The sequence below is a fragment of the Chaetodon auriga genome, chromosome 1 (assembly GCF_051107435.1).
Source record: "Chaetodon auriga isolate fChaAug3 chromosome 1, fChaAug3.hap1, whole genome shotgun sequence".
NCBI classification, from domain to species: domain Eukaryota; kingdom Metazoa; phylum Chordata; class Actinopteri; order Chaetodontiformes; family Chaetodontidae; genus Chaetodon; species Chaetodon auriga.
The window spans coordinates 7651271-7758752 of NC_135074.1; the positions used below are offsets into that span (position 1 = coordinate 7651271).

At 42.1% G+C, this 107482-nt stretch overlaps 7 protein-coding genes across 8 annotated transcripts; 3 read left to right on the forward strand and 4 right to left on the reverse strand.

Moving 5' to 3' along the window:
* Positions 1–1082: 1082 nt before the first annotated feature.
* On the reverse strand, positions 1083–8033 carry LOC143324440 (high choriolytic enzyme 1-like). Of its 2 annotated transcripts, XM_076736923.1 has the most exons (2): positions 8015–8033; positions 1083–1852 (listed from the first exon to the last, which is right to left on the reverse strand). In XM_076736923.1, exons 1-2 carry the CDS (start codon positions 8031–8033, stop codon positions 1083–1085), a joined length of 789 nt encoding a protein of 262 aa, XP_076593038.1. The 2 variants fall into 2 exon arrangements, with proteins under 2 accessions (XP_076593038.1, XP_076593047.1); XM_076736932.1 differs by lacking the exon at positions 8015–8033 and having other exon boundaries at positions 1083–1868.
* Positions 8034–21983: 13950 nt separating this feature from the next.
* On the reverse strand, positions 21984–29206 carry LOC143326149 (COUP transcription factor 2-like). The gene is made up of 3 exons (XM_076739696.1): positions 28214–29206; positions 26318–26842; positions 21984–23952 (listed from the first exon to the last, which is right to left on the reverse strand). Exons 1-3 carry the CDS (start codon positions 28713–28715, stop codon positions 23678–23680), a joined length of 1302 nt encoding a protein of 433 aa, XP_076595811.1. The 5' UTR covers positions 28716–29206; the 3' UTR covers positions 21984–23677.
* Positions 29207–37832: 8626 nt separating this feature from the next.
* On the reverse strand, positions 37833–62167 carry LOC143326225 (solute carrier organic anion transporter family member 3A1-like). Its single transcript, XM_076739811.1, has 10 exons — positions 61543–62167; positions 58464–58923; positions 46575–46673; positions 46053–46322; positions 45684–45848; positions 45292–45490; positions 44754–44889; positions 44392–44564; positions 43850–43914; positions 37833–43213 (listed from the first exon to the last, which is right to left on the reverse strand). Exons 1-10 carry the CDS (start codon positions 61699–61701, stop codon positions 42837–42839), a joined length of 2103 nt encoding a protein of 700 aa, XP_076595926.1. The 5' UTR covers positions 61702–62167; the 3' UTR covers positions 37833–42836.
* Positions 62168–63801: 1634 nt separating this feature from the next.
* On the forward strand, positions 63802–67645 carry LOC143326317 (high choriolytic enzyme 1-like). Its single transcript, XM_076739918.1, has 2 exons — positions 63802–63967; positions 66882–67645. The coding sequence occupies exons 1-2, from the start codon at positions 63943–63945 to the stop codon at positions 67643–67645; spliced, it is 789 nt and encodes a 262-aa protein (XP_076596033.1). The 5' UTR covers positions 63802–63942.
* A 2547-nt stretch (positions 67646–70192) lies between these two features.
* LOC143324448 (high choriolytic enzyme 1-like) lies at positions 70193–70978 on the forward strand. The gene has a single exon (XM_076736944.1). The coding sequence runs from the start codon at positions 70193–70195 to the stop codon at positions 70976–70978; it is 786 nt and encodes a 261-aa protein (XP_076593059.1).
* Positions 70979–73469: 2491 nt separating this feature from the next.
* Positions 73470–74255, forward strand: LOC143324458 (high choriolytic enzyme 1-like). The gene has a single exon (XM_076736957.1). The coding sequence runs from the start codon at positions 73470–73472 to the stop codon at positions 74253–74255; it is 786 nt and encodes a 261-aa protein (XP_076593072.1).
* A 10013-nt stretch (positions 74256–84268) lies between these two features.
* LOC143324464 (putative gonadotropin-releasing hormone II receptor) lies at positions 84269–89023 on the reverse strand. Its single transcript, XM_076736971.1, has 3 exons — positions 88469–89023; positions 86582–86786; positions 84269–86471 (listed from the first exon to the last, which is right to left on the reverse strand). The coding sequence occupies exons 1-3, from the start codon at positions 89015–89017 to the stop codon at positions 85933–85935; spliced, it is 1293 nt and encodes a 430-aa protein (XP_076593086.1). The 5' UTR covers positions 89018–89023; the 3' UTR covers positions 84269–85932.
* Positions 89024–107482: the final 18459 nt, after the last annotated feature.

A 107482-nucleotide genomic window follows, 5' to 3' on the forward strand; every position in this document is an offset into this window, starting at 1 on the left:
ATGAAATCCATAGAATAGTTCCAGACTTGTCCTTTAAATGAAAACCTGGGGAGAAGACTCAAGGTTTTATTTTGTACGTCAGAGCTCTGTATTATACATGTTTGCAATTTTGGCTATGAATGTGTGAACTGATTTACACAAGTAACATTAGCTCCATACATAGAAATAGACAGATGAGCAGCAGAGGCAAAAATTAGGTATGCAGAAATTTTATTACGTGCAGTACTAGAGGTTTCACACATTCATTGACATAATCCTACATGCTGCTCTCTGCTTATTAAAGAATGTTCCAGCAGAAACTTGTTTTCCTAAATGACAATGTCCTTGCCAACATTTCATTGACCCGGGTGATCTATGGCACAGCCTCTGGAGTGAAACTGGTTGAACTGACACGCAGGTCGCACCAAAACCACAGAACAACCAGACTTGAAAAAATGTAAACACTACTGCGCATAAATTCCCACCCTGAATGTTATACAGTAGTACACAAAGTTCTGTTTGCAGAATAAGATAGATACATTTCCGTTGAATTATCGTCCATCCTCATTATAAATTTCAGTCTTGCACCTTTTGAAGAGAACTCAGTCTCAGAATATGGCTGACACGACAACAGCTTCTTTCACATTTATCGGTAAGTTATTTATTAATGCAGAACACTGAAGGATTTTATGTGTTCATATGCAACTTCAACAACAATTCACCTTAATTACAGGAATAATGCTGCATTCAAGACTGAAGTATTCCAGTATTTCGGGGTGTAAACTGTTGGACTTTCTATGGAATGATGTTTTAAATGAATTCATATATAGTCGCATGTGTACTATGATCAATACATGTTATTATGCAATAATTATTATATTGTAATTGATTATTTTACATTAAAACATTAATCTGAATCGATGTTGTGCACAAGACTATTGGGTGGTTGCTCTTAGTCCTGATGTCAACATAAACATTGGTGAACATTTCTTGAAAGAAGAATTTCACTAATGCTAAACCTTGTTGTCGTCTGGGTTTGCAAACATTTTCACTTTTTTTTTTAATATTGAAATGATTGCTGGGTCAGATCAGAATCAGTGTCCTTAGCAGCCGTAGAGCATGTTGATCCTCATGATGTCCCAGTAGGACATGCCCTGCCTCTGGCCGATCTGGACGTTGGGGTCGGGGATGGGGGTGATGGAGTCCTTCCCGTACTGGATGGAGAAGGCTGTTCTTCCATAGTGCATGATGGAGGAATAGTCGTAGGGAGTGTTGAGGTTGTTGGTGGACTGCATGTAGAAGTTGTAGGCCATCTGCGGGTCGATGTTCTCCCAGTTGATCTTGACGTAGTAGTCGCGGTCGCTCCTGGTCTGTTCGTGCTGGAAGCCCAGAGCGTGGTTGATCTCGTGCTGGATGATGCCGTGGTAGAGGCAGCCCTGCCTGTTGAGAGAGAGCACCTGTCTGCCTCCCGTTCTGCCCAGAGCGGAGAAACATCCGGCTTTGTTCTCGATGCTGATGTAGTCGTACTCGTTCTGACGGGGCACGAAGCGGAGGCAGGTCCTGCTGTGGAAGTCCTGCATGGCGTATTCGATCTTCTGCCTCTCCCAGCCGGTGAACTCACTGCTCATGGTGAAGGGGATCATCACCAAGCCGTTGGAGGCTTTCCTCCACAGGCAGCTCTGGGACCAGCACATCATGGCGTTTCTGGTTCTGGGAGCCAGCAGGTCTCCTTCCAGCAGGATCTCATTGGTGGCGTTGTTGGAGGTCAGAATCCTGGTGGAGATGTCGACGGTGTCTGGGACTTCTTCTTCTCCTCCTTCCTCGTGGAGAGGATGTGCCTGACAGAGGCCGAGCAGGAGGAGCAGCAGCAGGCCGACAGAAGGAGTCATCTTCAGGGTGGCTGTGGAGGCTGTGGAGCTTCTGTGGAGAGCTGCTGTGGAGAGACTCGGTGAAGCTTGATGTCTGACTCACTTCAGTCCAGGGTCTTTATACTGTCCTGTACAGGTGTGTCTGCAGGAGGATTGTGGGTTGGGGTCCACACTGTTAGGCCTAAATAAACATCTGAAGGGTGGACTCCACAGACAAACCTACTCTTTAAACATAGCATCTAATTCCCCAAAAGTCTCTGTCCATTTTGTCGTCTTTGTGTGCCACGTTGATCCTTAGATACAGTAAGCTCAGCTGGTTGTATTTTTCTTTGTTTTACAAATGGCTTTTTAGCAACCTTTACCAAAGAATATATGTAAAATTTAATTTGTGTGACCCAAATACTGGATCTTCACTCTCTGATGACCTGTGTAATTGAAATCCCCTGTGCGTCTTTTATGACAAGCTGTTGAAGTTGTAGCAAAAGCTGTGTGTCCCTCTGTGAGGATGATAGACGGCCTATTGAAACTCGTGCATATGTAGAGGATGTTAATAGGTTCCTGTGGGACATGTTGCAGTGGCCGTGCCCGAGATGGCTCTGTAGTCAAAAAAAAAAAAAAAAAAAAAAGAGAGAATACTAAATTGTATGAAACAGTCCAAGCTATTGTAGAAAACCATCATGGCTGTCTGTCCATCAGAGACACTCATGAGGTTCGCCAGTAACATTTGTTTACTGATGCATGAATGCTAATTTATTTTGTATGTTCACTGAACTTGTTTACATTTAGTTTGCTGTATCCGTGATGCAACTTTAGCACCTTTCATTTTTCTAGTTTTCTACTTCTCCCCATGTTTTCTTCATTTAAAAGTTGACGGGCAAAGTCACATAAATGATTTTAATTTTAGTTCGGATATCTACAGCTTCACTCTGTAATACATTTTCAAACACAATGAGATATTGTTGTTTATTGGTATTTAACCATGTAGCCAGGATGTGATATGTCCTCTTTTCTTGTGAAAATATGGACTCTAATTTGTTCAATTTAATTATCACATATAAACCTACTACACCTCCCTTGAATCCTGGCCTCATATAAAGTGTAAAGATGAATTGTGAAAAGAATGTGTGTTTTCTCTCAAATGCCCCCCACCCCCCACCCCCCACCCCAAAACCCCTCTCCCCCCTCAATCTCATCAGCCACCGTGATTAAGGTTTGGCATTGGGGATTGTGCTGTCTTTTTGGAGAGATATTTCAGCTGCATTTCTGACACTCTGAAAGGAGAGGAAGATAAAGGAGGCGTCGGGGAAAAAACTCCTTCCCGTTGTGTGAGTCCTAGAGAGGGCCTTGAACCCTGCCATTCACGCCTTTCTCTCCATCAGCTGAGTCTAATTGCCAGAGAGGACAGGAGACCCCAGGCCCGATCGTTCCTTATCCTCTTTAGCGCTTTCAGGCGAGTGAAAGGCGAGCTTCTGCTTTTGATCTTTTCTCTGATTCGCTTTTTCTTCTCTGTCATCCCTACCATCCTCTCCTCAGGAGTGACACCAGCTCCTTTCACTGCCTGCCCCCGTCTCCATCTGCCCAAAATAATGACCAAGGCCCAGGCATTATTAAACAGAGGTGGAGAAGGGAGGTCAGCACTGGGAGAGGGAGCGGGAGGTCTGGATGAGGACTCCAAACTCGTCTAAGGAGGGGTGCCCCTATTCCAAATCTACTCCGTAGCCTCTCTGTGTTCCCCTAGATTCATCCCTTGCAGTTTTCATGGCCTTAGCCAGGAGAAAGCCCATTCTTTAATAGACCTTGGACGTGAAGGCTTGTCCGTTCCCAGAGACGCTGCTACAATAAGACCCCAGGCTGCTTGAGACAATGGGGCCTGTGTGATCTCTCAGCCAGACTCAGGATGAGACGATGCCTTGCTTGCCAGTCCCATGGGAGGGTAGACCCAGTGGTCATTGTTGACAGCTAATGGACAGCATCTTTCCACTGGCAGGCCCCCCTGCAGACTGTGTCATTTTAGGTTGCTTAATAACAACACTCAGGCTGGACCGACTGAGGAATTCTATCAAGAACAGCAGTTTGTTTGCAGATGAAAATCATTCCCCTCACAAATCTCAAAAGCTAACACTGGGGGGTGATTGGATGAATGCAGCCGACGAGCAAAGACAGCATTCAGTGGGGGAAATTCAATATAACTTATGAAAAGAGAAAGTGGTCATATGTCTGAAAAGACCAGTATTAGAATCACTTCATTCAACCTGAACAATAAAAGTACAGGCACTTGTTTTTCTTAAGCCACAGCAGAGACATACTGACAACTAATAATAGAGCCATACATGCTGTCGTACATGGAGCAGGGCTCTGCAAGACATCAGGACGAAAAGACTCCACATATCACTCTTATCACTCTACAATTACATGTTCAGCACTTATAGCAGTTGTAAATGCAGACCTTGTGTTTGGCAGGAGTCAGATCGATGTTAAAGACAGCTGAACAGCTGCTCCTCTATTGGCTGCCATGGGGATGAAGCTCACGCCGTTCTAGTGAATGTGCATGTACTGTATCTATTGTAGGGATATTTACTTGTGTGCATTTCATATTCTTTTCATTCATATGCATCAACATCATCACAGCACACATGCACTTTTCGTGTGGACAGTAGTGTGCACTACATTGCTGTCCTTGGTGCACTTTTCAGACTGTTCATCAGTAACTGAGGGGGCTGTGGTCTGAAAAGGACGCATAACAAGTCTGAAGGGCAAATATGTGGCCTCATTTCGATTTTATGTAGCTAAAATCACAATAAAACAGAATAACAGCCACGTTTCAGTCAAAGTTTTGCTACCATCAGCGTATAGATCATAGCATTTTTTTAGACTTAATGGACCAAGCATTAGTTTTGCTGTTGTTGATAGCAGTCAATAATGTTTGTAGTGACTCAGCAGCGATCAGGCTATACGAATGTCTTCATCCTCTGCATGAAATCACAAGGCATGCTCTTTGATTTAGCTCCATGTCTCTACTTCGAGCAGAAAATCTGCTCTGTAAACAATTTTACATCTGTCCCTATATCTATTTCACTCTGCCTCACTGGTGGTCTGAAAGTAGGCCATATTTTCAAATGCGTGGAAAACTCCACAAGGTGTTTCTCACAATGCCTCTTTTTGAAGCCTCATGCAGCACTGCATTTAATCCCTGCAGACTCTAAAACAGTTGTGCTTTGGCTCTTACCTTTCTATTCATATTATAATCTAATTTTTCTTGAAAACTCTAAAAGACTGAAATGCAAATGACTTGCCTGAACGACTGCTGGGAACACACTGATGACAATCTTAACATTCTAATGTTTAACAGGTATAATGTTTACCATGTTCACCAGCTTGCTAACATTTGCTAAATAGCACTTGAAAATGGCACCAGAGGCATGAATGTGCGTTCCAAATTTCAAGGCAAGCCATCCTGCAGTTGTTGGACCATTTCACACAACACCACAAATGTCAGCCTCATGGTGGCATTAGAGGAAAAATCAGGGGCTCGCCAAAGTCAGTCAGATCCATCCCCTTGGGAACATGAATGTCTTAATAAAATGTCATGCCAATCCAATAGTTCTTGAGATATTTCATCTGACAGAACAACATTGCCATCCATAGAGATGCTGCTGGCATGGCTAAAAGCAGATTAAAAAAATGGATGAATGGGTAGTAATTTGATACTTTATTAATCCTTAATTGGGGAAACTCCACCTTTTTAATGAGCATGATATGAGTTAAATGTGCCCGTTGATACACTGGCCAACTAAACCACTGGGATGCCCCGGAAATACCTCTGGAAAATGTCTCTCTGAGTTGAGAAAGAGAGATTTAGAGTGGGCTTATCTAAATTACTATCAAGTGCTGGAGGCAGTAGGGTGTTTATTTCATGTGCTGTCTGCTGGGGAGGAAAAACTTACTTACTGTACTGTCTGTGTTTTTGTTCTCCTCTTTTATTTTTTATGTGTAGTGGTGAGCGGCTCAGGCCGGAGTGTGATGGATCCTGGAGTGCAGGGGGAGGAGAGGGGAGGGAGGGAGGGAGGGAGGAAAAGGGCAGAGTGTTAGGTCAGGCTGATAGAGATGTCAGCACTGCTTCAGTAATCTTGTGACGCCTAAGAGAGCGGCAAAAAAAAAAAAAAAAAAAAAAAACGAGGAAGGGAGCAGGACGGCTGAAAGACCAGCGGCTTGGTGACAGCAGAAGCAGAGACCACCCCAACAACAGCAGCAGGGGATGCTGGGAGGGGAGGGAGGGATGGGGTGGGGGAGGAGGGTGCAGCAGGAGGGGTGGGGGGTGTGAGGAGTGAAGCCGGAGGGGGAGGCTGATCTTCAGTTACACATTATAGCTGATAGTTAACCCTCCTCCTCACAGCAGTGTGTTAGAAAGAGAGAGAGAGTGGTGAGCCAGTTATCAACGCAGTGGAGGATTTAAGCCTTGTCCACTTCATTTAACATCTCCAACAGGCTGGAGTTATTTATTGTAGCGCTGAATGCAATGTACCTAATGGAAAGCACTGGAACACACTGGTAGAGACTCCACAGGAGAGCCTTAAAAATGAGCAAAAATGGATTTTAGGACAATAATTTCCCTTTCTTGTATACTTCCGTTCTTAATTTTGAACATATTTCTTGAAGTAAAGAGCGTTTACCTGTACGCATGCTTATACACACTGCCTTGCTTTCATAATATGCACAAATACATGGTCATTATGTTGCCTTTATTATATAGGCTTACTCTCATATCCAACAGAAACAAAACCGTGTTTTGTATCAGGCTGTAAAAGGGGAGCTGTTGGAGTCCGCCGCTCTGTTTATTGGGTGACCCAGTAATGAAATGTGATTCAGGTGGTAGATGGATATCTGCAGTGAAATATCTCTCCCTGCTCACTGGCTGCAGCCCAGACGTCGCCTTCTGCTCGCTCCTGCTGTAAAGTGTGATTTGCTGTGTTTAGCCTTTTGTCTGGGACAATTATGTTCACCATTAACAAGCTTTCTTCTGTTATTGTTCATATCAATTAGAGGTTGACGGTAATTTGAGCTGATGGTAGAGACGGTGCTGAGAGATTTAGTGGCGATGTTGTGGGGAATATGGGGGGCAATTAATGCCACAATTGGACGCAGTTGACTCTTGTCTTTGTGTGTATATTTTTTATTTTCCAACTAGTTTTTGGTAGCACGTGGAGCGCAGCAACATTCCTCTCTTATGCCAGACCGGAAGCACAGAGAGTTTGTTTTTATTTATTTCAATGACATTACAATGGCACTACAGCAGTGCAGAGGACTGTCAATAATGGTCCTGCCAAGAAGTTGACCATGGCTTAACTTTTGTTTAGCTTGAACTTTGTTGAACTTGAACTGTGTAAAAAGAGATGAAGGATAAAACAATTGCACTTAAGCTAACTTCTCAGAGCTAAAATCCTGCCTCATGGTGTTTTTAACTGTTATCCGATAAACCTTCAAACTCATGGATTTATTACACAAACTGGACTTCCTGGATTGACGGCAGAGGTTTGGTTTCAAAAGTGTGAAGGGAAACAATGACAGAAACAGAGACTGTTCAAGCAAAATAAATAAATAAATGAAATCAAATTCTGTGCATTTCTATCAATCAAGTAAGTAACAAATTACGATGACATTGGTTTGTCTGCTGTTAATGAAAAAAGAAATGTTTGGTAAATGTTACAGAACATGACACACTACTAATGCACTAGGTCTGTTATAGACCTGCTACTGTAGGCTAAATAATGGCATAGCTATAGGTTTTTAAGGGTGGACCCTGACAATATGAAAAGTCCTTTTTTTGGACTTTTAATGTTATGTTATTGAATATTCCGGTATTATGTACATTTATAAGTTACCATGACGGTATGCTTATTTACTGTATAACAATGGCACTTAAAATTCAAAGAATGGCAAAATATGCTAAAGTTGTGTAAAACCACCCCATTCTAAAACTATGTAGGAGTACCTGTTTGAGTTTATCCTCGCTGAGGTCATCTGGACTCACATTGCTTAATTCTCCACGATGAGGGTTGGGAGGAGGACAGCTGCCATCGGACTCTGAGGTCACTGCTGGTGGTGACCAGGCTCTGGTGGTGGTAGCTGCACATGTCCCTGCTGCAGGTGCTAGCTTGGTGGTAACGTCAACGTTAGTTCCCCTTTCATTAATGGAACCTAGAAAACTGATAGCGGTAGCTGATTCTTGTAGCATGGCTGCCAGACATTGGCTGATGTGAAGCATCATACTGACTTAAAAGGAGGTTGACATCGCTCACATTGTTACACACAACTCAAAACCAGTCAAGCAGATCAACAGCAGATGGTTTATTATCAGAAACAGAGCCAGTTCTTTCAGACTTTCAACCAACAATAAAACATAATATTCCATACACTAAAGCTACAAGACAGCAGACAACAAAAGAAACATTTGGATAAAGCACATAAAGTATATATCCAGATATACCCAATAACAACAATAATGATAACAACACATCACAACAAAAAAATAGATATAAGATCAAAAAAACTGTAATGCTGATTTCTCCTGGGAGGGCCAAATTCCTGGATGTGCTGACCAGCCCCCCCCCAACCTCCACCACGATGACTGAGAAGACATAATAGGATACTAATCAAGGGCGACTAAGATGGATGTGTCAACACTTAAAATTTAAAGTGCTACTCAATCTGAAGTAGCACTTATTTATGTATTTAACTTTATCTTTTTTTAAATACACTGTAATTTCAGTCTAAACTCCCATTTGTGGTGCCCCTGCTTCTCTGTGGCATGAATAACTCCTCATACATGGGCAGCATTCCAGCGCTGAAACCTGCTCCGTCCTCTTTGTCTGAGCTGCAGAGAGGGCTGCAGGATGCCCATCAGTGGCATGGCTCAGATAATGACCAGATGATAATTATTGATAGGAAAGGGTGCTGGTGCCCCGTGCATATTAGCATGACGCCAGCTGGTCGCACTACCGCTGCTTCACCACCCAGAGCATCGCTAATGCAATTACCTGGACAGGGCCTGCACACAGAGGTCATTTATATCTCTCTTTACATCTTAATCTTGCCAGTCGTTTGGTCAGTTTAGTCAAGTCATTGTTTTGTTATTTATTTATTTATTTATTTATTTATCTACTTGTTTTCAATAGATATATACTATGGAACAAAACAACAAACAAATGTGTTGGAAAATGGTGTTAACAGCACTGATATTCTGAGGAACCTATAAAGTTAAAATGAAAATAATCATGCTATGATGCATTTCACAGGTTTGTGGTGTTGGGAAGTAATTAGTTGCATGTAACGGTGTTGTGGAATTAAATTACAAAGTAAATATAACTATAATCTGTTACAGCTACAGAGAAAAAAAATACAATTACTAATCAAAATGTTGGTGATTACTAGATGGTTACATCTAAATATACTCTTTTGGGTAAAAAGCTCATAGAAAATAACAGTTGTTCCGCTGCTCTGTGTAGGAATGCCTTCTTCTGGCATATTTCTGGACAGCGCAGGTCAGAAAAGCCATTGGGTGCAACACCTTCAGCGGTAGGATGGTTTACAAGGAGCTGTTGTGTGGACAGGCTTTCTTCATTGAGCAGCATGTGCTCAGATATTGAGCATTGTTTTTGATTGGTTCTCTTGTTTGAAATGGCACCTCCTCTCTGCTGCCAATCAAGCATAATCAGTGCTGAATACAGTTGGGAGGTTCACACTGCCTGATAAATTTATGTTTTTAAAGCTTTTAAGCTTCATTGCCCAGTTTAAAACATTTGTAGAAAAGCAATAAAAAATGAATAAAAAATATGCTATTTATGTACCGTTAAAGTATTACATTTCAAAATTAACCTCCTCGCCGCTGCAGGAGTACAGTAAGAAGACTAATGTGATTATAAAACATATGGATGTGAAATGTTGGGGTACAGATCACATATTTTTATAGAATAGAATAATAGAATAATGAGAAACTTGTCAATCAGAACATTCTCATGGTGGAATTACAGTGGACAGCCCACTGCTGCCAGCTTGTGCTTTTTCGATTGGCTGCAGAGAGGGTGGTGTTTCTTGTAGTAATAGACACAAGTACGATTAAGAAAAAAAAAACAAAAAAGAAAACTAATTCTTCTTCCCTCAACAGTAAATCTGGTATCCATCCGAAAAAACAAACATCTGCTGTATGTATAGAGTTGTTACAGAGGAGAACCTTGTCTCGTCTTTCTTAAATCTATTTGTATGTATATTTAGACAGACCTTAGAAATACATTTCGGTTTAATCTGTCCTCTCACACACAATAAGACCATGAGAAAAACAACAAAATCAACATCCATGCACTGACGCAAAGCGTTGCAGAGTTCCCACATGTTACCCAGTTGACATCCTTGTACATGGAGATGAAAAACATTTCCAACAGGGCCAAAGAAATAATTTTGGTGTATCAAGGGAGAGGGGAGGGAGGGGAAACCGTTGCTAGATTCCCAGCATGTCCACATATGACAGTCCTTCGCCCAGGGCTGGCCGACGCAGCGACATTGTGCGCCTGTCATAGCTGCCCTTCAACAGCAGATGAAGCTGTCAGCAGGACGATGACTTTATTCTGACAGCCGCTCCACCCTCTCTCTTCAGAACGCTGCAAATAAATATGTTGGGTTTCAAAGCTGCCAAGGCAGACGTTGGACAGTGGGTCAGGGGGCCAAACGCAGAGCAAAAGCATTCCCTTCCCCTCGTAACCTGTTCTCAATGAGCCTGGTCACCTCGCCAAGGCACCCATTCAGCGTGAGCCATCCAAAGGGCCCCAGGGCCCCAGATCTCACACACTGCCTGCCGGGGGAGTTCTGTGAGTTTCTCTCTCCCTCTGACAGCCATCACTCTCTCTCCCTCGCTCTCTTTCTCTGTGCATCTCTGTGATTGCCACGTCGGAGAGCCAAAAATATCCTCAGCAGAGAGAAGCAGCAAACAGTTCAAACCTTTCATGACAGAATGTGATTCAGTCTGATGAGGATGAAATGACCTCTCCCCGCTGACTCAGTGTGAAGAAGAAACATTTATTCATGAAGTTTCTGTGGATGAAGTCAAAATTTCATCATCAGAGCAGCATGCAGGTGAAAGAAAAAGCACTGGTTTGTGTTTTGGTGTTTGAATGGAGCTGACAGGCCATCTGCAGTGTGAGAGCTTCTCTTCCTTCTCCTCTCACCTCCTTTTTTTCCTCTTGTGTAAGACACAAAATTAGGACTCTTTTCAGCTGCTTCGTCTTCATTTTGCAAACTAACCAAATGTAATACATAAAAGCATCAGTTTTGTGGAGCTGTTTAATGGAATCATGTAAGAAGCGATCCCAGCGATGATCTGCAACTTTTCCATATACAAGAACATCAAGCTGAGAGTTTGCTGACAGCTTACTGATGATCGATTAGTCGAGCAACAAAACTAATCAACAAGAATTTTGATAATTGATTAATTAAATCAACCCATTTCGATTTTCTTTGTCATATATGACAACAGACTGAATGTCTTTGGGTTTTTTGGGGGCACTTTCAGCAATTTCTGACATTTTAAAGAAAAAAAAAATATGGCAGATTAATCAACAATGAAAATTGGCAGTTTCAGGCCTGTATCAATAAATTGCGTTAAAGTAAATTTAAAATTAGTGAAATTAATGTTAGTTTATCCCTAAAATCCATCAGTTGAACTTATACCATTTCTTTCACAGTTCTTTACCCTCCAGTAAACACAAGAAGGGCCCCGTTTCCCTTTTTCAGTTTGTCTTTGACAATAGCAGCTCAAATAATTTAAAAAAAAAAAAAAAAAGAACGCTAGTTTGGTCATGACTGAGGTCAAAAACAGCTTTGCCATGAGCTACATTATCTGTCAATAATAAATGGTATGTTCTGTGAGCTCACTGCATCACTCGGCCTCCATGCCTGTGTCCTGTATGTGTGTCACTGGGTTAGTGTGTCAGTGCCACAAGGTGAGAAGAAAAGACTGATGGAGGGTGACAGAAGTGAAAAAACTCATCCTGATGAAGCAAATATTTAGCGGCTGATAACATTTTTCCGTCTTTTGGTTACAAAGCTGCAGATATACATTCTGCTTTATTCTTAAATCAATGTTCTCGATCCAAACCACATTCTGAGCTACAAATATTCTGTAATATCATGAGTCTGTTGTTTCCTCTGAAATACATTCATTCACATATGACCAGAGAAGAGACGCCTTTCTGAGAAGAACACGGTCTGTGAAGGTTTAACACACAGAGCAGTGAGATGAAAACATATTTCTAAAAATCAGAGGCAAGATTTTGTTTACTGACAACTTTGACATCTTTTTTACAACAATTATTTTTGGGGCATTTTTGCCTTTGATCGCAACATCCTGGTGAGAATTGTCTCAAAATAAAGTCGAACCATCAGGACCCATATCTCACCCCATGTCCTCTGCTACAGCTGTGGAAGCAAAAACCAGACTGTAAAGGATTAATTAAACATTGTGTAAGCAATATTTCACGGTAATTTTAATTTTTGTTATCTTACAGATGTTAAAGAGAACAAACAATTCTGCCTGTGAGATAAAAACAAATCCTGGTACCCACCAATTTAAGTACAGTACATTTGACTTACTCTGGTATTATATAACAGATTACAGCCTCCTATTACATAACACATCTAAATGGAGAGACTCTCTTTGCACGCAACCAATGCAAAACTGCTAGTTTTTGGATTAAGATTCATTTCCTCCATTTGTTTGACAGCATGGACTGTTTGGGGACTTTTTGACAGCATCATATACTTTATTTACACTATTAAATGAAATATTGTAAGTATGCTTTTATATTACATCACTTAGACAGTGAGATGGTGAGAAAAAGCCACTCAAACTGCTCTGTAAACACAAACTATTGTATGAAAACCTTGTAGAAAGACCCTGATCTCTCTTGGCTTTTCCACTTTTTTAAAAGTAAAATGAAAGCTTGTCATATGTCCTTTGCTTTATGCTGTTAATGCTGTGGTTAAAGTTACTCCGACAGCACTCTAAATAAAGCTAATGTCATGTTTGTGAACTCATATTATTAGAAATCAGTTCAACAGACTCATCTGGAGATGAAGTCTGAGCTCTGAGCTGATTCACCTCCGTCACTGAAGTGACCCTTATGCTTCCACCTTGAGGCTGCACTAAACAAGAATTTCCGGTGCAAATCCATAAATAACTAGCTGCAGCAGTGAGGAGAGTCCCATCTCCAAGAACACACTGTAGACTCTTCCAGTGTACCCAAATAACAGTCTGACATCAGTGTGGTCACTCACGATGAAACCTCTGTATGTGTCAGGTGACGTCTTAAGATTTCCAGAAGGAAACCAGGATCATTCAGGCTGTTTTGGTCCATTTGCTTGTTATTACATTTGGTGTACACGTTCAAAATTGTTCATAAATGGATATGCATGTCCCTAATGATGCCTGGATAAATTGACAAGTGAGAGAAACATAAGGGATCATTTTTGGGTAACTTAATAGCAAGAGATGTCTGTTTAAAAAAAGGCTTTGTCTACATTTTACAATCCTCATTCATCCAATCTGAGTATGAGGTCTTGTCCCATCCAATGAGAGGCTGCAGAAATCAATGAAGTACTGATAAAAAGAGGAAGTTTGATCAAAGCGAACACAGGTTCCATACACACCATGATGGATTATAAGATAGAATGTGAATGGAGGAATGAGCCATGATATCTGTGACCATGCTGTCTGCAGAAGGACAATCTGAACCACTGACTCAAAGTCAAAACAGAACGGTGGGAATCTCTCATGATCAAAACTCAGAAGAGTCTCCAAGTGAGCTGGATTCACTCAGTGTCTTTTGTTTTTTATGAAGCGTCAGAGACCGGCCGAGGTGACGACACGCTACCATCGCAAACTTAAGCTGTATCTGTTTTCTACACTTTCAGGGTTTCCCCTGTGTTATCTATTGCTTTAAGATCAACACATTTTCTGCTTGCTGCTTGCGACCCCCACGTACCCAGAGCCCCAACCCCCATTCCACGCATCTCAGAACCAAAGCCATAGTCCTTAAAAAAGAGATCAGAGAAAGACATTTAAAAAATAAAACTGACAACTTTTGAATTTTAGCAGGTTCAACTTGAGGAATTTCAGTGATTCTCCTGACACTGTCATCCAATATCCTCCATCAGCAAGATTACAAACAAGCAGCACTCAGGAGATCAAGAGGTCAAAGGTCGCAGCACACAGACAATATTCCTGTGACCCGTGAATGATCACTGATGATTAAGAAGCGCTAAGAAGGAAATCAAAGGCTTTGTGTCTTTGTTAGGAACAATGCTACACGATGGGCATCAGCAAACACTGGAGAAACATGTACACTAGAAATCCCCTGTGTTATCAGCGCAGTGACACGTTTCACATCATCTCCACAAATGTCTCCATGCATCACTGTCCCCTGACAATCACATGTTTATTTGATTGTCTCAACATTCCCTCAGGATATCTGGACTTCTTTTTCATAACATCGACTGGCTTCTGTTTGTCCTCACAGCAGCAGAGCTTTACCCTGTTTGGGTTTTTTCTTGATTCTTAAAATAATATTATATTTGCAGGAAAAAAAGAATGAGTGTACTGTTGGAACTCTCCTAACTTTGTCACCACAGGAAGGTTACAAACAGCCAGCTGGGACATTGTCTTTTTTTTGTCGGTAGTCAGTATAACTTGTTGGAGACTTACTGAGTTTTTGAAAAGGACATGTTGCTGCTCTTAATGTCACCATTGTGATGGAATCTGGATGAATAAAGGAGGCAGTGTTTGTCAAAATACTTCACTGTTCAGTTATATGGAAATAGCTGCTCCTGTAAAGATCAGATTTTAATGTGACAGCTTTAAGTCTGCATGATATATGCAAAGGGTCAACATTTTGGGAGTTTCTGACTCAGTTAAAGTTGAGTTTTAGTATGAGTATACTGACAGTTAACTTGAATAAACCACAGCAGTAGTTTATGCTGAAGGACTGTTACGTCACGCTGTAATACACATCATTTCTCCCTTGATAACCAAACCATCTCACCCTCATCCCAATTTCCATTCTGCAGACAAATGGTCCATGTGACTGAAGGATTATTATAAATGTATATTGCACTGTTAGATTGTTAAAACTGAGGCATTAATCTGCATGAAGCATTCAACTGTTGTGGCTGGTTGAGGTAGAGCTTATTGCGTATGCTGCTAGGAACAAGCCAGATTCCGAATGGCTAAAATGTAAATATTGATCGTTTGCTAATCCTTTTTGACATATACTCATATTGACTTTGTAAATATCTGCTTATTCTGAATTTGATGCAGCAACACGTTTCAAATAAGTTGGGACAGGAGCAACTGAAGACTGGGAAAGAAGTGGAATGCTCCAGAAACACCTGTTTGGAACATTCCACAGGTAAACAGGTTGATTGGTAACAGGTGATAGTATCATGGTTGGGTATGAAAGGAGCATCCAGGAAAGACTCAGTCGCTCACTAGTGAGGATGGAGGGACGTTCACCACTTTGTGAACACATGATTGGATAAAGAAGATTACTACATGGACTCAGGAACACTTTATAAAAAACGTAAAAAATTTAATGTTTGCAAATGACTGTATTCTCTTTTTATTTACATTTTACACAGTGTACCAATTTTTTGGGAATCAGCGTTGTAGTTTAGGCCAGTGGTGCCGGATCTGTAGGGGTCAGGCCCAGTCCCAATCTGAGGGATCACAAGATGTGGCAGGAGAGATGAAAACACTTCTAATACCCAATCTGTAATTTATTTATTTATTTATTTTGGACTTTTTTTCCAATCTAATCTAATGAAGTCTTTAATATTTGCATTTATTTGTCTTGCTGCTATCTTGGCTAGGGCTCCCACAAAAACGGTGGTTAAATTAACATTTAATAAATAATAAGAAAAACCTGTTGTGAAGTTTTGAATAATTTGGCTACTCAAACAATTAATTAAATGAAACCATGGGAGACGTTCAGAGGACCACTGTCTGTCAAATCACTGTATTTTATAAGCCTATCGTATGTTTTTACATCAAATCTTCATTTGAAAAGCAGCTACTGACTAGAGATGAATGTAGTGGAGTAAAAAGTACAATATTTGCCTTGGAATTGTAATGGAGTATTATATGAAATGGGTACAGTCAAGTAAGATACAAGTACTTCAAAATTGTACTTAAGTTTAGTGCTTGAGTACATGCACTTTTTCCACCACTGGAAGACAGTGTCACCAACGCACTCATGCAGAGACACTGATGTGCCAGGACCTTGTTTTCTATGTAACAGCAGCTTTGTTTTAAACTGGACTCAGTTTACTGCCTGTGATGATGTGAAACAACACTGATCGCTTTAAATGTCAGAGCTACCCTTCGACAGTCCCACTGCATCGTGCACATTGTGAGCAACTGCCATTTCATTTGAAACCCGGATATTTACGACATCCACGGAGGCGTTAGTGTGGCCTACTTTTGTCTCTGGTCTGATCTGTACTTTGCCATAGTGTCTGATTTCAGTGCTGCCATGATTCTCTTCATCCCAGTATGATTTTTCCTTTTGCCCCAGTTGCCTTTTCATAAAAAAAAAAAACTTTTCAAAAAGAAAGATTTGCATCTTAATGGCTCTTAGCAACAGCAGAGGCCCTCTCAGCACCGTGCTTTTCAGAGTCACATGCACGGCTGCAAAAGTATGTATTAACAAACAAACAAACAAAAAATACTGTTTCGCATGTCAGCTTAATACGCGTTCCAGGAAGCTTGTTTCGATCGTGTCGTAAAAACAGATCACTGATAGCAATGTATTAGTGGGGGATTAACATGACTTTCGCCCTGCTTTCTGTGCACAATAAAGCTTTAATCTAGGCTCTGACTGGGAGGCCGGGCTGCCGTGTCGGGCCAATGAGGTGCCTCGGCGTCTGTAGCATATCCCCGCCCATGGGTGTCTCCCGTGGTGATGGTTGTGGTGGTGGTGGTGGAGGTGGTGCAGCCGGGCCTGGCAGCAGACGCAGTGACAGACGCGCCCCTGGGATTCCACCTGTCAGCCGCAAACACACTAATCGACAGGCCTCGTATAAGCTGAACTCTCTGTCACCTCTCTGTCAAATCTTCATCTTCTCATTCGTCTGACAGATTCCCTCTGCCCACCCCCACCCTCTTCTTATCCATCCCAAACTCCGCCCATCCACCAGCCTGCATAAAAAGCGCCCACATCAACTCTCCATGTCTGCTGCACCCAAGCCATCCTCATTCTCTCAAGTAAAGAGATAAAATAAAATTAATAAAGTGGTTTTTGCTTTAAGGAATAATCTGAACTCTTCTGTGCAGCTTCTCACTGCTACTGAAACAAACCCCAGCCCCCAGCCCCCCCTCCACCCTCCCTGCTTTTCAGCTTTAATGTGACAGAGGTGGGCTTTAATGTTCTGTAGTAATTGGGTAGGAGAGGGAGAGACTGTTTGGGAGGAGGAGGAGGAGGAGGAAGGGTCATGGTCATGTTTCTCATGGAGGTTATTCTGTATCTGTCTCTTAGCAACGACAGACCAATCTTTGTACAGTCCTTGAGTTGATTGGTGCGTTTTTTTCCCTTCCTTGGTCCCTGAAATGTTTTACGAGGGGGCTCCTCGGCAGACAGGCTTCCTCCCACATTCACTGCTTTTAAGAATTTGTCTCCACGAGCATCAGATGGGCTCGCTGAGGCGTGGCACTCGCTGTAGCTGAGCCTCCCTCAGTGGAAATGTGCATTTTTCACAAAATGAACGCCAAATTTTGGACAAAATGAAAACTGAATCTTGTTATGTAGCGTCTGACATCAAAGTTCCTTTGAGGATGATTGCTCTGTGATTATTAATCATTTTCAGTCTTTAGGTGTTCAAGTTTTGATAAATGGCATTAGATTAAGCGGCTGTATCAGAGTTTGGTGGCCTGAGGCTGCAGCTCATCGTGCCTGAGCATCCCACTATCATATCCCCCTTCTCTTCAGCCAGCGTCAGGGAAAGGGCGGCCCCTGGTCAAGGGTCACTGGAAGGAGCCGAGGGGAACCTCTTGATTCACACCGTCAGCTTGAAGACATCAGAGCAGGGAGCCAGAGTGGCGTGATGTCAGTCAGACACATACAGGATTAAAAGGGCAATTCAGGGACAAGGAGGAGAAATAAAGGAAGAAGGAAAGACCCTGTTCTCTTTTCCCAGCAGCTTCGATTTGTCCATAGATAGATAGATAGATAGATGGTAAGAAGGATGATAGATGACAAAACATATGACAGGGGAACGACACACACAGATTTGACACCATGTAATGTATTTCCAGTACGTAATGAAATGGCAAAAATGGACTAAGTATTATTAAGTGGAGCTATTGATCACCTGTAAAAGATTAAAGAAGGTTTTTCTTTGATCTGATGAGGTTTCTGTGTTAAATGTGCCCCAGATTTATTGCTTTTGAACACGATTCCTGCACAAAATGTGAAATTGGTTTTCAGATAGCCTGCGTTTAATGCCAGCTTGCAGACAGATGGAGCTTCATTTCAACGATGAAAGTGCTTTTGCTTCTCCTGAATGTAAATTTATCTCATCATAATGCCACATTCAAATCAAGGAAGTGGCTCAGGGACATCAGAGCAACTGCAGTGAACTTTTATGAACTTCTGCAGTATTTAATGTGGGTCCTCTGTAAGCTCATGTAGGCTGGTAATAAAAACCTCCTGGCAAAATATGACTTGATGTGTTATTGGGAAAAGAGGATTTTGGTTGTTTTAGCTTCAGTCTATGGTCTGATTAAAGGCGTTAGGTCGAGCTACTGTACAATAAGTATCATTGTATGTAACTATTCCCTGAATAGGACAAAGTTCAGGACTATATTATAAAACTTTACATTCATAACAATAAAATAATAATAACTACCTAAAAAAAGTCGGTCAGTCAGCCAGTAAATAAATAAATAAATAGATAAATGTGAAGAGATCCAAAACTGTAAAAAATAAAATGAAAGACTAGGACACATTTTATAAAAGGTGTGTCATCAAAAATACTTTTTGTTGTATAAATATCAAGGGATAAAATACCATGAGTGTTTTATTTCGTCCCAGAAGCTGTAAGATTTTTTATTGTCATTTTTTTTTTACTGCTCCGTTTTTACTGGTCTGTTGTTTCCCACTCTGAAACTAATGCTGCTTTTATTTTATTTTATTTTTTTTTTATTAATTCCCCCCATTGCGCTTTGTTGTCAGGCTAACAGTTGGTGAACATACCGAATTATGTTTTGAGATGCGGTCTGAATGCGCGTCATTATGAAAACACGACCTTTGTTTATGCAGACTTGCTTTTCTTAATAGAAAGTTGAGATAAACGTGTTGAAAAAAAAACACAAAAAATAAAAAATCAGGGAATTAAAAAAGACAAAGATGAAAAATGCCGAGTTTTGGGGTGAGAAGGAGGAATAAAGCTGTTTCTGTGGAACATGTCGGAGCAGGAGCTTTATTCAGGTTTTCTACTGAAACCTTGAAAACAGACGCAGTAACTCACTCAGTCAAGAATGTCAAACTCCTCTAAAGTATAGAATAAACTGACTCGTCGTTGGTTTTAAATATTTAGTAGACTGTATTTAAAGCATGAAATATTTCATCCACAACAGCGATTCAGCAGTTTATTCGGGAGCGGAGCTCCTCTCAAATCATCAGCGCTTATTTATTACATTCGCTTCCACAAAGAGCCAATCACACCAGTGAAACACGGAAAACACAAAACGGCACCACAACAGACAGGACAACGACAGTGAGGATTTCCATCATTTCTCCACTGATTTCCACAGAAAAATTCAACTGAGCTTTTTCCTCTTTCGCTGTTCAAGAGAGCTTCACAAACGGACTTTTCCTCCTTTTCCTGACGACCCACAGTGAGACTGAGCCGCTTTCTGCTGTCCTGTTTCACTTCAATCCAGTAATTATATCACACCTCTTTTCTTCCAAAAGCTTCTGGATTTCGATAATCACGATTTTTATTACAGTGAAATTATTTCTCAGCATTAAAAAAGATATACGGGCAGCACAGTGTTGTTGAAATGAGATTTTGGGATGGATTGGGAGCCAGTTGGGCATCATCATAGATTTGAGAGTGATAATTATTGGTTTAGAGCATGCCATTGAAACGGCTTGAGAAGCCGCAGTCAGCAGCTGTTTCCCATCACATAAACTGGGAGGCCCACAGCAGAGCAGCCACGGCCCAGTAACCACACTAAATAGTCTATTTCACTTATTAGCATTCAGTCATAATTATACCGACTGGCTGATTTTATTTGGCAGCTCTGCTGTAAAAGTCAAATCTTGAGAAAGGTGAAATATCAGAAAAAGCCACGTGGCTCCAGTGTGGCCCCTGCTTCCGTCTGCAGTTCACACCAACAGCTGGAAAGCTGTGATCCAGCTGAACAACTCCCACTGACCACACACAGGGGCGTCATCCCGTCGTTTCATGCCGAGAATATTATTTTTCTGAAATCAGGTACAACTAGTCAACCGGGTAAAGGTCATTTTACTTGTTTTTAACACCGTGTCACCGTTTTCCAATTTTTTCCCAGACGTGTCTCCATCATAAAACAAGGTTACAATATTTTTTCATGAAATTCTAGTGACTGCTCTAGTCAGGTAAATTAGCACAAAAAGGTTGACTTGCATCGTAAACAAGCTGGATTTCATCAAGAAGAACATTTGGGTGGAGCTTTATCACGTGAATCTGATTTTATCTGAGGAATATAATGTGATGGTTAGCTTCCTGTGGGCTCGAGCCTCTGGGCTGAATTGTCAGTCCTCACTTGACGTGATTAATATTAAATTTTCTAAAGCTGGCGATCTGATTGGCCAGACACTTTGAAGCCTGGAAGCTGATTGGCTAAGTCCAAAGCGTGTTGCGTAATGATCCAGCCTCAGCTCCCCTCAAACAGCACAGACGCGGCGCTCTCTTATTTATGACTCGGACCAATCTTAGAAAAGTGACGCACATACGGAAGCGAATGCAAACGCGGCGGAGCAACAGTGCTGATATTCCTCCTCCTCCTCGCTCAGCCTCAGCCTGGACTGCTCTGGTCTTCCTCCTCCATTGCACTCAGCGTAAACCCACTCCTTGTCATTTTCTTCTGTTGGACCTGTACGTGTGTGGGAAAATAGTCCATTGTTTTATGTTGGCCCTTTGGCCCAGAACACCCAGGGGCCGTCGAGCGCCCAGCTTCATCCTCCTCAGGGTAAACTGTTGTGACAGAGCACTCAGGGGCCCCTCATTAGCTCTCTGTCCACTAAGAAGCAAAGAAGCTGCTTTAATCCTCTCTGTCCTCCTCAATCTGGCAACACAGACACGATTATAATTCCATTTTCATTCTGCTCACTTGTTTTATGCAGGGTTTAACCATCTTCATGAATGAATATCTCCTCAGCAGCAAAAAGCACGTTTGTTGAGAGATGTTAAGTGAGTGTTAAGTAGTAATATTTAGTTAAACTGGCTTAACATAGCTGAAAACGACACTAGCTGGAGGTTGCTATCACCATTTGTCTAACTCCCTTTAAGAACTATTCATGTTTGGGTGTTTTCCTGCTGGATGCACTGTTCTTATACACTTTTTAAATGGTGATTAATATGCAAAGCATTCATTTGGTGCAGAACAAAATCTGAAACCTCCATCTACTTTAAATTAAAACAGGTTGAACAGTGTGTGTGTGTGCTGTCGGTTGTTCACTTTGTCGGCGTTTTAAACGTGTGTCTGTTGTTTAACTACGTACCTGATCAAGCCCAGTGTAGCATAACCGCAGGGGAGAAGTTACATGTTTTCCTCCTGCAGGTCTTCAAATAAAGCACCTTCAAATAAGTCTTGATGTGCACGTAAGGTCTGTCAACGGGCAGCAATTAGTTTGATTAAAATGTCTGATTAGTGACAACATTACAGTCAAACAGGCTCCAAAACAGCAGACAGCTCTGCTTGGGATTCATTTCCTTTCTCAGTGTCAGTAGACAAACTCGTGCTTCCTCACACACACACACACGCACACACACACAAACACACATTTTTTTTTCTTGTTTTGGGAGCGGGGGCAGTCATGAACACCACAGAACTGAAATGGCAAAATAAACCAAATACACTTTATTTATAAATCTTGAGTTATAATTTAATACGGTACCAATATGTTAACCAATATGCTTTCACAGTACATCAGAGTGGTTGTCAAAAAAGAAGTAAACACAAATACACACTCACTTACACACACACACATACAGACGCATGCACTCACACAGATACACACACACGTTCAGTTCAGCAATACCCTGCAGTGGTCTGTTGTGCCATTAAGCGGCTTGGGCTCATAAATGCATGAATTATAATGAAATAGATTTGTAGACTTGTCCTGGGAAGTTGTGTACAGCTCATTTATCCCATCAGAAACTGTAGTTACATTATAGAGCCTACATCAGGCCCGGTGCTCTTAAAATCTCTCTGAGACAGTGTAAAAGACCTGGAAACATACATGAATCAGAAGTGTTTGAAAATGCATTAATCATTAATCCAATAAAGTAATGTCATTACTTTTCTTTGTAACAAGTTACCAGAAAATAATTCTGACTTTAACCCTTCGACGTATAAAAATGTCAGATTAACGGATTTTTACCATAATCAACCTGTTATCTCTGTTTAGATGAGAAATAACAGAAAAGTTGAATTTCTGAGTTGTAAAATTCACCAATTTGATCAGAAATAAACACGATGTTCTTTGAGATCATCAAAAGAGAAAAAAAACGTTTTAAAAATCTTTTTTTAGAAGGCAAAAAAAGCGCCTTATGCTTACATCCGCTAGGAAACGTTTACTAAAATATTCAACAAAATATTCATGAAGGAAAGTAATGACATTACCTGTGAAAGGAGGAATGCAGTACTTGGCGCAGCCTAACCCTGATCATGAGAAGTGCATTTCCAAAAATGGGTTTGCTCTTTTTCTTCTCATTCTTTGTATGTCAATAATGCAAATAGAAATCCAAAGTAACTTAAGCAGAGCGTTAATCTCACCATTCTGTCTGTACACAATTGAGCAAATGGGTTAAAGTCAGATGATGTTGGGTTTCAAACACCTGTGTTAAATCTTTCTGAAATGTTCCTTAGGTCAAAGTGCCATATCTGGAAGGTATGAAACAAAAAAAGCAACATAACAAAAAAATAAAGAATTTAAAAAAAAAAAAAAAAAAAAAGGTTGACACAAGACAATCCCTGCACGTTTCTCACTGGCCGGGGCAAAAATACGCAAAACATTTAAAAAAGGAGCCAAAACATAATTTACAAGCACGATAAATATACACACAGGGTCCAATAAATATTGTTTGTTATCCCAAAAACCATAGACTGTGAGTGGTCACCACACTGCAAAAAATGTCCATCATAACCAGTCATTTCATCTCATGAAATATTGCTTCTCTTTAAACAAGTAAAAAATTCTGCCAGTGGGGTCAAATCATTGAACGTCAGCAAAACGCTTCATTTATTTCAGGGACCTTTCTAGATACACAAGGATGCAATGCAGAATAAGGCAGATCTCTCCTCCTGTATCAAGAAAATGGAGGTTGGTACAACAAAAATCATGAATTGAGATAATCAATTTTACATTGAACATGTAATTATCTCATTCCACTGGCAGTTTTTTTTTTTTTTTTTTTTTTTTTCCTTGATCGAAGCAACGGAGATTTGATGCTGCACTGAAATGACTTGATTTGACGTGCGGGATCATTTCCTGACCTTAGTTGCACCACGGTAGCTTTTCCCTCTATTGAATAGACATGTAGGGCCAGTTGAAGCTGCTTCCGGACAGCAGCATGTCCCTTATCAGAGTTTCTATGGGAGTTTTCCCCACCAGACGCACGAAGAAAAGCTGCTCTATGACAGAAGAGGAGACGGTGCGGAGGGAAGGCAAGCGCAGCAGCAGCTTCCCAAACCTGTTAGGCTGGTTGGGATACTGGCTCCTCACATACTCCTCTAAAGCACACTGGGATTTCTCCTGCAGACCCTCCACATGGGCCATGTCCGACAGACCACAAGCATCTACAGACAGAGAGGGCGACAGCGAGACAGGAAACAGACAGGAGAGGGAGCGGTCAAGACCAGCGCTGCAATCGAAAGGAACGCCAGCAAAAGGAGGAACAGTACTGGATGACGTAGGGTTCTATAAATATTGGTGAACTATGATCATTAGAAGGCAAAAAAGCACCAGAAACAAAAAAAACAATCATATTTTTAGACAAAAAAAACAACAGTTGTTGTCTTGAGAGTTAGTGTTTTTCACATACTTGCTACATCACTGATCAAGACATTAAAGGGACGGGCAGGACTGCAGGCTGCTGAAATAGTTTACTATCTTATAATAAGCAGATCAGAGTAAGTCTGGGTGAGATAGTAACAGAACAGTAAAGCATGGACATCCAACACCACCCGTGAATAATACTCAACAACAGTCAGTCAGACACGGTCAGGTAATAAGTGCAATAAGTGCAAAGGTGTCACACTGTAATACGTTAATAAGTAAAATCCCTGTGAGAGCTGTGGTGGAAACACAGCAGCATGAAGAAGGGAAAATCACTGTACTGTTGCCCATCACACACTGATACCTCATCAGTCTCCTGACATCAGGGATCAAAGACGGAGCTATTTCGGCCATTGAAATCTACAAAATCCTGCTCAGCCTGAGGAATAACTCAACTACTGCTATGTTTGAGAGCACATCAGTGGAGCGTGGACTGCTTTACTGTAGAAGACCTTTGCATACTGTCTGTGTAGTATCCCTACACGCAGCAGTCCGCTCTGTTTGCACTGTAACACTGCAGAGCGGATGGCAGCAGGGGTTAAAGAACGGTCTCTGTGTCCCAGTTTACAGACACGTGTTCAGATGTGCTCCTGGGGACTAAAATAGACCTACAGTCCATAGGAGACCTTTTTTATTTATCACTCCGCTGCTACTCATTCTTTTGAGTTCTAATTCCCGATCCAGCCACCAAACATGATTGTGACTGTTGTTAAATTGCTCTGAAATGCTGGTATGAATTTTACAGCCACAGTTTCACTTGTTTCAGTGAAGGTCTTTTAAGAAACAGTTAGCTTTAAGACAAATTCAAAACTTAATTTAAAGATAGAAGAAAAAGACATACATTGATGTGCATTTTTTTTTTTTTTGTAACTAATATTTACCGCACTTGCAAGAATTAGATTGGGAGAATATTAATTTCTCCAATTCAGTTATTTTAATCATTTAAAATTAAGAATTTAAATAAAAGCAGCAATTAAAGCGTACAAATTCACATCGGTTAATGTCACTGCTTCCTACTTGGGACTTAAAAAAAAAGTGTTTGATAAAATAAAAGTCTATTTGATAAGATACTTTGCTGATGCATCTTTTATGTGAAGCAACAGTGGAATTAAATGTTAGGTGTCCAGCCCCCTTTTCATTGGCACAGGCTGCTGTATGACTCATGCAAAATGTCCTATATTTTAGGGGTTGCAGGGATTTGATGCCTTCTGTAAATCCAAAAAATAAAAAAAAAATAAAAACAAACAAACAAACAAAAAACTCCCTCACAGCCTCTTAAATGTTAAAAAAAATAATAATAATAAACTTCACAAAACAGATTAACTTAACTTAATTCCTTAAGGGGCTGAAAAACAGTACATCCCAGTCAATAAAGAAATGATAGAGCTTACAAGACTTTTTACAAGGAAACCAGATTCCTTTTCTTTTCTTTTCTTTTCTTTCTTTCTTTTTGGGCTTACTTTTTGTGTGGAGGTCTGACTTCTGATCTTTTTTTTCTTCTTTTTTTTTTTGAGAATAATAATTGTTTGATCTAAGCCTCTAAGTTTCTTACTTTTATTTTTTCAGTAAAATGAAGGGGACCATAAGCCAGCCCGTGCGTTCGTTTTAACGAAACATAACCCCCAAAAAACTGATTTGAACAGAGAAATGAAGGAGTGCGCAGTGCCGGTCATGTTCGGAAAAACAGGGCTTTCGTGGTTTTCCTAGAAAACGTCACATTTCTGTGAGAGTCTACTGGTTTTAATCCGCTTATTATTTCCCACTACACCAATGCTCATACCGTCACTGTTACTATCCAAATATTCGTTTTCTGAAAACATTTTTTTATTTGGGTCAAATTGATGGCCATTTCCAATTAGACGCCATTTATAAGTAACGCTTTAAAAAATGAAATTGTCATTGTTCATCTTTCCTTTCGCACGCTGCAGTCTGCTTAAGAGGAATGTTTCAAATATATAAAAAACACATTTGTTCATACTGGTGCTTGCTTGACTGGATAACATTTTATTTTCTGTCTTCCTTTTGGGGCTGAGATGAGAGGTTTTGGTAAAAGCACCTCTCAGCCATCCAGGCCTCCGTGTTTGGGTGTAGAGAACGAGATCTTACCTGTGGTGAACAGCACGATGGCCTTTATGCAGCTGTACTCTGCTGAATCCACGTGCAGCACCTTCAGCTTCTCCACCTGCTCCTGGAAGACCCGGATGTGGTCCATGAAGGCCACCACCCGGTCCGCGGACATCGGGGATGCGTGGAGGCCGGCGGCGGCCAGCAGCGGGGCGACGTGGACGGGCATGGAGCACTGGGCGGCGTTCAGCACGAACAGTTCGCTCCACGTGAGGCGCAGCAGGGCCACCTGGTCCGTCACCTGCAGGTCAGGGAAGAAGGGGATGTTGCGGGCCCACTCCACGGCGCTGAAGAGCATCCTGGCCGCCAGCTCGCAGATGTTCTCTATGCCCATGATGTTGTTGCTCTGCAGGCACTGAGAGCCGAACCTGGAGGTCGGGTAGGGCTCGGCCCGCAGCAGCAGAGAGATGTATCCCGACAGGTAGGAATGACACTGGAGAGGGTCCCCGTTTGTCAGAGCAAACTGGCCGTGATAAGACTGGGTGGGAAGTCTGCCTCTCTGGACAGCTGCGGCGAAAAACAGCAGAAACGTCAAATCAAGCTGGAAGGTGATTAATACATACAATATGATCAGAGACAGACAGGCACGTGCGGGAGACATCTTTTAAAGCAACAGGGATTGTCAGCTCAAACAGTCGAGCATCTTATAAACACACGGGCTCACTCCTCTGTCGGTCATGGAGTTCATGTGCACGGCCATTTGTCAAATGGACGTAAAGAAACGTAAAGTTTCGACACATCCGAGCTTTGCGGGAACGTACAACGCCAACATTTCCTGCGGGCTGCAGCGGCAGGCCGAGGCGAGGAGAAGCCTCTCCAACACACACACACGACGACCAGTTTTCAGCAACACACACATTCTGCTCCGAAGCTATTTTTAGGCCACGACCTGCAGATAATGGCGTGCGAGATTTTTGTTTGTGGGTCCGTGAATGGGTCAATTTTATGTCAGATTGTTTCCATTCACGATCAAAACTGTCGCGTTTGCGCCTTGAACGCGTGTCCTCTAATATTAGCCACTTTCTGGCGACTAACTTCGCTTGTACCCGCTCCTCACAGTCGCCAAGGCTGTTGGGCCTCTAGGCTATTTTTTCTTAATTTTTGATGGTGAAATAATCAGCATTCAACTTCACTGAAATTTACAATGACACTGTTCTCATAACACTTAAATGTCAGTTATTTGTTTTGGAGGCAGTAGCCTAACAGAAGGCTCCAGCCGACAACGCCGGGCCTGTTTCACCAACATGCATTATGAATAGCTGCGAGTTGACGCTCGCGCGCGCACACACTCTCTCTCTCTCACACACACAGACACACACTCATAGTCCATATGCGAACACATTATCTATCAAAAACGTCAAACACTTGAATGCTACAATTTAAACGAAAAAACATCGAAATTCATTTCAAATGCAGCGAAATGACTGTCGAATTTGAACACGTGACATTTAAAGCGGCTTCAGGCTGTTTGAGCCACACAATGGCCATGCAGGACGCACAGGGAGCAACATAACACACTGCACATGCTACACGAGGCTAGCTGGAACACACACCTCTGTGTAACAGCACAGGCTGCACAGTGTGGACAGTGTAGAGACCAGGACCCCACACAGATAGATCACACGAACAGAATATGAACAGGCGGAATTTATCTCCTCCAACATCTCCGACTAGACAAAGGCAGCACGAACGGCCGTGTCCAGGGAGAAATCATATAGCTGTACACATACAGCATGCACAACATTTATGGCAATTTATAGGACAGGCGTGTGGTCATAACTGATGTCGTTAAATGCATATTGTGTGAAAGAGAACAGTGTCCTGGATCATATGATGCGATGATACCGATAACAACAACAGGAGGACGCCAGCCCGTACCTTCCCTCCTCATGCCGACTTTGAGGCATTTCTTGAGGCGACAGTACTGGCACTGGTTGCGGTGGTGCTGGTCCACGGGACAGTTCCTGTTGGCCCTGCAGGTGTAGCTCAGGTTCCTCCTGACGCTGCGTTTAAAGAAGCTCTTACATCCCTCACATGTGAACTGTCCGTAGTGCTTCCCGCTGGATTTATCCCCGCACACGATGCACTCGATCTGCTGGCTCTGGTGTTTGTCCATGGACGAGGAGGAGGAGGAGGACGAGGAAGAGGTGGTGTTGTTATTGTTGGTGGCAGTGGTCGCGGTGGTGGCGCTGGACGGATTGGGCGGCGGTGCGCCCTGAGGTGCTGCCGCTGCCGGGGTTATTTCCAGAGAGGGCGCCGGGTTCATGTGTCCCGCCAGCTCCCCGGGCAGAGACAGAGGTGCGACCTGGGACACCGGGGAGGAGAGGGTCCCCTGACTGTCCCCGACGCCCTCGGTGTTTCTCCACGCCACCATAGCCATATCGACTGTCTCCAAAACTTTGCGCGCCCAACTTTCCTCTTTTTTTACGCGATAATTAACGCACGCGATTTGTCTGCATCAACCACTAATACAAATTCAAGGAAACTGCGGCATTGTTGGACAAAATTAAATACAAGTAACGCTTCAAAATACGAACAGAGCGCGTGAAATAACGGCCATATAATTATAACGCGCGACTTCACAAGTACAGAATGGGCAGTCACCCAGAAACAGCTTCGGCGCGGTGGAAATCCAAAAAGAAAGCTTCATTCAGACCGAGATAATGCACTATAACATCCACAGAGGGGAAATAAAGACAGACAACACTGAACCAAAATCCACGGAGGAAATCAACGTTATCCCAAAAATATACAGTCTTTAAACAGAACACCATGCGTGCAGATCCTTCATCAGAGATGGAGTCGCCGGACCAGGCTTTCCAGACGCTCCCTGCTCTCCCGATCAGTCAGAAGTTACATTAAAAAGACAACGGATGGGAGAGAGAGAGAGAGAGAGAGAGAGAGAGAGAGAGAGAGAGAGAGAGAGAGAGAGAGTGATGGATGATGATTTTGATGATGCTTTGCTTGGGACGGAGGAGGAGAGTGGTGCGTCCCCGCGTCACGGGCTGTGACTCGGTGACGTCAGTGTTTGGGGCGGAGTTAACGCGAGGAGAAGCTGGTCTGGGAGCAGCAGCAGCAGCGTGGGGCCCCAGTTGTGTGAGTGAACGCAGCCCCCTTCCTCTGATCTTTTCTGGTTGTCTTCTCTCTTTGTTCGCCCGCGTGTTGCTCCGGCTACTTGACTCCAATACTTGCAGTGACTCAGTCAGACCATTGTCTCTGTCTCTGTCCTCCACTCTGAAATATAAGGAGAGGACATACCTTAGCTCTCACGTGAGGAGACCAACAGACACAGAAGCAGCACATCCTGACTGCAGCAATTTGATGCCACCTAGTGTCATCAGTAACTTGCGCAGAAAATTACCTAAGACTGTAAGATGCTCTTGACCGGCACGGCGTGAGGAGAAAAATCTACTCCATTACTCACGAACTGTCTTCAGCATACATCATCAGACAAAGATGACTGTTATGTTCAATTCACTGCTCCCCTCCCAGCTCTGTTGCAGTGTTTCAATCCTGACTGTAATTTTATTTGTGTAATTGGATCTTTCTCAGTTCTGTCATCATTTTATGTAAAAATATTTTTTCCATAATATTTTTTTTTAGAAACTGCCACACTGTAAATTTACTAAATGTGAAGCCACTCATGGTCGCCTGTCAGTTAAGAGGGAAGGGATCAATTAACTTTCTCTCTCTCTCATTAAGATTTTTTTTTAAAAACAATAATAATGTGAGCACAGTGCACAGTTTTGATTGTAAAGTACATATTTAACAATGTTTAGATGTAAAAATAACAAAAAATATTTTACACCAATGTTAAATCTACTTAATTACAGTTTCACCAATAGAGAAAACATCCAGGATATTGTGTTAGTGTTTTTCATCCCCCTTTAATGAAAGATTTCTATTGTCACTAAATATATTGGATTCATAGACACGTGTCATATGTTTAAAATTAGGATGAAATCTAAATCTTAGTCTGCTCTTATCTACTCCAACAAGCATCAATAATATATAGATGTTTAAACAATATACCTAAAACCAAAGGTTCTGCCATTCTGTGCTGTCACAGAGATAATATTCACCCACACTGGACTGATTCAGCACATGCATTATGTTTTATTCCACTTTAAGATGCATATTATACTGATCTCAATCAGTACAACTAATATCTTATAATGTGTTGCTTCATAATACACACAGACAGTATAACACAGCTGCACCAATTTACAGCTGGAAACATCTGCACTCACAACGCATGACTGCACCTACATTATACTTATAGGATCATATGTACAGTCTTATCCTCTTGTCCCAGTACCATCTCCACACTCTGTGCTGCTTTTAGCTCCTGATGTGTTTCTGCACCAATGTCACAAAGACTAACTCTTGTCCACATTTTGTATTCAGGGATTAAATAATTTCAATGTTCACGGAGGCTCTTGGTAGCAAATCATCGCCATGTGAAAATGACTACATCGCCATTTCACTGTTGACTCATGCTCCATGAGTCCTGAGGCTGAGTGTGCCGTCACGTTCTTCCAGACGGCCAGCTTCGCAGTCACTCACTGACTGCTCACACACAAAACAAGCTCTGCTCTGCCTGCTAACAAAACACACGGCTGACGTCCAAGACCAATCAACAGTGGAAGGTCAAGGCTAAAGTGTTTACTACACTGGATGGGGATGATGCATTCCTCCACAGTTTAATGCACTGACCTCTCCCCTCCCCGCGCTATCTGGTGACAAGACGAGTTCACATTAATCGCAGATTTGGGAGTTTAAAGATGATAAATCCCCAGTTTTTGCTGATCTGGTGCCCTTTAAGACTTATCACACACAGAGAGCTGAAAGCTGCCTAATTAGAGACAAAGTGAGGGAGAGTATGGACAGAAGAGACCTACTGTGTGTGCAAAACCACCTGGATGTAGCACTGTGGGAGGCAGCAATGGCATGCTGCTCAGAGACCAGCAGCATTTCTTAAGGCTTCAAGGTGACTATGTAAACACATATAGTTGAATTACAGTTCCCCGCTAAGCTCTTTACCCCCTCTAACTACCATATGGTTATCTGTTAAATCCACCTAGTGTTTAATATCAGGACAGGTACAGTACGAGTACGACAGACCTGCTTGAGGTGAGAGAGATGAGCTCGTCCCATGACCTCTGTGCTCATCCACTGGGGGCAACCTAAAGAGGACACACACACACACACACACACACACACACACACACACACACACACACACAGGAGGGTCGAAAAAGTACTACAATGATGTGACTTTGTTGTAAATGTACCAAGATAGACAGTATTATTGAGAGTGTTTTCAGAATTGTGCATGTTACGGTCCTCTAGGACAATGCAGCAGTATTCATGTCTTTCAGAGTAAATGGGCGTGGCGTAAGTTCGTTATGTTAATGAGATTAATGGTTGTGATCTAAAAGTACACTGAAGCCTGTCTCATATCCTCCTGCTAAAGTCTTGGCCAAGCCTTAGTGAGTGTGTAGATCTGGCCCAGCCTGTAGGCCACAACGAAATAAAGGAAGCAAATGATTGTAACAGCAACAACAACAACAACAACAACAACAACAACAACAACAACAACCTTCCATTTTATTGATATAGCACCGTTCAAAAACAGTTACAAAGTGCTTTACAATAAAGACAGAACACATTTAAGACACAAAGACTACTGCAAACTTTAAGTGATAAAAACTAACCACATAATAAAGAATGTATGGGAAAGATCAAACAGCACATACTGACACCAACCAAACATGTAGGAGAACCAGCAAAGGAGTGAGAGAGAGAAAGCTGTGGCCAGTCACATGATTTGCCTAACAGGACCTAAAGGGGAGAGAAACACACAAGCGTACAACCTGGACGCCACAGGGCGCCCCCCTTAAAAGCAGGATTGGAAACCTAGAATCTACTTAAGGCAAGTTTGTCAAGTATGAAAAAATAACAATTTGCCGTTGAAAGACCCAGTGTGTAAGATTTAGGGTGATCTATTGGCAGCATATGGCCAAAATAGAATGTAAAAAAATGTACGGTGTCATTAGCGTTTAAACCTGAAAATAGGAATTGCTGTGTTTTCCTGTCCTTAGACTGAACTCTTTACATCTACAGAGGGAGCAGCCAGGTTCTCCCACAAGCTTAGAGACGGCTGAGGTGAGGGGTACTTAGCTGGCTGCAATCTGCAATCTTGCTGCTAGATGCCACTAAATCCTACGCACTAGTCCTTTAAAGTGATGCTAACTAAGCAAAGTTAGAATGTAACTGAAAGAGTCAATGCCAGACTTTTTTTTTTTTTTCATGTATTCATGTAAAATTTAACTGGTAGCATACTCTCCTCCTCTCCTCAGATTAAATATATTTTTATTTGCACTCAATCATTCCTAATTATAATATATACTCGACATTAAATTGGAAGGTCAGTTTAACAGGCATGAATTTAAATCTTCACGCTGAACAGTGACTTTAGCCAAAGTGTAACTCAGATGTTTCTAACATCGTCTCATGGTCAATAGTCTGAGTGGATGCTGAAGAGAGCAGGTACTGTAGATTGTCTCCTTGCTGTTGTGCTTGGCAGCCATTGAAACAAAGCTGGAATCACTTAAGGCTGCTAAGCAGGGTCAAATCCTGGGCAGAGAGCAGCACTTGTCAGTTAGATTAGTGCACCTCAGCCACTGCTTCACCTGTGACTGCTGGACCGCTTTTCACCTTTCATTAACCCCACACCACTGACCTCTGACTCCTTCAGGGCCGCTGCAGCATTCACCATGAGGTAAATTTCATGCTTGAGAGACACATTGTGCTACATGTCAGTGTGCAATGATAACGCACCACCAATGGTCTTCCCTGAAGTGAGCCAAGCCCTCCTGGCAAAGTGAAGGGATCCTCATTAGGACTCGTACAGAGCTCTACTTAACCTCTGACCTCACTCAGACGAAAACTCATTATCTGGCACAAGATTAACCCACATAGCTGAGTAAATGATGAAAATACATACAACTCAACTTTAAATTGAGACACAGTCTTAACAGCGAAATAAGCCAGATTAAAAAAAAGATACCAGAGACGACTGCTACCGTCTGTCCCAAGTGATGCATCATCAGTACTAATAATAACCAATATCTGCATACTGTGGAGTGCATGAATACAATAATTGTCTTTATAAACAAGGGACGATTGTTGATTGCATTCATAAATACAGAGGAGAAAACTTGGAAAAATACAGCTTGGTCAAGTAGTGTGTTGTTATTTGTGCTCTTTTACTGAATGATATAGACATTAACAGCTTTAAATGCGCCAAATGCACCTTTTTAACTGTTTGATGCATAGGAGGGATAAGAATTACCCAGTTGACCTGTTTTTATTTTGATTCTGTTTTCTTTTTTTTGTATTGTATGGATTTCCTATGGAAATGAATAGGAACAGCTCCTAATCAGTTTCTTTTGACACATACAGTACAGATGTTTTACATATTAGTTACAATTATCTGAACGAGTATCTGTCATTAAATTCAAGTACCCAGCTAGCTAGCATTAGCTTGATTGTGACTGTAGATGCGGATGAACTGTTGTCGTGAATAAGTAGTAGTAGCTTAGCTTGCATAGCTAAAAACCTACAGGTAGCATCACTTAGAGGAACAAAATATTTAAAATATTAAGACTGATAATAACTGATGACAAACATGAATAAATATTGCAAAACTGAAATATTTCTGAATTCAGATGATTATTTGCAGAGAAATTATGAAGATGGCATACACATATTTATTTTAAACAAAAACTATTATTATAATAAGTGTCATTTTTGACCAAACTATTGAAAAGTGGAGATTGCAATGAGCTATGCATGGAAGGGTTACTGGAGTGTTTCAACAGCTACGTGTCATCTACTCAAGTGTTTTCTTTGTCTTGGTTGGTGAGCAGCGGTGAAACTTGATGGCGGTGAGGAGGGCAGGAGTTAGTGCTTCCAGGAAGTTTTCTTGTCCTTGATCTGTTGATCTGTGGCCACTGCAGGGAGGTGATGCTGGGATGTTGTGATGTACTTGACATTACATCGGTTCAGGCGGCTGTGTGAAGGCCAGGAGGGACATAGACACTTGGAGGCTTGTCTGAATGACACAGAAACTCAAAAACAGTCCTTCTTGGTGCTTTTCAAGGTCAGGTGGCATAAATGACTGTAATTCAGGGAGACTGTCCCTTTGTATCGGTCTGCATTTGGAATAGTTTCCAAGAGGATGGAGCGTTGTATGTGTATAGTTCTTTAAAAGAGGCATTGAATATGGAAAGATGGAAATAGTGCTATGCTTTTAATTTGGCATTTAAATGATGAGATTTTTCTCTGCGCCCTCAGCACGGACTCATTTCCACATTTATGCAGACAAAAACACAACAAAGACAATCTTTTCTCCAAGAGGACCAAATGTCATTCAAAGCAAAGACACTTCTTTTGTCCTTCACAGCAGCACATTTCCTCAGACTGAGAAGACTGTCCACTGTTTTGATTGATCATCTATTTGTATCTATTCATAGAGGCCAGATTCATCATCCCAATTTGTCAAGTTGCTGGAGTGCTGAGTTAATTATGTGCGGAAGAGCTAGGAAAAGAAGACAACCTCCTGTTTAGACTCATCTGAGGTTTCCCTGCCTCACCTTGGCTCCAAACGAGCAGCCAAAGCTTCACTGGGCTACAGGAGCTGCTTGGCACCATGGGTAATTAGTGTGATGAATGCTTTAGTGGAACAAATAGTGGCAGTCGCTTGTCTCGCTCATCGTGTGGCTGTGCTGTCGTAGCTCAGGGGCTGCGGGCTCATCAGGGTAATGGATGATTCTGCAACAGGACTATCCCTCAACCAACAGTGCCACTACTGAGCGGGAAACACTGAGTTTTACAGGCTTTTTTCCCTGTGCGTCCTGGAGGCATCCATGCTGGTTATGGATGTCAAGTGCATGTTTGGAAGGTTACTAACCATCAATAAGAGTTTAGTCTAGAAAAACGTTATCAAAAAAGTATTTTTTAAGGGCCTGGACACAGGAAATGCAAGACTTGAGACATTATAATCAGTATATTTTTTGTATTTTTTTCCACACAGCCTCTCAGGAATGCATATGTGGATATGCAAACATCTTCATATTAATCCTCTGTGGGATTCTCTTCCATGCCTGCAGTGTAGAGCCATCGCTGCTGAAATGATGGATCACATTATTAGATTAGAGGGGAGCAAGGACAGCCAGCAACCGGATTTGCAATTCACAGCCTCTTTTGTAATATGGACCTTTTCTGCATGAAAGGGATAATTGGGACGTTGTCACTGAGTCAGATTGTGTTTTTTAACAATGTGGGGAACCTTGCAATAAATCAGGTCAGCTGTCAGAGCCATGTCACAAGACGGGGCATTAGTCAAATATGCAGAATAATTCTTTTGCATACAATGTAAGGAGGAATACATCATCATTTATTTGAAGTGAGGCAAGTCCAGATATCCTAATTTCTTCAACAAATGAAGGGCATATGGTGATTTTGTCTTCTGGATGAACCTGAGGGCAGAGACAGCATGAAGGTCTGGCTCTTTGTGCTGTCATTTCAGTACCAGCTAATGGCCTGTGCTTACTCTGTGCCTTGACTTTTCAACCCAGTGTGACAGTGAATAATATGCGGCACATAGGGCTGAATTCTCAGTCATGTCATCCATGGAGCGGAAGCTGAATATGTTGACTGCCACAGACAGGTAATCCATAGCTATATCGGTGAAAAAAAACAAAACAAAAACAAAAAACACAAGTTCAGTGAAATGTTTCGATAGCAGCCAGACCCACAGCTAACAGAGCGTGAAAGACAGGCGAGGTCGCGGAAAGGTTATTTCTGGGTTCAGGAGGTGAGACTTTGGGGATGTGGACACGTCAGTCCAGCAGAGTCCTCAGGTCAATGTGAAGACAAGTGGAAGACACATTTCTCTGTCAGCACGCAGAGAGCCCGCACGGGTTCAGGCTTTTGTCGTGAAGTCCCAAGTCATTGAGTCAATAGCCAAGGAACATGACACAACCTCTCACAGTCACTCGGCATCAAGCGGAACAGGGAATGGCATGCTTTCCATTTCACTGCACCGTGGCCCCGGCAAGACCCCGTCTGCACTCGAGAAACAGGAGAGCTCTCAGCCCCGGCTCTCGCATAAAAGCAACGCCACAACCTGGCCCCGAACACATACGTCGCTCCCTCAAAGCAGCGGTACAAGGTGATCCACCGGTCAATCCATAACCCAGGCTATTATCTCCACTGGCTGTTGTAGCGCGGCGGGGAGGCCCGGGGATAACCAGAGGGCTTGGATGACAGGAAATTAGATCATAGCAAAGCACAAGCACATTTCGATTAAACTGATGTCAGGACTTATCTTCTTCTGTCAATGCATTTAGACGAGAAAAGAAAATGTGACCTTTCACCTTATCTGAGACTAGTAAACCATACATCATATTGTCTGTGCATGAAAAGCAATGTCTAAACAAATAAAAATGAAGTCTTCTGTATTCCACATATCATCATCTTATTCTGTGGTTCCCTTTTGTTTGTGACTCTTATAGCCAACACATTTCTACTGACCCAACATTACAGTGTGCATATGAACAGTACAGTATTTAAGCTGTGAGCACTTCAAACAGAGACAGATGTTCCCTTTTCAGATTGTTTGATTGTAATCCGAAGAAGGTCTTTTCTATCTTGGATATCATCTCATGACCCCTAAAATTTATAACGTGACGTGTTTGTGGGGCCTCCAACCCCCAGGTTTGAAGCCATTCATCTAACAAACATGCGGGGAGGCCAATTCATTACCCTCTACCTAAATGCTGTTATTTTGTGGCTGTGTTTCAGATGGTTTTAGGGATGGCAAAGTCGGTCTGTTGGTTGGTCCACCACTTTTTGGTCCAGATGGAAAAAGCTCAACAGCCATTGGAAAGCCTTGAAAGTTTGTGCCGGCATTCATCTTCCGCCTGGGGGGATGAATCCTTCTGACTTTGGTGATCTCCTGACTTTTTCTCCAGCGTCACCATGAGGTTGACATTTGTGGTTTTGAGCCAAATGTCTCAACAGTTATTGGATAGATTATCACGAAATTTGGTACAAACATTCATGTCCGCCTCTGGATGAATTGTAATGACGTTGGTAATGTCTCGCCTGGCAACATTAAAATTTGTCCAGTATTTTGGTTCTTGATGAAATACCTGCGTCACTCATGACATTTCTATCACCTTCAGTTCCACTTTGTGTTTTATGGCTGCAGGCTGCGGATTCTGACAGGTAGGCTAAACATCATCTGGTGAAACATAGTCCTGGTTGTTTAGTGATGCAGGTGTTTGGTGGAAGAACAGCGAATGTGATTCTGGCATATTGAATATGAAAACTGATATTTCAGTGGTGTGAAAACCTCCTCACAGTGACAGTGAGATCTGGTGAATATCATCATAGAGCTGATGATAATAGTCAGGCAGAAAAGGGGTTATTAAAAACAAAAATAGTATATTTAATGTATTTACAATAAACATACAATCATGTAATCTTTTCCAAAAAATATACAGAACATAAAGCTTTTAAATATAAATTCGTATAATTTAAAGAAAAGAGAAAACAAATCAAAGAAGCAATAGAGCATATCTAAAAATCTTCAGTGATGCTTTGAAAATATAGGTGATATTTTCCTATTTCAATTCCCTTTTCTTTTCAAAGGTACTCTGCAAAGGGCCATGAAATTCACATGATGAATACCACCCACGACATAGGCAAACACATCACTCTAAAACCGTCACTAACATGGTTAGCACATGGTTTCACTTTAATCAAAGGCAACATGCTGCCTAAAGGCTCAAACCAAAGGATTATCTATCTGCATATGAAGAGTTTGCTTCCAAAATAACATCCATCATTTACAAAAACTGACTATCCGTAGGAAATAATTAATCACAACAAAAACAACTGATGGACCTATTTACAAGATAACTGTCCATTGTTTCTTGAATGATAAACCTCAGGACTTTTTGCCCATAAAATGTCGTATTTTGGCAGTAAACTCTTCATATGTCAATACTTCTGTCACTAAAGATCCGCTATAAAAGTCAATCTGCTGTAACCACAAGGCAAGGTCATCAAAAAAGAATAATGAGAAAAATAGGATGTAAAAAAAACATTTACGCTCCAAAGTTATTTTCTCATCACAAGGCAAAACAGTCCTGTCGCCGCAGGTGAATACAAGGTCAAGCAAGCGCTGTCACAGTTGCCAGCGCGTTAGACAGACCTAGATTATGTTGGCTTCTTCTTCGCGATATTACAGTGCACAGGTTGATATGGCACAACATAGGCTCCCATCAGAAAGTCTCAGAGTAGAGCTTAATATCCAGGCACAGGTGCAGGACTGCTATCAGTGAAGTTTGGCTGTTTTTTCTACGGTCAACCTTATCTACTGTACAATGTCAGGCTATAGCTTAACATTGGTGCCACTTTTTTTCAAGCAAAGAATTGTTTTTATTTGGACCAAAGCAACAAACAGTTATCAGCTTTGCCACTGATGGAAAGAGAGATTCATCTAAATTAGACAATACCTTCACTAGTAGAAAAGTCCTACATATTAACAGTTATTACATCCTAAATTATATTGTTTTCTAGACCCATATACAATATTTTATAGGCATATGTTTTTGGGAAACTTTTGTATGATATGGTGAAAGTAAGTAGAGGGATATCACAGAAAGGCTACATACAGCTGGAGGATCTGCTCTGAGCTCCAGCGTGGTGAGACAAAGTTCTCTGCAGGACATTACAGAACACGTCTATGGTGTCACTTTGGCACTTGTATGGCACTATTATATACAGAGGAGTCAGCACTATGACACACTGGACGTTACAGTTATCAAAGACAGCGCCACCTGCCTGGGGTTGCTGAGGAGGAGATGGCGGCCAGCTGGTAATGTTAGTTAACACCCCCCTTCCCTGGTTAGAGGCTTCCTTTTCCATTGTTTGTACATCTCAGCATAATGTCCAGCTGTCCTGAATGTCCTGCTGGGAGCCGATCCTCCCATCAGACATGGTCAAATTTGAAGCGTGGAAACTGATTCAAACACTAAATCAGTGCCCAAAAATTCTTCCATTTTAAGAATTTAAGTCTCACTGTGGTGCTAAAAATCTGTACTTATACTCTTGTAGTTCACATCATCCAAGCAGACCTTTGTTTAGTTCAGTCTGGCCTGGTTTGGCATGGCTCTGTGTTGAATGTAGGTCCATTGTTGATCTCCAACATTATCTATCATCTGTTTTCCTCCATTTGATATAATCTTCTTTTATTCTTTTTTTATGATGCTAAAGCATCATGAATGTATAGTTTGAGTCTTATACTATTATTTCATTAAAGTGCTAAACTAAATACATCATAGTGTGGATCCAAAATAATTTACATCATTTGCAAAAAAATGACCCATAAAACATGAGTGGCAGCATAAAATGAAAGTGAATCATGGAGCTTTGAAGGTGGCTTTGACTATCTTAAAAGAACAGTTTTGGAACTATGTTTGCTTTCTAGCCAATAGTTACACAAGAAGACTGATACCATTCTCATTTCTGTACGGTGCATATGGAGCTACAACTAGCGGCTGGTTAGCTTAATTTAGCACAAAGGCAGAAATCAGGGGAAAGCAGCTATCCTGGCACCGGTAACAAAATCCATCTATGAGTTCCTCTAAAGCTAACCTGTCAGCCAGGCTGACTGTTTCCCCCGTCCGTCCAGGCTTTAAGCTAACCAGCTGCTGGCTCTCATATTAACTCATCATTAACTGACATGAGATTGGTATCAATCTTCTCATCTAACTCATGGCAAGAAAGTGAACCATTTTATTGTCCAAAACATTGAACTGCTCCTTTAATGCCCACCTCCAAACATCAAAGGGATTAAACATTTTGGAAATGAAATATACTGTAATGGTGAGTGACTGGACAAAGGTCCATATTTTTGATGCAAAACATATTAAATACTTACAAAGTAAGCCAGGAAAAACAATATATTCTCTATATAAACTGGATATGTCAGAAATAAGAATCCCATAGAATTCCTTAAAAAACTGAAACCATCTGTGTTTAAACAATCACTGCAGTGTGAGTGATTATGAGTCTGCTGAGGTTTGCTAAAAATGGTCAACATCACAATGCAGTATGCATTATAAAGCTTTTCCATGGTCTAAAATAGAATTTGGAGGCCATTCGAGTTAAATGTGTCTTTAACCATTACCATGGCCACCAAACCACAGAGTCTGTGCAGCTTAGTGATATTTCTTTTTTATTATTGCATGCGTTACCAGCATGCTTTTAAATAAACTAATTCCGGCTGGACACTGTGCGTCATGCTATGCTGTGTCTGCTGACAGCTAGCCCACCACAATCATCATGTTTCACTGGCTTGACTTGGCGTTCTACTTAAATGCTTTCACACTCTCACTCTGTCCACTCACGTGAGCTTTGCTGCTGTTACTGATTCTGTTAATGAAGGCCTCCTCCCCCAAAGCCTCCACCTGCTTTGGCCCTACTACACACATGTACCCTGGAGATTCGTATTTGTGATGTTCCCTGCTTGTTATTTAACATGTTGCTATGTATTCCATGCATTACTGCTGCAGGGGGCGTCCCCAAGAGTGGAATTAAACCACCATGTTTCGATTTGCCATTGACATGATTGTTCCTGGCAGAACTACAATGGTGGTACAGTCAAATCAGTGGTAAGAGAGACAGTCATGTAACTGAAGTGTCACAGGTTCAGTTACTGAATCAGCTCATGTGTGTCTTCTCCAACCATTCATAGGTGGGCCACCTATGTGCCAACTTCTATATCCTCTATTGTAGTCTGTCGCTTTTGGTAAGATCATCAGCTAAACACCTACAAGGACATTTTTTACAAGTTTGCTTTTGGGAGTTGCACCTAATTTTCTCTAATTGTCAAAGAGAAAAAGACTGAACATCAACAAAATGGTGTGAAGTTAAAAGAAAAAACATTCTGTGGCTCTGAAACAGAAAATCAGTCTCAGAATCTCATCCAGCATTCATAAGAAAACTCCACACAATGACACTGTAAAGGGATAATTATTACATACAGGCTCAACACTGCTCTACCTTCAACAAAGGTGCTAAAATGCCCTCTAGAACAAGAACAGGCAAATTACACTGAAAGCTATTGAGAAAGACTCCACACATGGAGGAACAGTGACCTCTACTCTGACTGGTAGCGCAAAATGAAAAACAAAACCAGTTTTTGTTACAGGAAGATACTGAACAATAAACTTACCAGTGTGACTTATTTTTAAAACTACACTTCCCATTCATTTAGCATTGCTTCCTGTATCTGGGTTTGGGCCACTGGAGTTACGATGAAAGAAAAGTGCAGCTATTGTATAATGGGTTAGAGATAAATTTGTTTGATTTGCGGGTAGAGGGTTCTTCTGGTCTTTTGTTTTTTGCCTATACTTCTATCGTATATTTATATATTCACTCTCTCCTGTCCTCTGACCTCAGAGGCTTTTACGACTTAAGCAGGAAACAGGGCTGCCAGGAGTCGTGACCACTCTGGTGTTGATTTCTTTAATCTTTATTCTTAATTACTGGGATTATGCCTGTTCTCAGGCCTGTTTTCCTACATGTTTGGTCTCTGTATTCAATGCATTTCTGTTTTTTCCTATTGATTGTGTCAAACTTAATGTCTTTAAATCAAACTGATTGAAGCAAGTCTGTTAACAAGTCTGTAGGTGGGTTGTCTAGAAGTTTCGACTCTCTGTTCTATTTATCTGAAAAAGTGCTCCAACCATGATCTTAAATATGCATCATCATGTTACCTGTCATTCTTTGCTTCTGACATCTGGACCTGAGAAGAACTTCCTTCTTGAGGAAAATAAACTGTGTAATAAAGCTAATTAATGAGCAAAATTTCAGACTTCTCAAAGAACTCTGGCCTCATACTAAATCTAAAGCTAATATAATGGCAATATGAAATAAACTGTAAAAGAAACTGCAGTGTTTGGAGCACTGCACAAAATCAAGTGTGGGAAAATGAAATTGAACTAAAGAAGATAGTAGTATGACACATTAGCTGCAACATCCCTGGTGCACATGTGGTTGGGGACATTTGTTGCATGTCAGTCCTCCTTTCTTTCCAGATGTTTGCTGTCAGTCTCTTTTCTGCTGTGGAATTAAGGGGCAAAAATGCCATAAATTACCAAAAGTTGGGTTAAGTTGGCTTATGATATTGTGTATACCAGATCATCTGTATGTCAAAGACAAAAATAAATGCAGTGTGGATATAGAGCATTTTGGGGGACTCTCTTCATTTTTATCATTATGTCTGATGTTTGGGTGAGAAGGAGATAAGACCCTTACTGAGAATGTTCTTCCAAACGGATACGACACCAAAGAAATTTTACACGTCAGATCAGTTGCACATTAACAGCTTCAGCTACAGTCCCAGTGCAGACCACCACTATAAAACTGACTCCATGTTGTCACACATCTCGTGGTCTTCCAGGTTGTATATGAACTTTGTCCTGTTGGCTGGGTTCTGGGTGATCTCTTTGCCCAAATTGTCCAGAGTCACATTGGAGGCAAAGAGTTCGGTGGGTGTGAGGTAACCCTCGCTGTTCTTGATGTATTTCCTGTAGTTCTTTCTCAAACACTGCCACGTGGTGGTGTACAGGAGGAAGGCTGACGACTTGAGCACAATGGCGATGCTGACATACAGATGCCTGTAGGCCACGTTGTCATAAAGCATGCAGGCTCCCTTCTCGCCACACACAGTGCTCCAGAACAGACAGGTGGAGTCGATGCCCATGCCGAAGATCAGAGGAGGGGGGATGAAGCCTGGAGCAGGAGCAGATTGTGGACAGAGAGCAGTTCAAGTGGTCAAAAAGCATACCAGTTTGAGTTCAGGTTTCCTTCTTATCCGCACAGACAGGGCGATGAAGTTCATTTCAACCAAGGTGAAAAATTGCTCTGACATTTACGAACCTGATTCAAAAACAGTTGGGACACTTTGCAAAAGATGAAAAAAACAGAATGTGAAAATTTGCTAATCCTTTTTTGGCATGTACTCAATTAAAAACAGCACAAAAGCAATATATTCAATGTTTGACCTCATCGACTTGAGTGATTTTTGTAAATATCTGCTTATTCTGAATTTGATGCAGCAACATGTTTCAAACAAGTTGGGACAGAAACAACAAAAGTCTGTGAAAGTAGCGGAATGCTCTGAAAACACCTGTTTGGAACATTCCACAGGTAAACACATGCTTTCCACAACATCCCAACTTTTTGGAACTAGGGCTGTAGATCAGAGCAAAACGAGAAACAATGGACATGACATGAACACGACAGACGGGACAAACACGGCAGTGTGAGGCTTTGAACAGAATGTGAACAATACAAATGAGGAACCAAGCCTTGTTTTTCTGTGGATATTAATGCATGGCAGGAAGGTATACAAAGCATATTGGTTACCTATCAGTCTCAGCAGCAGGAACAGAACTCCAAGTGCATACGATTTAAGCTCTGGACTCACAGTTCTGGAAGCAAAGACAGAAGTGGAAAGACTCAGTTGTGGCAAGTAGCCATTTGTGGTTGAGAGGAGAGAGCACAAGTTTCATTCACTGTCTGGTCAAGCAAGCTGTTTCCTTTCTCATGATAAGCTAAGCTAACTGGAAGCTGTGTGTAATTTTGTATGTACCATAAATACACATGAGAATGGCATCAATATTCTAATTGGTAAGAAGGGAAATAAGAGGATTTTCTGAAATGGCAAACCATTTTTTAAAAAAAAACTGAATAAGAGTATGAATGTAGAGTGATATTCACATGTATTTTCTCATCTGTCTGTTCTGTACCCTACAATATTCTTTGACACTATATATAACATAATGTGTCAGTGTTTGTACCAGAGATGACTAAAGTGGCCCTGACTCCATCAGAATGCCTTTGATCAACCACACATGCCACCAGCTCCCTCTTGTGGCCAGTCTATGTATAGCAGCAGGTCTCCATACCTGATAAGGATGATGACAGAGGGTGTCTGGGCCATGGCTCCGATCATGCTGCATACACAGATAACACACAGGAAGGTGAGGAAGGCCTGCTGACAGCCTGGACTGGGACACTTCCCTGGTAAAGCCACTGCATCTTCACTGTTGCTGGCTATACACGTGCAGCTGGTCAGGTTCTGACACAAAGACAAGAAATGAGATTGAAATGTTGTTATTCCACTGCGGATACGGATATCTGAAGCACCACTGTAGGCATGGCTTGTATGTATGTATGTTTCTTGTGCCCATCATTTAGTTTGTGCTCTTCAGTGTTAAAGGCAGTCATGATCCAGCTCGTTTCAGCCAGTGTTGACTTCTTCACTCACTGGTTTGGTGCAGCCAGCGAAGCAGGCTGAGAGGTAGGTGACTCCATTGGATCCACAGACAGGGCTCACTGACGCTGTGTAGCAGTTACAGTTATTGATGCACGGTGACTCAGGTCGCTGCGAGGACTGCAGTGTCCTGTGGTGGAGGTCAAAGGTCATGTTAGAGAGTAAATATACCGTACTGTATCTACGATGTTCACATCAAACGGGAATATCCACAGGAACAATTTGACAATCAAAGTTAAGTTTTTCTGCAGACTTGCTTTTTCTCACTTCTCTATCATTTTGAGCCTGCATGGACATTAATTCATTCATATTTCTGACCGCTGTCAAATGCAGGACACCAGAGTTACAACATGCTTTAAAGTTTCAGGCCACAGAGTGCAGAGCAGAAGCTCTTTTCTGCTCTCTGAGATTCAGCGCAGAATGATCACAGTAAACACTGAGCATGCCTCGGCCCACTGTCTGTCATCTGAGACATCATATTAAAGATACTTGAAAATACTCCTCATTCACATCAATAGGTGTCCCTGCTTACTCGTTGCTGTAGGCGACCGTCACCCCGGCGACAGGTCCCGTGTCACAGCCCAGGAAGAGAAAAGAGACGTAGCAGGCAGTGGACACCAGGTTGACCAGCATGGCCATGCGGACAGCGCCCAGAGCTGACAGGTTCAGCTTCTTCACCAGCAGGCCCCCAAGGAAGATACCCAGACAGGCACAGGGGATGGCCGTCATTCCTGGGGAGGAAAAGACAGGGGTGTAAAATGTTTCCCAACAGTTTTTACTGGCATCTTCCTTTGCAGAGGCTTCTCACGTCATTATAGTTCTTTTTTTTCATAACATCATCCTGCCACTCCTGCCCTGATTGTAAAACCCTTTGGGAACAAATAATGTTTGCCCTCCACTCAGATGAGATTATGAGCCACCTACCTAGCAGCTGATTGGCTGAGGAAGTGGTAAGGTTGAACTGCTGCTCCAGGTATTTTCCCAGGAAGGCAGCAAAGCCAGCAACCACAGCGATCTCCATGCAGGCTGCCAGCGTGATGCAGCTGAACACCGGATTAGAGAGAAGGTGCCTGGTTACCCGGGGGATTACTGGGTCAGAGGAGAAGAAAACAGAGAAAAAGAGGACACAATAAGAAGTAGAACAGGTAGCAAGACAGGGATAAAAAGAGAAAAAAAATGATAATTTCTGAGATTTTTCATTAACAATCAAATCTTATGTTATATTTTGAAGTTCTCCACTTCTCTTCAGCCCTTTTTTTCTTAGCATCTCCTCCTGTCTGTGCTTCTACTTACCCCTCAGATGCTCACAAACAGAGAGTCCGCTGTTCATATCAAAGCCATGAATGGCCCCGTTGGGTTTAGAGCCCTGGTACTCCAGGGTCAGGGAAGAAGGCAGCATGGCCTGCTCACTCTCCCCTCCACCATCCATGTCCTGCTCATCCAGCGCCTGGGGGAAGCCGAACATGAAGAGGGCCGACAGGAAGAGTAAGGCACCGCAGAGGAGGAAGCCGCCCCACCAAGCCCCGATCCAGCGAGGGTCATCTGGGGTGATGTCCAGCTTACCTGGACAGGATGGAGGGGAATTGAACTCAATGGATGAATGTTGAAAGATGTTGTAAGCTGAAATTTCAGATCAATCTGAAGAAACGGTTCCCAGGAGAAGTAAGAAATAAATTCTGCCTGTTTCTGTTGTGGTATATTATTATGGCATGTTATTATGGCTCATTTTCCCAGTAGGGTCAATGTAAATAAACTATTGCAACACTTGCAAAATGAATAACATTCAAGAATGTATGTTAAGAAGTGAGTACTCACTGGTGTCGATGAAGACAGCATCAACATAGACTTTGGTACAGACAGAACCTAAGATGAAGCCACAGGCTGGGCCAAACACTAATGTTGAAAACAAAATACCTGCAAGACAGACAGAGAGGAAAAAGAAAGCATAAAGTAATCAGTCAGTTAAATGAAGCAGCAGCAGAAAAAATATCTTTAATGTTATCAAATCAACTTTTGGAGTGTTTTCATTTAGATAACTTTGGCTTCACTTAATTGAACAGAATACTTAAAAAATAAAATCAAAAATCTACTGTGTCCATGAACCAAAAAAGCATTTTACCAAATCTGTCAGCAGAGGGCAGCATTGTATCGATTATTCAGCGTCTATCACTAAGGCCCGTCTATTCTGTTGTTGAATGTATTATACGGCTGCAAAGGAAATATTCGAGGAAAAATTAGAGGTATGCTATGTAGGAATTGTCAGTTACTGCTGGAGAACAAACAGTTATCAGCACTGTGTCAACCATTTTCATAGCTTCTTCCTGGTCACGTGCTGCTTTCGTTTGACAGCTGGTCACTACACTTATATAAAGTCCCAGTCTCACCTGCAGGCTCTAATTGTGTGGAGGCTGCACACCCACTGCCCAAAGACTGCAGCCCAGAAATGTCCCAAGCACAGCGAAATAAAAACAAATGAGAAAATACAGGCAGGGCAGGGTCTCTGCAGATAAATACACTGCCACACACTTCCTGTGGGTCATAAGTCATGATTGAGAGGGATTACTTTTGTATGAGTCTATAAATTATTTTTTAGGAAAATCCTGCATTGCATACCTTCAAATATTGAATTCATTAAATTTCATCAGAAGTCTCCCTCTGACTGTGTAATTGATCTAAGACTAGATTATCCAGCAGAATTATAAATAATCAAGCAGGAAATGGGTTCTTAGTGTAAGAGCAGTGGGGAACCATTGATTCAGTAGCTCTGGTTTACTTTCTCTTGAAAGCAAAGCTGCCCTGTTTAAGCCCAGAGGCTGAGAGGCTTCCAGTCAGCAACAGCAGACTGTGCAGCACTGTGTGTGTGTGTGTGTGTGTGTGTGTGTGTGTGTGTGTGTGTGTGTGTGTGTGTGTGTGTGTGTGTGTGTGGCAGTGAAACTCAGCTATCCATGCTGGTGGCACGTGGAACAATAGGAGCGAGCTCCAGTAGCCTGACTGCTAATAACCGAGCCCTGAGCAGAGAGGGCTGCTCCCCACTGATAGAACGAGCCAGTCAATTTTTCTGTGAGGGATGTAATGATTATCGCCAGTGACAAATGTGAGGGAGGAGCAGCTGGCTTTATTTTTCATTGTGTTATCAATGCATTTCTAAAGAAAAATCAAAGAAAGAAGTCAGAAAGAAACATTTTTACAACCAGCCTTAATGATTTAACCAGCGACCTTCTTGCTGTGAGGCACGTGCACTACCTGCTGCGCCACCGTGCCGCACAAAAATATATTTCATCCATAATTATCTTTAAGCATTTCTGGGTATTTTCATTCCCTTATAAGGAATACACAGTAGAGATGACAAGAAATGAGGGACATGGTGATTCATGATCAGCACCTTGAATACCCAGGCCAGCATGGACACCCATCCATATCTTTTTTTTCACAGATTTTGGGCCTTACAATCAAATATTTATCTTTTGTAAGTCTGTACAAAATTCCTTTGCAATTCAGTGCAGAGATGTTCCAGTCTGGAACAAAGACGTAGAACGACCGCCTGCCATTGACACACCTGTGACCACAGACTCTGGTACACTCTGACCAATAGTTACCCTCTCTCTCTCTCTCTCTCTCTCTCTCTCTCTCTCTCTCACTCTGACTTCCTCTGTCAGCTATGCATTATGTTCATTTCAGCAGAGTCACTGATGCCAGCAGGTCTGAGGTCAGGTGACAGCGGTCTGCGGTTACAACAGGGCCAGTTCAACAGCCAACCAATGAACAACCTCGCATCTCCAACTCTGCCTTCCACTAGGATCCAATCACAGACAAGCACAGGACAACACAACTAATCCATAATGTATGTGATGCAGGGAGTGCACACACACACACACACACACACACACACACACACACACACACACACACACACAAGCATGGCAGTGAACAAGTGGAAAATGTCTTTACTATGTCGTGTATGCATGGAAATAAAGTTAGATTCTGGATTGGCCTTCAAAGTGACACAGCTGATGACAACAGCAGCAATAAACATGATGATGGACAATTACCAGTAAGCTTTGTTATGCCATGAGAAAAGACAGCTCATAATCCTTCAGCAACAGCTGCTGGACACCCATCAGGAGAAGCATTCAGGACTCAACAGTTGGTACACTGAAGGCCCATTCCTGGGAGACCCGAGGGAGGGCTCATGGCTCATGGCAGTAGAATAATGTACGAAGAGTGAGGGACTGGAGCTGTGACCATACAGTTAAACTTTTATTACTGTGTGGCAGCAATGTTGAACTATAACAATTCATGTCAACAGAAGTGATGTTTACTGAAATAATAAATGGCAGAGGGCTTGGGAGCTTGATTTTGTCTTAAAATTATGATTACGTTTAAAAAAAAAATCAAAGTATGACTTCAAGGCATATTAATTTAAACTGATCTTGTACTGAAATTAAAGTTGCTGCACTGTATTTTCACACATTTTGAAAACAACAACCATTGTAACAACGCTGGAACACATTTTCAAATACATTCATTATAAAAATCAACACCAGTGCGCTTTTTTTTTTTTCTCCTAAATAATTGGCTTAATGTTTGATTGCTCATTAGAGACCGAATGTAAATCCCTCTGATTTTATTGCCTTTCCAATGATTGCAGTTCTGCCTCGGTGTAGCCGTGGATGAAAGCTGCAGATGCTTTCAGTGTCTTAGTTGATCTACAGTGTAGCACCACCTGTCAATAGGTTGATGGAACATGCAATCATTGGAATAAGGCACAGGGAACGGGTCACAAGTGTAAAACTGGTCTTTGAGAATAATCATCCTGAGAAAGCTTATTTAGTAGCGATGATGCTATTAATAATAGAATGCAGATAGTGTGCATTTTTTTAAGAATAAAAATATGGCATTAAGTCCATCATTAAACAACTCTCATCTAGCCAGTGCGACACATTTTAAGGATTTGACTCTACTCTGTTTCCATGTTTCCTTTAAAGACTATCTCTATTAGTTACAATATATTCTGTCAGTCATCTTTAGAAGTTGTCTTATTTTGGAACCAAACGTTTGGGTTGGGATTGCAGACAGGATGAGCTAAATGCCACGTTTGCGCTGCTGTACCCTGAGACACAGAGGCTGTGGACAATTAAATAGATTTATGTACTGTATATTTTTTGTCCACAATGATTTCTAGCTCAAATCAAGAGAGCCAGTATATCACAGGAAAAATCTATAACAAAAGGTAAGTGCAAAAGGGCAAAGAAGACTGTTGGTTGACATGAGGGAATTAGATCTGACGGCCATCTCAGAGGCACACTGCTGGCCGTCTGAGCAGTAAATGCTTCACCCAGGAGATGCTGTGCACACTAAAATATTTCCAGAGATCCTTAATGGATTTCTATTGTTTCTATGCAAAAACCAGACTGCTGTGCTGAGCACTGTGACAATGAACACATACACACACACACACACACACGACCAGCTAGAGAGAAAGGTCAAGCTACAGTAATACAATCCTGCTGGACAACACACTAATAGAAGATGAGTTTATTTTCTCCTATATGCTTATTCCATATTCCTTTGGCATCTTAGCACGGAGACAGGCTGTGTATGCCAAAGTAACTTTGCCTCACATGAACCTAGATGACTGAGAGTAACTGTAAGAAAAATGTATAATTCACATACAGACACTCTGGGAGGGCTTGGAGCTTTAGAGGGGACTTTAGAGGGTATCCATGTAAAGTGCAAGGCTCTGGCAGCTTGTTTGACCCAGCCATTTGGAAAAGGCAGGTGGAGACACTCCACTTAAGCCGAGAGCTTGGAGAGGATTTGACAGCTCCTTCTCTTCTCTGTGAGATTGTATAGTTAGGTGAGTTTGATACAAAGCATATAATCGGATTTGTTCCTTAAATATTAGTTTTACTATAAAATATTAAATGTGCTGAATATATTACTTTTAATGTCAAAATTCTAATGGTGCTACTACATCACAAAGCACAGTGATGTCAAGATGTCATATGATATTATACACACACGATAAAAGAAAGATAGAAATAATAAAGAAATAATAATAATATGAATAATAATATAAATATACTGTATAATGCGATCATATCCAACATCAACACGAATTACAGCTCAGATATATCACAGTTAAATCAACACCTCGTACACACACTGCTGAAAACAATTTCAATTCAGTTTTCACATTATATTTTTTATTTTATTTGATCAGTTTGATTTTCTATACATTTTATTTCACAGCGTGACAGTCTAAATGCTGGAATATTTTGTCAAAGCCATCTTGGAGGCTAAAATATATTCTGGTAAATTCTTTATTTACTTACTACTTTAATTTGCTGAATTTTCCTCCTGGGTATCAACAGTGTTTCAAGTTATCTTACTTAATTTATTCATTGGCCTAAAAGTAGTTAGGCTTAAATATACTCAGTCTAAAATACTACAAAGAGTCTACAAAATCCAACCATGTCATGTTTCTAATTATAGAATGTACAGAAAACCCCCCACTGAGCTGAAACCCCCAAATTCCTGGAAAAAACACTGAGGACAGCCCTGATTCTGATGAATATGGGATTTTATTTTACTAAAGACTCAGTATGTATTTAAAGCCAGGAATGTAAAGGAGGGCAGCTCAGTTCTTTTGGAGTAATAATGCAAAACTGTAGTCACTTGGTCATTTCATTGTTCATATTCTTACATTGGTCTAATAAAACCGGACATGATGTAACTCAGGCCTAACTCGATGGTAAGGCCAGTCCCCTCTCCAGTGTTCTCTACCAAGCTGTAATGAATGCAGCAGAGGCAAGGTCACACTGTATGAGACAGGGCTCCTCTACCTGGTCACACTGCCAGCACATGAATAATTTCTCACTCAGACTCACATTATGACACTGTTCAATCACTGGCACTTTGTATCTTGGCAAAGGTGCTCATAAAAGGTGCACATATAAAACAGCCTGTGCTGGTCTGGACAGTGTGTGCTGAGTCAGCGTTCATACCTTCCTCTACTGTCCTACAGTGGAAGAGTAATAACTCCGCTGGAGTAAAAATATTTTGCTGCAGTGGACTCCCAACTTGCAGCCTCATAGCGCTTCATTATACGCATTACAGCGATGAATAGATGCTAAGATATGAAGCAGGACCTGGCGGCTGCAGAGCTGGGCCTCGCAGGCTCCGACTGCTCTTATGCTTTAAGATGCTGTTATGTACGATAGGTTACTGTACTCTGCGCTCATGTACTGTAATATATTTTTATTGTTGCTTCTATTTAGCACTCTGCTGCAGACCTTCAACCTTCCTGTTGTCCAGCCTAGTCTGAGGGTACTTCTGTGCACTGATATAATAATGGGAAGGTCTAAATGGGATGTGCTGAAAAGCAAGTCAAGTGTGAGTTTGTCAAATATTTCTACAACTGGACAAACCTCCTTTAAACCTGTATTAGAAAAAGCTTGATGATTAGTCTGATGAAGTAGTAATAACAGCTACTGGCTCTGTGACGCTGCACTTTAATGCCAAAGTTAGCATGGTAGCATCCTCACAGTGAATGCTCACCACCTTAATTAAGCATGTTCATTATTGGTTGGAATACCATGAAATTTGTTCCACATCATAGTGTCCAGAGCATGAACGCTGATGACCTTGGTGAGTCCCTGAATTATCCTGTGGCATCACCATAAGGTTGTGATTTGTGGTTATGATAAAATGCCTTAAATGTATTGGATGGACCATGAAAGCAGGCTTCAGGTTCTGCACACAATGTGTTTCAATAACTCTGGTGATCCTCTAACTTTGATGTAAAGTTATCATTAGATCAAAATTGTAATTTGTCCCATACTTAAGCATATAAACAAACCTACAACCTCAGCTTACTCTGTGCAAAGTGCTGGTTAGCAAATGTTTGCATGCTATCCTAATAAACTAAGATGGTGAACAATGTAAATATTATTGCTGCTATACATCAGCAACATTGTCTTTGTACTCATGTTAGCATGCTGACTTTAGCATTTAGCTCAAAGCACTGCGGTGTCTGAGTAACAGATCCCACTCTTTATTGCTTATGCTGCAGTGCTTCGCTGCTGCATTAATATAATTCTTTTAATCTATTTTTGTTTTCCTTTCAACTGCCAGAAGGCACAATGATCTGATGGCCAGTTAATTCAAAAAACAGTCTCTGGTTCTTCTTACCAGCCTGCTGCCTGATGTGTTGGTCACATTGACACACAGGGAGGAAAGAACACACACACACACACACACACACACACACACACACACACTGTACTGGACACCATGTGAAAACCTTTTTGAGGACCAACAGACCGCAGTACTGACACAGAACAGATACAGGACAGGTGCATGCTGGGGGATTTGAGCCATGACAAGTGGGAAGTGTCCTCAATCTCTCATGCAAGCAGTATTGATCCATGTGGGGGTGAAAATGTGGCCACAACAGAGCAGCCTCAATCATCTGGTTTGTTAGCCAGCCTGTGGAGAGCCGCTGCTTTAATATTTAATCATATGGTTAAATGTTTGCTAAACAACTCCTAACTGCTGCTCTGTCTCACTGCATTATTCAGGAGTTTTCTTGCAATGTTACAGTTTCTTCATACATCAAGTTCGTCAAACAATGCCTCCGCCTAGAGCCTGGGAACGGGAAGCAGCAGAAACACTACTAAGAAGCCCACAGCACATATGTACTGTATATGGACTGCACTCCATGCAATTACAGAGCCACAACAGAAAAGCCAGCAGTCACACTGTGGGAGGTAACCATGGCAATCAATACGCCTGGATTGTCAAAAAAACAGAGAACAGAGAGGGGGTGGTGCCGTGAAAGGAATAATAGACGATCTAATAAGTGTCAAAGAAGCTTGGGGGGTGTTGTGAAAGAAACAGTTCCTTATGGACTGGCAATGGCCGCGGTGCACTGAGCCAGGACATAGAACAGTGGCCATGATGCCAAATCAGTCAAGATTCAAAATGCAATATATGCAAATTAAAACCCACTGACAGTCAGTGAAGAGGAAGAAAGAGCAATGAATGGTGGCACTTTTTTAAGGTTGCAGTTAACAGACGTCCTTGTCTGACTGGCTGGACTGTCAGATCCAGTCCATCACAGGGTAACATAAACACAATCAGATTCACGCTTACAGGCTGCTCTGACTGTGAAGGTCCAACTGAAATCATAGATAGTCATTCCAGTTTGCTGTCAAATATCATGCCAGACCACTAAACAAAGTTTGAATATTTTGGCAATATTAGTCATGATTTGGTGAATTGCCATGGAACATTTTGTAAGCCTCCAGACGTTAATGATCCCGAGACGATGAATCCTACCGACCTATGATTCCTTCACTTTTCCTCTTGCATCATCATTAGGTTGACACTTGTGTCTCGACCACTGTTGGACAATTTGCCATTAAATTAGGTTCAGATATCCATGTTCCTCTCTGGATGAATTCTAATAAATGTTGTGATGTGCACCATAATAAGGTTGAAATTTCAGTTTGTCCAGTACTAAATACCTGCAAAATGAATGACATTCCCAACAACTTTGTATTTAGCGCTAATTAGCAAATAGTAGCGTGCAATGCACTTCACTATCATGCTGAACAGGCTAGGCTAAACATCACGCTGGCAAAACATGAGCATGCTAGCATGCTGATGTTAACATTGAATACAGGCTAAGAGAGCTGCTAACACAGCTGGAGTGTCTTAGTCTTGCTTTAACGTTAATTTAATTTCAATATAGCAGATTTTTTTTCCCTCAAAAGAGAGCAGGATGTGTATCTATACACACACACACGCACACAAACACACACACACATGCACACAGATATATACATATATATATACTGTATATATATAAAACATGCAATTAATTTTTATTTGATTTGATTTAATTTTTGTAGGATGATAAATGTGTAGTTGTGCTAACGGGTTATCACATTATAACAAAGCAATGTAGGATAAGCACATCATATTCACTCATAGTTCCTTTAAATTTTCTGAAATAGCAAAGAAATATCAAGTGTAATGTCTAACATTGGGCATCTGGTATGAGCTGGCCTCCAGCCAAACAGGGGGTAGGGTGGGTTGTTGGGTGCTCTGCTAGCCTTGTTTGCCCTCCTTCCTCTCCTCCATCCTCCCTCCCTCATCTCCTCCACTCTGAACGCTGCTGGCAGAGACTGTACAGATCAAAGCATGCACAGAACAAACCGCAGGCCTTCTCACCCTGCAAGAGGTCTGCACTGAAACGCAAGCAGGGTCAACACAACTAGCCAAGGACTAGCAGAGAAGCCTCTGAGGAGGAGTAACTAGCCACACGGTAGCCAACAGTATTGACTTTCATTTTCTTTTAGTGCCTTTGTTGTTCCCATAGGGGCAGGCTGATGAATCCACAAGAAGAGGAGCGTAAGGACAGCACAAGAACTCTTACAGAAAATCAGCTAACTACACCTGTGCTTTGACTTATTGCTGCTTCAGCTCTTTAAGTTTTAATGCACTGGAGATTTTACTGGTCTACATTATCAAACAATAAATGAATGTCTGTAAAATTTGCAATTGAGAGAGGAGATGTACCAAAATGGAATTTGAGGGTCAATGACAATGACAGAACATACTGTTCAAACAAAAAATAACATTATTCTTGCATTCGTAAAAATAAGAACAAGACCATAAAGAATAACTTTTTAGATTGACCAGTGTATTTTCCCACTGTCAGTATTTGTATTATAAATAAACTGTAGCACAGCTGCACGGTCCATGCAGTCACAGAAGAAGCAGAGCTTTTGTGAGAAAAGGCTCCATATTATCAGATTTAATTACCGGCTGAAATTGTATTATCAAAACAATTACAAAACCCATTTTTATATTTCTGTTTCTTTTCCAGAGATAATGGGAATGTCTGTCTTTTTTCCCTCATGTCCTCTGTCTCATTCTCCTCATCTCCCCAGATGGAGCTCTGCTGCTAGCAGGACGCTGAGCGGTGAGAAGAACAGGGACGCACACACTGTAGCCTCAGTGCCTGTCTCTGTACTGTTGCCTTGGCAACTTTGGCAGACAAGCTGTAATGTGTGTTATGTCGACCTCTTGGTTCCTGCTGTTAGTATAACTGCAGTTCTCTGCTGCTGGTCGCTCAACATTTGCTGAAGTTGGGAATAAAGTGCTTCGTCAAGGGCGCTTATGTCAGAGAAGACAGGGTGAGACCCACAGTATCCCTGTCAGGCACGACAAAACAGGAAACACTGGATCTTAAATCATTAGTCAGTAATCTTCTGTCCACAGGACTGCTTCTCTAACCTTAAACACATAAATCTGTCGTGACACCCATGTCCCCGAAAATCCACGAATATCGACAAATGAGCTTTTTCAAATGAACAGTGAGCTGGGAGACAATTTGGGTGCTATAACAAAATCAAGGACTGTACCATTAAGAGTTTTATTCATTGCTGCATTGTACCCATGGCACAAATTAGCCACTAAAAATTTAGCAGCACGACACCATTCAGAAAAGAACGGCAGAGCACACAATAGCAAAGTATTGATGGATTCATGCAGCCCCTCACACATTACTAACATGTTTACCAGCTGGGATATTTTCATCCACTGGCCAAACTCATTATCTGGGTAGGACAAAAAAAGGTCAATACTGTACAGCACAGTATCACAGAAACCTCTCTCACCTCCTAAATCCTATGCATACAGTAAAAGCAGAGAATCAAACTGTTCTAAATCATGGAATAAAACTGATGATAACACATAACGTGTGTAGATGGAGATGTTCGTGTGCACTGCAGTGACATCAAGACACATTAATGTTTGTTTACTGTAGCTATTAAAAATATTCTGATTTCTATCTGGACACAAAGTTATACACGAACCTCAGTCTATGAATCAGATTTACTAAACATGACAATGGCAAAAGGACACACACACACACACACACACACACACACACACACACACACACACACACACACACACACACACACACACGCAAGCAGTGCATGACACACATTAGGTCTTGATGTGGGCCAGAGAAGAGAAGAGGACAGGCTAAGCAGAAAGAGTGGATTACTCTTACAGGCTTCCAGGGCACCAACACTACTGACCAAAATGGCCACTCTGTCACTCTCATGAGACCAGGCTGGTTACTTTGCATCATTTCAATCATCCTTCCTTCTGTCAACAAGGTTCAGTTGAAGTAATTTTCAATAATTCAATAGTTATAAAGGAATTTGTCATATCAATCATCTGTGTCTTCCATTTGTGGTTTGTTTAAAACAAACTGAGGAAAATTTGATAAGATGGCATGAGAATCATAAAGGCCATTTAGAGAAAATCCACACACAGATGTCAAATAACTGGCTGCTCTGACTGACAAGTGATCTCTGGGAAGTGGACTGTGGTAGCACCACACAATTTAGCAGTTATTTTAGCGAATACAGACATACAGATTATATTCTGTTTGGATTAAGATAATAATCCACACTGATATATATATATGTATACTATTCCTTCTCCTCCAACACCTTTGGAGCTGGATTCAGAATCCGATTGAGGAGCACATCAGAAGCAGAGTGCTTGTTGGCATGAAGGCTTAGTCATGGTCAATGCTGGTATATAAAGAGTTGTATGACTATAATCTTATATGTTATGATACCTCTAATGATCTGTGGAATACTCTGGGGTCTCTTTCCATTTACTGTCATTTGAATGTGACCACGGTTGGATACATCGCACCTTCACTTTAGCTAAAGCCTAAAACTTGCCTTGATTCTTGCTCGCAATTAATTTCACTTAGCATAAAAATTGGAAAGGGGCAAATAAACCCGACCAGCACCTCTAAATTCTACTATTCAACACGTTACATCTAGTTTGTTCAATTCTGCACATAAACAGAAATGTAAAAATGCCAAGTTGGGGTTTTACTGGGAGTTACGCATAGACTGTATTAGACATGGACATAGTCTCCATGACGTCCACAGTATTTTTCTGAAGAGCCCTTGTGAAGCTCTGCGACAGTGCCTGACAAAGTCCCGGCTAATCCAAAAATGGGCAAAGAGGTGGAGCGTGGGTGGAGCTGAGGCAGCTGAATGAACCCTGGTTGCTGAAACCTCACAGCTAGCTGTCACTCAAAGCGGCCATGCCCATAATTATGCATAATTTTCAACTGTAATATAATTTAAATGAGTTTGTTGTATAAAATTCACCTCCATACGGTCGTCATGAATGGGGACAATAGCTATAGAGACCAAAACTGCTTTTTGTATCAAGCTGTGAACATTATCTGCGGTAAAGTTGGTATTTTAATATGGGGTTTATTGGGATTGACTTGCTTTTGGAAGCAGCCTAAAGTGGCCATTTGATGATCTGCAGTTTTTGGCACTTTTACAGCTGTGGAGGTTCGTGCTTTGAGTAACGCGTGAGGCTACAGCTAGCTGTTTTTCCTGCTTCTAATCTTTATGCTAATTCATTCTAATGCTAATTCATTCTAATCTTAACCGTGTTTCGAAAAATGTGGAACTGTTCCTTGAAATACATCACTTAGCAATTGTGTCACTACTTTATGACATCATGAAATAAGATTACAGACAAAAAGCTTTTGATTTTCTCACTGATGCATCAGCATGTGCCATAAACACAGACATGACAATCAGCTTATGTTTTTGTTCACAGCAGCTCAGTGCTACTCACCTATATACAGCGAGGAGTCCTTCCTGTGGACATGGTCATCGATGTAGGACACTCCCAGAGGCTGGACAGGTGTGGCTCCGATGCCCAGCAGAACTTGGGCTCCAATTAGCAGAAGGTACATCATGTTGGTGTTGGCTCTGTTGCCACATTTTAACCCAGAGTCTCGGTTCTCTGACCTGGAGATGTTAGAGCAGACGTCCCTGCCGTCCTCAGCGTGCCACGAGTCCCCAGCCTCATACTCATACTGATGAGTCAGGAACTCAGGCAGGGCTGACAGCAATGCCCCCAACGCCATGACGATCCCGCCACAGCCAATCAGGCGGGGTCTGTGGGCCTTGGCGCCAAAGTAGCTGACAAACAGGATGAGGGCCAGGTTGCCGATTTCAAAGCTGCTGGCAATGACGCCCACATCGGCACTCTGGAGGTTGAAGCGTCTCTCCAGAGTGGTCAAAACACTTACCTGGGAGAGAGAGAGAGAGAGAGAGAGAGAGAGAGAGAGAGAGAGAGAGCAAGTGTTAAAAAGTGTTTTTACAACTAGCAGCTATTTAGGACTGCCAGTGACATCATAGCCAACCTATAGCCCATAGCCCTTAATTTATTCAGCAATTAATACTGTATAGTTCCTACACCATTGATTGCTATACCAACCTGTCATCAGTCTAAATTCTGTGCATTTTCCATTCCATTTAAATGTTTGTGTCAAATAATAATGTAGGCCATTCAGCTTCAGGTGTTATTCAGTAAAGGCAGGCAGGAAACAGCCATCTGCCGCTCGAACCAACGACAGCAACCTGTTAATGACACACAGTAGCTGAGGTGGGCTGCTTCCATCATCTTCATCCCCACACTCCTCCTCCTCCTACACCCAAAACAAGCCTGAGGCTAGCCTGACGCCGACCTGGGAAAAGGGATATGTGCATGTGTGCAGCTTGAGGCAAGAAACCTCATGCAGATGTTCTAATTATCGAACGGACACAAACACATCGTACCAGCTGTGCTCTGAGTGTGTGTGGAAGTGACAGACTGGCTCCTTGCATCAAATGTGTGGTGAATCATCTACAGGACTGACGATAAAAAGGCTGGTCAGGAGTCATTTTAAACTTATAATGACTCATTCACATCAAGCCTCAAGACTTCTTGATGCAATTCCAGACAAAAAGGAGAACGAGACCATGACTATGCAAGTGAAATCAGGCGGATCATCTACGCTATCCATTCATCTTTTGTCTGTATTACTTGTCTTGTTTTATCCTGTCACACCACACTCCGTTGCAAAGTAAAAACATTTCTTGTTGTCTTGTTTATCACCAAGTAGGGCTGCAACTACCCAATATTTTCATATCACACATGTATGATATCAGCATATCAGTAAACTGTTTTTATGTTGATCAACTAATCGATTAATTTGCTAAACACTCCAGGTTTTTCTGCCTTGTCTTTGTAAAAAATAATGTGCAACTGGAAAAAGAGGAGGAAAATCACCGCACACCATAACCAAAACAAGTGACTGAATTAAATGAAATTAAATTACAGTGACAGAGAATAAAAGATGATGACAACGATATATTGTACAAGAGAGGATAGGCAGTGCTTCTACAGTGCTTTTGTCTGCAGCAGGATTTGCTAATGGTGCACTTTTGGTTTGGGATGTTATTTTAAAGCAGGTCGTTGCACTGCAGTCTTCAATGTAAACACTAATCCACTTTAAATTTGTGACTGGTGCAAAACCCATTAAAATCAACCCAGTGGTGTTTCTGCAAGCTGCCGTCTTCACCACACAAGTGGCAAGTTCTTGCAGCTTTTTCTTAAAAAGGCCTGCGTTTCAACATCTCTTCTGGAAAATGTGCCCGTGTACAGTGTGACTGGATCCTGGAGATGAGCTCATGTTGATGCAGAGTCTATTCATACCAATTAGGCCTTTTGTTGTTTTCCTCATCGAAAACCAGCAAGTAAACGCTGCATTAAAATTAAGGCCAGAGTGGAGCTGCTGACCTTTGACGTTGCCCCTTTTTAAAATGCCTTCCTGGAAAATGTTGATATGATGGTGAATGAAGATGTGTCTCTCCATCTTTACTGTAATGACTCACAATCAAAAGGAGAGGCTCCTTTGTTAACTAAGTGTTCTGTCCCTTATGAAGAATACAATGAAGCCCAACATACACGTGCAATTATTTATAGTATCAAGACTGTGCTGTCACCTATCAGGGGAATTGGCTTCAACTGCTGTGGTTGGCTTGGGCCACAGCATTCATAGCTATCAGCTCTCCCGTTACACTTCAGAATTGATTTATCACATATCTTTAGCACTGAGCGTTTTCAACATGAATGATGTTAAAGAAGATGCTTTAATTTCCATCTCTGCATCACTGACTGTCCATGAAATCTTACATATCTTATTTTCTTTTGGCTCCTAAAGTCATTTAGCCATCTGCTCATCGACTGAACACAGCTTATCTCTTCTGCTGACACCAATCTAATCATATTAGTGTATCATACTAGCGCATTATGGTGGTCAACCTGTGACTGGAAATGTGCAAATGAGTAAAGAATATCAGGAAGCCTTTCCGTAGTGACAATAAAAGCTACTGTCGCTTCTGTTGTGGTGATCACGTCATCTCCTAGGCCTATATTTTCCAGTGTCAAAGGCCTCCCGCATCGCATACGGGTGCAAAGGAGCAGGCAGGCTGGATGAAGCCCCTGACCAGAGTTTCGTAACCTGCTCCCCAACAGACCATCCACGTACGCATGTTCAATTCTCCAACAGCAACGTGGAGCCTACGGCCGCCGTGACGCGCTTTGTATCATGCAGGTGGTGCATAGGCCTGATGGATAATACGCAGCAAGTCATCAATCAGTGAAAGCGCCGCGTCCCATGGCTGCTGGAGAATGTGATTATTCTAATGTGATCAGAATGATATGATTATTAACCGCATCAGCTGAAGCACCGCATCGTTCCTCACTGTCTGCTGCGCCAGGGTGAAGGGCGCTGCGCTAACCCGATGTTACCTGAGATAGACAGAGATACGACGTTCCTTCAGACCGACACTGTGTCCATGGTGGCCGCTCTGTACAAACTCACCAGATAGGCGCCCACGGTGCCCTGTGCCAACATGAGCGCACATTCCGACACCAGGAAAATCTTAATGTTGGAAAAACACGAGGTCTTCTTCTGGTTGTCATCCTGCTCCGGGTCGTCGGTGCTGCTCCGCTCTGTGCAGATCTGGTTTTTAACCTGCATCCTTCGGCTCAGGCTCCGGTCGGCTTGGACGGCATGAAACTGAACGGGTCCGGTCCGGCGGAGAGCATCTGGTTATAATGACGAGCTGCACTGCAGAAGAGGTGCGAATTTTTTTGTCAATAGTCCGCCTTGGCTGGAAAATACAGCGAGAAATACTGCTGTCCACTCAGCATTACGCACAGTCCGTCTGCGACCTCTCTTCCCTGCCTGCCCAGCCAGTGCGTATCGGCTACATCATATTTAAATACGTAGGCTGCGCATATATGTATGACGGCTTCTGATACCCGACGTAGAACTACAGGACGATGTTTCTCCACATCCGGGATGTTACATCTCCACCCAGGACCGGTACCGACTGGATTTGGTTTCTCAGCCCTGTTCCGAGCCGCAGCTCTGCGTCCTTCAGGCGGTGTTATGATGCTCCTCCTCCTCCCATCCATGGACCAAAGCACGGCGAGGGCGGTGTAATCTCTCTATCTGTGTGTGTCTCTGTGTACCTCCCCCTTCTGTCAACGTGTTTCCCCACATCATCATTTTACCTGTGCAGACTTTCAGCTAAATCATCGCCACAAAGAAACGCAACATTTCACTGAAGCGTCTACATAAGCACACAATGACAAATCAACTGACTATATCACGACACAGCAAATCATTACTTGTCAGTTACAAATGCTGTGCTTCTATATTGCTTTGCAGAGTAATATTGCTGCAATAAACCAATATCATTGTGAAATGGGTTGAGGTTTAAAAGTGAACCTTCATCAGACATCATCTTTGTAGGACTTGGCCATTAGACCAGTGAGGAGCTTTCAGAAATGGATCCTTGTGTTTCGAGCCCTCAGGCCACTAACTTCATATTATTTTGTGTTTTGACACTGGTTTCCTCACAGTAATCCAGCCTCCTGCTGCACAAATCTGCTGTTTTCTATGTTATATTCAATATAATGTCATTCGCCAGAAGATACCCCGCTTTGAGAAGGTCACCGCTGTTCTCTCTGATTCTCCATCAGCATCTGGTGAGGTGCAGCAACACTCTGAACCCCACAGCTACTCAGTGCTGCAGGAGCAGCAGACTGAGGTTGCATGAGGCAGCTTAGTGTGAATGCACAGAACAAAGTGACTGTGAAGGTGAGAGATAATGATGCTCAGTCACCAAGGTCATGATATCTAGACGTAAGGAGTCAGAGGCGACTGGATTTGCTGTGAGCTCTCGGATGGTAATACTAATACTAATATCACATTCCCAAATATCTGGAATAACCTGAAAGTGACCAGGCTTTATTTTCCTTTGTTAAATCTGCCTCTATTTTAACCTGTCATTTCAATTTACAGAACATGGTGCAGGTTTGTGTTTCTCTCCACACTGCAAACCTCTCTGGAAACTTTACACTTTATTTCCTGGTGGGGTCAAATGAAAAGAATGAACAAATGAACAGTAAGTCAGGAAAATAAAATATTTTTATATTATACCAGCTTTATATTCATCTTTGCAACCTATCACCAACACCATCTTTACCTTCCAGAGATGGTCATTGTCTGGATAACTTTATGCAGCATGCTTTACAATAGCAACTTAAACAGTTAATCCACCAACCTCACAAACCCCAATGTTTTCCTTATTATCTGCACTACTGCAATATTGCACATACTGCTTATTGTTTACATTTATTTATCATCTGAAACTGCACACATTTTTTGATATAAATATTCTTAGTTATATTGTATTTTTATTGTATTATTATAATATTACATTATGTGTATTATACTTTATAATACACATTATATAACTATAAATCTTGTTGAGTTAAATTCACTGCTGTTATTTCTGTCTATATTTTTTGCTACTTTGTTGTTACTTTTTAAACAATTCTTGGACACATTTTGTGTTTGTCTGTATGTTTGCTACTGCAACAAAATAATTTCCAAAATTGGGATCGATGAAGAAGCAGTCTAAAGTCGCAGCAGTCTAGTCTTATTTCAGGCCTACATATGTAATTTATATGAATTTGAATAAAGGATAGGCTACTATTCAGCAACATGCCCAGACTTTTCTATGGGGTAGGGGGCTAAAAAGAAAAATAGAAACCTCTACTGTGCAAGGCTGAGCATTTAGGTAACTGTGTGTTTTAGGATTATGTTTTCCCCAAGGCTACTGTGTGGCTCTTGAGCTAACCACAGGGTCACTTGAACCAACCAGAGCGACATTTGGGGCCACTCAAGTACTGTCTCATTAAGGTAAACATGGAGCATGGAAGCGTCTCATTAGAGAAACAGTCACTGGATAATGAGCATGGGCAGTTGCCCCCCCCCCCCCCCCCCCCCCCCCCAGCCCCACCACTGTCCACTGCAGTGTTACATTGTTATTCTGTTATTGTGATAGAAGCTTCAGCTGAGGTAATCCATCATCATGCTTGACTGAAGTGAACTCAGATGACTTCATGATGGTTAAAAATTCAACACTTGCCACACAAGAACTGTATTACACACATCAGCAAGCCCAGTGTATTGTACTGCAGTGGCTGTTTTACATGAGCTCAAGGTGAAGCACTATGGTATGATTGTAGACAGATGCTTGGGGGATATTACAATCCACACCATATTTATTTTATGATTTTCAATGTGCACTCTGTATTTTGACACAGAAGTCTCTGCCTAATGACTATGTAGAGTGACTACATGATGAAAAGGTGGTATGTACCTTGTTCGAGGACATGTTCGTACAATGTACTTAATAGCTGTTATGAGAACGGAAATTCTGACTTGCTTCCTTTAACTGGCAAAATAAAAAAAAAAATGATTAAAAAAAGAAAACATTGCAGGACTGGTATTGCTGGTGCAGTGTAAGATATATAAGCTACTATTTAAGCAGTTGTAATGTAACTCTCCATTGTGCTATTTAAAGTTAATGCCTCCTGGAAATCTGGATGTCACGGCTGAATTAGAGCAGCAGCACCTCCAAAAAAGGACTCACTTCTGTAATACTCCCTTCAGCTGTACTATTACCTTGAGTTTATTTAACACTATCCTGTTGCTTTATACCTGGTATAAAAGACAAACATTCACTTTGAGTCCTTGAGCCACTTTTCTATTTTTAAAATAAAAGGATAGCCAAATGTTTGTCCGGTTTGTGTCAGGAATCAGAATGATGAAGTCCATCCACAGTGAAGTTTGTCATGCGGAAGTAATGAAAATGACAGCAGAGTGGCAGGACGGAGCACCACAGAGACAGCAGTAATAAACACAGGGCAAAAATCCTCCATCATAACTGTGAAATAAGAGCACTGAGTGCCAAGGTCACTTACCACTCACCCCGCAGCTTTTGGCTTACAATAATCCTCAGACCTTTCAGATGCTCTATCAGGACCAATTCAATAGCATCTGAAGCAGCACAATCTATCATCCAAACTGTGGACTCAGCAGAAAGAGCGTCCATTTCTCATGGAGTCATTCAGAGTACCCGGGGTGATTTAAGATCAACCACAGTGCCTGCTGATGCAGTGCAAGTCAACTGAAGACATTATTTTAGGATGCCTCTTAATCACAAGGTCCACAGAAAGAAGAATGCATTCATGCATTTACCCTGTAACAAACAAAATAAATTAACAGAACACAGGCGCAAATGATGTCAGAGATTTTTATAAGTGCATCTGCACATTTGCATCTGAGTCTTATGTGTGTGTGTGTGTGTGTGTGTGTGTGTGTGTGTTGTGTGTGTGTGTGTGTGTGTGTGTGTGTGTGCGCGCCTTTCTGTGAATGATTTCTCAATGAGTCTTGAATAGCTTTGTTAAAAATATCTGAAAATGTTTTTTTCCTTTTTCTTTGTATTTGAACATAAAGCTTGCAGTCACAAAACATAACAAGCATTGTTCCCAAAAGAGTAATAAAACAAAAGTGATCTGTGGGAAAGCACATGTGAATTGAAAACATGTTTGATTTTCAGACAGATATTCAGATATGTTTAATTTGAAATGTTTCCATCTGTAATAAATGCATATTTTGGTGGGTATATAAGAACCCTGTGGAACGTGGGGATCTTAACAGACGATGTCTCTCCGACTGTGACCTTCTTATTGCTGGCTGCCTGTCATGTTGGTGATAAAGCAACTTCAGGTCATTCTGCTCTTGACCTCACTGGACATGTCAGTGATTAAAAGCATAATTAACATCACTTGCATGAGTTAATATCCAATTTGGTAGATTTGAGATTGATGATAGAATCTGTATGCTCAACCAGCTTTTATTTTAAACAGCCAAGTTAATTTCTATGAGAGCAGTGGGCTGTAACACATCTCCCAGGAGATCTGTATGCAAAAGCTTTGTTTTTAACCATAGTGTACATAGTGTAGATGGCATTGTTGATTGGTCAGTCAAGCTCTTTGTTTCAGACCGCAGTATCTCAACCACTATTGGATGGTTTACCATGAAAAACTGGACCAACATTCATGGTCCCCAGAAGAAAAATACTAATGACTTTGGTGATTCTCTGACTTTTCCCCCACTGCCACCATGGCCGTTACTTTGCTGGCTTTTGATAAAAAGTCTTGACAAGTGCTGGATGGATTAGTACAAAATGTACGTACTCATGTCAGGATTAACTTAATCTTAATCTGGAACCATTATCAGTTCATTAGGAATTTAGCTTAAAACACTGGTGTAGCTCATTACAGCCTCCTAAAGCTGCTATCAAAACTCTAGACTGAGACTCAAGAGTCGTCGTCTAATTGAATACAAACAACAAATACATTGTTTAATAATACACATAAATAAATAGCAATTGCATGGAAAATGTACAAACATTATGTACAGTATTAAAGAGGCAAAGACATACAGCAGTTGACTTAAATGAAAGTTGGTTGACAATAAATAATGTGAATTCTAAATGGCTGAAGACAAAATAATATGTTTGGTTAAAAATGCCTAATCTAAAGACCAGTGATGACAAATCATGTTTAAAGAGTAGGTTTGTCTGTGGAGTCCTCCCTTCAGATGTTTATTTAGGCCTAACAGTGTGGACCCCAACCCACAATCCTCCTGCAGACACACCTGTACAGGAGAGTATAAAGACCCTGGACTGAAGTGAGTCAGACATCAAGCTTCACCGAGTCTCTCCACAGCAGCTCTCCACAGAAGCTCCACAGCCTCCACAGCCACCCTGAAGATGACTCCTTCTGTCGGCCTGCTGCTGCTCCTCCTGCTCGGCCTCTGTCAGGCACATCCTCTCCACGAGGAAGGAGGAGAAGAAGAAGTCCCAGACACCGTCGACATCTCCACCAGGATTCTGACCTCCAACAACGCCACCAATGAGATCCTGCTGGAAGGAGACCTGCTGGCTCCCAGAACCAGAAACGCCATGATGTGCTGGTCCCAGAGCTGCCTGTGGAGGAAAGCCTCCAACGGCTTGGTGATGATCCCCTTCACCATGAGCAGTGAGTTCACCGGCTGGGAGAGGCAGAAGATCGAATACGCCATGCAGGACTTCCACAGCAGGACCTGCCTCCGCTTCGTGCCCCGTCAGAACGAGTACGACTACATCAGCATCGAGAACAAAGGCGGATGTTTCTCCGCTCTGGGCAGAACGGGAGGCAGACAGGTGCTCTCTCTCAACAGGCAGGGCTGCCTCTACCACGGCATCATCCAGCACGAGATCAACCACGCTCTGGGCTTCCAGCATGAACAGACCAGGAGCGACCGCGACTACTACGTCAAGATCAACTGGGAGAACATCGACCCGCAGATGGCCTACAACTTCTACAGGCAGTCCACCAACAACCTCAACACTCCCTACGACTATTCCTCCATCATGCACTATGGAAGAACAGCTTTCTCCATCCAGTACGGGAAGGACTCCATCACCCCCATCCCCGACCCCAACGTCCAGATTGGCCAGAGGCAGGGCATGTCCTACTGGGACATCATGAGGATCAACATGCTCTACGGCTGCTAAGGACATTGCAGATGCTAAATGCAACAAATTCACATTTTTTCTGTTTCTTGTGTCTAAAGCCGCAACCTGTGGAATTAATGCTAAAAATTCACTTTCTTTAAGCATATTGTTTCAAATGTTCAGCAAACAGAATGTATGACTCCTCACATGCCTAAATTATGTGTAATAAAGACATGCAAAATGAATATTTGTTGTCTACTTATTTTTTTCTATTTGTGTGCCGGCAATAATTTTACCTAATTTACTCATTAAAACAAGACAAATAGATTTTATTGTTCCCAAGTGGTATTTTATTTCCACAAAGTGTGTATTATTCATTACTCCAGAACACAGATACATTTAGACTGTCCCAAAGGCCAGTTGTCAAACAAATGACACAAATAGTCCAGATCAAGAAATGACAACCCAACAATGATGTTATTCAGTATGTAAAAAATAATGCTCAAAACAGTGACAACAATGTTAACATTCAGAGGAAAAACAGGAGATAAAAACATGTTAATTTAAAGCTCACATTAGCTTTGAGATTGAAATGTCCACACCTGTAATAAAATACTGGGATGTGATACAACATGTCTACAGTATGTGGTGTGCTACACTGAATCAGCAGTGAGGTGTGACTATAAACATCTAAATTATCACAATGAGAGCAGCGAGCTGTAAAACAGCTCCCAGGAGATCTGTAGCGAAGAGCTTTGTTTTCTTTGTTTTAGAGCACACACAAGTTATTACTGAATCTAGAACAAATGGAAACCACACACCAATCCACTTGTTTGCTCAAGTGTCAGATCAATGTAGGAGCAGGGCCCTCTGCTAATGCAACGTATGGAGGGTAAATTAACATGGCACTCTAATAAAATCTGCTCTCTATTGATCTCTTACTCTAGAATTTTTTTTTAAATGATTCATGGTTCAGTTTAATATTTTGATTATTTAATAGCAGTAAGGCAAAGCTACTATCTCTATATCCACAACTATAATGAAAGTAAAGTTGGTTTGATGTGTCCATAAAAAAAGAGAAAGCTATCAACTAAATTTGAAGAGCTCTCTTGGTAATTATGCATGCACTTTTGAGACGGTCCCTAACTACAGCATATCATTTTCCCCTCTACTGTCAAGTCAGACGAGGCCTCAGTGTGGCATCATGAGGCAATAACAACACCTGCGTAACATCAGTCAAACTTTAACCTCCAGTGAACAAGACATCTGCTGCAAATTGATAAACATTTACTGTGGGTGAACCTCACTGCTTGTTAGCCATAGTTCGTGTCTCTCATGTACGTATAACAACTAAGTCACAGAGCAAAGCTTCAAACTTTTCAAAAACTTAAACAAGAGATGACAATGTTGGTCTGTCAGTCGATCCACCACTTTGGTCGAGACTGAAATGTCTCAACAACAATTGGATGCATTGGTGTAAAGTATTGTACAGACATCCATGGCCCTCACAGACTGAGTCCCAGTGGCTGTGGAGGTCCCCTGACCTTTCCTGTAACTCTGGAAGCAGGTCAAAGATTTCCCTTATCCTGTAAAACATGTGAACATCTACATGATGGATTGGATCCAAATCATATGCAGACATTGATGGTCCCAAGAGGATGAATCCTATTGACTTTGGTGATCCCCTGACTTTTCCTCTAGCACCATCATCTAGTCAAAATTTTAATTAGTCCAGTTCTTTGGTCTATGGCGAAAATACATACAAAACTAAAAGCATTCCCATCAGACTCAGCTTTACTTGCTAACAAATGTTAGCATGCTACACTATGATTGTAAACTTGAGCCAGGAGCTTAATTAATAAGGAGTGCTTTTTTCTTTCATTCTAAATGGATGTACAGACGTTTATGCTCAGCTGACATCAGAGATCCTGTCACCACTGTAAAAAGGTTCTCTTGGTTGTAGCAGTGAGTGTATGTTTGATATCTGTGTGGTTTTGATTTAATGGAGTAATTACCCTGAGCAGAAGTGATGTGAAAATGTGGCAAATTGTGTCAATTCAGTAAAAGATCAGTGGGGATAAACAGAAATATGCAAATATTGTTCATATCTGTTCACAAAGCTTTATCTGCTCATAACCAGAAAATGTATTTGTATTTGTGTATTTTGTTATAAACATAAATAAACATAAATAAATATCATGCAACAAATATTAACAAAGGAGGTGTCAAAGAGACAGACATGTATTAAATGCTTAAATTAAGGTTAGTTTGACAGGGATAATGTGATGTCTTATTGGCTGAAGACCATGTAAAGTGTTTAGCTTGACAAAGCCCACCGAGTAAATCACCTACTAAAACTGAGTTCATCCATCTAATGACCAGTGATGACAAACCATGTTTAAAGAGTAGGTTTGTCTGTGGAGTCCTCCCTTCAGATGTTTATTTAGGCCTAGCAGTGTGGACCCCAACCCACAATCCTCCTGCAGACACACCTGTACTGGAGAGTATAAAGACCCTGGACTGAAATGAGTCAGACATCAAGCTTCACCGAGTCTCTCCACAGCAGCTCTCCACAGAAGCTCCACAGCCTCCACAGCCACCCTGAAGATGACTCCTTCTGTCAGCCTGCTGCTGCTCCTCCTGCTCGGCCTCTGTCAGGCACATCCTCTCCACGAGGAAGGAGGAGAAGAAGAAGTCCCAGACACCGTCGACATCTCCACCAGGATTCTGACCTCCAACAACGCCACCAATGAGATCCTGCTGGAAGGAGACCTGCTGGCTCCCAGAACCAGAAACGCCATGATGTGCTGGTCCCAGAGCTGCCTGTGGAGGAAAGCCTCCAACGGCTTGGTGATGATCCCCTTCACCATGAGCAGTGAGTTCACCGGCTGGGAGAGGCAGAAGATCGAATACGCCATGCAGGACTACCACAGCAGGACCTGCCTCCGCTTCGTGCCCCGTCAGAACGAGTACGACTACATCAGCATCGAGAACAAAGGCGGATGTTTCTCCGCTCTGGGCAGAACGGGAGGCAGACAGGTGCTCTCTCTCAACAGGCAGGGCTGCCTCTACCACGGCATCATCCAGCACGAGATCAACCACGCTCTGGGCTTCCAGCACGAACAGACCAGGAGCGACCGCGACTACTACGTCAAGATCAACTGGGAGAACATCGACCCGCAGATGGCCTACAACTTCTACATGCAGTCCACCAACAACCTCAACACTCCCTACGACTATTCCTCCATCATGCACTATGGAAGAACAGCCTTCTCCATCCAGTACGGGAAGGACTCCATCACCCCCATCCCCGACCCCAACGTCCAGATCGGCCAGAGGCAGGGCATGTCCTACTGGGACATCATGAGGATCAACATGCTCTATGGCTGCTAAGGACATTGCAGATGCTAAATGCAACAAATTCACATTTTTTCTGTTTCTTGTGTCTAAAGCCACAACCTGTGGAATTAATGCTAAAAATTCACTTTCTTTAACCATATTATTTCAAATGTTCAGACAACAGAATGTATGACCCCTCACATGCCTAAATTATGTGTAATAAAGACATGCAAAATGAAAATTCGTTGTCTACTTATTTTTTTCTATTTGTGTGCCAGCAAAGATTTTACCTAATTTACTCATTAAAGCAAGATAAATAGATACATTTTATTGCGCCCAAGTGGTATGTTGCTTGCACAAAGTGTGCATTATTCATGCCTCCAGAACACAGTCACATTTACACAAAATAACGTACAACATAAATACAGTATGTTAGTGTGATTAGCAAACTATGGAATTTAGCAATGCTATGGCAAGTCAGCAAGTAGATAAGTAAGAATCTATTACACTGATTTTAAGGGACTGTCCCAAAGGCCAGTTGTCCAATGAATAACACAAAGAGTGCAGATCAAGAAATGACAACCCAACAATGATGTTATTCAGTATGTAAAAAATAATGCTCAAAACAGTGACAACAATGTTAACATTCAGAGGAAAAACAGGAGATGAAAACATGTTAATTTAAAGCTCACATTAGCTTTGAGATTGAAATGTCCACACCTGTAATAAAATACTGGGTTGTGCTTCAATATCAACATGTCTACAGTATGTGGTGTGCTACACTGAACCAGCTGTGAGGTGGACTGTAAAACAGCTCCCAGGAGATCTAAGAGCTTTGTTTTCTTTGTTTTAGAGCACACACAAGTTATTACTGAATCTAGAACAAATGGAAACCACACACCAATCCACTTGTTTGCTCAAGTGTCAGATCAATGTAGGAGCAGGGCCCTCTGCTAATGCAACATATGGAGGGTAAATTAACAAGGCACTCTAATAAAATCTGCTCTCTATTGATCTCTTATTCTAGATTTTTTTTTTTTAAATGATTCATGGTTCAATTTAATAATTTGATTATTTAATAGCAGTAAGGCAAAGCTACTATCTCTATATCTGAAACTATAATGAAAGTAAAGTTGGTTTGATGTGTCCATAAAAAAAGAGAAAGCTATCCACTAAATCTGAAGAGCTCTCTTGGTAATTATGCATGCACTTTTGAGACGGTCCCTAACTACAGCATGTCATTTTCCCTTCTACTGTCAAGTCAGACAAGGCCTTAGTGTGGCATCATGAGGCAATAACAACACCTGTGTAACATCAGTCAAACTTTAACCTGCAGTGAACAAGAAATCTGCTGCAAATTGATAAACATTTACTGTGGGTGAACCTCACTGCAGGTCAGCCATAGTTTGTGTCTCTCATGTACGTATAACAACTAAGTCACAGAGCAAAGCTTCAAACTTTTCAAAAACTTAAACAAGAGATGACAATGTTGGTCTGTCAGTCGATCCACCACTTTGGTCGAGACTGAAATGTCTCAACAACAATTGGATGCATTGGTGTAAAGTATTGTACAGACATCCATGGCCCTCACAGACTGAGTCCCAGTGGCTGTGGAGGTCCCCTGACCTTTCCTGTAACTCTGGAAGCAGGTCAAAGATTTCCCTTATCCTGTAAAACATGTGAACATCTACATGATGGATTGGATCCAAATCATATGCAGACATTGATGGTCCCAAGAGGATGAATCCTATTGACTTTGGTGATCCCCTGACTTTTCCTCTAGCACCATCATCTGGTCAAAATTTTAATTAGTCCAGTTCTTTGGTCTATGGCGAAAATACATACAAAACTAAAAGCATTCCCATCAGACTCAGCTTTACTTGCTAACAAATGTTAGCATGCTACACTATGATTGTAAACTTGAGCCAGGAGCTTAATTAATAAGGAGTGCTTTTTTCTTTCATTCTAAATGGATGTACAGACGTTTATGCTCAGCTGACATCAGAGATCCTGTCACCACTGTAAAAAGGTTCTCTTGGTTGTAGCAGTGAGTGTATGTTTGATATCTGTGTGGTTTTGATTTAATGGAGTAATTACCCTGAGCAGAAGTGACGTGAAAATGTGGCAAATTGTGTCAATTCAGTAAAAGATCAGTGGAGATAAACAGAAATATGCAAATATTGTTCATATCTGTTCACAAAGTTTGATCTGCTCATTACCATAATGTCCTGCTGGCTGAAGACCATGTAAAGTGTTGAGCTTGACAAAGCCCACCAAGTAAATCACCTACTAAAACTGCATTCATCCATCTAATGACCAGTGATGACAAACCATGTTTAAAGAGTAGGTTTGTCTGTGGAGTCCTCCCTTCAGATGTTTATTCAGGCCTAACAGTGTGGACCCCAACCCACAATCCTCCTGCAGACACACCTGTACAGGAGAGTATAAAGACCCTGGACTGAAGTGAGTCAGACATCAAGCTTCACCGAGTCTCTCCACAGCAGCTCTCCACAGAAGCTCCACAGCCTCCACAGCCACCCTGAAGATGACTCCTTCTGTCGGCCTGCTGCTGCTCCTCCTGCTCGGCCTCTGTCAGGCACATCCTCTCCACGAGGAAGGAGGAGAAGAAGAAGTCCCAGACACCGTCGACATCTCCACCAGGATTCTGACCTCCAACAACGCCACCAATGAGATCCTGCTGGAAGGAGACCTGCTGGCTCCCAGAACCAGAAACGCCATGATGTGCTGGTCCCAGAGCTGCCTGTGGAGGAAAGCCTCCAACGGCTTGGTGATGATCCCCTTCACCATGAGCAGTGAGTTCACCGGCTGGGAGAGGCAGAAGATCGAATACGCCATGCAGGACTTCCACAGCAGGACCTGCCTCCGCTTCGTGCCCCGTCAGAACGAGTACGACTACATCAGCATCGAGAACAAAGCCGGATGTTTCTCCGCTCTGGGCAGAACGGGAGGCAGACAGGTGCTCTCTCTCAACAGGCAGGGCTGCCTCTACCACGGCATCATCCAGCACGAGATCAACCACGCTCTGGGCTTCCAGCACGAACAGACCAGGAGCGACCGCGACTACTACGTCAAGATCAACTGGGAGAACATCGACCCGCAGATGGCCTACAACTTCTACATGCAGTCCACCAACAACCTCAACACTCCCTACGACTATTCCTCCATCATGCACTATGGAAGAACAGCCTTCTCCATCCAGTACGGGAAGGACTCCATCACCCCCATCCCCGACCCCAACGTCCAGATCGGCCAGAGGCAGGGCATGTCCTACTGGGACATCATGAGGATCAACATGCTCTACGGCTGCTAAGAACACTGCTCCTGATCAAAGTTGCTTGTTGTTTAGGTAAACAAATGAGCTTGATGCCAAATGCAACAAATTCACTTTTTCCAGTTGGCTGTGATAATTTAAAAGTTACAATCCTTTTATTTCAGTTTCTATCACTTTCTTGTCATGTATATTGAAATAAAATCACTGCACATCAAAATTACTGTTGTCTTGTTATTTTTATCTATTTGTGTGTAGATATGGAAACATAGTAAAGACATGCACATCTAGGCTGGGACTCACAAAGTCCAAGAAAATGGAGCTGGCAGCTGGCACCATCTCTAGTGGTGTTAACTACTATAAAGTAACAGTAGGTCAGTCTCTCAGCATGTCATCCCAAGAGCTGTTCCTTTTTTAGCTCCACAATGAAACAGGTGTTCAGATCCTATAGCCCAGTGGGGGTGTGATGTGTGTGGGTGGATGATGGTGGGGGCTTCATCTGCTGTTTTAATGCGAGTGATCAAATATATCAGCCTTCACTACAGCATAATGTTTCCAGAATGTGGTCCATTGTTTTTAATAATGGTCGAGTGATTGCTTACTTTGAGTGTTCTTTGGTTCATGCACCTTGGATGAACTGTGGGGTTGTAACAGATTTTTTTTTACCCTTCATCCTGGTGAGAGGCAGGCATTGCGTGTTAATCCCATCTGTTTTCATCTTCCTGCGGTATCTCTCACCTCGGTTGCCTGCCTGCCAACTATCTCGGCCATGAAGTGAGGACATTTCGTACATGCTCTGCAACGCATACGGAGGACCCTCGTCCAAGACACAGCACACAGGCAGAAAGCTGCTTTTAAAACTGCCCCTACATGTCCTACACAGAAAAGAACTGTACACCAGAAGTTGTCAGTGGACTGTAGTACCAGTCCAATCCATTAACCATGTGGAACAAAAGAACTGCACACACTGAAAAAGGTTTGCCTGTAAACTTCTCAAACACATATGAATAAAGCCATCAGAGCACCACATTTCCAGTCAATGAAACCTTCACAGGGGATATCTGACTGGGGGGCTGACACGTGATGGACTTTGTGGGCTTAAATAAATGGTGTGACCATTCAAAATAGACTATGCTCATTTTAAATTAAGATGCTATTTTCTGTGATGTATTGAAAGACCAAAAACTGCAAAGAGAGCAGAACAGAAGCCTGTTATTAATATATAAATAAATAAGTGCTTTTACATTTTATAGTGTTCTGTAGTGCCCCCTGGAGGTCACTGAAATCAATGTTAGTAAGAAGTCAAACCACCCATCCATCCATTAGCCTACAAAGACCTTTTTCATAGAAGATGGAGCTCATAAATAAATAAAGACATAAGAAATAAAATTAATGATGGTTAAAATCAAACGTGTTGCTGTGTCAGTTTCATGGTCCTGGTATTGTGCATGCTGGCTTACTGTAACACTGTGATGACTTACTGGGACAATTTAAAAGCCATTCTTTATGTTGTCAGCAACACCTTTACTTTTTCTACTAGGACAAGTTATAGTGTCCTCTGTCAAAACAGTATATTGTATTTGGTATTGAGGCTATTATGACACAAATGCATTCAAGCCTTTTTGTAAGTCTTATATTGTATGTGTCATGCCACTAGATGGAAGCAAAGCACCTCATAATTATGTTACTCTTCTATATCCTAATAGGCTTGATAGGGGCCTATGAAATCTCTGAACTCCACCAGCCTTTTAGTGTTTGCACTGTGTTTGTCATTCAGGCAAACGGCCTGCATTGATTTTATTGTCCTTTTTCCCCTCCTGTGTCAACTACTACTTCCTTCTGCTTTGGCGCAATTGCCCCTGTGAGATCACTGAAGTTTAATTTTGTCTTGTCATATCCTGTTCCAGAGATGACAGGAAATCACTGATTCAACTCCCCTGAGAGATGGAGAAGGAAATGAGAAACTCACCCCTCTCATCCCTCAGCATGTACTGTACTTTATCATGATGTAATATTATGTACAGTGCGCAGTTTCACAGGAACAATGGTTTTACTGAGCAGGGACCAGATGTCACATTTTAACATGTAAAACCAGTTTATAGCTAGGTTGTTGCCTTTAATGCAATGTTTGAGCAGACTGGATGCTTTTCTCAAGTAAATCCAAATGGTATTGTCAGTGGGATGATGTTAAGCATTCCCATCCTCCATCCAGAATTTCAGTTCAAAACAAATTTTTTTCTCTGACTCTCATCAACCTCAATTTCAAGGTGCACAATTCACTGGCAGCCATATTGTATGTAAGTTCTGGTGCATCTACCTCATTAACGTACATACAGGAACAACATGCACAGACACACTGAGGTCCATTTATTTAACAAACAAACAAACAAACAAACAAACAAAAGTATTTATTACACTTAAAATCCCCAACAAACCATATTTCTTTTATTTTTGACATTGAAGATTAATACTGAAGACATCCAAACTATGAAGGAACACATATGAATTATGTAGTAAACAAAAAAAGTGTTAAACAAACCAGAATATCTTGTATATTTTTGATTATTCTAAGTAGCCACCATTTGCTTTGATGACAGCTTTGCACTCTCTTGGCATGCTCTCAATCAGCTTCATGAGTCACCTGGAGTTGTTTTCAATTAGCAGGTGTCAAGAGTTAATTTCTGGAATTTCTTGCTATCAAGAAGACCATCAAACGCTATGATGAAACTGGCTCTCATGAGGACCGCCACAGAAAAGGAAGACCAATAGTTACCTCTGCTGCAGAGGATAAGGTCATCAGAGTTACCAGGCTCAGAAACCGCAAATGAACAGCCTCTCAGATTAGAGCCCACATAAATGTTTCACAGACTTCAAGTAGCAGACACATCTCAACATCAACTGTTCAGAGGAGACTGTGTGAATCAGGCCTTCATAGCCGAATTGCTGCAAAGAAACCACTTCTGAGGAAGAACAAGAAGAAGAAGAGAACCGTTTGGGCCAAGAAACACAAGGAATGGACATTAGACCAGTGGAAATCTGTCCTTTGATCTGATGAATCCAAAGTTATATATTTATTTATAGATAGATAGATAGATAGATAGATAGATAGATAGATAGATATACTGTACATTATATCCAAAGAGTGTCTAAAGTTGCATATAAACACAGTAAAAAATATAATAATGCACAACATATTTGCAAGGATGTAGTGGCTATTAGCAAAATGTTAAGGATAAATAATGCAGTAGTGCAAAAACAAACCCTTAAAGGAGCTTGAGTCAATATTTTCTCTTATGGATTACATATGTGTAATGTGAAAGGATGAATTCACAGTTAATTGTCACCAAACTACTTCCCCTCAGCTCTACAGAGCAGAGTGACTGTTTTGGTTCAGTCCCACAGCTCTCATCTAAACTCTCTCATCTGAATAATGTAGGAGTCACAGTGAGTGCATGGAGCATTACAAGATTCCTCCTTTGGTGTAAAACAAATGAAATATGTTGTCAGTAAATATGCGTTCAGTATCAACGTTTTAGCAACTTGCCAGGTATCGTTTTCTTATTTCTATAGTAGATGGGTCACTAAAGCATCCACTGGGTTTACTGATTTGTATTTCATATCACACATTGAAAGGACTCAAATAAATCATTAACTGCTGCCCAGTGTCAGTGACACACATTCAAATAACAGCTTTTATTTATCTGGTGCTATTCAAATAATGATTACTTAGCTGAAAGCTGTCTTGCTGTTAACTCTTTTAAGGAACTGTACATGACAAGTATAAAGATGGGCTTGTTTTTGTTTTTCTTTGTCCCATGAAATTGTCTCTGATCAAAACATACTTGCTCGCTTAACTGCTTAGTTGAAACAAAGTGGCTGAAGGATTAACAAGAAATCAGTATGACGGTTTTGGGTTTGTTTATTTGTTTGTTTGTTTTGTTGTTACTGAGCCCTGTACCTGTCCCTCAGACAGGTAGGTGCCAAACCCTGTTCAGTTATCCTTTGGTAGCTGTATGGTTTTATGAAATGTGTATTGATAAAGCCCCAGTCACTTGAGCAGTCAGAGGAAAAACAAACAAACAGAGGCGAAAGTCAGATTCTATAATCACTTGAGAAAATGCCTGGGGGGACCACAGCATTTGCCATCAGCCAGATAACAATGCAAAGCCTCATCATGTGCAGTGATAACTGTTTTGTTTGCGAGTTGAAGGATTATGGAAAACCAAAATCAGCTGAAGAGCAATGCTGAGGGAGAGACATGAGACCAAGATTTACATTAGGTAAATGAGACAGACACATAGTAGCACTCTATAGTTAGAGACTAAACTTATTATTCTACTTTGGCAAATTTGCCTGCTTACCAGCAGCAGCAGCTGTGGCACGCAGCTAATTGAGATAAGTAAGGTACATCAACTACTTCTTTCAGTCATCACTCAGTCAAACAAGAACACAGTGACACTTTGAATGTCTCCAGGTTTACTTTGTAGCACAGCTCAAAGTGCAGTTGAGCTCCAGAAGGTGTTGACATATTTTAAAAGGTCACTATAGATTTGTTAAATGCCACAGGACAAAACCAGTTACCAATGATTGAAGCTCCCTGCATCTGGAAAATGAGTGCTGTGCTTATAATGTGGCCTTAATGATGTTCAGCTATCTCGGCACTTTATCGGCACCAATTGACAGAGAAAATTGCATTAGTCTGTACTGCAAAGTGGTTGAACTGCAGGGAGAAAACCAAATCTCCAAGCCAACAAATGTGCCATTTTCTGACACTGACCTTAAAAAGCAAATAGGTTTGGTTCCAAAGTGAGATTTTCCCCTTTTTGGAAAAATGGGGAAATGTTGCTGGCATAAGCACAGCAAAATTCCAGAGTCGTTCCTTTGGATTTAAAGTGACTGGTAGGTAATTTAAAATGATGTTTTCTTATCCAAAATGGAACCGTAGGAACATGAGGGTGTTGTATGCTGTGTACATTGTAAGGCCCCTTAAGAAAAACTGTGATTTGTGATATTGGGCTATATAAAGAAAACTGACTTGAGCAAAATACAAATACATCAGTTGATACACTGGCAGGAGACAACACCTAAAATCAGAGGTTATTGATTATATCGATTTTGCCGTTGATGTGATGGTGGTAGTATTTCTACAGACAAAGTAAATAAATAAATGACTATTATAAAATGGCTCTCCCAAATATTTTATTCGGACCATTCCTTCAAGCCCAGGCCGCCTGTTGGCAAAGCCCGGCTCGATTAAGACCAACAGAAGAATCTAGTGTATTGATGGCAATAAGGCAGAAGAAACTACGTATCCTGGGAATACCAGTTGCTGTATTTTGTGTCACTTAAAAGTGTTTCTGGAACGAAACTGTAATTCTGCTCCCGTTATTTCCACTTCCATCCGTGCTGAATGGAAATAACCTTTTAGAGAAGGAGAAGCTAAAGGGGTGTTATTGGTTTTGAAGTGGCTGAAATTCATTCTGGCTCCTTTTTTTTTAAGGTTGAAAAATTAAAAAAGAAAAAAAACCTATGGCGTGAAGCACATGGACAAAAGAAGTGTTCCCCGGCCCCCTTCCTGCCTGATATGGGCTCAAACAACATATATACTGATGTATGTTACACATGCTGGTGCTCCTATTGTAGACTATGTACACTGAGAGCAACTGGACTGTCAACTAGCAGTGACAAGATATGAATCCACATGAAAAACAAACCCAATGGGCTCAATTGGTAGTTAAATATGATCTCTCACCACGAAATTCATTGAGGGTTACAACAGCTAAGCTTCTGTAGGCCAGCGAATGTACTCAGGCTAATAATACCGCAGCCAGAGACATCATCTGACCCTGCTGACATAATGTGAGAAAAGTGAATGAGCAGTGGTTATTTCAGCAGAGGCTGAACGATCCAGACCAGAGCAGTTAGCTGGTTCAGAGCCATGAAACAGCGTGATTTAAAATGAATTCTGTGAGGGAAGCACGAGTGTGTAACACTGGATCCTCAAGTGGCTGTCTATACTGTACATATCCAGTACATCTGGATGGGTTTCACATTGATCAGTTCATTGATTTGGCGGTTGCAGTGAGGCAAACATGCACCTTTCTTCGCTTCAGCAGCTGTCCTTTAGCGAGCTACAGGTATGTCCATCTGTTTTGTGAGCTGTACGACTGGGATGAATGTTGAAAGGAGGCCTGTGTGATGATGTGCATGAGACAATGCGCTCCCCTCTCACTAGAGGAGATGTAATAGGAGCGGACAGGCCTGGGAAACGTCAGTGAGCAGTGAATGAGCCGGCCGAGACGAGATGAAAAAATAATGTGGGTCAAGTCCAAAACAATGTAAGCAATAACTTGTTCTACCGCAATGATAAACAATCATCTTGGCTGAGAACAGGAATAGACTTTATCCGTGATATGGATCCTGGCAGGCGTCCAACTGTGTGTAATGTTTTATTCTTTCATTAAGCCAATGGCATTTAGTTTGTCAGAAGAGAGGAGCATCATCGCCCTTCACAAGACGTGATGACTGTTCTGGTAAGAGGGATAGCTTCAGGGTCCCCTGGTTACGAGCTGAAAATGGAGGGAACGTTCTAGGCCTCCATGTACTACTGGAGACTGACAAAGACTTGGACCATACACCTCATCCTGCTTAACACAGCAGCCAGAAACCTCTATCCAGCTAAACTGATAACAACAAGCGTTTCTTCACAGACAGATGCACAGCTGGTGTGGCAAACAACATCCACTGTACTGTGCCACGAAGGGTTTAAGCTATATCATCATGTATATCGTTTTATACTGCTCTACATCATGAGTCGGATTTATTATCTAAATTAAGAAAAAGAAATAGGTCTGACGAGGTTTGACAGTTTGGGAACGTAACATATTCACCTTCTTGCTGAGAGTTAGACCCTACATATCTGTAGGTTATGTGTGATGAGCCAGAAGGTGATTTCCTTAGCTTAGCTCTGTAGCTGCTCAGCTGGAAGCAGGGAAAACAGCTGGCATGGCTATGTACAAAGTAAAATAAAAAAATACTAGCATGTGTAAAGTTCACCAGTTAGCACCTGTGATCTCTTTTGTTGAATCAATCCACAAACAACAATGTAAAGCAACAATTTGTGTTGTTCAGATAGCGGAGACTCCATCCTGGCACAGATAAACTTGTAGTTTACACTAGGTACCTCTGCTTAAATCCATTTGATGGATGCTTTATCCAAACCCTTATCCCTGGCTGTCTTTGCTTTATCCAATGCCTTTCTGAATGGATTTCTGGGCAAAGGTTTGCTCTGCTCTGGGTCCTTGCCACTGACAGACACACAGATCACTGTCCTGTCATTGAGTCCCAGAGGTGATGCAAAACGACAAGGCATCCTGGTCAATGTTATATTCCCATTATGAAGCATCAGCAAGCAGTACAGAGTCTCTGCTCTCAACTAGCTTTGGTAACAAGATTGTCCAAGTCAATGGCTGGTACAACGTTGTGAGCAATACACTTGACATTTCTGAAATTGGCAATTAGCAATAACCAAACATATAAAGGGCAAATCAGTTTGTCTCACCAGTTAAAAAGTCTAAATTGACTTCTTTTCCAACAAAGAAGAATATTTTTGACGTAAGTTTATTACAAATAACAAATACACACCAAACAGCTAAGCTGTCAAACCTTGCATTAAGCCAACTTCAAGCCTAACCACAGTCTTCTTGCATTAACTGGACTGTTAGTCAAACCTTTAGCATCACTCTCAGTGTAAGGGTTGCTTCCTCGTCATGCTTCATTCATTTCACGGTGTACGGGGAGTGGAGCATGCTTTGATTTGTGGCCCTTTCTCTTTTATGGCCACAGCTATTCATCTATAGTGTGTTTGGGATTTGAGGCTCATTTACCTGAATTTTATGACATAAACTTGGAGCTACTGGAGCCACCTGATGCTAATATGTTAGCTGTATGCTAACCCTTGTTAACCCACATTTGCACCAACTGTACCCAAAACACTTTTTATATATTAAATAGGGAGGTGAACCACATTCCTTCGTATGTCATTTCAAAGATTCCGAAGGGGGGTGGATCCACTGGTAACAGCTAGCTGAGCAATTTGTTTATTAATTGCACCCCCGTCTCTTAGAAATTACCTTTATATACAACTAGTTAGCACAATTACACAGTGCTGAGAAACGAAATCGCTGCTCGGATTATGTTTAGAGTCAACGTTTGTTTGAGGGATTGAAACACAGCATTTTACATGCTGTGCCGCAGCCGCAGGGAGATTGTTGGGGTTGATAGCAGGTGTACAAGTGCAGGACTGTAATGTTAATGTTAAGTAATAGTCAATAAATAAGACAAAAAATGGTTGCCTCATTTTATCAAAGGCTGCAGTGCTGAGAGAAATTGTATGTTGAATCTTCTCCAAATGCCACAAGTTGGTGACTTCTGCTGGGCAACTATTAGGAGGAGTAACGCAGTCTGTGGATTACTTCAAAAAGAATAAGCTGTAGAGCAGCTGTGGATGGCTTTAAGGCAAGCTCCCCAGTTTTTTTCTCCATGACACAACAAGGTCATTCTCCCAGGTTTCCTTTAAATGCTGAGTGGAAATCAGGGAACATGTTGAGAAAAGAAGAACAAATCATGTCACCGGTCTCTTTGAGTCGGGCCTGCCTCATCAGAATATACAGATCAGAGGGGGCTGGAACTGATTGAAACTTTGATATGTTTGTGTGGGTGTAGTCTCTGATCTGGAGGTAATGGAAGAGCTGTGAAGCTGGGAGTGAATACTTTGCCTTCAGCTGTATAAAGGTGGCAAAAGTGTTGTTGATGTAAAGGTCTGCTATAGTGGTGATGCCTTTATATTTCCAGAGCACAAAAGAACTTTTCCAGAGCACAAAAGAACTGTCACTAGGTGACGGGGGAAAAGCATCATTATAGCAAACGGGAGTGCAAACCGAGGTATCTGGCACATTCAATGTTTTCCTTATTTGATACACATTCTTAAAGAACTGGCGACCATAAAGTTATTACCTGTAAGAGTTGCTGGAGATTTAGTTGGATGACAAATCCTAAGTATTCTATTTTGTTTGTCTTTAATGTTCAATACCATGAAGAAAAAACACCAAACACCAAACTCTGGTGTTTCTCAACAAACTTGCTATCAAACCACTGCCTCTGATAAATCACCTGGCATAATGCTGAACTTTTCAAACTTGGTTTACAAGAGCGCTGTAAAATGTGGAACTTCTGAAGGTCTTTTAAACAGAAGAAACTGTTTATGTCACAGTATGAAAAGCAGAGGAGGAAATACTTTGATGCTCCACTTTCAGGCCCTACTTCTTGTGCATGCTGGTTTAGTGTCGCTCTGTGATGATGAACCTGTATAGAAGTGAGACTCTGTTAATGTTACTAGTAACTCATACTTGGGAGTAACGCATTTTGCTTTTGCCAGCTACTAGAAATGCAACTAATTCGTGTTTCAAATGAAATAATGCAATTACAATAACAGACATCTGCATGGATTTGTTACTCATTAGTTTTGTCTTACCTGGAAATAGTGACCTGCAGAGGCTGGCAGACAAACAGCCTATTCTCCAGGTTTTCCTGTTGGTGATCTATCTTTCGGTGGCACAAGACAGTTCAGCCAATGGTAGCTTGCCTTCCATCACAGTGATAGTAATGTTTCTAATATACACTGAGGAAACTTTGTTTCATCAAATATATATTTATTTAACTACTGCAGCAAAGCTCTGTTCAGATGTACATCCAGCATGTTGTGGGTTTTCTTCTACCAAATCCTACTGTTCTACCATGACAGCTCACAGGTTAGGATGCAACTCGTTGCTGTCCCCTGATGGTCGGGAGTATTACTGACACTATCACTACAGTCAAAATCTGTACAATGATAAACACTATTTGACAGATGTCTGGTCCCACACTGTGCCACAGCTGTAAGAAAATAATAGAGCTATTTGGGTATTAATGAGAGAATTTGTTAGGCTGACCAAGCAGTCAAAGGATGCAAATGAGGAGATCCGTGAAGTTTTCATCTGGAATTTTTATTTTTTTCATCACACCAGCTACACCAGTCCTGCCCAATGCCTTCACTCCACACAGACTGCTCCTTATATAAGGGCGTCTTCTCAAATAATTGGTTAGCATATACCATTTACAGACCAACACACAGATATCCACATACATAAATACACAATAAATACTTAGATAAACCCATCGCCAAAAATATACAGTCTTAATAATTATTTACACTCCCACATACACTTAATAAATACCATTAAATATCTTACATAAATAAATACATTTAAACAATGCAGCCAAACTCCCCTCTACCCACTTCCCACTTCCTATTACTCTCTCAGAACTGGTGAAAGGTGTGTGAGCCCCCAGGGAGGGAGAAGGAGAACAGCCAGATTTTAGGTGCATGACACTGGCAGATTTCAATTCACCATTACAATTAGCTTTAGTGTGAATCTCACACTTTACTCCTCAATCAAACATCTCACCACTCTGGAGTCAAACATCGCTGTGCGTTATTTCCTCATTCACAGGTGAACGACGAGGTGGACCAGCCCTGCTGTGCACTTGTGACGAAAGTCAGCTGCAACATCATGTTTCTTCAAATATCACATTTGTTTTTTTTTCTTGTGTACTCAGATGTATGTGCCGACCTCTACAGGACATTAAACATCTTCACTGGTAAACTCTATAATTGACTGGAGATCTAGTAAAGACAACTCATCATTACAGAATCAGAGCAGACATGTGATAAAGTAATTCAAATACTTTTGAGAGGCCTACCTAGTGCCTGTGAATAATTACCAACTTTAAAGTCCAACACCGTTACAAACACCTGTGCATTTTCTACTGTGCTGTGAAAAAGTCCTATTGTAGCTCCACCACAGTTCAAATGTGTTAGAGTAACTCACTGTATATGGGAATCTGTATTGTCCTCATTTAATGAAAAGGAATGGATTTAATTTAATCTGGGGATTTGTTATATCTGTAGCATCTGCATCATGACCTTCTGACCAAAGCTTGTGGGCTACTGAACTGAATTCTCTTTGTTATGCTGGTTTTATCTCTTGATCACAGTTTTCATCATTACACAAACAATGCTATGGTTTATGGCTTACATGCTAATGTATTTCAGATATGATTGCGGTCTGACTGACATGACGGACATGTGCTTTAGTTTTTCCTAAGGGAATGGGCTGGATAATGCATCTCTAAAACACTGAGTCTTGGTTTGTGATAGCTGCAAGCAAACGAAAAGAAAGTAACCTCAAAAGTCAGTTGAGTGTTCCTAATAGACCTGTTGGCAGTGTGTAACCATTTACACAACACAAGCATCACTGTTGTGTATCCTGACTATTACTGTGTTCTATTTTTCCTTTCGTCCTGAAGCTTCTGCCAGAGCCTGGTTGATATGTATTGTATATAGCGGACTCTGAAAATGGGAGCCAGTTACACAACACACAAACCATCAAGCAGCTCCAAACATGTTCACTGTATACAGAAATATGTTATATAACTCCTAAGTAAGATGGACAGCCTCAGGGACTATACACACAAAGACACATTTAGGTGATGGATATTTTCTATTTCTATACTTGTGAAATAAACATCCAGATTTGCAGATAATGGTGAAACAAACATGGTAAAAAACCCTGATATAATTCAATTAAGTTCCAGGTTCTACTCTCTACTGTTTTTCTCATTATATTGTGCTCTCAGCACTGAAATGGCAAGTTTGTCCTCCTCCTCCTCCTCCTCCTCCTCCTCCTCCTCCTCCTTGAGTGAGCACAGTTGGGCACCTGCTCTCAGAGGACTGTGGCTCAGCATGTCCGCAGTTGCTGTCCTTTTCACCAGTGTCTATCCCTCTTCTAGTGGGCAAAGCAATGGCAGTACATTTCAAAGACTCTGTTATTGCTGTGTTAGTTTCCAGGCCTGATATCACTGCTGCTTTGCGGAAGCAGCTCCTCAGCCCCTTTTGGAAGCGTATGGTGAACAGCCCATAGATGATGGGATCCAGGCAGGCATTGAAAAGCCCAAAGATGAACAGGATGTGGGTGAGGGAGTGAGACACTTTTCCCTCCAGGTCGTCTGGGAAGAACCAGTACCACAAACCCAACAAGTAGTATGGAGTCCAGCAGACGATGAAGCAGATGACGATAACGATGCTCATTTTCAGAGTTCTCATTCTTGCTTTGGGGATGTTGTTCTTCGAGCAACGAAGATGTGGCTCATTTGAGGACACTGAAGAAAGAAACAAAGAGTTGAGCATAAAAAGTAGTTACTTAACAGCATTCAATCTCTTGTTTTCTGATTATGTTGTGACCAAAAAGCAGGCTCAGCTGTGAACTTACAGTTCTTTTTTGTCATCCGTTTGGAGATCTGGATGAAGATCCTGGTGTAGCACATAATCATTATGACCAATGGCAGCAGGAAGAGGCAGGAAAAGGTGAGCATGTTGTATGCTGTTTCCTGCCAGTGAGTGACAAAGCTCCCCCTAGTGGTACACTGAGTAAAGTTTGCTGGATAGGTGATGGTCACATTATGGAAAATGAACATCTGTGGAATTAAAGAAAAAAATGAGGATAGCATTTACTGCCAGCAGATGTCATCCGGTATTGTCTTTGCCCTGTCTGTTTGGCAGAGGTAAGACAGAAAGATTACAGCATTATGTAATACTGACATCCCAGTTTGACCAAACAGCCCATTATCCCTAGGAATTATATCCATATGTCATATATGGAATTATGTTTGTAAGTCACATAATTTACACTCAGATCCAAGCGTTCAGTGGTAATTAATAATGTGCCCTTTATATATCATGGGTAAACTAAAGGTGTGGCCATTTATATGTTAGCTATCATAGCTATCAAAGGCAGTGAAGCCTTTCTTACAACATTATTTTGTGGTGTTAAAAAGTATGTAAAACAAACAAACAAACAAACAAACAAACAAAAAACAAACATATGGTTGGCTGACAATAGCAGTTTTGTCCTGCTCTGTCTGTCTGTCAGCCTACAACATGGACTCATTGAGCTGCAAGTAACAACAACCTCCATCTGCTCGAGTTCTAGAAATTGTATGTAGGTCTTGAGGATTTTCCACTCTAAGAAGACATGCACTGAAGTTTGCATCTGTTTGGGACAGCCTACTGTGATCAGCTCTCTTCAAAACTGACTCTTGCAAAGACTCAGCTACACTCAAGACCGGCTGACCCAAACCTGGAAAACCAGCTGAGAGTATCATCATCATCATCATCATCATCATCATCATCATCATCATCATCACAACCATCTGACATCAGATGCTTCACCAAAAAGAAGCAGTTACAGCCATCCAACCATCATTTGTGTGGCTATCAAGTGCATTTTTAAAACCCCTTTTTGCAGAATTTCAAAACAAGTCAGCTAGTCAACTGTCAGTCAGAGTTGTCATTTCAGTCTGCAAAGTCAGTCACTAGCTAGAAATGAGAAGCTGGTTTTGTCCCCCTCTGTCTGAAATCAACAGCCATCAAGATTAAAATGTAATCATATTGTATTTACTATGTGTAGACACTGTTGGATTTATTGATTTGAAAACATGAGTATAGTTTCAAAATGTTGCCATGTAAGTCAGTCTGTAGAATCATCCAACATCAGCATTCTGTGTGGAGACTGGATTGGACCGTGACGTTACACTATTGTCACATGCTGGGCTGCCATATGTCTCAGTGCTTACAGGGAAGCATCTATACTGCCAGGATTAGGGATTCCCATCCTTGTGTAACTTAATGATAGAGCCACTAATCCCTAACATCGAGACCCTGTGGCCCCCTAAATCATGCAGCGGGTTTTCTTGCATCAAAGCCTCTAGAAATTGCTGGATTTTCTGTAAATACGCACAGACATGTGACCAGAGATAATGATGAATCATGTATAAGAATTTAATTCAAGTTAGTGTAAAACCGGATTTTAATTTCCTAGCATGTGCAGTGTGCCCACAGTTTAATACCTTTGTGAGACTGAGATAATGTATGCAGATGTATTCAGTCATCTGTTGCCAGATATAAAGACCTACAGCCTGCTCACAGTGATACTGTATGGATCAAAGAGGAGAGGTTTCAGTTGTACAAAGGAAAGCCAAACACAACAGAGAGATCAGTTCACAGCACTTCTGTGAATCACTTCCCTCAAAGCGGTCAGTCTCCATGTTTAACTGAACCAAGCAAGCCGTGATCACAGACCAGTGTCACCTGAGCTTACCTGAGGGATTGAGAGCAAGGTGCTCATAGTCCACGCCACCATCAACATGACCCTGTTCCTTTTCCGGGCCGTGCTGATGGCCAGAGGATCGAGGATAGCCGACTGTCTGTCCAGACTAATGACCACTGTGACGAAGGCACAGGAGTACATGGCCTGTAGTTTCAGGAACATCAGGAATCTGCAGGCCAGGTCGCTAGCCAGCCACTGAACTGTGATGTTCCACACTGCATCCACAGGCATCACGATGAAGGTAACCAAGAGATCGGCTGCAGTCAAATTGATTATCAGCACTCGGACGTGGGATTTGCGCTTGTGGCCATTGGCTGCCCACAGCACAGCCAAATTGCAGAATGTGGAAATGCCACACAGGATGAAGGTGATGATCACTCTGACTTTGGCCGCTGTAGAGAATGTAGGCAGCTGCGGCATTCTGTCCATGGATGTCCAGTTACAGTGAGATGCCAGCCAGTCACAGCTGGCATTGAGGTCAGATCCTGAGCTCTGTTGATACATAAGGACTGGAGGATCACAGCAGGAGGAGGCGTTCATTTTCTCACCCTCATCAAGGAGTCAGCATTTTTTTCAGCTATATGGAGGCTGGAGGCACCAAAGGGAGACAAGGCAAGATATGTACATGAGCCTGCATGCAATTCTTGTAAAAGACTCATCAGAATAGATTTGCATAAGAAGACTAAACAATGAGTTCTGTGAGTAATACAGTGGCTGACAGAGAGGGAGCAGTCTGCTGTGTAGGGCACATCTCTCTTATGCTCATTGGTGCGGAAAGGTGCTGTGATTGGCTCTTACAAACCACATTATGGCATGAGAGGTCTCCAGGCTGCTGAATTTGTTGCACCAAGAGCAGCAACACCTGATAACCAATCAAGGTAATTGCTTTCTCAAGACAAAATTATCCTATTGGCCAAAAAAGAAAAGAAAAAAAGATGTTATAAGCCAATTCTGCTCGTGTTTCTTTTCTATGGTGAGCCTGAGCCCGGAATTTACAATACAAAACTTTACCTCCTTTCAGTCTTTGAGCAGTGAAAATTGAAATAAATAATATTGGCTTCTAGTTTGCATTAATTGAGCTATTTTCAAAGTAAAGATATAATCAACAGCTAAGATTCAGATTCAGTTTTACTTGCATATTACACACTGTTACTGCGTGCATGTATATTGTTTCTCTCTCTCTCTCTCTCTCTCTCTCTCGCTCTCTCTCTCTCTCTCTCTCTCTCTCTTTTATTTTGTCATTATTTTTTTATGTGGCAATAAAAAATATATTTGCATTAATGTAAGAGTAGAAGAAACAGCTATAACTCACATCTGTGTGCAGACTTGGAGCGATGTGGAATCCTCTTTATGGAAGTCTCAGACCCTGCAGCGGCTCCACCTCCCTGCTGGGCTCCTTATGATGACTTTATGATAGTAGTCTGTCAGTCTGAAGAGTGTCCAGTCTTGCCTCGCAGTTTTATTTCAGTGTTCCTTCGGGAGTTTTGGAGTCGGTCCGCTGTGCGCGTCAGGCGCTCTGTGGGCGCGGCTTCTGCGCAACCCAGGAGCGTCACTTCAATGAAGCCTGAGCTCCAGCAAAGTGTTTCATTTGAATCCTGCCAGAGTAAATGTAATGAGACCCTGCAGCATGCATTATAATGCCATGTTTCCACCTCAGAAATATTCATATGAACTAAATCAGCGGCATTTTTTTACATGATACATGAGTTCTTGTTTTGCTTGTCAGGATCTATATTCCAGCAGCACCAACGCTCAAACAGGCACATGATGGAAGGAATCTTCAGAGCGTGTGTTCTGCTGCTGTTTGCCATCTGCTGTGAGTTTTAACAGAAGTACCCAGGTAGACTCCTTGTGTTCATCATCTGACTGCTCGAGAAATTTTAACAATACAGCACAATTTAGATGATCAAAGGCTCGTACTAATCTGAGCTCTTTATATGAAATAACAAAAGGACTCTGATGTGTGCAACTTTGAAACCTTAAGTCAGATATAACCACCAAACTTTTTTGATAGATATTTGTAAATGTTATTTTTTTCTTATTCTTCTTCTTTTCAATAGAGTGAAGAGTATCAGAAATAATGTTGAGACGGGATGACATTGTGAGAAAGACTGTGACCTGGATTCAAACCATAGGCTGTGACGTAGACTGCTAAAATAATCCTCTGTTGCAGGATGATTGATTTAACAACATGATAAGGCATCAGATTAGAAGAGAAGTGAGAAAAGCATCCGTTCAATCCCCGATGACCATAGAAAGTAGCACCTGAGCAAACTAGAATGAGTAAACAGTGGCAATAAGAGCCACTTTGGTTTCACTGTGTGCTACAGGTCCTGGATCCATGAAGGACATGTCCCACATATCATTCAGCCTTCACTCCACCTCACACCAGAGAACACTTCTGACTCGTTTGCTGTGTTCTTGCTGACCACAAGAGAGGCTCTCACAGAGGGGAGGAAATTCTGCATAAACTTATTCATAAATAAAATTATTTGTCAAAGCGTCATCTGCGCTATTCAGCTGATGCAATTACATAATATTGATTAACTGCTTTTTTTTCCTTTTCTTTTTTTTTTTCCAAAGATAAAACGAATGAGATTTAGACGAGATCCGGTCAGCGCTCTGAATTTGGTCTGAAGTCTCTTTAGAAATTCAAATGAGAGATTCAGTTACAACAAGCTGTCTTTCATGTGCATGGAATCAATTATTTTTTAGAATCAATACAATGGAAATGGTTCATAATTACTTTGCTGAACGAAGGTATATTTTAATTACTGGTGCCTTTTTGGACATTGGACAGTAGCCATGCAGAGGAGAAAACTTATTGTATCATGTTGTTGGTATGTCATTGGTTTACGCTTAGCATTATCAGCAGCGTAGCTCTTTAAAGTGGTGGAGCAGCTGACTGGTGCTGGCCGTTGGTTTATGCAGTTGTCAGGCTCTGGGCTACTGTCCAAACAGTCCGTGACCTTCCCAGCTCCACAGACATTAGACCCATTTTCATGTTAATCCACAATAATTGTGGTGCTTGTATTGAGGCTAAGCATTATTATCATTTATTGCTTCACTGTGATTTTGCTGAAATCCCTCCCCTTCCACAACCAACGCATATTCCTGCACCTGCAGGCCTGTGTGGCCAAAGATAACCAAGTGCTTAAACTGAGAGTTTCTAAAATCCTTTTGTTCTGCTGCTGATATGAGTGCTTCTACCCTCATACAGATATTATGCTGAGTTTATAGAGACATAAAATGATGTATTTCTGATAATATGATTAGAGTGCTGATGATACAAATACAAATTTGTCTACAGAGTGTACAGATGTGCTAGCAGCTCTATGAGGCTGTACGTAGCCATAGCGGTGCTTTGAGTTTAATGCTAATGTCAGCATATTAACATGGTCACGCCGGCAATGTTAGCATGTCGATGTTAAGCAGGTAGAATGTTTGCCATGTTCACCATCTTAGTTTAGTGTTAGCGTGCTAACATTTGTGTGTATAACGAGTACATGCTTACTGGAGTTCTAACAAAACGTGAAAGATTAGCACATCTGCATCAGCACAAATGATAAAACAGCTCTCCATGAATAGTTATAGTGTTTTGGACTAAATATTTTCATGAATGTGGTCTTCTGGACCTTTGCCAGTGTATGTTTTTGTTTGAGTGATATCGATTGGTGGATACCAATGAGACTTCATCAGTGACTCATCTCAATAATTAAAATCAGTTCATTTGTTGTTGGTGTTCATTGTCCCTGTTGCTGTGACTGTATCTTAATTTCAACTCACCATCTTAGTCTAGCATGAGCACAACCTTAAACGTAGCTGTGTACAGAGACAGGCAGAGAAACGCCCATCTTCAGGCAATTCGAGTGTTAAGGGTCGAGAACAATCTCAGACCTCCACCAAGGAAGCAGTCAACGCTCAATGAATGAGTCCTGATCTCAACAACAAACTATACTTTAGGACCTCAGGAAGCAAACAAAAATACTCAGTTTGAGATTCAATACAACAGCTGGCCAATGAAAATAAAACATTTTAGCTCATATAGCTAAAATGTTTTCAGAGAGGATCTACTACACATACACAAAGCCCCATGTAGTCCCAAACTGCAGACATTACCAATTTCAATACAATTTCCTCTACCATGCATGTCAGTCCATCCACATTTTTAAATAGGTGTGACATAACCACTTTCATAACATCAGAATTCAATCTAATAAAACCATTAAGTGTTGATGAGCATGACTGATGACAGCTGTTGGACAATGATAAGAAAAGTAATGTCATAGGAAATAAAGTTAAAAGTTATTATAGAATTATTCTGTCAAATTCAATACACTCTTCATGTTTCAACACCAACCGTGTCTGAATGTCCATCAGCTGAAATTATGGGAGAGACTCTTTTGTAAATCCTATTCAAAGAGCACAAAGAGTTTGCATACTTTTTTCAAGTAAAGCCAACTTTTTATATTTTACAGTGCAGTGTGGATGTGCCTTAAGAAGCAGTTATAGGTGTAAAGGATATACGTAGGTGTAAAGGACAGTGTGTGGGTGATACTGGCACGAGGTATGTGTGTTTCAGTATGTTGTGATGCGGCTACAAATGGAGTAGGGGGATGCATAAAAGCCTCCAGGTACTGAGGCATCCAGCTGGCAGTCAAGCATGTCCTGGGGTGGGTGGTGCGGGTGGGGCTGAAAGGTTTCTCACTGGTTGGAAGAGCTTCCTGACTTCCACAAGAGACATTTCCACCTGTTGGTTGGAGGGCAGCTTACAAACCCTATGGTGGGAGTCTACCCAAGGGGGGGGGGGGGAGGTTGGGGGGGGGGGGTCAGAGCCGGCTCTCATCTATTTCTTTTTTTTTTTAACCCCCTCATTTTAATTGAGCCCCCATGGATGAATACACAGTGTAAAAGCTGGACAACTGAGACATGCCAGGGGCTAGAAAGAAAAGGGTACATAGGGAGAGGGGGCTCAGGGAAGATAAAGGGATCTGGTTGAGAGGTATTGGTATGCATGATAATGTCTGTGTGTGTTTGAGTGTGTGTAGTGATATATGTAGACGCAATGTACAATAAAAATCTACACTTTTCCTGCCTACCTCTATGATAGCTGTGAAGCAAGTGCTTGAAACTCAACACTAAGCACTGAACTGTTTAATTTGAAGTAACTCCTTCCTCTTTGGACTACATGTTTAGGACAGGTTGATGCACAGGTGGTAACTTTCTATAAGCATTTTCTACCACTCACCTCAGCTATCATTTCCGTAAAATGGATAGTCATTCTGCTGTTAAGTTGATATTTGCTTCTCCTGTAATGAGTCTTGGAGCGGTGACCTCTGACCTTTGACTTCTTCTTCATGCTTGTAATGTTTGTTACAGTTTACAGTAACTGAAGATTATTTTCCTATTTTTAATGTAATGATGAGATAAGAACAGAGCAGGAAGAAGTCATTGTATGACTTTCAGTTAGTGAAGCTGTTGAATTGTTTGCTTTATATTAGAATATGTTTCTAATACCACTCCACTGATATCAGTGAACAGAGCGTGGTAAGATTGATGAAAGTTTGGATTTATTGAAGGGTTGTTGCTTTTAATTGTGATAGATATAGCTGGAAATACCTAACAAACACATTGTATGAATGTGTAAAATGACAGCACAGGAAAATTTGTGGAAACAAAGGAAATGGAACTGTAAACTTGGAAATTTAGAGTTGTAGGATTTATAAAATGTGTATCATTATGCTGTGAGATCAAAAATGCACATGTAATGTGTTACAGCTATGAAGCTGATAAACCAGTGTTTATCCTTTACATACACAACAAATGGTAAACATTCCTACACAAAACCAAGACAGACCAAACATATTCAAAGGTTAAAGTCTGGATTCAAAGTCGATGCCTGCTTTAAAAGTCTATACTTTCTAATACACACTCTAACTGTATAGTGCGTTATTGTATATTTTGTTCCACGGTGCTGTAAAAGGACAACAGGCTGGACAGGTAAACTGCAGGTCTGTCGGCCAGCAGTCTGAGCTGTTTGTCATCTCTGATGGGCAGTCAAGGGTAAAGTGTGTGGCAAAATATGGCTGCTTCCCAGTGGACTGCAGGATAAAAATATCTGGAGTGGCCCTCCTTCAAAATAGGTCACAGATTTTTCTTTTCCAACTGCGTGGCAAAAAATGTTGTACTCAGCTGTCTGTCACCCAGTCTAGACTGTGTAACGTAACCCCTTCCAGAGTCAGATAGAATAAGCACAGAGTACCTCTGGCATCAGACAAGCCGCTTAATAACAGGTAAGCCCAGTTAATACTTTATAAGTGGTTTGGATGAAGTGTTTCTATCAATTTTCACATCAGTGCTGATTTCTGTTGTTCAGTACTACAGAATGTGCTTCCATTATATTGCTGAAATATCACGTTGCATTGACTTCTCATCAAGTGCCATTATCAGGCCGAAAGCATGACATTACTGTCTGCCTCTGCTGTGCTTTGTGATTAGTGTTCATTAGCAAATGTTCGCAGGCTAACATGCTGCCTGCTAAACTTCAGCATGTTACCATTGCCATTGTTAGCATGTTAACATACAACATCAGCATTTAGCTCAAAGCATTGTCATGTCTTATTTATATATTCAAGTTTGGCAGTGTTATGAATAAGCTTGTGTCGACTGTGTCATTTATAGCCGTGTGAAAGGTCTGCGAGCGGCGTTCAGTACATGTATGAACAAAATGAATCTTTAAACTGAACTGAATACACCAAATCACCATTGTCGCTAAATAAATCAGTAGCTTGCAGCAGTGGAGCTCTCCTCACTGGTGGCTGAAGGCATTGTTGTCAGCTCTTGTCTCGTGACTATTGCTGACTAAGTGAGGAGAAGAAGCAGCAGGAAGGTCTCAGGAAGACGTCCTCTGTCAAACCACAGGACATGATGGTGTGCTTCAGGCAGGATTTTGTGACATTCTCATGCTCTCATGCAGAGCAGCATTGAACAATAATGCAAGTGACCTTCAGGGACTCTCACATTTTAATAAAATGCAAAGGCTGTGAATTCACACGTTTTATATTCTCTCGTAGTGTGAGCCATGTGCCATTTCTTCATTTTCTATGTTTCAGTACAATATGACCACTTTTACAATTACAGTATTTTTGTAACCTCCATCACACAGATTCATTTATTTCTACTTTTTTTTTCTATTTAATTTAAATTATATACTCACTGTTGACCTTGTAGGTTCACTAATCACTTGCTGTATAATTGGTTGACCTGAACTAGCCACATGCAATTTTTCACATATTATTTCCAAGTAAAGATGAGAGCACTCCAATTATCAGCTGGACGTCCAACTGGCAGAAAGATAAATGACTCATTCTTCTCAGCAAGGGTCACAGTCAACTTATCTGCATCTGGAAAATAGCAGAAAAAACCCACAAGTGTTTCCCATAGTACTTACCAGTGAGTACTTGTGGTGGAGGCTGCAGTGTCAGATTCATAGTGATGAATGTACGCAGCTGAAAACTCCACACCAGCGTAAAATCTGAGATGACTGCCATCAAGAAAAATACATTACACATTATTTTATTTATAACCTGCACATTATTATCCTATTCTGCAGACAGCAAACATGTAAATATGTAATATGTAACCCCACCCTAGGCCAATGAGAGGTGAGACGTCTCTCTGAGTAAAATCAACAACGGACTGGTGGTGTAACAGTCACTGTGTACAAAAGCTTCACGTTTTGACCTCTGCTTTAACATGATAGCATCTCTCTTGGTTTAATTTGTAAGGACAGCAAGATAAGATTTTAGGCAAGTTGCGTCATTAAATATAATACCATTGTCTTCTGTTTTCTCACGTCAGCATTAATGTCTGTTAACTTCCAGCAACTGCCACTGGTTTGTAGTCATTCTTCATGGTCAGGGGCTGCTGTTATTTCCAGAAACCAACCCACTGAAAGCAGTGTGTGTCTTCAAATTCCAGAGCACAGTGCCAAGATGAGTCACTTCCCGAGTTTTATCAATATTGTCAATGGTCAGAAATGAGTGGAACACACTCATACATTTGGCAGCTCCACCTCATCACAAATATGGCATCGAGAACAAAATGTCCCTATGAGTTTTCATGAGCTGACAGTTATCTGAGGTTCAAAAATTGGGCAAGGGCAGCATGGTATTGTTTTTGTTCCGCCCTATCACATAACAATTAAATAAGACAGGGCAATGATCATTACTTATAACAATGACAGTCTGATGTATTGCAGTCAGGAGAGTGGCCATTATCAAAGAAATACCTGGCAGGCAGAAAGGAAAAACACTCACCATCTTCTGCAGTGACCAGTTCCTGGCTGCGGTTCCTCACCACCTCAAACGCTGTTGGCAGTGCTTGTAGTGTGGGAAGCTGGTGAGGGGCTGCGTCTGTGATGCTACTGCTTGATTGGGGTACCAGATGGTGAGCTGGAACTGTGAGGGCATTATACCCACCTGGTACCACTCGTGGATGTATTATAGTATATCCTTCATATTGTACAGGAGGAGATAATGTATGATTATTGTAAATCATTGCAATGAATTTACATTTTCTGTACAAGACCAAACATTAGAAATGTTTATCCCTCAAAATTGTGAACTGATCAAAAAATATTCTGAGATTATACTGTCATGCTGGCCAACATAAAATGCAGCACACTGCTGCTTTTCTCTGACGTGCTTCCCTTTTCTTGCACTTGATGGAGTTGAGGCATCAAGAGGCCTCGATCCCAACATTCATTCATTGTCAACCTGGATGTCATCCAGAAAGTGCACTACCTTGTTCAGCATCCAAACACTGACAACTCTCATTACAACCTGTCTCAATGAGTTCAGATCCAGTTGTAATGAAAGAAACACTCTGCTGGTATGATGGTTTTTAATCCTCCTCCCACTACTTTAAAGTTACCTGAGGCAACCTCAGACCCCTGAGACCACTCACTGTTACTCATACATGGAAATGGCTTCTCTTAGAATTCAGTGATACAAATGAATGCATACAGCAAGATAAGAATCACAAATTCACGTGGACAAATGTTCATTCATTTACTGAGTGAGTGAAACTGATTAAATGAGTAGAGGAAACTGAAACTACTGATTATGGCATTTGCATCTGCTGTAGTTCCAACTGAAGGGGTCACAAAAGAGAAACAGCTGAGAATCAAAATGCAAAATATGACTCGAAATACAGAAACGTGGTGACAGTAGCAGGGATGGGCTTGTGTCGTCTATGCAGATCAATTTGTAGTCAAACTGTGTGTTTTGCTGTGCAGTGTGGGTCCAGTGCAACCCATGGAGACAAAGGCTGATTGCAGTTTTCACTTAACAAGTCAGCCAGAACATTTTTTTTTTTACATGTAGCTCTGAAAAAGGATGAGATTCCATATCAGACCATTCTCTGATCATACTGAACTGACGTTTCATTTTGAGGCTGAACGGACAGTTGAAAAAAACTTAAAATGAAAGAACAGAAATGGGCAGACAGAGTTTTGTCTTTGCTGTGGACTGCAGACGATAATCTTATTACATTTTTTCAAAAGGCTGTAACATATGGAACCAAATAAATGATAAGAGAAGAGAATATTTACAAGTCTACATTTGTTGTAACATATCTGCAAACAGATCAGCTCTACGCCTTCCATTCCTGCTCTGCAGAACTGGAGGTAGAGCAGCAAAGGACATGGGCGAGGTTTCTGAATTAGAAAACCCAGTGGAAATATTTTTAGCCCTGTCCTGCTTCCTTCAGAGTGCCAAAGCTTGTACGCTGCTGTCCTCTCGCTGTGGGAATATGGAGGGATGGCCTAACTCAAACAGACCCAGTCATCTCACGTTCATCCAGACAGAACACAAAAAGCTCAGCTGAATGTTTCATGTCCAGAGTCGAGTCAGTGTGGCCGGACCACTTCAGCACTGAATTGTAATTTCAAGTGAGCCTTGACATGACTGAGGAATTCTCTGCATTTTTAGGCTGTCAAGGATTCAATTAGCAGCCAGACGGGGGAAATGATGGACTGAAATAATAATGATGTGGCTGTTTCTGGACTCTCAGTGGACTCAAGTCGCTTTTTATTACTGCAATGTCAATTAAATCTAGGCTTAAGCACACTTATTTTGAGCTGTGTGTTGGCAGTGTGCCATGTGCTATGTGTTGACTGTACCTGACTTCAGTTTACACCTGTCTGAATGTATGAGCCCATTCCCACAGCAAGAGAAGTGAGCTTATAGGCACACCTCAGAAATGGTCAATGGCATCTAATTTTTTTATTTTTTATTTTTTAATTTCAATGAACCTGATCATAGCCACAACAAAGCAAATGGAAATGTGCTGACCCCAGTAGTTGAGCTACAAGATAACACATGGCTATATTCTGTGAAAAGAATCAAGGTGTAATATTGTCTTTATCGTGAAATTAGGGAGTTTCGAGAAACCGCAGCAACATTGTTAGACAGTCCTGACAGTTATTCAGTGTATTCAGAGTGTATTCAACCAAATTATTTTGACTGCACATAGTGGAATAGTGATTTATAGCATTTAGTTGGTAATTAAGAAGTAACTGTTAGGAGAAAGGCTTCTTATCCAACAACATAACAGCCAGTCTACTCCGTGTATTCCAATCAGCTTATTCAACATGGTTACACATGTGGAATAGGCTGTTTTTTTGTTACACTATAAATAAGGTGAATAAGGGAGTGTATTTAACCAGGCATACGTTGTTGTTGTTGTTGTTGTTGTTGTTGTTGTTGTTTACTTGTATTTAGTCTATGTGAGAAACTTTGTCTTTGTCTAAGCAGAAATAAATTCCCATTTGGACACATTTAGAGATTAATGTAAAAAGATGCTTTATGTGGCCAAAAAATAATACAAATGAGTTAAATTATGGTGTAAGCCAGCACATCAACTGGAACCAATGAATGAAATTGGATTTATTTGAACAACTATAGTCAATTGAAAGTTTCATAGTAAATTTTGAATTAGAACAAAAAAACACTCACACAAAGATCTCCAGCAAAACTCTTGCATCCCCTCAAGAAAATTTAGGGACTCTACAGTTTAAATCAAAGGTCAGTGTATTTCTGAGAAACAAAATTTAGCAGTTCATATTGTTATGAAACTGCACAACATCAACACCAAAATCTCTACACAGACTTGATGAGCCCACAGAAGACATTTGGATGTGTTCATGATGAAATGAATGGTGGCTCACTGTCACAGCTCACTTGGACACTTGAACATAACACAGCCATTGTTAAAGTGACACCTGTGCTGTTCCTTCTATGACAATTCAAAATGTCTGCTGTGAAAATGCCTTTGGCTGATTAGAAAGTGTTGATAACAAAAGTCATGAGTCTCTCATTTGAGTAGAAGCCATCACGTCTCTATATGTCAGTGAGTCATGGAGCTAAAAGTCTTGATTGAGTTAGATGTATCTGCTCTCATGAAGGTCCATGTGTGCTTGTTATGCTGTTTTTCTTCAGCTCCTCAGCTCACTCACCTGCCTAATTCTGATTCTTCTCACTGGCATGTTTTACCCTGCTGCGCCCTCAGGTGGTGGAAGGCTGCTACAACATCCTGACGGAGGACAACTTCTCTGGATGGGGACCATCTTGTCAAAGGGAATATGGATCAACCTGACTGATTTTACCTTGTGAACTGTCATTTCTGCAAGGACAGATGTATGCAGAACGTGCCCTTTGCTCCAGATCTCTAAGATAAAAGCAATTTATTGAACTAGATCTCTTTCATTTTGCATAAAGCACATGCAGTGGTGGTCACATTAACTTGTTTACTGCAGGGCCTCGATTGATCATCTCCACTTTTCTGACCTCTCTGCATGTTTTTGTGCCTTCTGCCTCCACGTTCCCATCAAGTACAGAGCAGACAGCAGACTTTACATGGTACTCTCATATTTGCCCTCACAGCCAGAAACCAACCAGTAGCTGTCTGCAGCACTGATCCCGTTATTTTACTTCAGAGTTGAGGTAGATTCCACTGCTGTGCGTTCACTGTTGGTGGTGGACTTATGTTTCACTGAGCACACAGCTTTCTAAAGACAGACTCAGGTGAGGAGGAGGAGGCTCTTCACCTCCGTTCAAATCTGGTTTTATCAGTGAGGGAGCTTTAGGAAAACTGTACAAGTGCTGATCAGTGTTAAACAATGCAGCTGCAGCTTTCTGTCGGCACTACATGCCACCTGAGCGAGCTCCCTGATGACGTCATCTCTGTCGAAGCCTTAACCCGCAATGATTGGAGACATCTCTGCCGGGTGCTGTGGCGCGCGCCTGTAATCCAAGTTACTGGGAGGCTGAGGCTGGAGGATCGATTGAGCTCAGGAGCTCTGAGCTGCAGCGGACTATGTCGATCGGGTGTCCGCGCTAAGTTCGGTATCGATATGGTGCTTCGGGGGGAGCCCGGGACCACCAGGTCGTCTAAGGAGGGGTGCACCGGCCCAGGTCGGAAACGGAGCAGGTCAAAGCCCTCGTACCGCTCAGTAGTGGGATCGCGCCCCTGAATAGACGCTGGAGCGCAGCCTGAGTGACACATCGGGACCCAGTCTTTTTACACTCCACACACAGCTCATCAACAACAACAGCATGTGTCTGCACGTCACAGCAGCTTCGTCACTGCTGTTTTACCATCTTATATCCACGAAAAGTCCTCACACACCACTTGCGTTTCTTTGCGCTACACCGCCTCCACGTGGACGACAGGAGCAATGACCACCAATCACAGCACACAAAGCAGCAACACCAACACGCACAACTAACAGGTTCTTCCTTCAGTCACTGAACGAACTTGATCCAGAGCACAAATTCATCCATCAATGATCATCACGTACAGAACATCAGGCTGCAAACATTCACCTCTGTCTTTTTATACCATGTTGTAAGACTGTTGCTGGTGAGGTCTGCATGCACTGCCTACACCTGCAGCCTCAACATCCACCTTCATCCTCTGATTTCATTTGCAGCCGCAGTCTCCACCTGCAGATTGTGACAGAGAGCTCAAGCCTTGACCTCTACCTACAGCCTCTGAACTAAATCTGACCACCTCAATCTGCAGCCTAAACATCCACCTCCAGCCTGTGCATCGTGTAGCCATCGTCTCCACCTGCAGATATTGGCAGACAGGTACAAGCCAAACCTCAACATTTTCTGCCGACAACATACAACGTCTTCCTCCACCTGCAGATTCTGACAGAAAGCCGCATCCCAAACCCCCACCTACAGCCTGTGACAGCAATTGGCAGTGTCTGACTCCACCGGCAGATTCTGGCAGACAGCTGCAACTCAAACCTCCACCTCAAGCCTCTGATTGCACCAGCAGTTGACCTGCGGTTTCTGGCAAACAAATTGAAAAAACCTTCACCTACAGTTTCTGTGATCAACCAGCAACTTCTGACTGCAGTTTCCACATTCTGGTAGACAGCTGAACTCTTGCCCTCCACCTACAGGCTGTGCCAGAGACCTGCAGCCATCTCCTCCACCAGCAGGTGTTAGCAAAGAACTGCAGCTCAAACCTCCACTTCCAGCCTATGCTTGCATCATGTGGCTGCCATCACCAGCTGCAGATTCCACCACACTACTGCAACCAAAACCTCCACCGACAGCCACTGCCAGCAACCTGCAGTTTCTGCCTCCACCTCCAGGTTCTAGCTGCAGCACAAGCCTCCACCTATGACCCTTGGCAGCAATCTCCTGCCACCGCATCCACCTGAACCCTAAACCTCCAACTCTGCATGATTCATGCAGCAGCTGTTTTTACTTACAGATTCTAGCAGACATCGTCAACTCAAACATCTTCCGGTATGCTTATCACAAGCTGCAGTTTCTGCCTCCATCTGCAGATTTTGGCAGACAGCTTGACCTTTTACCTGCACCAAAGCCCTCCGCCATCTCCCGACCCCATATCCACCTGAAGCCTGAACCTCCAGCAGCGATCTCCACCTGTAGATTTTGGCAGACGGCTGGAGCCTTGACCTCCGAATAACCTTTTCCAGAAACAAGCAGCTGCCACCTGTGACAACAGCTTCCAGCAGCCCAAACCTCCAACCACCACTTCTGCCAGCAACATGCAGTGATCGGCCTGTGATCACTGCTTCTTTATCTTCATTTGTCTGGGAGAACCTCCAGAAACCAGTTCTCCGTTTCCTGCATCGCCTCCACCTGGAGGACAGGAGCATTGACCATTAATCACTGATCAATGCAACACCACTCAGTAAACTAACAGGCTTTCCTTTTCAAAGAAGATACTATGACCATTAAAAAAAATCCCACAGTCATCATCTTCAGGCGATGTGCAAACAATGTGTCACAGAGGTCACCATTCTGAGTTTGTACAAACTATATTTATTGAAGGGTATTGGTGTAATCTGCAAGTAATAGAATATCTTCAAGTCAATATGAAGAAGATTTTCATAAGGTATTAAACTACATAAAACAAAGAAACAAACAAAAAGACTTGGATAAGAATGCGGCCATAAAAATGAAGAGTAAATGTTTGAACTTGGTTGAAGCAAACACCTCAGTGTGCCACAAAGAACAACTGTAGACTGTATTTCAGGCACTAGATGTCTAAACTTCACAGTTTTGATGGAGGACATTTCATTTCTCCCTCTATATGCAATATATGAGTACTGAGGTAGATTCCACTGCTGTGCGTTCACTGTTGGTGGTGGAGTTATGTTTCACTGAGCACACAGCTTTCTAAAGACAGACTCAGGTGAGGAGGAGGAGGCTCTTCACCTCCGTTCAAATCTGGTTTTATCAGTGAGGGAGCTTTAGGAAAACTGTACAAGTGCTGATCAATGTTGAACACTGCAGCTGCAGCTCTCTGTCGGCACTCTATGCCACCTGAGCGAGCTCCCTGATGACGTCATCTCTGTCGAAGCCTTAACCCGCAATGATTGGAGATATCTCTGCCGGGTGCTGTGGCGCGCGCCTGTAATCCAAGTTACTGGGAGGCTGAGGCTGGAGGATCGATTGAGCTCAGGAGCTCTGAGCTGCAGCGGACTGTGTCGATCGGGTGTCCGCGCTAAGTTCGGTATCGATATGGTGCTTCGGGGGGAGCCCGGGACCACCAGGTCGTCTAAGGAGGGGTGCACCGGCCCAGGTCGGAAACGGAGCAGGTCAAAGCCCTCGTACCGCTCAGTAGTGGGATCGCGCCCCTGAATAGACGCTGGAGCGCAGCCTGAGTGACACATCGGGACCCAGTCTTTTTACACTCCACACACAGCTCATCAACAACAACAGCATGTGTCTGCACGTCACAGCAGCTTCGTCACTGCTGTTTTACCATCTTATATCCACGAAAAGTCCTCACACACCACTTGCGTTTCTTTGCGCTACACCGCCTCCACGTGGACGACAGGAGCAATGACCACCAATCACAGCACACAAAGCAGCAACACCAACACACACAACTAACAGGTTCTTCCTTCAGTCACTGAACGAACTTGATCCAGAGCACAAATTCATCCATCAATGATCATCACGTACGGAACATCAGGCTGCAAACATTCACCTCTGTCTTTTTATACCATGTTGTAAGACTGTTGCTGGTGAGGTCTGCATGCACTGCCTACACCTGCAGCCTCAACATCCATCTTCATCCTCTGATTTCATTTGCAGCCGCAGTCTCCACCTGCAGATTGTGACAGAGAGCTCAAGCCTTGACCTCTACCTACAGCCTCTGAACTAAATCTGACCACCTCAATCTGCAGCCTAAACATCCACCTCCAGCCTGTGCATCGTGTAGCCATCGTCTCCACCTGCAGATATTGGCAGACAGGTACAAGCCAAACCTCAACATTTTCTACCGACAACATGCAACGTCTTCCTCCACCTGCAGATTCTGACAGAAAGCCGCATCCCAAACCCCCACCTACAGCCTGTGCCAGCAATTGGCAGTGTCTGACTCCACCGGCAGATTCTGGCAGACAGCTGCAACTCAAACCTCCACCTCAAGTCTCTGATTGCACCAGCAGCCCTCATGTTGACCTGCGGTTTCTGGCAAACAAATTGAAAAAACCTTCACCTACAGTTTCTGTGATCAACCAGCAACTTCTGACTGCAGTTTCCACATTCTGGTAGACAGCTGAACTCTTGCCCTCCACCTACAGGCTGTGCCAGAGACCTGCAGCCATCTCCTCCACCAGCAGGTGTTAGCAAAGAACTGCAGCTCAAACCTCCACTTCCAGCCTATGCTTGCATCATTAGGCCGCCATCTCCAGCTGCAGATTCCACCACACTACTGCAACCAAAACCTCCACCGACAGTCACTGCCAGCAACCTGCAGCTTCTGCCTCCACCTCCAGGTTCTAGCTGCAGCACAAGCCTCCACCTATGACCCTTGGCAGCAATCTCCTGCCACCGCATCCACCTGAACCCTAAACCTCCACCTCTGCATGATTCATGCAGCAGCTGTTTTTACTTACAGATTCTAGCAGACATCGTCAACTCAAACATCTTCCGGTATGCTTATCACAAGCTGCAGTTTCTGCCTCCATCTGCAGATTTTGGCAGATAGCTTGACCTTTTACCTGCACCAAAGCCCTCCGCCATCTCCCACCATCATATCCACCTGAAGCCTGAACCTCCAGCAGCTATCTCCACTTGTAGATTTTGGCAGACGGCTGGAGCCTTGACCTCCAGATAACCTTTTCCAGAAACAAGCAGCTGCCACCTGTGACAACAGCTTCCAGCAGCCCAAACCTCCAACCACCACTTCTGCCAGCAACATGCATTGACCGAGCTGTGATCACTGCTTCTTTATCTTCATTTGTCTGGGAAAACCTCCAGAAACCAGTTCTCCGTTTCCTGCATCGCCTCCACCTGGAGGACAGGAGCATTGACCATTAATCACTGATCAATCCAACACCACTCAGTAAACTAACAGGCTTTCCTTTTCAAAGAAGATACTATGACTGTTAAAAAAAAATCCCACAGTCATCATCTTCAAGCAATGTGCAAACAATGTGTCACAGAGGTCACCATTCTGAGTTTGTACAAACTATGTTTATTGAAGGGTATTGGTGTAATCTGCAAATAATAGAATATCTTCATGTCAATATGAAGAAGATTTTCATCAGATATTCAGCTACATAAAACAAAGAAACAAAAAAAAGACTTGACTTTTATGTGGCCATAAAAATGAAGAGTAAATGTTTGAACTTGGTTGAAGCAAACACCTCAGTGTGCCACAAAGAACAACTGTAGACTGTATTTCAGGCACTAGATGTCTAAACTTCATAGTTTTGATGGAGGACATTTCATTTCTCCCTCTATATGCAATATATGAGTACTGAGGTAGATTCCACTGCTGTGCATTCACTGTTGGTGGTGGAGTTATGTTTCACTGAGCACACAGCTTTCTAAAGACAGGCTCAGGTGAAGAGGAGGAGGCTCTTCACCTCCGTTCAAATCTGGTTTTATCAGTGAGAGAGCTTTAGGAAAACTGTACAAGTGCTGATCAATGTTGAACACTGCAGCTGCAGCTTTCTGTCGGCACTCTATGCCACCTGAGCGAGCTCCCTGATGACGTCATCTCTGTCGAAGCCTTAACCCGCAATGGTTGGAGATATCTCTGCCGGGTGCTGTGGCGCGCGCCTGTAATCCAAGTTACTGGGAGGCTGAGGCTGGAGGATCGATTGAGCTCAGGAGCTCTGAGCTGCAGCGGACTATGTCGATTGGGTGTCCGCGCTAAGTTCGGTATCGATATGGTGCTTCGGGGGGAGCCCGGGACCACCAGGTCGTCTAAGGAGGGGTGCACCGGCCCAGGTCGGAAACGGAGCAGGTCAAAGCCCTCGTACCGCTCAGTAGTGGGATCGCGCCCCTGAATAGACGCTGGAGCGCAGCCTGAGTGACACATCGGGACCCAGTCTTTTTACACTCCACACACAGCTCATCAACAACAACAGCATGTGTCTGCACGTCACAGCAGCTTCGTCACTGCTGTTTTACCATCTTATATCCACGAAAAGTCCTCACACACCACTTGTGTTTCTTTGTGCTACACCGCCTCCACGTGGACGACAGGAGCAATGACCACCAATCACAGCACACAAAGCAGCAACACCAACACACACAACTAACAGGTTCTTCCTTCAGTCACTGAACGAACTTGATCCAGAGCACAAATTCATCCATCAATGATCATCACACATACAGAACATCAGGCTGCAAACATTCACCTCTGTCTTTCTATACCCTCTGGTAAGATTGTTGTTGTTGGTGTGTGTGTGTGTGTGTGTGTGTGTGTGTGTGTGTGTGTGTGTGTGTGTGTGTGTGTGTGTGTAATATCAGCTCTTTAATTGGATTGAAAACCTGTGTGTGCAACCTCCAGGTTGTAAAGGTGTGAGAGGATCATAAAAGGTCTCAGTCTGTGCTGCATTCATGGAGGTGCTGCTGTCTGAAGGCAGAGACAGAGAAAATGTAGCTACAGTACAACCTCTGGCAGAAACCTACAGCCTCCTCCATATGAGGATTCTAGCCAAGAGCTGCAGGTCGAACCCCAGAAACTAGACTTCTGCCAGCAACCTGCAACCTGCAGATTCAGGCACACACCTGCAACCTGAACCCCTACCTCCAGTGTCTTCCAACGACCTGCAACTTCTGCTTCCACCTGCAGATTCTGGCAGACAGCTAAAGCTTGGACCTCCACATATAACCTCTGCCAGAAGCCTGTATGCACTGCATCCACCTGCAGGCTAAACATTCACCTCCAGCCTCCGGTTTCATTCTGCAGTTGCTGAAGGCAAAACCTCCAACCTAGAATCTCTGCCAGAAACCTGCAGCTTCTGCCTCCAACTACAGATTCTGACAGACAGAGAAAGCCTTGACCTCCACCTACAGCCACTGTCAGAAAGGTGCAACTGCCTGCTGTACCTGCAGATTCTGTTCAAACAGCTGCAGCCTGAACCTCCACTTAAGACCTCTACCAGCAACCTGCAGCCACTGCATCCACATCCACCACCCTGGCTTC

What these genes read in the sequence shown, in the direction of transcription:
- LOC143326149 (XM_076739696.1), bottom strand. Translation starts at nt 28,715, where the DNA reads ATGGCTATGGTGGCGTGGAGAAACACCGAGGGCGTCGGGGACAGTCAG. An exon ending in AGTCGGCATGAGGAGGGAAG is followed by an intron (nt 26,843 to 28,213) that starts GTACGGGCTGGC and finishes TTTTCGCCGCAG; the next exon opens with CTGTCCAGAGAGGCAGACTT. An exon ending in CATCGTGCTGTTCACCACAG is followed by an intron (nt 23,953 to 26,317) that starts GTAAGATCTCGT and finishes CTCTGTCTGTAG; the next exon opens with ATGCTTGTGGTCTGTCGGAC.
- LOC143326225 (XM_076739811.1), bottom strand. Translation starts at nt 61,701, where the DNA reads ATGCAGGTTAAAAACCAGATCTGCACAGAGCGGAGCAGCACCGACGAC. An exon ending in GCACCGTGGGCGCCTATCTG is followed by an intron (nt 58,924 to 61,542) that starts GTGAGTTTGTAC and finishes TCTCTCTCCCAG; the next exon opens with GTAAGTGTTTTGACCACTCT. An exon ending in CCTGCTGCTGAGACTGATAG is followed by an intron (nt 43,214 to 43,849) that starts GTAACCAATATG and finishes CTCCTGCTCCAG; the next exon opens with GCTTCATCCCCCCTCCTCTG.
- LOC143326317 (XM_076739918.1), top strand. Translation starts at nt 63,943, where the DNA reads ATGGAGCATGGAAGCGTCTCATTAG. An exon ending in GCATGGAAGCGTCTCATTAG is followed by an intron (nt 63,968 to 66,881) that starts AGAAACAGTCAC and finishes CTGTCGGCCTGC; the next exon opens with TGCTGCTCCTCCTGCTCGGC.
- LOC143324448 (XM_076736944.1), top strand. Translation starts at nt 70,193, where the DNA reads ATGACTCCTTCTGTCAGCCTGCTGCTGCTCCTCCTGCTCGGCCTCTGT.
- LOC143324458 (XM_076736957.1), top strand. Translation starts at nt 73,470, where the DNA reads ATGACTCCTTCTGTCGGCCTGCTGCTGCTCCTCCTGCTCGGCCTCTGT.
- LOC143324464 (XM_076736971.1), bottom strand. Translation starts at nt 89,017, where the DNA reads ATGAACGCCTCCTCCTGCTGTGATCCTCCAGTCCTTATGTATCAACAG. An exon ending in CCTTGCTCTCAATCCCTCAG is followed by an intron (nt 86,787 to 88,468) that starts GTAAGCTCAGGT and finishes TTAATTCCACAG; the next exon opens with ATGTTCATTTTCCATAATGT. An exon ending in ACGGATGACAAAAAAGAACT is followed by an intron (nt 86,472 to 86,581) that starts GTAAGTTCACAG and finishes TTCTTTCTTCAG; the next exon opens with TGTCCTCAAATGAGCCACAT.